Below are 144,179 nucleotides of genomic sequence, written 5' to 3'. Positions count from 1 at the left end.
CTTAGATCTTTCATGTTGAAATACACTTGTTGCTCTGAGATGTGTGTTGCTGACATTAACCACCCAATCTGCAGCTGTAAATGCCTCCCTATGCAGAATCCACAGTGAGCATTTAGCTGCTGCAACCCAGGAAGAACATCAAATACTTTTTCTACATCTCATTATCAAAGCAAAAGCTAAACAGTAACTGCCCAATTCAGCTTATATATTCAATTCAGTAAGCTACATTGCCATAATTCTTTTTTAAAAAGACACAAATACATACAAATAAGAGTGCAAATTATATGTGCACAGTGATTAGTCCTGTGGAACCAGCACCTAGAATAAGAAACAGAACATTACCCTAGAATGTTCTGTCCTGACTCCTAACACCATGGATTTGTTTTAACTCAAATTAGCATACCTTTAAAAGTCCCAGTCATTATGCTGGGAAAACAGGCCTACAGCAAAACACTGTGGCAAACCCAGATCTATGCTACCCTACTTATTAGTCACTTTCATCTGTTTCTCAAGGCACTTTACCTAACCCCCATTCTGATGCTTACCACATTCTGCATAGTTGTTAAATTTGCAACAATGCTAGTAGAGGTCAATGTCAAGTCTGAGTCTTCATGCTCTTCTCCCAGTACTGTAAGGTGACTGTCTTGGGTTCCCAGGGGCTAAATGAAGGATCCAATGATCCTATTGGCCAATATTTATGTTTGCAAATTTCACGTCCCTCATTTTCAGACTGGGCAGAGACTGTACCCCCTTGTCTCTATCCTGGCTTGATGATGAGATTCTCTGGAGGAAGCTTTTATCTGAGGAAAGTCTCCCAACAGCCAAGAGTCTGTGCGGCCCCTTCCCACAGTCAAACCATCACATGACCTGTAGCGTTCGGCTAGTCCTGCTAGTTCTCATGCATGTTTCCCCCACCCACCTGGTTCTGTGCAGGGAGGGAGGCACATGTGCATACACGTATGTTTTATTCTTCTTCATTTTGTTGCCACTGGTCTATGTTAAAACAAAAGTACACCCCCACCCCCGCCCCTCCATGCCTTGTATCCACAATTTGACCCGCAGGCAAATGAAGCCATTCAAATATTTGTTCATCATGTCATCTGTTCCCATCCGACCTTGCAATTCCTGTCATGCCCTGAATGTCAGTTTAAAGCATAACGTCATTAATACCTCCAGTGCACTAATGGATGCTTCACACATGAACGCATTAATGAAATGTATTATTGTTTTCCCTCACAGGACATTAACAATCTACCTCACGCTGTGTCTCCGAAGCCCCGCGGAGCTGCTGAAAACCACTAGCTATCAAATGAACCCTCAGTTCCGCCTCAGTAACTTTAAGTTCAAGTTTATCACTGAAGCGTCACTCATGTGAGAAGAAGATACAAGCCTCTGAGGGCTTTGGGGCCCAGCTTCAATTACCATAAAGAGTAACAGGAGGCGATAGCTGCAGGAAGGGGGAGAGGGAGAGCGCAGCATTGAAACAAAACCCTGTCAAGATGAAATAGGAACGATCTGGGTGTCACCAGGATGATTTGTTTCTTGTTTCTCCCGTTGTCTATGGGCTGATGGTTTGAATAATGAAGACGGTATTGGTTTTCTTCTCGAGTACACCAGCACAGGAGGTCTGCTTGTCTGATGGCACAGCTGACATATTAAGAGGGATTAAAGTTTCTGTACACAGGCAATGTTTAAATTAGCTTCCTTAAGCCCCAAAGAAATCTTTCCAGCTGATTTGCAAAATGAACCCCAGCACGGCCTTGCAGCCACCCTGCACAGGCTGCCTAAACAGAACCGTGGTTCTCTGTTTGGCCAGCTGTTTTGCAAAATCAGAAAAAAAGGGAAAGGTAATTCCCTTTCAACGTTGCCTCAGCCAGTATTTTGTCTGTAATTAAAATTGAAAGCTTTCCCCAACAGGTTCTCAAAGGCTCTCCTGGAGAAACAGATTTCTCTTTTCCTGTGTAATTAAACGCAAATTGTAAGGTGCTTGGCTTTACAGCAGAGGAGCAAGGAATGGTCAAAGGTGTTCATCCAAGGCTTGGGGAAGCTTTTGTGTTTGGTTAGCTGTTAGGAAATGCTAATTTTTTTTCTCTTGCCGTTAGGCACTAATCCCCACTGTGATGGAAATTTTTCACAGGTTGGGGCCAGAAAGGTGAAGGGAGATGTACGACAGAAATGCCACAAACAAAATCACCTGTACCAGTGAATTGTAACCTGGCCAGAAAGGTGGTTGTTTGCCCAGCATTTGTGCCAAGAACACACCGCACAATTCCTTTTATTCATGTCTCAGAGAGCAGGCTTAAGAGTAGCTACTAATGTGTCCCTGAATGTTTCAGGTCACTAAGCCTATACCGTAAACATAAGCTTCCAATCACAATTAAGCATCTAATCAAAAACTCCTGGCTTGGGAATGAAAGTCAGGGCTTAACCCTATCCGTGGCAGCTGATGGCAAGAAGACAGTTGCTGCCTGCCAGTAGGAGCCACGCATCCCGATCTGCTCCTCTAAAAAGGACAAAATCCACAGCTATTTCCCCAACCTCTGTGACACAGCCTTCCCGAACAGCACAGTGAGGCTGCTCCTTAAAGGGTGACATTACGCTACTCACAAACACAAGGAAAGCAAATGTGGCTGGAGAGACACTGCCCTTGAACACCTCTGCCTGGGCAAGTTTCATCCCAGAAATGTCCCTTAATTTGGAAAGAAGCAGTTGGCTGGAATTGTAACCACAGATCACAATTATTCTTCCATTTTCCTTTTGCCCTATGGCAAAGAAACCCTAGGGTGGCCCAGTGATTCTTGCCCCCGAACCCCGGTGTTCACAGTTTGTATAATCCTTCCCTCCCTTTCGGTGTAGTAGAACCTATGACTTTTTTCTAAACAATCAAGCATGGCAAAGGTGAAGGGGTTTTGCTGATATAGGTCCCAAAGCAGTTGATTTTCAGTAAATCAAAATGGAGATCATCCCGGATGGCCCTGGCTTAGCCAAGTGAGAGCCCTGAAAAGAAGGACTGAGCCCTGTATGGTCAGAGATGCGCCTTGCTGACTTGATGAGGAGCAGCAATGTGGAGGGGGCCACATGGCGAGCAATGCAGCAGGCCTGAGGAGCTGAGGTGGCCTCCGACTGACAGCCAGCAGAAAGCTGGGGCCCTTGGTCATGCAGAGGCAAAGAAATGAATCTGCCAACAACCTGAATGAACTTGGAAACAGATTCTTCCCCAGCTTAGTGTCCTGATGAAAACGCTGTCCACTGACACATTGCTTGGAGCCTGGTGAGACTCTGAGTAGGGGACCCAGTTAAGCTATTCCTGGATTCCTGAACTGGGGAACCTGTGTGATAACAACAGCCTGGGCTGATGTATGCCACTATGTGATAATTTGTTACACAACAGTAAGTTATACAATCCCTAAGCATTCAGATCCTCTATTTTGCAGTTAATGGTGATTCATTTATGTTGCAGCCATGATCCTCACCAATAATATCTTTGAATCATCAACCAATGAATCAGCCCCTCAGTGTATTGCCCCTGGGGTCCATGGTGCACATTTTTCTAGACAACCGGCTGAGATATTCTGTCAATCATTTTATGTTGCTTCTCAGCCTTGTCTTTTTTGTGACCATAGCAGCCTTTGTTGCAAAGAAAGATACTAAAGTGAGCAGAAAACTACACTAAACAGCTATGAGTCCTATGCTCAACACACACATTAGAGAGATATATTCTTTTTAAATCAGGCTAAGTGTTGCTTAAAAATGTATGTAGAGCTGGGCATGATGGCTCATGCCTGTAATCCCAGGACTTTGGGATGCCAAGGCAGGTGGACCAACAGGGGTCAGGTGTTCGAGACCAGCCTGGCCAACATGGTGAAACCCTGTATCTACTAAAAATACAAAGATTAGCCAGGCGTGGTGGTACACATATGTAGTCCCAGCTAGTCAGGAGGCTGAGGCAGGAGAATCACTTGAACCCAGGAGGCGGATGTTACGGTGAGCCGAGATTGTGCCATTGCACTCCAGCCTGGGTGACAAATGAGACTCTGTCTTAAAAAAAATGCATGCAGGAATAAAGAGAAAACTGTATTTTATTCCTGTTTGTCTTAAGCTTCAGTCTCATGCAGTCTTCAGATTATAAACTTCCAGAAAGCTTTCACAGTTCTCCAGAAATATGTCTTACATTTCAGCTCCTTTTAGAAAGCAACTGCCATATACCAGCAGGATTTTGGAGGTTTTGTTTTTCCTCCACTGAATTTGACAAACTGAATCTAAAATGCATACGGAAGAGCAGGCCAAGAAAGGCCAGGATACTTTTGAAGACTTCAAATGCCAAATATCAAGAATTGTTATAAAGTTACACTAGTTCAGACAGTGTGATATTAGCACAATGATTAAAAAAGATAAAAAACCAACAGAATAAAAGGGACACACAACACAGGCCCACTCCTGTACTGAAATATGCTGTATAGAAGACATGATACTACAAATCAGAGGGAATCATTAAACAGTGCCCCACAAGAGCTTCCCAGTATTTTTTCTTGGGAAGGGTCAGGTAATTAAATTCCCAAATGAAGCTTTCTTTAGTTTTCTTTTATTTAACTAAAAAGGAAAGAAGAGAAAAAGAGAGGTAAACAAAGATACAAGCCAGTATTTTTAAACTATAACAAAATACATAGTTATATAAATCGTGTGACTTGATTGTATTTTGCCACATTTCTTTATCATTTTTAAATATAGCCAAATAGGGCTGGCTGATTTTTTAAAAAAATATATTAAATACTACCAATGATTCAGCTCTTGAACATATTTCCTTAATTTGTGATTGAGAGAGGTGGTTCATTAAACAATTATTCTAACATACCTTTCACCTAACAAAAGCCAAATGTTAAAGGATATGGTGTTTGGGATGTATTTCAAAGTAATAAGAGTGAAGAGATTGAATGGAGGTATGAAGCAAACAAGACTGATAATGAATTGACAAATGTTGAATCAACATAATGGACATTTAGGGGGTTATTATACCATTCTCCCCCCTTTGGTATATGTTTGAAACTTACCATAATTAATCAGCTGAGCGCGGTTGTGGGCACCTGTAATCCCAGCTACTGGGGAGGCTGAGGCAAGAGAATTGCTTGAACCCAGGAGGCAGAGGTTGCAGTGAGCCAAGATCCCACCCATTCACCCCAAACTGGGGGACAAAAATGAAACTCCCTCTTAAAAAAAAAAAAAAAAGAAAGGCTTTTTTTTTTTAAAGGAAAATATAGCTAAGCTTTTGATCAACTACGATGTTTGGTTCAAATGTCTCTTCAAGCATCTCAGGGAAGAAGGTAGTTATACAAAACTTGTGTGCTATTACTTTCAAAAAACATACACACATGCATGCATATATATTTATGCATATATTATATAGGTATGCACTTTATATATGCATAGATATAAAACACATTTGGAGCAGACAAATCTGTACCCCCACACCTTCGTGTCATAGCTGCGGAGTCTGATTTCTCATTGGTGGTTATCCTGTTTGTCTCTCTGGGACCACTCTCCATCCCTCTGGTAACTTGCATGGGTGTGATCTACTATGGTCTGGACAACAGGGAGCACCAGAGAGGAGATTTGAAGGAGAAATGAAGACAGTGGAGTCACAGCATTTGTCTTCTGGTTCTCTCTCTGCAAGATAGCCTCAAAGTGGGCCTGCCATGTCTCTCCACTAGGAAGCCGCTGTGCCTCTCGAGAAGACCAATTTTACAAGACATTCTTCTTCCAGGATTCAGAAATTGATTGCTCTCTGTTTCCCTTTGGACAGAGAAGTTGTGCTAGCTCAGCTGCTACTATCCCCGGATTCCTGTGCAATCCCTTGTGTGGAGATTGTACTCACACCTTTGCAAATAGTTTTGAGTGCCATCTGCTCTCTATTAGAATTCTAGTTCACCACCCTCTCCATTAAACAATAAATGACACATAGTTATTAGAAATAGCTATGAGGAGATTATTATACTCTCTGTATTTATAAATACTTCTGACGCTGCAGTTACATCTGAGGTGAATTCTATAGTTAGCATAAACAGGCAAAAAAGACAAGAGAGGTGTGGAATTGGGGTTATCGGTTGGTTAGTGGTCCACAAACCAGCTCCCCTTTGCTAATAGACACAGAGGAAGCTGAGAGTACAGTACTTTCTCTGAAAGGCCCAGAATTTGAGAGTAGCTCAGTTCTGCACATCCAAAGCTAGACTCAGTCCTCTATTACTATTATATAGCATATCAAACATTGCATTACAATTACCTGAGTACATGTACTTGTCTCTTTCACCAGGCTGTGAACAATTCAAGGAAAAGACCTCTGTTTTATTCAACCTTATATCTCTACTAACGTATAGGTTGTCGCATACCAGACCCACAAGAAATGCAGTTGAATTAACAAATGCCTGCTTGAATAAACAAACACCAGTGTGTCCAGTATGTTCTACAGCAAAGGTCTCTAAACTGAGAGCGTCTCACCTTCTAGTCACCATCTGGCTTCCAAAAGCAGCACTGAATCCAAATATGACCTTGGTACCCTAGAAAAAGAGTTTTTCTAATCTAAATTGCTCCCATCTGCCTGGCTACAATCAACATAAGGTCTTGAAGCTGAGACACACCTTCATTTGTTAAAGGGGGAAGGGGGGAGCAGATGGTAAATTAAGGTACTAATGCTCATTAATTCCTAATGGAGGCTTCCTCATGGATGTAATTAGAACAACAAGAAGGAAGAGCCAAAGGAGGGGTGTTTGGGAAATAAAGTAGGCAGCTGGAAGAGGTTTATGAAAGGTATAAACCCTCAGGGAGCTTTCCATTAGAGAGAATAATAACATCCGCACTTCACAATTGCATCTTTCTTTACAATGAGCAAAACATTTCTACACACAGTATTCCAGTGGAGCCTCAAAATAATTGTGATACATGGAGAAGAGGTCTTTTTTTTTCTCATTTTTGCAATGATATGATCACTACATGACTGTAGTTGGAGAGGGTGACCTTGAGACCAGTTGTAAATATCAAGTGCCAGTCCACCAGGCTGAACTATCACACAACACGTTGTCCTTTCTGCTATTCCCATTACAAATCACTTACAGGCCATCCCATGGCCTTCTATTCCCGATTGGCAAGTGGGGCATAGAGGTGCTTGTGAGCCTAGGGTTCTTATTTCCTTATGCCCTCATGGAAAACTGTAAGCTGGAAAGCAGGGAACTCTTCCTGTAAGGTCTGGTTAATATCATTCTATTTCTTCCCACTGTTCCCAACAAAAAATAAATGTATTCACACATATAGTTCCATAGAAATTGAGAATTAAGTACTGTACTTTGATCTTCTAAGAAGTATGCAGCATAAATCTGAGATATTAGCATTAAATGTGGAGACTTCATTATTAAGGACTTGCTAGTAAGCCTGGGTATTCATATGCAATGTCGGTCTATCCAAAAAGAAGTAAATTACTTGAAAAGTGACAGCATTAAAGTAAACTTGCTCCTTGAAGCCTTCCTCCTCTCTCAAAGGCATATAGCCGACCTAATTCAGAAGTGAGTGGGAAAAGAGTAAGGAAGGTGTTCTGTTTAACCAGCATCAATTGCTTGTAGCTATCTACTTCTCAATATCTTTTTGCCCCCAAGGAAGCATTCAGCTAACATTTTTATTGGACTGATGCCCAGATATGCTCCATTAATTCATGCAACTATCTCTGTTGGAATGCTCCAGGCATTATCATCCACGAATCCATCGAGCATAAATATATTTCTAGAAATATGATCATTTGCATTCTATATGATCCTAAAGTACTTTCATAAATTGTACCTTCAAAGTGAACCAGAGAGTATTGGATGTTTCTTGCTATTTTAGTCATCTTAATTTCACCAGATGCATTGTCTTTTACTGGCAGAGGTAATGTAACAAAATTGATCTTAGTAAACTGAGTCTTTTGGTTTCATCAACATCATCATAGGGTATTTTTGATGATGTGTGATCTTTAAATCTGTATGGAGTGTCTTTCTAATCTGTGAGTTTCATTGTTTCAAACTTGTTTTCCAACTGTGCCTTCCTGAAATGTATTATGGCTGTGATGGAGGGTTTTGGACTGCAGTTTATTTCTGGTATTGTAACTGTTAAGAGCCCACCCGCCTCCAAAAAAAACCAACTAATTCTAAATGTAGCATGAAACCTGCTCATTTTTAGATGTTTGGTATAGAAATAGAGAGTACTTAATTATCAAATTAGTTACATTTTCCTTAAAAATTATTAATATTCCAGCAAGATAAGAAAGATATTTCTTAAAATACTATTTGATTTCAAACCAATTATAAAGTAACCACTGTTTTCTACCCAAAGTTTCCAAGAAATCTTTAGTAGAAATGCATGTTTCAGAGGAGGATTTGAATGAATGAAGAATTATTCATAGAAAGGAAAGAAATACTTTGATCTGCTACACTATTTTCGAAAGGAAAATAGAACCATAATGCATATATAATGATATCCTGGACTGAAAATGGTCTGGGACACAAAAAAATTACTATTATCTGTGAAATCGTGAGCAAGACTCCTTTCTCTGTTGCCTGCAGACAGAAAGCAAAAATGTTATTCAGCTATTAATATTTACTTGTGGCCCAGATACTGGAACTGATTCCTGCTTTCCATGAAGGAAAGGTGATCTATGAATAAATATCACTGTGGTCATTATCATCGGCATATGCAGATAACAGGTGGCTTGCAATGCAAAAGTGTAAGAAGCAATATGGATCTGCAGAAAGAAAATTTGTCTGAAGCATGATTGGGGGTAGAAGATTAACTGTGGATAAATATTCCTGTAGCCTTGAAAAACTTGACAATCCTAAGATGAGGAAAACTTGCAACCAAACATGACACTTTTCATGAGACTTCTAGAACCTTCGAGCCTCAGAATATATTTGGGCCATTCTCTTCTCTTCAAAGGTTAGATTGACACAACCTTGGAAATAGAAGGATGAAGCCTACTCTTAGAGATTTTCAGAGAAGAGGAATTTCAGTTTCCAGGGTTAATCATGCTGCTTCTATCTAATTTATTTTGCATAGCCACATTTATCGTGATGAAAATTCAGCTGAAGTCCACCTGTTTTTCTTTTAGCAACAGTGCATTTATTCATTCAATAATTATTTATTCAGTGCCTCTTCTATGCCTGCACTGGCTTGGGAGCTGGGATTTAACAAAGAACAAGAGGCAAAAATTCCTCCATTTGTGGTCTTTATTATTCTAGCAATACATTGTTAAATTCTCAATAACATTACTATTTCTTATTTTAAAAAGGGGTCTGCTTCTTTGATCAAAGTTAGTTTTGGTTTTGTTAGGTTTAATTCCTTTGAAAAAACAAAATCGGCTACATGAAGAATCAACATTAGGTTTATTCTCACAAATTGACAGCGTTATTGGCCAGTTCTTTTATACCATTTTTCATTCCCACGTTCCCTGGAAATGTACCTTAAATTGAGGAACAGTTTTTCTCGATCCTGAGAGGACATGCTGTTCAACCACATATGCATCCTTGGAGGGGCACCTAGAGTGTGAAGGAAGAAGGGGACTTAGCCAGCCACACTGCCCAATGCCCAATCAACCCTGGAAAACAACAGAATTGTCCTCACATCATGTTTTCTAGGAAGGAAAGAGAGACCAGTCCTGCTAATTTTTGTTGTTGTTGTTGTTGTTTTTTTGATACAGAGTCTCCCTCTGTCACCCAGACTAGAGTGCAGTGGCACAATCTTGGCTCACTGCAACCTCCACTTCCCAGGTTCAAGTGATTCTCCTGCCTCGGCCTCCCAAGTAGCTGGGATTACATGTGCCACCATGCCCAGCTAGCTTTGTATTTTTAGTAGAAATGGGGTTTCCCAATATTGTCAAGGCTGGTTTCAAACTCCTGACAGTTGATCCACCCACCTCGGCCTCTCAAAGTTCTGGGATTACAGGTGTCAGCCACCGTGCCTGACCAGACCTGCTCATTTTTAACCACTGCCACCACCACCACTGTGCTTTGGCTTCATAGTCATTAGACCGTTTAGTCTTCACAGCAGTCCCAGGAGGAACAGATGAGTAAGCTGGAGCTGAAAAAGAATAAGTGGCTTGTCTAAGAGCTCTAGCAAATGGTGATGCAGGAATTCATATTTGGGTCTGTCTGATTCCAGCTATCATCTTCTTATGAAAAGTATATAAACTTATTGATCTAATGAAATCATAGAAAGGAATTATTAAACATAAGCCATCATTATTTCATATACCACAGAATGGGAGATACAGAGCATAGAGATTTTGAGTATCACCCGGGCATTCTCAGTTCCTTATCTGAGACTTACCTTTGGAATAAAATCATTGTTTTCATCCTCAAACACTCCTGTAAAAGGAAGACCTTCCTATTCATGCCTGTATTAATTGAAAGTTAAAGGAAAGAAATATTCAGTACTATTTAGTACAGGTGTCTAGTTATATACTTCGGAGAAAGGAGCTTCAGGTGTTTCCACTTCTGAAAACAAAGAAATAACAGACAGAAGTTCACTTCAGTTTGTTCTAGGAGGAACAAAGACATCTCTTGAGAGTGAAGAAAGAATTAGATCTTTTCAGTATACTTAATTTTAATTAACTATGAAAATGTTTTTGCAACGCCAACTATGTACAATTAGCTAGGAGTCATTGAGCTAAAGATGGTCAAAACAGTGATTACAATCGAGATACAATTGTTATTGCACGTGGTTTTGATTTGTTGGAGTGACATTTTTCTTCATGTACTTTTCCGTATTAAACTTTTAGAATTTGACGTTCATCAGTGTAAGTTTGGTAAAAGAACAAGTTAATTTAACATTATATAAAGCATATTCTTTGTAAAAATGTAAATCCCTGCATCCTTAGTCTTTCAATTTCCCCTTTCCCATCCTAGTCCAAAGCTGCCTCTGTCTAGTACTGCGTCCCAGAAATACTGCCTTGCTCCAGGGAACAAAACAAAACACAAATCATCTAGTGGCAGCAATTTGAGTGAGAACCTTGACTAGGGGACAAAAAAGTGTCATTGAACCCCAAAATGATAGAACTTCATGCCCTAAACCACTCATTTGATACCATCAATCCCTGAGTAATATTACTTGTCTTTTCACATAAAGTTCCATAAAAGCTTCCTGAACATTTCCATGTGCAAAGCACTTGTGCTGGATATTTAAGTACAAGAGAGTGAATAGAAAACCAGACTGTCTTCTCTGTGATCTGTCACAAAAGAGAAAGATATATATGCAAATAATCCTGACATAAAGTAGTAAATTCTGGGATAGAGAGAAAGATAGTATGTTGTAAAGAGTAATCCTAACTTGATATTATTATATTTTATACTTTCTGCTTTTCATTGTAAACTCTTGGAAGCCAGAAATTTATCTATTATCCAGAATCTTTGCATGAAATGAGTGTTTTAGTCAATTGTCTTTTTTAGTACGGGGCAGAAATTCAACTTCCATTGGGCTAAAAAATATTGCATTGTATATTCTTAAGCCTACAAGTAGCCTGATAACAGCTTCAGGCAAGTTGAATCAGGTTTTCTAAGGGGGATATAAGAATTTCTCTCTCCATCACCTGTCCCTGGTTTTCTCTGTATTGGCTTCATTCTCCAAAGACTCTCTTATAGTAGGATTAAAGATGGCTCCAGAAATATTGCACTGTTAGTAACACCAGCAGAAAGGGAACTTGTCTTCTCCGTAATGTTAGCAAAACATCAAGAATTTATTCTTAATGGTCTATCTTAGGTTGTGTGATCAGCTGATTTACTATATCCAGCATATGAGTCAGTAGGGCCAGAGGAAGAATGGGATGCAATGACGGGCTGCTCTAAGTCATATGCCCACCAGTGGAGCAGATGGGGACCAACTTATTTTTGTTAAAATAAGTCAACAAAACGGAGCTGCTTTGGATTATTTGCATGGTTTGCGAAGAATTAGCTGAGTCAGTGATCAGCAAACCATCCTGGGAGCTTGCTCTGGTAAGGTCTGCATTCTTTTTTTTTTTTTTTTTTTTTGTCTGCATTCTTTAAAAATGGTGTCACAGGTATCAGGAAGTGAACATGGTTAACCGTCTGTAATCATCAAAAAACAAGAAAGGAAAATAAATAAAATAAAACAAATTGTGAAAATCAGCACTTGAATCACATATTAATCAGAAATTCTTGTATTATGATTTTTTAAATTTCCCTAAAAAGCCACAGGGAAATGCACCTCTTATTTGAACTATGGAATGATCTTTATTGCCAACAATATATGTATCCTTTGAATGAAAATAAATTAGTCCTATGAAAACAATGTCTATGAAAACATGCTTAAACTTCATGTATTATACATTAATATATTATATTTTCAAGGTATAGAAACCTATGAAAATGTACCAATATAATTTTTCTTAAGTGCCGTAATTTACATTATTTATTTAAGCAATTTTAATCAACTTGCTAAAAGCTTTGAGTGGTTCTTACTTCACCGAACCAGAGGACAAGCATAAGTTTCAAGAAGCCAGGGAGTGACAAGCCTCCAGGAAGGGCCACACCACAGCATCACAGGCAGCTGTCCTCATGTCTATCATGGCATCTCACAATTCACATCACTTGCCCAACTTCTGGCAAAAGTCTGTTTTTACATGGAAACAAATCTCTATTTGCCCCTAATTACATGGTTAAATAAGCTGGCCATTCCCAAATAATTCTGAGTATGTTCCCTCAAAAAGATTATGCTTTCCTACTTGTTACTCTTAGGAATCGTACCAAAAGCAAGGAAGATGGTGTTTTCTATTTTAAAAAGTTGCTGCAGACCAATCATTATCAACTGATTTACTATATCTGGTACCAAACTAGGGAAACTACTTTTTGCCATGACAACATTGACAGAACCTAAATATTTTTTCCCAGTATGAGGAGCAATAGCACTGAAATGAATGTCATCATGAAGAAAAACAAAAAGATTGAATGGGAACAGTTTGTATAAAAGCATATACTGGACATTTCCAGTATAGTCTTACAGTTTAAGAGGATGTCCATCAATGTAAATAATTCAAAGGTTGAGTCTGACTTTCTCCTCCCTCGTGGAATGATTTGCCAGTCTTGGCTGGCCTTTTGTTGGCCAGCCAACGACTATTACTTCACATTGTACTTGTAATTTGTCTTATGAAACGCTAAAACATATTTCTTTTCCAGTCATGTTTATTGAGTTACAGTTTATAGTCAGTAAAATTCACCCTTTCTATGTACAAGTCCTAGTTTTCACAATTAAATAGTCATGCAGCCACCACCAAAGTCAAGGCTAAGAATGGTTTCCAGCATCCTGAAAAATTTCCCAGTCTCCTTCAAAGTCAACCACTGGCCCCTGGCAACCCATGAATACTTTTTCTGTCCTGATAGTTTTACTTGTCCAGAAAGTTATATAAACATAACTAGAGAGTTTGTAACATTTTGAATTTGGATTCTTTCACTTTAAGATTAATCTATGTCGGTGGGGCATGGTGGCTCACACCTATAATCCCAGTACTTTGGGAGGCCAAGGTGGGTGGATTGCTTAAGGTCTGGAGTTCAGGACCAGCCTGGCCAACATGGTGAAACTCCATCTCTACTAAAAATACAAAATTAGCTGGGTGTGGTAGCAGGCACTTGTAATCCTAGCTACTTGGGAGGCTGAAGCAAAAGAATTGCTTGCACCTGGAAGGCGGAGGTTGCAGTAAGCCAAGATCATGCCACCGCATTCCAGCCTGGGTGACAACGCCAGGCTCCCCGCAACCCCAAGAAAAGATTCATCTATGTCCTTATGTGTATTAGTCATTCAAGAAGTGTGGATTAGGATATTTTCCTTTAGAGTCTCTCTTATTTTCTAAAGTCAAAGTCAATATGAAAAACCTGAATCTGGCCATTTATAGTGTTGTCCTTAGTTAAGAAGAAAAGGATGTAAATATGGCTAGTTTCTTCGGCATGCCAGAGTAAGTAAGGATAAACACTCTTAGCACATAATCATAATCTGTGGTTATCACAGGCGCTAAATCTTATGCTCATAAAATCTAAGCCTTTGTTAGCCAAATGATTAGGCACTAAAATTAATTAGGAGACGCCAGGCAGAGCTTTGGTATGGTTTCCGTTATTTTTTCTTTGCAATGATACTTCCATATCTATATCTATATCTATATCTATCTATATCTATATCTATATTTTTTTTGAGACAGAGTCTTGCTCTGTCACGAGGCTGGAGTGCAGTGGCACAATCTCGGCTCACTGCAACCTCTGCCTCCTGGGTTCAAGCGATTCTTCCACTTCAGCCTCCCGAGTAGCTGGGACCACAAGGCGTGTGCCACCACACCCGGCTAATTTTTTGTCTTTTTAGTAGAGACGGGGTTTCACTGTGTTGGCCAGGATGGTCTCGATATCTTGACCTTGTGATCTGCCCACCTTGGCCTCCCAAAGTGCTGGGATTACAGGCGTGAGCACCGCGCCCGGCCAGATACTTCCATATATATTGATGATTTCAGAGTACAACATGTTAGATTTCTTATCTGACCTGCCTTTCACAAAATGAATTACTGTTGAAACAAAGGAATCAGCAGACAGACCTCTTAACAGGAGTAGGGGACAGTGGATAGAGGCTCCTGTTTCTCAAACTTGAGTCATTCAAGTGCCACTTTCATGATTTGGGTTCTACCCACATATCAACTAGTATCATTATTTAGCATTTTATATTATACATTTCACGGTTTTACTATAATGTTTCTTTTTAAAAGGACTTTTTCTCCTACTATCGTTAATAGAAAACCACAACAATTTAAGAGCTCTACCTGTGTGGTCCATGTATCACCCCACATCAAGCTGAGTTCTTGAGTGTGAATAGGGGAGTGCATACACGCACACATACATGGTTTTGGAAACACTGCAACTACCGTAGATGTTTTTGGCTGAGCAAGGCAAAGGTCAGTGAGATTCAGCAACATTCTCCCTCCATTAGCTTACAGTTGTCAAGTGGTCTGTATCTCCTTATGTTAGACTAAAACATGAAATAAAACTTTGGCCCCAAAAGACTTAAAGATTGTATTCACAAAGGACATACTCATATCTCCGTGCTAGTATAATAAAATCTGAGGGTTATTGTAGGAATTGGGACAGGGAATCATTCTATTTTCTAAGAAAATGCATCTTTGGACTCTCTTCCGACCCATGGTCACTGTGCCCTTTGACAACTGACCTTCCCAATGTTAATAGTCTCATCTCTTTAAAAGGGACTAAAATGCTTGTTCCATTTACTGTTTAATAAAGCTATCAAAAGGATTAATGAGCGAAAACCTCTAGAATGCTTCAAACTCCAAAAAAGCAGCAGTAAAACAGCAGGTGCCTCTTGTGAACACACATTTGTCTTCTTCCCATAAACTCATCCTGAAGGACATCAGGCTTCCAGCTTCTATTTAATTGGCTGATTATGTTGTCACTCTTGAAGCTCCTTGCCAAGTTATAGGGAAGACTTTTCTTGGAAACGGCAGTTTCCAAACTTTCTCCAGCTATGCAGTTTAATTACATCAAGCAAAATGACAACAGAGCTCATAATTAGCCTGGAGATTAATTACTGCTGAATCAGTCCAAACATCACAGCTACCAAATTCAACACAGGTGCTTAGGCAAAGAGAAAAGAGTTTTCTCACTACCCAGCAGAAGGTGGACATGGAAGATGTGCTTATGACTCTCTTCCCATGAGCTTAAACATACAACCTGTGCAAAATGCTTTGTGCCTTTATTGCCAGGATGTCCCTAAGTATTTTTAAAAGAACCAGATCCAAAAACACTCCAAACAGTGATACCATCGATGCTGTAATGTAAAATGACTGAAACAAATCTTTTTTTTTACGCAGTTTCTGCAACCTAGAGCACTCTTTCTCCTTCTCATTTCTTACCTGATTATTGAAGAGTCTAAAAATCCTACATCATTCATCTGCTGCTTTCAGAATTACAAAGGAAAGAGCAACAGGAAGATGTGGTTCAATTGGTTTAAAGTTTCAGTTATCCAACATGAGTAAGTTCTAGAGACCAGCTGTACAACATAGTGCCTGTAATTAACAATACTTAACTGTGCATCTTACAGTTTAAGAGGGTAGATCTCATGTCAAATGTTCTTACCACTAAAAAAAGGGACACAATGAAGTTTTTGGAAGTGATGAACATATCTGTTACTTTGACGGTGGCAATGGTTTCATGGGTGTATGCATATGTCAAAATTCATCAAATTGTATACATTACATATGTGCAGTTTTTTAATATATCAATTATACCTCAATAAAGCTATTTAAAAAAATAAAAAGCAAGTGAAATACTTATACTTCATGTTCATCCTGTGACCCCTGAAAGTGCCTATAAGCCCTAGAGTGAGCCACCATGCTTCCACCCAGAGTGTTGAAGCAACGCCAGATCAAACACTCTCAAGCCAACAACCACACACCTGAAACCTTCTATTGCCTCTCTGAGAACTGAAAGAGGAAAAGGTTGTGTTACAAAGATAGAAGGAAAAGGAAGCTGGTTTTATTTACAAATGCTCTCCATTTCTTATTTCCTTTTGCCTATAAGTCATTTGAAATACCTTTAAATATATGCAAACCTAGGATCCAACAAAGACAAATTATACCCCAAGTGATTTTATGGTGCGCCTAGAGTTGATAACAACTGGTCTGGAGGAGGCTCGAAGAGATTGGTCACATTATGTAATTGTATTCTATTCGGGGGAATAGGCAGCCATGCAGTGGAGAAGTGGGAAGGAAGAACGAGGCCAGAATGTAGGAGACAGAGAGAATGAAGAGACACAAATCAGGGTCCCAGAAGCTTGTACACAAAAGAAATTAAAGGTGTGTAGTAATACACAAATACGTGATTCTTAGACCATGTAAGAAACAAGCAAACTTGTTTCTGAATCAGAAGCTGATGAGGATTGTGAAGAAGCATGTTAATGGGTTTATTGGATACATGGATTTGTTATTTTGCTTTTCTGTTTGCTTATTTATTTGTGCATTTGGAAGAGTGGGGATTTCTTTGTTATTTTTTAAAACCTAATATTGACTAAAAAGAATAAACTGTGTTCATACATCCCAAAGGGAAACCCATGGAAAGGAAAGAGGAAATGAAATTTGGAGGAGGCCTTGTGGAATGATCTAAATAAATGAAATGTCTGCACATGCATAGGTAGGCCTACTGCTTGTATCCTAGCCTACACCGAGATGTGAGGGAAGCTGCTGCAAAGCCATTTGCTTGCACAAGACCGGAGGAGAGAGTACATGGCTGCCAGGAGAGGAATGTTGTCAGAGCGACTTCGAACGAGCACAGCCAAGCTCTTCAGCACTGAAAGGCCGACCACTGTGCAACCAGCCGCACCGCCATCTGCCCAGGCTGCCTTCTCGGTACTGGGCCAAGCCAAGAGCGGCTCGCCCACCCCACTTAGGAGGAACCAGAGCAAGTAGTGCTCTAGAACAAAGTTCTGCTGCAGGAGTGCAGTGGTGGGAGTCCCCAGAGACAAAGACCTCCTGGGATAGCCTCGCTGTGTGCAGGCACACATCCCCACACCCAGGTGTGTCCTTGCTATGGTAGGGAGTGGTGCTCAGTGAGGATGTGTTCCTGTCCCCTTCATACTCAGACCTCTGGATCTCCAGGTGGGATGGCGCAGGTCTGCTTGGTGTAGCCGTGACGTGAAATCTGAAGCTAAGCATTCGAAACTCAGCTTTGCATCTTACTTACTGCCTGATCATTGGTAAATCATTTCATTTTTGTGAGACCCAGTTTCCTCACTCGTAACTAGGGCAATGTAGAGTAGTAAGAGTCCTCCCTGTCTACCATACCATTTTACAGTTAAAAAAATTGAGAACCAGAGAATACAAAGTGAATTCCCAACCTCATCCAGCTAACTGACTGCTACACAGAATCAACACCCAAATTTCGTGGCTTGAGTCACTTTCTTCCCCAGCTGTACTCCTCTGCTTGAATATCTCCTCTAACTCCGGTCTAATAAGAGCTTATGGTTTAAGATAGTGGACACACATCGTCTCCTTTGCCTCCCAAAAGCCTATTGGATTCATGGAAAAGATTTTTAAGAGGAGAAAGAGGATGAAAGAGGGAAAAAGTCACCAGCTATGAACCACAAAGTTTGAACAAAATGTGGAATGTAGAAAGAACATTGAGATTGGATTGATGGAGAGAAATTTTCAAAAGCAAAAAATAAAAAAATGCTTTAAGTTAAAAGGGGTATGCTCATTAATAAGAACTTTATTGAATATATATTGTGTATAGATCGTGCATTAAATAAGATATATAATATATTTTAATACTAAATTTATTAAATACATATAGTTTGTATATAATATGTAATATTACATATATTACAGTTTATAGATATGATAGACTACTGTGAAGCCTTTGTAATACATAGCGGTGAAAATCTTTATATACTGGCATGAAAGGATGTCAATATAATGTCAAAAGGAGGAACTCAACATTAAAACTATGTGAATTACACGAATATACTTGATGTGGGCATCTGTGCAGTAAAAATGCAAGTACTTACACAGTGCTCGCTATGCAAATGCCTACAACACTGCCATTGGCACCATTATAAACAGAAGGAAATTGAGACACAGAGAAGTTCAGCAATTTGCCCAGGGTCACAGAGCTACAATAAATAAGTGAAAGGTCTAGAACACAAATCAAGGCCATCTACCCCTGAGTCAGTGACTCACAGGTGACTCTCAGCTTGTCAGCGGAACACAGAGAGCTCTGAAAGAGTATGCACCCAAGTCTGACATTCCAGAGAGGTGATGGATGAAGCATTTCTATTTTCCTTTTATATTTCCCTATTGTTTAATAGCCTTCAATAAGAATGTATTTTTTTAATTTTGTTTTTAAAATTATTATACCATGAAATTAGCTGTTTCTGTATGCACAGCCCTATGAATTATTGCGCATGTATGGATTTATGTGACCACCAGGATAATCTGGATACAAGGCTGATTCATTTTGCCCAGAAAACTCCCTCTTGCTCTCCTCTGTAGTCACACACTCCCCTAATCACATGACTTCTTGAGAATTTCTTGCAGTATGTAGTATTTTGAGATTGGCTTCTTTTACTTAGCATAATGCCTTTTACTTGAAAATTTCTCCAAGTAGTTACAGGAACCCATCATTTGTCTCTTTTCATCACTGAGTAGTATTCCATCGTATGGATGTACCAATTTGTTTATCCATTCACCAACTGAAGGACATCTGGGCCGTTTCTAGTTTTGAGTGATTACGAATAGAGCTACTTTAAGCATTTGTGTACAGGTTATTGTAGGAACGCATATTTTCATTTCCCCTGGGTCAATGTCTAAGAATATGTTTGCAAGGTGTTATGATAAGTGAATATTTAACTTTATGTGAAACTGCCAAACTGTTTTCCAGAGTTGCTGTACAATTTTGCATGTTCATCAGCAATGGATGAGACTTCCAATTGTTCTACATCTTCATCAGCCCTTGGGATCTTCAGTTTTTTCATTATAACCATTCTTGTAGGTGTGTAGGAAGAATGTATTACTTTTTGAATTTAAAAAAATGTGAAAGAACTGTACCCCATTGGCAAATGTAAGGCAAATAGTTTATATCCTAAGCTGCTGGTAGATGGAAATATAAATAAGAATTATATTAAAATTTTCATTCATTTTTAAATATTTTAAGCATTAATATGTACCCATTGTGCTCCTCATATGCATTAATTTCAGAGCTTTAGGGATGTTCATGTGCTTTATAATTTTTCTTTTTATTTTGTCATCCCCATTTTTTATGTATTTACAATGTTCTCAGTTTGTGCAATGCAACACTAAAATGTAATTTTAAAAAAAGAGTAGCAAACAGAAAACGTAATATATTTAATTCTAAGTAATTATTATTTATATTAATAATTTGTTATTCAGGAAAACATTTTCCTCTACGAATATACAAGTCAAGATAAGAGGAAGCTCACATAGAGCGTACTCAGTTTTAGAATTTTGGCTATTTGCTCCACCTTGAACCCGTCTTTGTTTTGTCATATATCAAAAGTACTGTAACAGGCAGAAGTGTTAGTTTACTTCCTACAAATGTCTTGTGAGTGCTTGACAATGACAAATTAATTAGAGAAGATATAAAGTCCAATTGATTTTCTAGCTGCCAATTGTCCACTTTGCAGATTATTTATGGAGCCAGAAAGAAAATAGAAAAAAAGTAAAGTGTGCCTGGGCTACAAGGCAGCAAGGGGGCTGCCCAGGGATTCAATTACAGTCATCCCTGCTGGTTCAGGATTTCCACTGTGTCTTTGCCATGTCCTCCTTGCCAAACCTGAGCCACATGGGCCAAGCAACTACGACTGGAATGCATCGGGATCCCAAGGACCTCTTTCTCCTGATTTTGTGTAGATATCCAACAGCATCTTCAATGATATAGAGAGCAGATATAGGAAATCACCTTTGCAAATCAAACCCCATAGTACAAACAGGCTGACCAACATGGCCCCAGTCTGAAGAAAACCAGGAACTGCTCTCAGAAATTACATTCACCTAAGGAAAGTATTACATTCAAGGAAAGACTTACAGTTCTACCCTAGGGCAGAACGGTTAAGACAAAACAATGTCAGAGCAGAATCATGAGAAAAAAAGCTTTCACGTAACTAGTCCACAGCATGGATCAAATTTATTTATTTTGCATATTTAGTATGCCTCCTGAAGGAAAGTTATTAAAATGCATTGCTTTGGGAGATTACTGACTTCATCCAGGACAAATCGTTTTTGTTTTTTGGTTTTTTTGAAAGGCTGTCTCACTCTGTCGCCAGGCTGGAGTGCAGTGGCCCAGTCTCGGCTCACTGCAACCTCCGCCTCCCAGCTTCAAGCGATTCCTTTGCCTCCGCCTCCTGAGTAGCTGGGTCTATAGGTGCGCGCCACCACGTCCGGCTAATTTTTTTTTTTAACTTTAGTAGAGACGGGGTTTCACTGTGTTGGCCAGGATGGTCTCCATCTCCTGACCTCGTGATCCGCCCACCTCGGCCTCCCAAAGTGTTGGGAATACAGGCGTGAGCCACCATGCCCTGACCTCGTGATCCGCCAACCTCGGCCTCCCAAAGTGTTGGGATTACAGGCGTGAGCCACCATGCCCAGCTGACAAATTGTATTTTGTGATGACGTTTTCTTGCAGAAATACCACTCAAGAAAGAAAAGGTGGGAAGAGAAGGACAAGGAGGAGGTCAAGGAGGAGGGAGAAAAGGAGGAACAAGAGGAGGCAGAGGAGGAAACCTTCAAAATGCACATTAAAAACTACTGCAAAGCGATTGGGTCAAACCGCTTTTTGATTAAAGTTGTTTTTAAGAATAAGTGCACATTCTTAATGAATTCCAGCTGATCCTAAAATTTTCACAGTTTCACCATATCTTAATTGTATTCTAGTATTCTTGTCATATGAAACAAGATGCATTATGCAACTGCAAATTAATTTCAATTCCTCCATCAAATTTTAAAGGATGAAATTCAGCCACTCTTCTTTGGCTATTACTATTTATCCAGGAACAGCTGATGTGAACAAAGTGAGTGGGAATAAAAGAGGATCCAAGAAAATGGCTGAGACTTCTAGAAGCAAAGATAAGTAATGGATTTTCTATTTCCAAAGAGTTCATTGCTTGGCTGTATGAAAATACATTTAAGTTCATTTATAACTACTTAAATCCTATCTAATACCCATAATTAAGGCCTGGAGCACCTAAAAATTATACATCCTGATGTGATCTGTCCACTCTGGGTACTCGCAGAGTGACCTCAAATGCTGGTTAAATTGTCCTGGTTCAGCTACCTCTCCTTAAAATACCTAAATGGATGCCTTTAGTTTAGGATTTCATAAATAATAATTATAACTAGCAATTATTAAGCCTTAACTTTGTGTCAGGCATTCTTTTAAGTGAAGAATGTGTGCCAGTTCCTTTAATCCTTGAACCCTATAAGGTAAATACTACTGTTATCCCCCATTTACAGCTAAAGAAACTGAAGCAAAGGAGGCTGAGATACAGATGGTCAAAGACTCACAGCATATAAAGTGGAGCAGGCAAATGAGCCTGTGCTTGTGAAAAAACAAAACCCATTTATGGATGAATAATGTAGAGTTTACTAAAGAGTTAATTTAAGGGCATACATGAATAGATAAGGATTTTCAGTAAATTACAAAGTGTTAGCATGGCTAAGCATGGTCTGGCTTATTGTTCACTTCACTAGGCTTTTGTTAGAGCTATTAGCAAAAAGTGAATAGAAGACAGATTAGAAGACTCCTGTCTTCTCCTCTGGTGCAAATTCTATTTCTTCTGCTTGTAGTAGCTCAATATCTGATACTCATTCATGTCACCATTGTTTGGACAGCTCTTTCATAACAAGTATATCTATTCTGAAGCATTTTAACTCTTTTTTATTATTGCACACATTTCAGTCTTTAAAAGAGAGAGCTTTGCTGTCTTAAATCTAAAAATTTCATGTGAATTTCTATTGCATTTGCTGTTAGGTTGGTATAAAAGTTATGGTAGTTTTTGCCATTACTTTCAATTTGCACCAACCTAATATTCATTTCTGTCTTCACCAGCATTACCTGTATAATTCCTTTAACTGCTATGCCCTCTGCAAATGCCTGCTGAGAACCTGTGAATCTCTTCTGGGTTTTATGCATCTCCCTGGCTTTGGATACTCCCTGAGAATCACTTAGTTTAAAGGTCATACATATACCAGAGCCTCTTAAACTCTAGCGTTTCTGTATCTCACCTGTGGATTTCGTTGAACTGCAGATTCTAAGGCCTGGGTTTCTGAATTTCTAACAACCTCCTAGGAGAAGCTTATGCTACTTCAAAGACCATACTTTGAATAGAAATGACCTAAGAGATTTGTCACTCCTTCCTAACCAGTTTCTTGTATCATCCTCCCATCTCCTGCCCCAGCTGCAATACCTGGTTATGTTATTTTCACATGCAACCAAAGTTTTCTCACCAAGTTTTTGAAGTTTTTTTCCTCCATTTCTATGGTTACTAACATGTATGCTTCTATGGTCTCCTAAGGACCAGATACTCTAGAATTTTTCTCAAGGTAGTAATTCAGGGTAAGGTCTGAGAATAAGAATAATAACACCTCTGTTGCCCTTAGAAATATTTAATCCATAAATAGGCTGTGAAGTTGCTCTCACCTCATTTTGTATTTATCCTTCTCTAGCAGCTGAAAGTAGAACTCAGAGGAAATGGAAAATAGATGAGGGGAGGGCTTTGCCCAAGACAGCTTTCATCAGTAAAGTACCAAAGTAATTACTGCACCTGACAAATTTCTACTCCTTGTTTTAGCCCAGTTGTAATAAAAGAAAGATTCAACGATGGTTTATATTACCTGGCATTACCTTTATCAGGCTCCAATATGAAGACTCGCCGCTTTTACACTAAAACTGCTTTTTCTCCTGAAGTTCATTTGTGAAGGCAGCCACTGGGGCTTTAATCATCTTTACTTCAATCTTTCATTTCTAACACACTGTGATTGATAATGGCTCTCCCAGGCCCCCCTGTGAGCCAGGCAAATTCTCCATCATGTCAGACCCAGGTAGTCAGTGGTAGAGAAAGCATCCACTAATTAAGAACAGAAAGGCCATTTCAAATACTCTGGCTATAAAGAGTTAGCATTTCACATTCACGGTGGGCTGCATTCAAAGGTAAGTTCCTCTGACCCAGTGGACCTGGCTATATTTCACCAAGCTTGGGAACAGTAGGCAAACCCTTGGCATTTCAAAAGTTCTGTTGAAATCTAGGGTAATGAAATGCTGCTCGTGTTTGAGAGCTCAAAGCCCTTAGAATAACCTTGTCAGTATTAAGGAGATCACAGGAGTTCCAATCTCAATCACTAAGGTGCCATTGTCTCAAGGAGCACTTAGGAAAACCTTGAAAATGTTTTATGCCTCCAGGATAACTCTTTTAGCATTCATGCTACTTCAAACGTTCATTTCCTATTACTTTCTCTAAAACCTATAGCTTATCATTTTTGGATGATTTTAAAGGAGTCTAAAAACTCAGTCTAAATTTGTGGGCAAGATGTTTCAAAATTTATATTGCAGAAGTATGAATCGGTAATTGAAATGCATTTGAAATGTGACTTCCATGTTGTGTATGACATAAAAATACTCAAATGCACCTCATTACAAAATGCTAGGACATAGTAGAACTGTGCCTAATACGTTTTTATAGTGCTGCTTTAAGAATTGTGGCTGATTGCTGATATAAATCTCCTAAGCCAGGAAGCTGGCCAGACCCTAAGGCAATGTTTCAGACCCCTACTTTCAAAGTATTGGGTTCACAACTTTGCACATCAAGGATAGGAATGACCCCCACTAAATGATCACCTCCAACCAGGCAAAAAATAATCTCCCAATTCCTGAGGTCTGATACCAGGTGTTTTAGTGAAATACCAAAGAATGAGATAGGAACTAGATACATCATCTCCAAAAAATCAAGGAGAGCAGGAGCATGGGATGGCCACAAACTGGGAAATCACCAGAACAAAGAACTGTAAGGATGCTAAGAAAGAAGAGGCAACAGGAGTTGCTTTCACAGGACTGATGACCATACTTTAAACAAACACTCACTGGAGAACTACTTGGTTAGGCCAAGAAACTCAACAGTTGGTATCCAACATATATACCTAGCCAAATACATCGGTCAATTTACAGTGCTTTGAATTGCCTTTGGTTCCTGTTTGCGATCATAAATAAAAAATGTTGGTAAGCAAAAATTTGCGATTTATTATTGCCCTGTCTTTTTGGAGCACTTTATTCTCTCTATTTTTGCACATGTGAAATCTCCCCAGTACTTTCTGGGTGTCCTCGGAGATGTCTTGCCTGGGTTTCAAACACAGGTTTCATTTGTTCTTCCACTGTGGCAGCCCCTGGAATGTCAGATGTCACCAAAGCTGTCTGAGCATGGCTCTGCAACCTGGAAGCTGCTCCTGTGCCCTTCTTGAGGAGAGCCACCTTCACTAGCTCTTAGTCTTCCAGGAAACCAAGAGTGGTTCATGCCCTGACGATGACAGAACAGTCCCGCATGCCCCTTCCTCTCGTTTGAGCCATGTGCCATGCAGAAATGCAGAGATGCTCTCTCTTTCCTTAGGACACAGAGCTACTGTCAGGGGCTGAGCTGAGGAGCCAAACCTTTTTGCCACCTCCATCTCTGCATCCAGGTATTTGAAGCAAAATCATTCCAGAATCCAAGTGCATTTGTGAAATGCATACATGTAATTTTGAGCTTGAAATTAAGAAAGTGGATTAAAATTTTCTTCTTAGAGCTTAAATTTTGGGAGAGATCACCATAATGGAAACTCATATGAAGATCAATGGACTTGTTTTCAAGGTTACTGGACAGTTCTATTTTGAGAAGTTAAAAAACTAGTCTTCAGACAGTGTAAAATGAAATAAATCGAGCACTGTGTAGCAAGGAGCACAGTAAGGCTTAGCAGGGCCACATGCACAACCAGACAAGAACATATATGCTTTTTAATCCTATTTTCCTTCCTTTACAACATGTAGAAAAATTTGCAAAAGAATGTGAATTATGAAGTGTTCCTTGAGGCAAATGTACTGTACATTTTCATATTTGAATATAATGTTAAATGTATTCTATACTTAAATTCTTTCCTAGATAACTGAACACAAATCCATACCCATGCAAAATGACAGTTGAGAGTAGCTCTCCCAAGACAGACACTAACTCTGGAGAGTGCCAGCACCCAGCCTTCACCTGGGATTGCCATGTACTGACTGGCAACATGTTGAGGAGTGAGCAGGGAGTGAAGGATGGTGGGGGAGGAGGTGAGAGTTCTCCCTCCTGCTCATGACAGAGAGGGCTCACCAGCATGTGGGCTTTTCTACAACAAAAACACCTACCTATTTTCTAAAAGGTATTTAGTGACTGAGACAAAACCTAAACATTTCATGTGACCAAATTATACATATCATAAACAAATCCCTAAGAAAAAACAAGACCCTCTGTAGAGCAAATGCCCTCACCCTGCCAGCAGATTTTCTCATCTTCATTTGAAGTGAATGCAGCATTAACAGCGGTATTGTTGTATCGAGAATCTGAACATAAAAAGACTACAATAATTAACAACGCATAGTCTAACACTTCTCAAGAATAGCCACCATGAGACTTTTGGCATCTTGGCAGCTTGAGTCATTAATTGCAATTATTATATATAACGTAATTCTATGCATCCATGCCTTTTGCCATGTGACTTAGAATTCTTTCCCTGCTGCAGTTGTGTTGAGCTTGGCCATGCAATTTGCCGATGGGTTGTGGGTGACAGACAGTGAGGGAGTTCAGGGGTGAGGCCTCTGGTGGTGCCATTTGTTTCATTTGCCCTCTTGCACTCCTGCCATTTGTCGTATGCAGGGTAGTCTCTGGATAGTTGCTGATCCAAAGAGGATAAGAAACTCACAGAGCTGACCCAAACCCAACATGTGCCATAGCCCGGGGCCTAGAGCCTGGATCCCAGAGTCTAGCTTCACCCAGTCAGAGTGCACAAGAGCCATAGACCTGTGAGCAAATTTTAAGGGTGCTCAAAATGCAAAATTGCTGCAGGAATAGCAGAGTATACACTCCACGTGCCTGTTCCTGGTATGGACATATGTACATACACATGGTTCTTCACTACAAGTGGTTGAGTTCATAGAGTATAATTGGAATCTATTGATGATCAACCTAAAACAGTCTAGAAGCATCTTTCTAAATTTATGCAGCAGTGGGCAATACCTAGCTTCTCTATTCTATAGCACAAACTTGCAAAGTGGTACAGAAATTTCCCGTATAATCGTCTGTTTATTTCTACTCTGTGCCAGGATACAGATTTTCTTCATCTCTCTCTTACCAGCTGATCATGAGATTACATGATCACTTAGCACATCAATTCTTCAAAGAGGGCAATTTCAATTACATGGAAGCCTCCCAACATTGTCATTAAGAAGGAAACACAGTAGGCGGCAAAATCCCAGGCTAGACATGCATACGGGAGAACTAATGATTACCTCCAAAGTCCACATTTCCTTAATTATAGCATCATCTTCAGTAAAGTTAAGGCTTTGTCAGTCGTCTGCTAGAATCTATGCACTTGAAAGGTTTATGTATTTATGGGGGAAGGGAATCTGTATTATTTTAAATTGATATGTTGTACAAGGGGAGGCTACCATCAAAACAGAATGAAATAGATTACACAGCAGTCTTAACTTTTTCAAATAACACATTCTTTTGAAAGAGAGAAAATAAATAGAAGAACAAATCATCTCTGTCATTACACATTTCTAAATCCTGCACTCTTATGGTACCCAAATGGAATTCACTCTACAGAGTGTACATTCAAACATGAAGCAGCTTGATTGCTAATCCTGACAATTGCATAAATTAGTAACAACTCTCCACGAAAAAAAAATGATAAAATTCAATGATGTTTCAAAACAATGTTTAATTTTTTTTCAGGGCCCAGATAAGATAAAATAAATAAGTTCAGCTAGTGTTTCTTGAGCTAGATATGACAAGCTATGCCCTTAAATGAAAAGAAATACTCTTCTGTGATAATATTTTTTCTCTGAAGGATAAAATAAATCTAATCTAATCTTTTACAAACTATGTACTGTATTAAGCTGGGTTCTGTAGCTCAATAACGAAGAGGGTTGATGCATGGGACTGAGGGATGAGAGAAGAGAAGGAGGGAACAAAAAGGAGGAAATATATCCTACTGAGAATGATGGGCATGAAAAAATTATTCAGTCATTTTTGGCAATTCCAGGTGACCCTGTCATTCAAATGGTCTATATTTTCCTTCCATGTTTGTGAACAGAATAGGAAATGAGAGAAATATTTGCCAGGAAAAGGATTCTAGCTGAAGTAAAATTAGACAGTGTAGTTCATTAGAAAAGGATATCAGACTGGGGTGGAGAAATCTTGGTTCTTACCAAGTTTCACCCTTACTTTTCTCTGGAGCTTTGGAAGTGTCAGAGCTTTTAGAGTGACCGAGGTTATTTGAATGACAGACGTTCAAATCAGCTTCCGGGTCTCCATTTTATCACCTGTGAAACAAATAACACCTAAACTGCCTACTTCTATTGATTGTAGATAACCAGTGCTAAAAAGACATGTAGGTAATGCTATGCAAACAATATTATTATTTTCATGTCTCTATTTGTATTTATGATTTGATCATGTATTTTATTAATAATATGGTATGTAATACTGGCCAAGAGGTGAATGAGTTACTCTAAATGGTTCTAACTATTGCTTACCAAAAACTATTTTTCCAAAACAGATGCCAAACGAGTTTTACAATCTGCCTCTATTTAGCTTTCTGGAGTCATTCTTCCAAACCATTCACCACGTTTCTAGTTACCACAAGTGGTTGTTATACCTCAACTATTTACTTTCTATACTGGTTCATGCTAGTTTCCCTGCCCAACTCCCTTCCCTATCGTAGTCTCTGACAAAAGGCACTGACAAAAGGTCTTGAGAGGGTATCCTGTCCCATGATACGCTTAGTGAATTCTTCCTTATGTCTTACATTCCCCTTGCTCCCCAAATCCTCTCTCAGCTTCTCCTGTAGTATCCTCTTGAAGTCTTCCCTGTGAATGTCACCAGTCCTCTATCAGGACACATCAAACTAACTCCCACCCTGCCACCCACCCACAGAATGACAGAGGCCTAGATCAGCTCATTCCATGTCCCTCATACACAAGTGCCTTTGGCTTCATCTGGTACCAATGGAGGCTTCTGAAGACTCAGTCTGGGGAGAAAGAGTGGATTCTCCTTGAAAGGAAGTGTGTGATTTAACTCTGCTCACCTCCTTCCACCAGCTTTACTAGAAGGGGTGAAGAGGTGGGCATGGCGAGTAGTCGTTCTTCCTAAGAAACCCAGAGGCAAATACAGCGGATCTCCATCCTAAATCATCTTCTGGAGACAACTTGGCCTGGTGTATCTGAGGACTGCTCTCCCCACCCACACCCAACCCAGGGAACAACTCACAGGACTGATCTTGTAAACCCAACTTCAACCCAACACGCGATTATAACTCCTCCTAATCATATTATTCTGAAGGCTCACTTGCTGTCTTTCTGGGTCAGCTTTTATTTTACAGAAATCAGTGTAAACTCCTGGAGAAACTAAGATGATGACTGGTGCAAACCATCTCTCCAATTACCAAGTTTCTGCCCTAGTGGAGGGGGTGTGGGATTCATTTCAAGTAATAAGGCAACACTTTACCACAAATGTGTGTTTCATAGGAAGCACATGACCACAGTGAACTGCACATATAAACAAAATTTCCCAAAAGGAAAAAAAAAGAGGAAAAAAAAACTACTTGTGAATTCTCATAAGAGTACTTGATGAATTGAGAGTCCCAGTAGGTTCATCAAGGGTGTGAGTATCTCAGGAGAGTCTGGATAATGTGATTCACCTTATCTGACTCTCTCCCATCCAATTAATGGAGGATTTAATTTAGATTGTGAATTTATAATCAAAATATTCTTATGCACAGACTGATCCAATAAAAATAAATTCATTGCTACATCATACAGATCTGAGATAGACAACTCTAAACCTTTTTATGGACACTGTGCCCATTATCACAGGAAGACAGAAGGCAAAAGCAATATTTCTGTATCTTTCTCAGAGAATGGAAATAGATGGTTTATGCGCAGGCATTTCATAAGTACTACCTTCTTCACAGATACGCAAATGTAGGCTCAATGGCGAAGGGGTTAATTATCTCTTTACTATCCCTGTTATGTACTTACTTTGCCTTTCTAACTTTGTCATTTTGTCTCTCTTTTTTTTCCTACTACAAAAATTCAATCTTTGGAGTCCCAAAATAGGAGAATCTGTGAGGCACTGGCAAGTGTCCTGGACTTTCAGGACTTGTTTTTAATGCTTTAGGATAGAATTCATCTGAGATAAAACTCCCCAATCCAGACTTCATTGTTAACCACTTCCCACATGTGACCCTGGGTACATCATGTACCCTCTTGCTGCCGTGTTTCTTCACCTGGAAAATGAAGGCACCGTAATAAGGGCACCTTGCCTCATAGGGCTGCAAAGAAGGGTCATTATTAATTCATTTTCCACACGCAAAACCAGAATCATACGGCACAGTAATAAAATAGGAGCAATGAAGACTCTGGTATTTTAGGATTCTTAAACTAATGAGATTTATTTATTTTGTTTATTTATTTAGCTTTCAAATGCAATGGAAGACATATTTCAAAACTTGGGTATTACTAAACTTTAAACTGGAAGGCAGATACTCATGGAGAGAGCATACAGTCTGGCATTCTAGGAGTCCTGACCTCACTTTTGCCTTCTCATCACCAGCTGACTGCCTGAGCTTGAGAAAGATGTTAACCCTGCCAGTCTTTCACTTACCCCGTGTTCAGAATGATGAGTTGGATTTCCTGTCACTAAGTTCCCTGCCATGCCAGCAGCTCACAAATTTCTATTATGGTGAAAGGTCTTCTCCTTTCTTCCATAAACATCAGTAGACATTGCTTCATTTTACCTTATAGCTCATATTTCACTGGCCAGGTATGCAATGATAGGCCAGAATTGTTTCTATATATACCAAGTTGGGACTCGCTTTGAAATAAAATATTTTTTTCACATTATAAAATAAATTCTAAAATAAAATTATATGAAAATGTTTTTAGAAAGAGGGCAGTAACCCATTATTTTACTTATCTTTTTTGACAAAAATTTGGTAGTTTCCTTCATAGTTTTAGGAGAATATAAACTAATACATATTATTTTTACCATTAATATTTTAATAAACACAGGTTTGCAGTATATATACTGTATTAGTCTGTTCTCACAGCATCTCCTAAAAAAGAGAGCCTCGAGACTGGGTAATTTATAAAGAAAAGAGGTTTAATTGATTCACAGTTCCACATCACTGGGGAGGCCTCACAATCATGGTGAAAGGTGAAGGAGGAGCAAAGTCACATCTACATCTTACAGGTAAGGGGGCACGTGCAGGGAACTCCCCTTTATAAAACCATCAGACCTTGTGAGACCCATTCACCATCACAAGAATAGCACAGGTAAGGCTCTCCTCTATGATTCAATCACCTCTCACCAGCACCCCTCTCACAACATGTGGAAATCATGGGAGCTACAATTCAAGATGAGATTTGGGTGGGGACACAGCCAAACCATATCACATACCCATCATGAGACTGTCTTTGTTTATAGAAATCCTTCCTAGCCAGCAAGTATAAATTTATTTTATTTTTTTTAGCAGTTTTATTATATTCCATTATGAGTCTCTACTATAATATGGTCATCCTTTTGATACATTTTTGTGTCTAATTTTCCTCAATCAAAAATGTTCTGTTCAGGGCCAGGCACAGTGTCTCACACCTGCAATCCCAGCACTTTGGGAGGCCAAGGCGGGTGGATTACCTGAAGTCAGGGGTTCAAGACCAGCCTAACCAACATGGTGAAACCCCATTTCTACCAAAAATACAAAACTTAGCTGGGCATGTTGGTGCATGCCTGTAGTCACAGCTACTCAAGAGGCTGAGGCAGAAGAGTCACTGAACCAGGGTTACAGTGATCCACTGCACTCCAGCCTAGGTGACAGAGTGACATTCCATCCCCCCAAAAAAAGTTCCATTCAGATCATGGACATAGCGTGTATAAGGATGGTTACCAACGGCTGGGAAGGGTAGTCAGGAGCTGGAGAGGAGGTGGGGATGGCTAATGGATACAATAAAATAGAAAGAATGAATAAGACCTATTTGATCACATAACAGGATGACTACAGTCAATAATAACTTCATTACACATTTTAAAATAACTTAAAGAGTGTAATTGAATTGTTTGTAACCCAAAGGATACATGCTTGAAGGGATGAAGGCCCCATTCCCCATGATGTGCTCATTTCACATTGCATGCCTCATGCAATGTACCCCATAAATTATCTCATGGAGCTCGTAAATATATACTCCTACTATGTACCAACAAAAATGTTTTTAAGTTAAAAAATCATTTAAAAAAAATCTCTGTTTATAATATCCTTATACTTACATCTTTACAAATGTAAATGACTATTGCAGAATAATTAATTCAAGATAGTAGCTTGAAATCATGTTTTGGGATGTGTTTCGGTTTTTTAATAAGCCTACATGTCAGCATGCACGAGTTATTCAAATATGGCCCAACACCCCGTCCTAGAAGGCAAATGAGGAATGTATAGAATGTAAGTTATTATATATGATAAAAACTTAATTAGCCATTTGTCTCAAAATGATTATATCTTTTTAAAAATGTCTGCCTCCTTTGTTTGCTATAAATATTCATTTAAATACATAAAATATACTAAGCAGCATTTTGCCTGCATCCCATTAAGCAAATTCATTGAGGCGTAAGGGCTATATAAGCAGTGGAGCGGAAGACCATGCTATTACATGGATAAATGCTCCAGAGTTACTGAAGCAAGATAGAAACAATCGCAGGAACATGGGGTTCAAAATATACTGAGGCATCCATGTTTGTGGGCCGGGGTAAAGGAAAAGAATTGCTCATAAATAAGAAAGACAGGGATCCCATGATAGTCCATAAAATTAAGTTCAAGTGTTTAGTTTAATTCAGATAAATCATTCCTGTTATGCCATCTGCCTATCAGATATTTTATATTCATCAAGAAGCCATGGCTATTTAACAGATGTATATAATGGAACACTTTATAGGATGATTTTCTTTTAATCACCCAAAGGTCTAATACGGTGGTTGGCCTGCTTCCCTAATAAAATTTAAATAGCTTTTGCCTCAGGTCAGAGTGAAGTCATCTGTCCTAAGAGTTCATCTGTGACATGCATAATAGCTGCCCAGTCTCAAGAGGCGATGTGAGATTACAGCTTCTGTTGGAAAATAAATAATCTCTCTCTCTCTCTCACACACACATGCATACACACACACACACACACACACACACACACACACACACACACACACACACCCCAAAGGCATTGCAGGCAGCAGTTCACTAACCAAAACAAATTGCAGCCTGTAGTCCTGTCTTTGCCCTACTAAGGCTCGAAAGAGCAGCACAATCTCCTTATCTGTTCCCCCGGCCTGGCACACCTCCTGATTCTTTCCTCTCCCACTACAGAAGCAGAGTTGCCCTGTGAAAGAGACCCCAGTCAGGCTCCAGCAGCTCAGAGACTCTACAGGCTCCTTTCTTAGCCCTCAAGCCCTCAGGCTGTGGCGTTAAATCTCTAGTGTGGTTCTATGGCTTCCCTCCCATTTCCTACCACTCTGCAGCTTCATCCATGCTTCTGTTGTATTTTCTGTTTGGCTTTTAGCGGTGGCTTCAGCCTTAAATTCTGAGTCGGGAGTCACCCCTCAGCCCCATTCTCCAATGCTGAGCCCAGATTCCAGGTCCCAAGGCCCTTATCTGGAAGGAGATTGGGCCTCCCAGGTGATGAGCTAATCACTGGCTAATTACATAACGGAAGTGTGTATACTCACATACACACAAGTTAATACATGTTTCTAATTATTTATGCTTGAGCCTGCCCAGTTACTTTTACAAGTAAAGTTCAAAAGACTTCCCCAGGACTTGCCTCCTCTGCCTCCACATCTTGGATCTGTTTTCTCATTATGAATATCTTTCTACCTTTGTGGCAGTAAAGTTTGATGTCTAAGGCTGCTCTAGTACTTTTGAGTTCAAGTCCAACATGGAAAAGTCTCTCTGTGTCTGTTCCTGAATTCCAAGGAACGTATTTGATTGTATTTTACTGGCTTTACAGCTATCTCATGACATGATCGGAACCATAAAATTCCAAAAATTTTTAATTTTCAGAAACATTGGTATCTCTGAATTTCACCTGAAGCACATAGATTTTAAGGATTGAAGAGACTCTCCAGGGAAACTCTAGATGCGTTGCTGGAAGAAGAGAGGTTAACTGATGAATTGCCTTATATTTTTGTGCCAATTATTTAGATTAAGAAGTAGTTCAACCCAACAGTTCCTAAGCCCTCACAAAATCAGATAGTGAGAAGCCTTAGCAGTCATCTAGCTCCTGGCTATTCAAAATGTTCCTCAGGGACCAGCCACAATAGCATCACCAGGAAGCTTTTTAGAACTGCAGCATCTCAGAAACCCTGAGACCTATTGAATCAGAATCAGCATTTTACGAAGGTATCCAATATATACAGTAAAGTTGAAAGCTAATGATCCAGATTTAAATCTCAATATACAGCTCTGAAAACTGGAGTGAGGCTAACGTACAGTCTTGCTCAAAGTCATACAACTGCTAATTGGTAGAACTGGTACCAGAAATAGAATCCAGGTCTCTTGTCCTTTAGCGGCGGTTCCACTTCAAGTTGGAACATTACTTGGCACGGTGAACTTTTTTTTTCAATTATGATTTTTTAATAATGTTTTTGCTATCAAGACATGCAAATCAGGGTATAAATCATTATGCATTTAGCATAGTGGTTCAGAAATACAATCAAAGAGGCCTGAATTTGAATCTCAGCTCTAGCATTTGCTACCTCACAAATTTGGGAATGTTATTTGACCTTTGAAAATACAGTTCCCTCATCTACCTGCCTCAAAAATTACTCTAGGAATTGAAAGAGATGCGGCATCTATGTAAATTATATACGTTCGAAACTTGATTAGCATCAGAGCCTATAAAGCTAAAAAATATTATTGTTATTGTTTTCCATAGGATAATATTTTTCATTTCATTTTTCTTCATCCATATCTTTTTGGGGATCAGCAATACAAAATAGATAAAACAGATTACCTCCTATCAAGGAGAGTGTACTCTTTCAGAGGAGACAGAGGAGCTACAAATTGAGCTGTGACAAACCCGAAGCCAACAGCAGGAATATAGCACCTACAAAGCACAGACAGGAAGCAATTAATTTTGCCTAGAAAAGGAGACTAAGACTTCACAGAAAAAAATTACAAGAGCCTGCCCCTTGATGTGAGCTTGGGAGTTCTTCAAGGTATTCCATTAAATTTAGTTTTTGAGGAATTAACAAGTATTTCGTGTTAACGGTTGGGAGCAATAAAAAGTTATTAAGATTGTCCCCCTCATCAGAATCACAGAATCCTAAAATGCAGAGCTAAAAGTGATTTATGATGGAGGCTGAGATGTCTGCCTGATATTTCCCCACTCCCTTGCAGTGAAATGAAGACCTGTCACCAGTTGTCAACGATGAGCTGGGGACAGAAGTGATGTGTATGGGCTCCAGAACAGAATACAGAAGAGAAGAACTCTTATTCTAGATGGTGCACTTACAAGATGATAGCACTTCAGTGACAGTGTGCAGCAGAGTCACCCATGGCCCAAGTCAGACAGGCTATGCAAACGAGAATGCATTCTGGTGGTGTTCAGTCATCGGATTGGGGCTCACTTGTTGCCGTAGCATAATGCGGACCACCCTGACTTAACATCTGATGTTAATGTTCATAGAAAGTGACTCTTCATTTTATAGCAGAGGGAAGGATGGCCTAGAAGAAGAGGAGAGAAAGGGATGGGCCTCAGATGAGGTGGAGGACCCGGGTTGTTGCTGAACCAATCTAAATATTTTACTAAGCAGCAATTTATAATAATATTTTACCTACTCACACAACAATATTTTTTAGAATGTAATCCTGAAATCCTCATAAGGACGTGCACTCTGGTGTGGCCCATGACACTTCAGCATGTCATTGGGTCATAGTGCATTTCAGTATTACAAAAACAGTTATGAATTGCCTTAAGCAAAACAGACCCATCTGTGTGTCTTTGCATGCTACTTCAAAGCCACCCAACCATCTAAAACCAAACTTCTCAGGAATAAATAGGCAACAAGGTTGAGTCCCAGCGAGTGGCATTTTTTACCTCCAGCAAATTTTCACAGCTGAGTGGTAAACTCCTCCCAAACAACAAATCTAATGGGAGGCTGACAGACTTCTAACAAAAGCAGTTCCAATGTGCCACTATAATAACCTACTTCTTTTGATTGCATTTATTTTTAATGATTATTTTCCCTGTATGCCAATCCAACCCGTGCTGCCAACCCAGAGAGAGGGGGAGGGGAGGAAGCCGAGGACTCAGCACGTTGTCTTGGGCTGCACTGCCACCTAGAGGTACTAGGATAAGCAACGTACTGCTGTCAGAGTAGCGGCAGCTGTGGAGTTAATAGGGGACCTATCTTCCACTGCATGGGGCTGGGTAAAATAACTCAGTTTCACTTAAACAAAAGATTATGAAATCAAAAAGCATGACCATGGGTATGTTCGTGACAATTATTACTGGCCTTAAAGTGGGAGGTCCTTTAAGGAACCGTTCTGAGGGACAATTGGAAAAGGGTACAGAGGTTAGATTTGATTTGCAGCTTGAATTGAATTGGCAGAAAATCATTTGGAAATGGAATGTTACAAAAGTCTGAATAGGTCCATATGGTTGGAACTGCAATTAGATTGCAAAAATAGAATTTATTGGAAAGTTACTAGGGCTCAACTCATAGGACAAGAAGTATTGTGGGGACAGAAAAATTAAGGCCAATGACAACTTGTTTCATACTTAAGTTCTGCAAATGACAGAATTCGACAAATATATTCCTGATAACTGTCACTATCTTGAGGGAAAATTCAAAAGGCTTCTTATTGATAAGGTCTTTATTTGACTTTCTCCTCAGGCAATGTCAACTTGTGCACAAATACAAACCATTTTAAATAAACATGAGAAATTTGTATTTCATGAAGAAGTGACTTCAACAGTATTAATACAAACTCAAGTTCAGGGAAAAGATGATTTAGGCAGGCTTTTGGAAATATAATGATTTAGTCAACATTATTAATGATACTTACAATAAGAAATAGGTTAAAATTTGAAATGAATCATTCCTGACGTCAGGGATTTTCAGCTGCCACCTCTTCATGACATTTTAAGCCAATAATGTGGCTCCTCTTGAACTTAAGGAGCGCATGTACATCAGTAACACATTCCAGGGACTACAGACCATGTGGCTGCCTTTGTTTGTATAAATTCTGTGCAAGCAAAAAATAATGTGGAAAGGACAATAAAGCAAATCCTCTAAAAAGGAAAACGAGTATTTTGCAGTGCAAAAATTTCAAAGAACAAAATTCAGAGCTAGGCAAATTAACAATCCTACTCCTTGGAAGACATGGTCATTTTTAGAAGGGCAAAGCTTGCCACAGTTAACTGTTTGTATTTTTAAGCACTCACTAGGGTTCTGGTGCCAACTCAGTGCTTTTACTCATTTTGTTGTGAAACAATCACATGTGATGAATCCTAACGTATCCCCATCTTACAGATGAGGATTAGGAGGCACTGACAGGCTAAGCAAATTTGGAGGTAAAGCCTGGATCCAGACCTAGGTAGGTAGTGTGTCTCCGGAGTCTCTATTTGTTTGTTTGTTTCAGAGAAAGGTCTTGCTCTGCCAGCCAGGCTGGAGTGCAATGGCATGATTATAGCTCATTGTAGTCTCAAACTCTTGTTTGGCTCAAGCTATCCTCCCACCTCAGCCTCTTGAGTTGCTAGGACTACAGATGTATGACACCATGACTGGCTATTTTTTTTTTTTATGTTTTAATTTTTGTTGAGACAAGGTCTCACTATATTGCCCAGGCTGGTCTCCAACTCCTGGCCTCAAGATATCCTCCCACCTTGGCCTCTCAAAATGCTGATATTACAGGTGTGAGCCACCAAGTCCAATCTCAAGTCTGTACTCTGAAATACTAAATTTAACACTGTGTCATTAAAAAATATTTTCTATAGGACAAGTTAAGAGACTGCAATGCTTTTTTCTGTGCAGTTGTTCAAAATGGTGTTTCAGAAAGGTGATTTTATGATGGTCATTGCTCATATTTGCTGCCACTCTAGTTTCTTTACTTCTTGGATTCCAGTTCAGGTCAGGTTGTCTGGCTGGTAACAAGGGCCATAAACTTTTATCAGTGTTCTTAGGCCCAGTGATTTTTTTCTACTGGATCCTTATCTGCTTACAACTGAACTAACCCATTTTTTAGTCATCCGATGAGGACTTTCTTTTTTTCACCCAGAATTCCTGTACACTCCCCCCTCCCAGGCTTGGGCAAAGGTGACTTTTCTGAGGTCTAGTGTACCGGGTCTAGTGTATTGGGTCTGAGATAGGTGTTCGATAAATATTTGAATAGAATCAATGGAGGCATTTTAGAAGCTTAATCAAGCCAGAGGCATTTTTCAATATTGATGGGATCCCTGGCAGCACTTGTAACCTCATCCTGGGTCCAAGGTGGTTGAAGATAGAAAGTGGTCAATTGGCCAAAAGGCATTCATTGTTCTCCCCAAGGTACCCTTTGAAAGAATTGAAACCTTGAAAAGACTCAATAATAAGAATTTTACTGATTCAAAAAAAAAAAAAAATCAGCCAAGGGAAATAAGGATCATTTGCACATGTCATTAAACTGAATGCCTCTTTGTTGTACCTTGTAGCTCTTTCTAGCTACTGAGGGTTAAAAAAGAGGTCACTATGACTCCTCAAAGTTGCCACTGTTCATACAACATATTCAGTTGGCAAAAGGTTTAATTACTGCCTCATGCTATCAGGATATAATAAAATCTAAATTATCCATTGGGTTGGAGAAAAGGAACATAGAGGAATATGAAATCTGGAGGTATACTCCTAATACTAATCCCATTGGACTGTAGCTTTTGTTTCTCTCATTCAGAAGTATAGACTGAATGACTGAAAAAAGAACTAACCAATAGATAAACCAATGAGGAAACAAGTAAATTAAGAAACCAAGATGTCCTGGGTCAATCAAAGGTAAAATGTTGCTATAGGCAGCCCTGCTTGTACCTCTTTGCAACAGACAACCAAGTAGACCATTTTCTCTTTGTACATAGGCAGTGTCTGGAGCCAGGAGGTGCATGCTAACTAGTGATCTGGCTGGCCTGGCCAGGAGGGGGTGGCTCCAGCAAGCTGAACTCCACAGAGCCAGAGAGCATTCATAGCCTCATGTCCAGGAGAGAGTGCCAGAGAAGAAAGCCAGAGGCGCGTGTCTGCAATGAGTTGTTAGGACAAAGGAGGTTGGTGGTATTGGAAGTCAACAGAAAAAGCTAAGGTGAGGATCCAAGAGGTTAGAGAGCCACAGAAGGTCAGCCAAGCAGATTAGAGTTGGTGGGCAGTCTGTGCCGGCGCTGGAGACCACAGGTATTTTGCTTCACTGGGCTTTCTTTTGGCTTTGTGTTTATTTTTTAAATGGCTAATACATGTACATGAAGCCAATCTCAGAAGGTTCTAAAAGGGATGCCAAGCAGTAATCTCATTCTCACTCTTGTCTCCCAGTTCCCCAATTCTCCTCTCCTGCATTTCTTCTGTAACCTTCCATACATAGGCTATGCGTAACTAAGCATATGTGTATTCATATCCTTTATACCACAAACCACATCATAGTATATATATCATTCTGTATCTTTCTTTTTCACTTGACAATACATCTTAGACATAGTTCCAGAGCAGTATATGTAGAGCTGGTTCATTCTCCCTGATGCTGCATAATACTCCATTGTATAAATGTACCATAATTTATTTAACTCATTTTTCAATGAATATTTAGGTTGTGTTTCAATAATGCTGCAATGATAAGGCATTTTGGATGTGTAGACATATCTGTGAAAGTGAAACTGCTGAGTTCCAGAATATGTGCACCTTAAATTATGATAAATATTGCCAAATTATTCCCCAAATGGGTGATATCTATTAATACTCCAAACCATGCATATGCCTGTTTCCCCAAATACTTCCCAACACAATTTACTATCAAACCTTTTGCAATTGACAAGTTAATCATTAGGAAAAGTGATATATCATTATGGTTTTAATATGCATTTTCTTATAATGGATGATATTGAAAAACTTCTTATGATAAAAATTGACACAGATGAAAATTGATTAGGACCCATTTGAGAGGCCTCCAATCTAAGGAGCCAGTATTCTGAGAACCAAGAGACTTAGGTTTGAAGTTTGAGATACTGTTTCATTGATGAAGCACCTACAATGTGCAGTTATATTTGATCCTCAAGTAGAATTCTGCTCTTCCACAGTGCTATTATTTATAAGAACAAATCTGATTTACTGATTTTTCTAAAGCTACGTTTCTGATAAGGGGAAGAGTTAGATCCATGTCTCAGTCAATTGTACTCCACACCCTGTGCTTTTTCCGAGACCTGGTTTTACTAACTACTACCTTGGAACCAAAAGACCAGTGGATCTGAGATCAGAAAACCTGGGTATGTTCATCAGTCTGCTGCTCTTTGGTGGGGTCTCAGTTTTCTCAACTAATTTGTCAAAAAACTGTAGTTGTTACCTTAAAGTTCTTCCAGGTCTCAGACTTTTAAGACTTTGTAGTACGGCAAAAATTCTGATGTCTTATGGATAAAGGAAAATCAAGTGTCCTGGGTTATCCAAATGCATCATCACTCCATCTCCTAGAAATTGAGAGCTGATATATTTAAATACCTCATTTAGAAAATGACTACCACCTAATCTCCTTCCTAGATGCCATCAGCACTGGGGAGGGAGCATTTTTTGCTTTTGTTTATCTCTTTAGAACTGTTCCTCTATCACTCTCTTTTCTCTTTTTTTGCTTTTTTCCCAGTACTATGTACAGAGTCACCTTAGGCTAAGAAAACACAACTGAAAAGAAACTTTCTTCTAAACTATAGTTCATCTGAATGTTGTTTCTTTGTTTTTGACGTTTTGAGGCGGTCTGCAGCCTCCTCTCCAGAGTAAGGACAGGCTGGTGAGAGGAAGCAGAGACACAGCTTCCCAATGGCCCAAGGCTCCCAAGTGAGCATATCCCTTTAGACAATAAAGTTGTCATGCTCTTTATCGGTAAGATTTTTTAAGGAGAAAAAAAATCTCTGCAAGTTAGTTGCTCACATTTGTATCACTCCTTGACCTAACTAGCACATAACTCACTTCATCTGGTGTTCATCTGATGTTCTACGCAGAGAGGCGGGGAAACAGCCTGGCACATAATTAGAAAGAACATCCACTCTGATCATGGACCAGGTGTCAAGCAATGTGCAAAGCACTTAACTTTCTTTACTTTTTAATGAGCAAACTAAAACTCAAGATATGTTTTGTAAGTTGCCCAAGGTCACAGAATTAGGAAGTGGCAGAAGTGGAATTCAAGGCCAGGTCTATCAGATTCCTAAGCCCAACTGTACACAATTCTGGGTTCAATGACCTCTGTTCCAACTAGGCAATTCCTAGGTCTTGGAAGTCCTCTAGACATGCATTCTCAAGGCGGGTGATATTGTGCCCAAGGGGGAAACATTGTTTCTCTTAGGGGAAGATGAGAGGGACCTTACTTTTCAAATGTATAAAACACAGCTATGGCTGGGCACAGTGGCTAATGCCTATAATCCCAGCACTTTGGGAGGCCAAGGCAGGCAGATCTTGAGGTCAAGAGATGGAGACCATCTGGCCAAAATGGTGAAACCCCATCTCTACTAAAAATACAAAAATTAGCTGGGCATGGGGGCGCACGCCTGTTGGATTTGTATGTTTTTACCTTTTCTTGCTTCATCAGCCAGTGTTCACGACTCTAAAAGGGCTAACTAAACCAGAGTGGTTTCAGGGCAGTAACAAGGCAGGAGGTGGGCTGAGACATATTCCTGCAACCGCCATATTTTACTTGATCTTCAATACTCCTGGCAGGCAAGAATTGCTGGCCACCTGCATTCCTTTTCTTCTGTGACATTTATCTCCTGTAGTGTTAGCACCATATTCCCCTCGTTTGGAGCCTCGAGGGGAGTGTCTCAGTAAATAGAGATCAGCGTAGAGTAAGGTGGACAGAGCAGGAGGACCCAGCCCTCCTTCCCACGGTGAGCTTCTAGGCTGCAGCAGATCTGAGCCAGAGGAGTGAGAAGACTTGGCACCACCAAGTCGGGCTTGGCATTTTGATTGCTACATGGGAATCCTCATCTGAATATATATGTTTGCAACTTAAACATAGTATATGTTTTTGACCCAGAGCAGATAGGAATCCCTATTTCTATCATGTTTAGGAAAAAAAATTTACCTGTTTATTTTCACTAAACTCTAACTTAAGCTTAACCTTCATTTAATATGAAAGGCTAGCAACTAAACCTTGGTAGTATTATCAGTACCTGTGACTGTGTGACCAAGAGAAATCACAGATATTTACAGTTCACATTAGAGTCTTGTAGATGTCTTGAAATACTGTTCACCTTCATCCCTATGTGGTGGTTTTAAGACCTATCACCAGATCTTGTAGTTTCATGTGCCATTAAAGCAGCAGTAATTCTGCTAGTATCACCAATTTCAAAAAGTATTTTGGAAACAGTCTTTCAATATCATTGGTTTGCTTTATAATATTGTATTTTATTTTATTCATTCAAAAACATGATTCTGAGGTGTTCCTGGGCTTCAAACAGGTCTGTGGCATAGAAATCTTAGGTCCCTGATCTAGAGGAGTCAGAAAATCATGAGTCTGCTGAAGTGTGTACATGGAGGAGAAAGTTTACCCCCTACTCAAAAAATTATAAAGGAAGGCTGGAATCACTGGACATGGCAGGCACACAGTGAATTGATCATGACAACCCAGTCTAATAAAGTGCTATTATGGGCACTGGGGAAGATATGCATGGAAGGGAGGATCTGGCACAGACTTTGGAGATGGACATAGCTGCTGGACGTGATCTCTGAAATGAGGTGTGCAGGATGTACAGAAGTTGGGTAGGGAAACTTGAGTGGACAGTGATATTCCAAACAGAAAGCAAGGCCTAAGTAAAGGGCTAGAGGTGAGAGAGAGCATGGGGTGTCTAATAGTTTCCTATGCCCCAGTGTAGACTTTTGGTTGGAGAAACGTGGGAGGAGCCAGTATGTGGATCTTCCTTTTGTTTACAAGTTTGCTGTCAAACCCTACCAGAATGTAATTTCTTTGATGCTCTGTCTTATCCACCGTGTATCTCCACCGTCTAAAATAGTACTCAGGACTAGTATAGTTGGGCTCAGTATATATTGACTGACTTGGTGAGTGAACAGGCAGGAGCCAGATCATGAAGAGCCTTAGACATCATGTTAAGAAGATTTTAGATTTTATCTAAATGGTAAAACATCTGTTTCTAAAATGATTGAGCAAGAAGAAATTTGTGGCAAATTAAATAACATTAATTTTACCCCTAAAATCAAATGGGAACTACTCGTAAGACTCTCTTTGAAAAGGTAATTATCCAGCTCTCAAGTTCTACTCCATACTCAGCAATGGGAAAATGTGCAAGAAAACTTGGACTGAAAGATATTCAGAAAGCCAGCATCCTAAGGACAATGAGGAACTCTGTAAATCTTAAGTCAAATGCTATGAAACGTGGCTCATGAACTACCGGTCAGACAGATCACAAGTTAAAGGGCCTATGACTAAATTCTCACCTCTACAAAAAAATTAGTATAAACTCACAAATAAATCTTATATGTGGGTGCAAAAAAATTTCAGGAAAAATAAAGAAAATGCATATTCCTAGAATTTTGCATATGAAAATTTACCTTACCCTGTTATTTAAAGTTGAAGTATTTTTATCTTTTTCTACATTTACAGCTATGGAAACATATTTCAATGCTGATATCTGGAAAGAAAATTTTTTTTTTTAATTTTAAATCTTACAAAATAATATGCTTTCCTCGAGATTCATTCCCATCTTGTGGATTTTGGGATGTATCTACAGGCAATCTTTCTTTTTCAACAGACTATTTGTCATATTATAAACATAAAGGTCAGTTTCCATTTAGTTAAAGAATTCCATTATCCCACTACCATTTTCACTATCATTTAGATTCAAAATCCCAGTCAGGGCCCAGTATTTTCCTTATCCCTTCCACTACTTGATCCTAGCAGCCATTAATAAATGGAGATCCTACCCCAATCATGATTCCATTACACTTTTCCATTCTAATTTTCAGAACCTTATTTCTCTCTCCTTCTTTCTTCCTCTGTTAATCCACCCTACACAATAACCTATCCTATATGATACTCCAACTTTGTGTGCATTGAAACACCAAGAATGTACATGGAAGGTAGTCAATGAATTTATGTCAGAGAGAATCTTCTGAAATGTTCTATCCCCCATGTGACCTGGCATGCTCTTGGAGTTCTGTTATTCTTTGGTGGCAGTACCCAGGGTCTTGAACAAGACCAATGCAGCCAATGGTGCTGCAAAATGTCTGTTTAATAGAGGGCAATCAAAGGGTCAGGCATTATTCAAGCCCTTTACATAGATAACTCATTTAGTTTTCAGAACAACTCCAAAAAAAAAGTACTGACATCCTTCTTATTTTACAAATAAAGAAGCTTGGATACACAGAGGTTAAGTCCCTTGCTCATAGTTACCCTGCTAGGTCCGAGGCCAGGTTCAAACCCAGGCAGGGTGGCCTCAGAGCTCATACCCAAGGACATTAAAATATACTGCCTCTTACATTGTCCACCATCATCATGTATGCGTGTCTATGTGTGCATGTGAGGGGGGAGTGTTTGCGGAAACTCTTTGCAACGCCTTTCTTATTTAACCACTTAATTCTTTGATTATCCATTCAACAATTAGTACTATTAAAGTATCAAGCACTATACACAACAGAAGGGAGGTAGCAGCAGACAAGGTGGCTAAAGGCATGGGGCATCTGTCTATGTAACAAGTATAAGGGCAACAAGGATGATGACAAATTTTAAAAGGTGCTACAGGAGTGAGAGCAGGCAGCCTCAGCCTATTTGGGGTGCATGGGCATATGAAAGTAGAAAGAAAGGGGTGAGAATCAGAGAAAAGATCTAACTCTTCAGAAGAAAGGAGGATGGCCAGAGCACTGACATTCTTCCACAAAAGCCTCACTAGTCCTGGCTGTCCTGCCCCAAGCTGGTCTACTGCCGCCCTGTTGGCCAGGATGACTTGTCTGTGCCACAGCACTGAACACTGAACACCAGGCATGCATTCTTCTCTCCCAACACTCAGCTTGCCATGGCCAGAAAAGACAAGTGTTTTAGAGGTATGGTTTCAGGCAAACACATCCTAGAATTAAAATTACTTCAGGGATATCTGCAGTAAAGCTGAAGGAAACATCCCAAAGGCCAAAGGAAGCAAGCTTTATTGAATTTACAATGCAGAAAATATTTGTAGTCCTTAGACATTTGCATTGCTATAAAAATTATACTTTATGGTATAATTATTAATGGTTTGAAGAGAAATAAACAGTATAAATGAAATATGTCCCAGACAATGAAAATGTAAACCATATAAATCAAAATCATAAAACAATTATTCAATACTCAGAGGCCTACTTAACATATACATATGAAATTTCTTACAGACACATACAATAAAAGCCCACAAAAACCATCACTCTGAAGCTGATCACTGTACAAATATGAAAATAAATCTTTATCTTTAACCTCAATTTTATCTTCAGCAGGAGGGCTGTGCAACTTGGGTTTATGCAAATCACATCAAGTATTAAATAATCAAATGTCACATATGTCATATAAAGCAGCAAGTGAAACAAATAAATTATGAAAATTCATGGGCTAAAAGTTAACAGTGAAAAATATCTCCTTATCCAACATTATTTTCCATAATGAAATTAAAATATTTTCTAATGTATCAGGATGCATTTAAAAATGGAGTGTAATATAACATTGATTTTAAAAGCTCTTAAAGAAAAACAGAGACAGGGTGAATAACTTCCATAGTAATATGCAAATGTATCAAGTTAAGTCTAAGGTAAAAACATTAAATGTTTGTCCTTACTGAAAATGTGCTTTAAATTTGAAAACCCCTTCATAAAATCAAAATGTTGGTAATCACCATGATCTCCCAGCATTGCAGCATACAGAGCTTTAAGCAGCTTCTTTTTAAACATGATTGCTAACCAGAGCTCTAAGTCTCTAATTTGGATTACATTACCAAAATATTTATCATCAGGGCTCAAATAGTTAAAAACAATTAGCTTGTCTATCAAAGGCACCGGTGTAATCTCATCAACTTGGGTATATTGACACGACAATCCAGAGGTAAAGACCACAAAAATACTTCTGTATTACAGGCATACTCTTATTTACAGATTGTAAAACCAATATAAAGAGACACTTTGGAGAAAATAAATAAAGGCAACACAGTAACATATAAACTAACACAGTTTTGTGCAACTGCACCAAAACCTAAACATGTGTCCCATATATCAGACCCAATCTCACCCATCTCATCAAAAGATGCCACTAAGGCAAACAGCCATGGCAAAACTTCTGTTTCACCATGCCACATAATACTCCCCTTATTCTGAAATATTTCCCATAAACAAGGCATTCTTTATGATTAGAAATGTAATCTTTTCTTTTTCTAGAACCAAGAAACAGGAATTCATGGTAGAGTTACAGTGGATAGATCCAACTTTCCAGCAAAAATATCAGATGTCTTCAATAGGGAGAAGCCATGTTTATAAAAGTTAAATGATGATGTAGCTATTTAGAATCTTTGCATGTAATACATCGAGTAATGCCCATTTTTTTAAAAAACTGAAGCTTGGGGAATTTAAGGTTCTATCACAAACACCATGAACAGAAAAATGATTGCTACATGGAATTGTTTTAGTTCAACAAAAATAAATGTTTTTAGCTTATATAGTAGAATAAGTAAGTTCCTTCAGCAAGCTACTTGGGGTCTGGACCTATATGAAGCAAGATAAATTAGAATCTTTTGTTGCAGTCCCACCACCCTTGACTCCTTTGGCTCTTAGAGGCTTTTCAGTGGGGAAGTCTGGGAAGCAATGCAGGTTCTGGAAGAAGAGCAAGCCCAAGCAGGTCATTGGTGATGATGAGCCACCAGTCACTTACACAAAGGACCCTGGCTCACCTTTGCTGATGTCGATTCCTCTTTTAAAGACATTATTTCCAAATCACGCATAGTATTTCTTTCATTGATTATTACTGAAGGAAGTTAATGTTAGCAACTAGAGAGTTAGGGGACTTGCATTATATTACAGGTTATGCTTCCTAACCATGGGACGCTTAGAAATCAGCAGGGATAGATATTTTCATTTTGCAAAACGTTAAATCACTCTAAGTACTAGTATACTTTTTTAGTGAGGTAATTCACACCATAAAATTCGCCCTTTCAAAGAACACAATTCAGTGGTTCTTAGTATATTCGAACAGTTATGTAACTATTATCATGATTCCAGTTCCAGAACATTTTCATCATCCCCCAAAGAAACCACATACCCATTAGCAGTCACTCCTTTCCCTCCCTTTCTCAGCCTCTGGCAACCACTCCATCATGGATTTTTTTTTTTTCTTAGTGAAGAGTGACAACTTTCCTGGGCATTGTGCTTTCAGTAGTATGTGGCTTTACATGTTTTCATTAGAAAGTTTAACACCAAATTTAAACAATGGGCTTTATAAGTATTCTGAGATCATGAAATACCCTCTTTTATACACAACTATTTTTGTCTCAAACATGTTTCTTTATACATAAAAAAATAGATGTTTCTGTTTTCATGTTTTTCTCTATTAAATTCTGTCCTTAATTCAGAAGTGAGAAAAATCAATATTCCAATATTTAAAAAGCAGGAATAACCACAGTTCTTCCTTCCTACTGCTTCCCACAGAATCTGTGAGGTGCCAAGGGCTGCAAGTCCTTGGAGGGCAAGCTGCTCATTTCACAGGTGAAGAAACAGATGCAACATGGGCTGGTGACATGTCCAAGATCACAAGGCCAGTGAACAGAAAAGCTAGGATGAGAACCCCCTTTTACTAGAACTTTAGTATCAAATATTTAAATGCAGCCTTAGGTTACCCACAAAGTCAGGTACCATGTGAATCTAATGATGCCAGTTTCTTGTACAGCTTTTATCTGAGCATGTGATTTCCTTTTTTAAAACCATTTTAAACACGTTTACGTGTTATCTTTTAAGACCTGTAAGGACATGACTAGTCTATTTAAGCAGAGGGCCCAAATCAGTCATGGAAGCAAAACAAAGAAGAGCCAAAGTTTCAGAGCGGCCCGAGAGCAGGGTTCAGGTTTCCTGCACTGCAACTCTCCATGTGACAGTGTCAGTAGGATGCACCACTCTATTAAGAGCCAAACAAGTCACACAGATTCAGTATGCTGGAAATGAAGACTTCACAGGCCAAGGATGTTTGGGATTTAGCCGTTGCAACAATTCTTCATCTGTGGTGACTTTTTGGAATTGGTCCCCGTCAGATTGGTAATGGATTTGCTGTCATCCTTGTCAGTTCTCTTTTTCACTTCTCTGAGAGAGAGAGGAAGAGAGAGAAAGGATTACTGAGGTATAAAAACTAAGCCACAGATGGCTCTGTAGAAATGAAAAGAGCCATGCTGAGTGTCTGCATGGCCTTCTAGATGCTGTTCTAAATGCTTTATAAGTGTTGACTTAATCTTTCTAAGAATCATATAAATATTTTGTGCCGCATTTTGCATGTGAGAAAATGAGGGCAAAAAGAGGGTAAGACAGTTCCCTTAGGTCAGATGACTACAGAAGTGGGATTCAAACCACACAGGCTGGCCCCAGCACCTGTTTTCTGAGCTGTTTCTGAGGACACACACACACACACACACACACACACACACACACACACCCCTTCCCCTCTCTCTCTCCTGAGGTTTCAGGATGCTGTAGAACCTGTAATATATACAGCATGCTCCTTAACACTCTGGAACCTGGTTTCCAGCTTCATGTAATGCTTGCTGAGCTTAACAAAAGCAGTGGTGATTTTATAACCATTCTTTAATTAATCATGGTCATGGTTTAATTAACAATGGATTGTGTCATCTTAAGTTTCTTCCAGTATTAACTGCTAGAGGCAAGACTCACAAAAAATGTTTTACTCTCCAAGATCTTATGAAAATCCCCTAGGGAAGTATCCTTCTAGGTGTAGCCCCTGGGGATGCTTGTGAAATATGAAGACCCGGAAGTCTTAGACAAGATGAATGGCTATCTCTGTGGATGAAACGAGTGCCTCCCTACGATGGCTCCAAATAATTCTGCGCTTTTCAGTGCCGGATGCCTCTCCCATCAAGAGGTGAAAGTTTGCCCCACTACCCTCTTGGTCAGGGCTGGCTCTCTACCTGCTTTCATCGGTAGAATATGGAGGAAATGGTGTTCTGTGACTTCTAAACCCAAGTGTTTACAATGCCGGGCTGTATCAACCTCTACCCTCTTCAAAGTCCAGGGTTCAAGAAGTCCAGGGTTACTCAATGGAGAGAGGCCACCAGAATGGCCCTGGGGACTGAGATGCCATGTCCACGTGAAGCCACAAGGAGGAACATCCCGGTGGCTGACATCCAGCCCAAGCTACAGCTCTGGTGGCCATCTAACTGCAAACATAGGAGATACCCATGCAAGAGCAGTCCAGAAACTTTCCAGCTGAGATCCAGCCACCTCTGCCACTTGTGAGAAATAAAAATTGGTTGTTGTTTTGGGGAACCAAGTTTTGGGATGGTTTATGATGAAGCACTTAGCTGAAACTACCGGGAATCCGGGAATCCGTGTGCCTCCAGCAGAGCCACGCTGCTTAACAAAAATACAATGGAATCCATACATGTCAGTTTGAATTATTTAGTAGCCAGATTTTTAAAAGGCAAAAAGAAATAGGTAAAATTAATTTTATTAATATATTTTATTTAACCCAGTATAGCAGAAATATTGTCATTTTAGCATGTGGTCAATAAAAACACTATTAATGAGGTATTTTATAATGTGTAGAAGGCCTTCAAAATCCACTCTATATTGAATACACAGTACATCTGAATTTGCATTAGCCACATTGTGAGTGGCTAGTGGCTACCAAACTGGCCAGCACAGCTGCAGAAGGTGCTGATAAATCGTAACTTTTGAAAACCACTGCACTGTGAGTTGGAAACAAGACATCTCAACAGGGAAAAAAACGAACTAATTCTAGCTGTAGGCCAGCTGGCAAATGCAATATACATGTTTTTCAATATTTGATATACACCCCAAACACCCATACCTGACAGGAGATGGGTGAGTAGTATTATCCTCATCTCACAGATGAGGCATCAGAGACTCAGGAGAGGAAAGAAGAGACAGAATTCAGCCCTAACACCCGGGAAGACGCATTTCAGACTTCTGATCTCCAAACGTGTCAGATAATAAATCTGTATTATTTAAGCCTCTACATCTGTGGGAGTTTGTTACAAGGACAACGGAAGATTAACACAACTTCCAATTACAAAATCTCGGTCATTCTGTCATTGAACAAATGCCCAATTTATGCCAGGCTCTGGGACCTTCAGCTAGTGAGTTTGAGGGAGAGTCAAATGTCTAAATAAATAATCTTGTGGTCCTGAGAGAGCAGCTGCCACACATGCACAGTGTGTTGTGGGTTTCACGGAGATGGGGCTTCTTAGAGACTCTGACATTGGAGAGACCTTCTGAAAGAATAGAAAAGAGATTCCAGGTGCAGGGAACCGCATGCAGAAAGGCAGAGGCATAAAAGAGCTTGGCCGGGACTGGACGCAGTTTGCTGTCTACAGATTATCACTCATTTGGGAAAAAGACCTAGAAATTCAAGAAAGGTAGTTGAGGTCAGGCTGTATATTAGTTTATTTACAGGTTGCTGATAAAGACATACCTGAAACTGGGCACAAAAAGAGCTTTAATTGGACTTACAGTCCATGTGGACTTACAGTTCCACATGGCTGGGGACACCTCAGAATCATGGTGGGAGGCAAAAGGCACTTCTTACATGGCAGCAGAAAGAGAAAAATCAGAGCGAAGCAAAAGCAGAAACCCCTGATAAACCCATCAGATCTAGTGAAACTTATTCACTATCATGAGAATAACACAGGAAAGACCAGCCACCATGATTCAATTACCTCCCCCTGGGTACTTCCCACGACATATGGGAATTCTAAGAGATACAATTCAAATTGAGATTTGGGTGGGGACACAGCCAAACCATATCATGCTGTGAAAGGCTATCAGCCACATGCTAAGAAGCTGGGACTCTGTGTTGTCAGTAGGATACCAATGTAGGGCTGGATGCAAGAAAGTAAATATTAACTGAATCTTTATTTATAAAGATTACCTGATTACAGGGTAGAGGATGAACAGATATTAGAGAAACTCTGAGGCAGAAATTCTTGCACTAGCCCAGGTAGGGAATTTTGAGGCCTGAATCAAAGCAGACAAGGGAGAAAGTGAGAAAAATGCATGGATTCAAAAGAGACTGAAAGACTACCTTCAGAAGCCACTGGAGGCAAGGGATAAAGCAAGAGAGAAAAACAATCAAGACTGACTCCAGGTGACTATTGTTTAATTATAATTTTGGTAGATTCCTGAGAAAGGGAATACAGATTGGGGAACAAGTTTAAAGCCACATGAACACACTAGGATTTGGATATGCAGAGTCACCATGGCTACAGAGCTTCCAGTGAGGGGTTCACTCCATGCTTACAGGATTTTAAAAAGAGGTGTGGGTTAAAAATACAAAAACTGAAAGTCACCAGCTAGAGATGGTTCCAGAAGTCATGTGGATGGAAGGCATTAGGCAGACAGAGAACAAAAAGGAAGAGAGGATGGTAGAGACCCTGAGATTATCAACATTTAAGCAGCAAGCCAGTTATCCAAGTTGGTAGTGAAGAGTCCCCACTTTGCTACTTACTAGATGTGTCACTGAGCAAGCCAATTAAGTATTCTAATTTCTAATTTCCCTATCTGCAAAATGGGCACAATAAATATAGTATCCTCACAGAATAATCCACATCTCTCTCTTCTTGTAGATCCAATGGCCTCTATCAGCTACCCACCATATGGCTGTCTGGCCATCTAATGTCATTTTTTTTTTGTTTGTTTTTCTGTAATGTTAAATTGAAAGGTCAGTCTTTTATTCCCTTGATGTCTCTATTGAACATAGCATGGGGCCATGCACACGCTAAGTGCCCATAATGCAGACATTATTGAACCTGAAAAAAAATATTAAAGAGGAAGGTATATAACCACATTTTCATCTGGCCTTCAGCCTCTTTAATCCACCAAAAATGCAGGCATGCTCCACTTTAAGGAAATTATACATATACAATTCCAAACATCTAAAACAGATTTAAGGCTGGGAAAATTAAGTCCCCTCACCAAAAACTACCATATGCTTAACAACTGCAGTTTAAATGACTCAGTCTATGGACAAATATACACCCACTGGGCTCAGCTCTGATGCTGAACTGGTATGTTAGCCTAAGCTTTTTGAGTTTTTCTCCAATTTCAGGCAGTTGATAATTAAATGCCTCTTGAACTTGAATCTGTTGCAAAGTGTTTAAAGGCTGTGGTTCTGGAACGGCAAATTTACTTACTAATGGGACAATGGTTATGAAAGATGACCTATCAGCACTAGAGGGAAATTGCATTTCTAGGAGAAACTCTTCCTGGAGTTGAGAGATTTTCTAAGAAAATGCAGAGTAGTTCAGATTGTTAACCAAACATTTATGGCCTCCCTTTAAAAATAAATTGTTTCAGACAGTGCAAACCCATACTTTCTTCTAGTTTTATGACATTATATGATCTCACCCTATGAAATCTAAACTGAAAACATACATGTTTTGCATTATACATACTTTTCCCAAGGTTGTAAAACTTTAAAAAATGATAATTTTACCTGTGGAGACTATAACATTTCCATTTAAGGGTTGGGAACTTTGACAAGCAATTCCGAATGCTGGGTATAAAGCAATTAAATTCTTCATATGTTTGCTTTATTTTTAATTTTTATATTTAACATATCACTAACATCACTAGAAGCCCAAAGCCTGGCCATAATGCAATAACAATAAAATGAAAACCTTTATGATAAATGATTCACAAGAAGCTTATCTGATTTCTTGTCTAAAGCTCTTAAAAAAAAAAAAAAAACAACTATAACCCGTCCATTATGGAGCTGAAATAACCTAGTCATGAAAATGCCTTTGCACACCAGTTGTTTTAAGTAAACACACACAAGCTGGGGTCTAAGCTTCACTGAAGCAGGGCCAATGCCTGGCTGACCCAACATGCCACATAGGAGCAGATAGGAAGAAAGGCACAGGAAACTTATAGCCTCTCCCATCTTTATGACATAATAAACAGAATCGATTCTTCACTCTGGGTGTGACCTGGGCACTTTGGAGCCATTTAACTTTAATATGACCCCATAAGACAAATAGAGCATTAAACAGTGATTAAGATATTCAGTGGAGTACAGGCTGTCACATACAGAGTCACAGACTGTTAGAATTAGAAAGGACCTTTGGGATCATTTCCTTCAGCCCCTGTCCTCATTTTATAGATCAGAGTTGCCAAAAGAAAGACAGGGACTTGTTCAAGACCTCACAGCTATTTGGAAGTATATTTAAGAATGGACTTGAGCCTCCTGACACCACAATCCTCCAATATGCTGGGCAGCAGCCAGTATCCACATGCAAGGCTTGACCTGCTGCGTCTGTTACTGCTGCGTGGGAGCAGCAATAATGTGCTCTGCTGACCAAGGCTAAGGCATCCCAGTGATGCTCTGAAGACCTGCAGATCCTTCCCTGCCGCCATCTGCTCAGCCACTGTATCACTTCCATCCAGCAGGTCTCAGCAACATAATAATGAAACACCAGCACAACCATTTGAAACATAAAAACCTGACAATTCAACAGTTATTTGATCTTTAGTAAACTCAACTTCTGCATTTTACTGAACTCTCCCCTCTTTACTGAATGTAGCTTGCTTGGCCAAAATAGCTGGTGATTCCTGTGCACCCACAAGTGCATGGAATCTGTTAGTCAACCCGACAGATAAAAGTTTTACTCTGACTCTTTTTTCACGAATGTGATAATGTGATTATCAGCTCATGATTCTCCTACTATTCACAGGCAAAAAGAAACAAACAAAAAAACCCCACGTAATTTAGTTGAATGTACACATGTCCAAATATTGTTTTATTTTCTTTTAAAAGGTGAAATGGTTTGGAGGTTTGTCCCCTCCAAATCTCATGTGAAAATATGACCTTCAGTGTTAGAGGTGGGGCCTCATGGGAGGTACTGAATCAAGCAGGTGGATGTCTCAGAAATGGCTTAGTTCCATCCCCTTGGTGATGAGTGAGTTCTTGCTCTGAGTTCATAGGAGATCTGGTTATTTAAAAGATTGTAGTCCCTTCCCTTTCCTTGCTCCCCCTCTTATCGTGTGACATGCTGGCTCCCCTTCACCTTCCACCATGAATAAACGCTCCCTGAGGCTTCACCAAGAACCAAGCAGATGCCAGCACTAAGTTTCCTGTAAAGCCTGCAGAACCACGAGCCAATTAAACCTTTTTCTTTATAAATTGCACAGTCTCAGGTATTCCTTTATAGAGATGCACAAAACAGCCTAATGCAAAAGGAAAAAATGTTCTAGGTCACATTCAAGGTTAGCACTGTTTTTAATTAAATAAAAATGACTTCCAGTGATGTAACGGGAGACGGCTATCTCTGCTGGACTGATGTCAAAGAGGAAAATCTTCAAAGACTCTGAGTGTGAATACAGGACATCTGCCAAACCTGCCGCAAACTAATGCCAAGCAGGCCCCCCAAGTCCATTTCCTGATTCTCTTAAGTGAGGGCAATAGTCTATTCCATAGTCCTAGTCCAAGAATTCTATTAATAGAACTCTATTTTATTAAGTACTATAAATGCCAAGTTATTAATAAATGTGTGTGTGTGTGTGTGTGTGTGTGTGTGTGTGTGTGTGTGTATCTCTGTCTCTCTCTTTTTTTTTTTTTAGATAGAGACAAGATCTCACTATCTTGCCCAGGCTAGTTTCAAACTACTGAGCTCAAGTGATCCTCCTGCCTCGCCTCTCATAAAAATGAGTTTAAGGTAACCACTCAGGAATTAAATGTCCATCAAGAGTCTGTTTCCTCTTGGCCAGCAGCTAACACATCCTCCTTCCTGCTAACTTTCCCTTACTGGATCCAGCAGCCTCCATGTTGCTGAAAACAATGGGATCTGCTGGGATTACAGGTGTGAGCCACTGTACCCGGCCCTAGGTTATTAATTGAAAAACAGCATTAAAGATATTGCAAAGTATTTTAACTATCAGTGTTCACTAGCAGAAGAAGGCAATTATCATACTAAAATTAAGATTCTTATAAAATTTTACAAATAAGCAAAAAAAGAATGACATGCCTAAAGTTATATTTTAACTCTGTCTGCAATTAAAGATGATTGCTCTGAATTTTGTAATGCACATTTTGATTTTTTTTCCTTTTTTTGATATTTAATCCCTCTAGGCCAGTAAAGAATAATTTTTCATTTATAGCAGAAAACTAAGCAGAAGGGAAAACTCGAATGTATAATGCTATTTCCTAAGAATTACTTCAAGGATTAAAACACATATCTTTATATCCAAGTTCTTTAGTGATGCTATTTTCATTCTATTGTACATCCAAAATGTTATTCATTATTAACACTATTGCCTTAGCTTAATAATTATCTAGGTAATAATTCTGATGAAGTGTTTCCAACTGGCATGACATACAATTTGCTTTGTTTTTTTTTCCCCTTTTGCCCGGGAAAATATCATAATAGATAGTTGTATTCATAATAGTCTCTTGTGTTTAAAATCTGGTTCCTGGAAATGATTCATACACATCGACTATTAGCTTTGTGGTGACATTTTTTAGAAATGTCAACACCACCTCAGATGCACCTCTTTTCTTTGGCAGTAAAGATATTTTGCCAGTGTTCACAGCAGCACTGCCAGTTTTTATAATAGCCATATATTTATTTCTCTCACCATGACTGAAAGTTAAGAGAGTGTTTTCCCACATATATTCGATCTGTACATTATGGACAAGAAATGTGACATATGCAACGAGTGAAAATTCAGTCCTCCATCCATTTTCCCAAACTTTACCGAGCAAGGTGCAGAACGGCTTCCACTATGTTAGAACCATCTTTGGCACTTGTTTCACAGAATAATGCCCCATACGTCTGTAGAAAAGAAATATACACAATTAAAAGAAGTCCTTCATTGAGGTTCCTGGAAGTTTAGCTTTTAAAATGAGTAAAATAAAAATATGTTCCTACTGAGCATGCTAAGAGTAACTAATGGCTAAGAAAGTGAATTCAGAGTTCCAGTAATTACAAAGAAAGTGGTTTAAGTATAGTTACTCCAAGAACAGTTCCAAGTTGGAGGATTTTTACTTTACATTTAAAAAATAGATAAGTTCATGTTTTAAGGTTTTTATTTCCAACAGTCAAATGCATGCTACCAAATGTTCTTTATCAAATATTCTGAGACAGATAAAGATGAGTTTAAGGTAACCACTCAGGAGTTAAATGTCCATCAAGCATCTGTTTCCTCTTGGCCAGCAGCTAACACATCCTCCTTCCCGCTAACTTTTCCTTTCTGGATCTAGCAGCCTCCATGTTGCTAAAACCAATAGACATGTTCTAGTCCTCCATTATTCAACCTCCCAGCCATGGTGTATAAGGTACCATGTCACATTCTTGCTTCAAATTTTCAATGCCTCCCATTCCTCCTCAGCGAATGTGTAAATTCTTTTCATGGCCAGTGAGGCCCAGCTTCATGTGGCCCCGGCAAGCTCCGAGCTTCACCTCCCACTTCACTCATCACTCTTCACTCACAGAGCTACAGTTACCCCTGTCTTCCTCTAGTTCTTCAATGTCCACAAAGCCTTCCCATTTCAAGACCTTTGTACCTGCTCTTTCCATAACCTAGGTTCCCCCCACTCTCCACCAGTCTGACATCTGCCTACTTCAGGGATTTTTAAGTAATCCTTCCTTCAAGTTAAGATTCAGTAGTTCTTAACCCTGAAAAGTTTGTATTAGGACTTCCCATCGTAAACCTTCATAGCACTCTGTGTTCTCCCTGCATTGCAGTTACCACAATTATAATTGCTCAACTTATTTTTGTGTGCCTCTGTCTGACCAGCTGGACACTTTCTCTTAATAAGTAGAACTAAGTGTTGTGGGCCTGGGTGTGGGTTAAACAGTCCTGTGTAGGATAAGGGAAGGGGGGAGCACTTGCTCTAGAACAGGGAGAATGAGAAGAGCCAGGAAATGGGGAAAGATGGCACAATGGGACCTTTACCCATGAGCCCACAAATCCATAGAAAATCTGTAAACACCGCAAAGCAAATGCATTTCTGATAGAAACAGTCAGTGCTGGTGCTGACTTCTATATCCAGGATGTTATGGGGTGAAACAGAGACTGCGTCTGAGGATGCAGGAGCGTGGAGGTCACGAGACACATAAGGAAGCAAACTTTGGGAACTCTGCAAAATCAGGGAGAGGGAATCCAGCTGGCAAGCAGCCAAGAATAACTAGATCTCAAAGTGGCTGTGTGGAACCCTGTCTAGCATGTGGATTTCATGAGTTTAACATCTGTCTCCCCCAGATGGTAAACAACACAAGGGCAAGGAATACTCCCTCAGATAGTAAACAATACAAGGGCAATGAAACAATGTTTGCTTCATTCTCTGCTCTTGGTTCAGCACATAATAAAGTGTTTGTTGCGTGCTGGACACCAATAAATATGGGTTGAATGAATCTCTTCTGCATTTCATTGCCTAGTTTTGATATTTATCACATTTTGGTTTGCAGTTCTAAATTTTAAAACAAGAAAGATTATTCCAGCTTAAAATATTAAAACTGAAACTTCTTTTTGAAGTTCACATACTTATGCTTCAGAGTAGTCCCTTCCTGGTGCTGACGACAGACAACACTATCAACATCAAATCAGACGGCTGCAATATGAATTTATTTGACCCACGGTGCATCTGACTACTTGTATGGGTAAGACAGGTCAGAAGAGAACCAGGTAGTATTCTGACACAATGACAGATGACACTGACGGGAGAACAAACACTGCCCATGACAACAATCTGAATAGGAATGAGTTTATTCCTGTATGCAAATGCATATCCCAAAATGCATACGCATTTGTATACAGGAATGATTTTTTATATCAACTAAGCACAAATCTTAGAGAAGAAAAGAAGTCTTCCAATTCCCTTCCACACAGGTGAGACACTGTACCATCTTCTGCCCTTGGCATTGTAATCCTCTGAAACCAAAGCCGTCTTTTCAAACTAGGACACCATTTTCTTCCTTTACTTGGATTCCAGGACTAGAGGGGAGCCTAGGAAGTAGGTAAGAAGGAGGAGGAAGATTATGGGATTATTTAGGTTCCCTTTTATCAATGATACTCAATGGGAGAAAATGATTATAAGCTTGTTTTACTTTTGTGAGGGACTTAATCCTTGGCATAATTACTTACACTCATAAAAAAAGGTAGAAGTCATGGCAGTTCTGCCTGTGTTAAGAAGGACAGATGCTTCAAACAGGGGAGGTTTATCAAAGAACCTCTTAAGCAAAGGTAGACAAAAGTGAAAGGCCACTGACTTCAAAGCCACTAAACCCCTATGTTCTCTTCCAATTCCGTGGCATCCTCACTCTTACCATGGCCAGTTTCTCTCCAAAGTGCCCTGGGACACATTTTTGTCCCTCTCCAGCAGCAGTGTCACGGAGGTCAGCCTTATTTCCTACCAACATGATGGGAACAGTCTCATGGGCAGCATCCTACCAGGAGGGAAAAAAAAACACATCAAATACTGGACAAATTATGATGACCACATCAACAACGGCAACAGCAATTACCATTTTCCCTTTGCCCCTTTTGTGCCAAATCCTCTATAGAAGATACCTTTAAACCTCAAAGTATCTCTAAAAACAGCCATACATTTTCTCATTTACAGAGGAGAAACTGAAATTCATAGAGGTCAAATAAGAAGGTATAAGGGTCAGGGCCTGGGTCCAAACTAACTCCATAACCCTTGCCTCTATATAATGCTCCAACCTTAGGTTAATAAAAAGGCTAAAAGGCAATGGAATTAATCAGTTTTGTGGCAAAGGAAACACATATCTGTTAATTTCTTATCTGTAGCACACAGAGCACTACAAGCCAATATAAACTCAAAAGGCATGACCACAGAATTGTATTTGGCTGTAGTGCCCACAGAATTTTCTACAATTGTTACTTCAAACAATAGTGATCACAAGTCAAGTTCATTATTACAGTTATAAAACACACAGTAATTTTTCAGCTATAATGAAACAAAATGGGCGTTTAGAAGTTCCACACTCACTGCTCTCTGGTTTACAACAAAAGGAAAATATAAAAGTCCTGAGGTCAACCTTTTCTGAGAAAGAGTCAAGTACCAATCTTTCAAAGTAATAGATTCTAAGATAAGGCTCCCAAGTCAGCCTATGCAATTGTCACAATGTCCCACAGTCACAGTGATGCTCATGGAATATGAGATGTCAGTGGCAGAGCCAAGTCTGAGACCCACCCCTCCACCAGCTTGACCCACTGGCTGTGTGAGATCAGGCAGGTCTCTGCAGGTTTCTGCTCCAGTCTCCCTATCTGTAAAATGAAGGATTTAATGAGGGCATATCCTATCTCAGCAGGCTATGATGAGAATACAGGAAGATAACCTGGCTGGCGCAGAAACACAGGTTTCTGGTTCCTAAATAAGAGAAGTAGCCCTGATGAAAACACGGAAATTACTCTTTGCAGTGACTAAAGATACCTGTGTACTCATTGGGTTTGGGGCTATTCCTGATACAGGATCACAAAACGTGCCTCAACATGAAATTGTAAGTAATTTCCTTTCTCTTCAGACAATTTTCCTTAGACTGAAGGCTCCAGAGTATAATAAAATCAAAGGAAAGAAGGGAATGAATGATCCTCTCCAAAATCATGTTTCACTCATTAAGGTGCTCATCAATTAGGTTCTTTGTTGATCTCTGGACGCAAGGGGCATCATCTGAAAGTTATTAGTTAAACATTCATTTCAGTAAGCCCAAGAATCCAGGCATCTAAATGACTTCTCAAAGCCACAGAGGTAGAGGACACCCTCTTCAAGTCTCGGCTTAAATATCTCCCTCACTGTGAGGCTACCCTAATGAAAACTGCAGCCCACTTACTCACCATCAGGCCTTTTAACCTGCTTTCTTTTTGTTTCTATAACATCGTCACTTTCCAGCATATTATTTCATTTTGTCTCCCCCATTAGAACATAGGATCCATAGGGAAAGGGCTCTGTTTTCTTAACAGATATATCCCGAGAACCTAGATTACTACACAAGAATAGGGTAGGTACTCAAAGAATATTTTTGAATGTGTTAAAATTGGGAAGAGATCTTAATATCTCAAGTATCTCCATTCAGCCTTTTACCCAAAAATTCGATCAATAAAATATTCATGACAGGTACATAAATGGCTATAATTTTCCTTTATCCATAATTCTATTACAAGATTTTTAAACACAGCAGTTTTCCATCAAAGTGTACCAATTATTAATTCAGAGGGTCGGTTCACCGCTGACAGTCTACTGCTTCTCAATCCTCTGGCCTATTCCAGTGATCGCACCATTCATTTCCACCCATATTTACAGTGGCTATATAAACCGTCCCTGTAGAATTTTCTCAAATTACAAACAGTAAGCCATGGAGAACCTTCACTGTGCCCATTCTTTTCCCAAGATGAAAGTCAAATGCCATTAGTAGTATCTAATTTTTCATCCATAACAAATTTAAGAATTCGCCTCTTCTATGGTTTTCTTCCTTTTCAGATCCTATGAAAAGGTGATACCAATGGTGGAAATGGTGGAAAAGAAGACAGTGTGTGAAGGTGCTTTGCAAATTATGGCAGTGGGCCACTTTACATAAGGGTTATTTCACTGTGGCTGACCTTGCCTTTTGTGCCTCCTTCTCTTGAGCATAACCCAAAGATTTTAAATAAAGACTAAGTCCAAAATGTCAACAATAGCCAGTTTCGCTGTGGATTTTAAACACTAGTATGGATGAGTTAGTATTATCTGTTATTTTTTGGGCTTGTTGCTGTATCTTAGGGATCTCCATTTGTTCACTTCAGTAGCCACCACTCCTCTATGCACTAATTATACCTTGGGATTCTTTTTTTTTTTTTTTTTTTTTTTTGATATGGGGTCTCACTCTGTCACTCAGGCTAGAATGAAGTGGTACAACCATGGCTCACTGCAGCCTCGACCTCCTAGAACTCAGGTGATCCTCCCACCTCAATTTCCCAAGTAGCTGGAACTAGAGGTCCATACTAACAAGCCTGGGTAATATTTGTATTTTCTGTAGAGATAGGGGTCTCACTATGTTGCCCAGGCTGGTCTCAAACTCCTCGGCTCAAGCCATCCGCCTGCCTTGACTACCCAAAGTGCTGTAATTACAGGCCTTGGGATCCCTTCTTGACATCAGAGGCTTCTTCATGTAATCTGCCCACTCTGGTACTTTACCAAAACAGAAACCACTGTTGAATCAGGACGTTTGGCTTGAGCCCCTATTCTACTCCTAACCACTAAAGAACTCTAAGCCAGTGCTACCTATGCTTCCTATGGCTCAAGATTCTCATATAAAGTTAGGATAATATGTTTCTTATTTCATTTTTCAGATGCTAGAGAGATGACTATAACACAGGGAAATTTTGTGAAGTAAAAATGTTACATAAATGTAAATACACTTTCATTGTGTTTACAATCATTTTAAGTCATAAGTTAATAGAACAGAGTGTATATTTATTTATCACTGTCAAAGTCTTACTGTCAATTGGAATCAGTCATTTCTCACATTAATACTTTAGTTAGAAAGAGAACATTAATGCCAGAAGCTAACTTGAGATCAGACAGCAACCAGTCCTCTGTTTAGCCACTACTGCAATTTAATGCCTGCCTAAATTACAGATAATATGCTTACTCGAAAAGTTGTATTAGCCCCTACTTTATTTTTCAAGAGCACATGCTGAACCATAGCTTGAACTGTAGTGTTATGTTAATAACTGTTGACAGTACGCTAAATGTGGTCAAAATCATTTCCTATTTTTAAAAATTATTTACCATGAAATCAGAGGACAGGAAAGTTTCTCAGGTGAAAGACATCATCTTATTTAACCAAAGAAAGCACAGAAGCTATGCCCATGTTTAAAATACCAATTGGTATTTCAGTAGTACCCTGAGACATCTAAAGATCCCAAATCCCTACCAGAATGAAGTTGAGAAGACAGCTCCCATAGAATCTGAACCTTGACACACGCTCACATCCAGGTGGTGTTTCACCTGTACTTCCCATGCCCATGGATGCCCCTACAGGTCCCAACCACACTACACACCCAACCACATCATCTCCTTGTTTGTAAGAGCTGATACTCAGGCTACCTGGATTTTCACTTGCTTACAATGGGATTCTGATTTTATCTATAAGAAAACCTACAAATTTTATTCCCCAAAGCTCCCTTCATTAGTGTCCTTGGCTTTGGGGAAATGTGCCCAAATCCTGAGGAAGAGATGAATGCTGCCAGTTCTGCCCGTAGCATCCAATTCTTCCTGGTGGCTTGGATCAATGGTTTCTAATCAAGTTCACACTCTGACAAAGAAGAACAACATGTTCCACGATGGCCTAAAACGTCCTTGTGTAATTTTCGGTTTCTCCATTGTGATTTCTTACCTCAACCATATCTACCCATTCTCGTACATTAAGAAAGCTTTTCTCACATGTAACATCATACAGCAGCAAAACACCATCTGCCTTTCTGAAGTAAGACTTGGCAATACTTCTGAATCTGAGAAAGAGAAAACCACACAGTCAGTTTGTGTTGCCTTATTCTTTTTCTCTTTTATGCTCTTTTCTCATCTTCTAAAATCAACCCCAGTTGAGAAGACTCTAATTGCAATATATGACTGTGAAACAGCCATTTCAAAGGCCTCAAATGACCCAATGAGAGATAACGGGATAAGAATCTGGGTGACCAACTTAGAACATCCAATCCTTTTCTCTACCAAACAACCCAAGAATGTCTACAAACTCCAGAGCATAACCAGGGCAAGGTTGAGAGCACAGTTTCCAAAAATTTCAACCTCAGCAACAAGCTACCAGAGCCCCCATGTGGGACACAGGAGGCTGGAAGGAGGTACAAACTAGAGAATACTTATATTTGGTGGTGGTGTTTAGGGAGTGTTGTGGGTGGGTGGAAGAGCTACCAATGTGGAATGCTGTAACATACCAGGACTTCACATACATGGGGGTCAGGGGATTCACTTTGGGAAGAGCACACCTCAATGCACATGCCCTAACTCTAAACCCAGTGCAATATTTTATAAGTATTTTAAATATAGTCACGTCAACCATAAATATTTTTTAAATGTCGAAATTCCCAGTCTGCTAGAGAATGTGAGGGCCATTGGGGCAGGCATTTGTGCCTGTCTGTTCACCCCTGAATCTTAGCATGCTGAATAATGCCTGGTACAGAGCCAGGCACCCCATACTTATGGGTTGAACAATTGAATAGATTTTGTTCCCAAAGAGTTAGACAAGATTAAAACCTGTGCTTAATGCTCTGCTTATCGGTAATGAACACAAGGTAGGTGCCATCACCAGCTGCAAGTTTGCTATGTGGTTTGTGCCTCTGCCCTTAAATCCAGGGGAGCGGACTGGTTCTCTTCTCCATCTTTTATTATTCTACTGCCAGGGAGCGCCTGGGGCTGTCACTGCACTGAAAAGTGCTGCCTCTCTTGTTAGAAAAGGGCGCTCTCTGTCTCAACTGAACATAGGCTCAAAAGAAGCTTAAAGATCTTCTTCTCACAGCAGTCATAGGTAAATGAAGAAGAAGATGTGGGAAAAGATAAGCATTTTAAAGTTATAATGCTCTTTATAAATATGCATATAATTATGCATATAATTATAAAGTATGTTATCATTATACAATTTTGAGTATGAAGAACATCAACAGGCCTGCAAGGCTTGTTAATGCAAACCCAGGCAGAGACCGCAGCACTCTGGAAGGCACTTGCCTCTCCTGGCCAGCTGTATCCCAGAGCTGTAGAACTGTTCGTTCTCCATCCACAATGAGGGTTTTCATTTGGAAATCAACTCCTGAAAAGGAACATGAGAGTGGAGGGCATGATGTAAATAATCCCATTGGTTTTTTACTTTCAAGCATTCTTTAGATGAGGCAAAAGCCAATAAGCCACAGCTCAGCCAGGGAGGGAGGAATGAACATGACCTTTAAGGAGAGTGACCTTCAAATAGGAATGACAAGTCAGACCACACATGTGTGTGCGGAGGCCCCATCTGCAGTTGGCTGACTTGAGGAATGATTTAATTTATGAGCCAAGGGAAAAATCTATGTTCTATTTTCCCTGATGACTGGATAAACTCAGTCGTGTGTGTGTGTGTGTGTGTGTGTGTGTGAGAGAATGTGCACGTGTACATGTACATGTGTGTATGTGTGGGCATGTATGAATGTGCAGGTGTATATGTGTGTATGTATATGTGTAGGTGCATATCTGTTTTGTGTCTATGCATGTAAGTATGTGTATATATAGGTATATGTGTATAAATTTATGTATATCTAAACATGTATAAAACATGTATACATATGCAGGTATACATACACACAGTAGTGCATACACACATTTACGCACATATATATGCATTATGGTCTCTGGCAACTGAACCAAATACTGTATGTAGTCTTTTTATTAGTCAAATTGAAATTAACTTTCAGCTTTGTTATCTTGAAGAGTGTATCAAAACCATAAACTTGCAAACACACCCATTGTGAAAAGAACAATCAATCTGTTCTAATGTTTCAGGTTATCAAAATAAGAACTCTTTAGACAAAGAAGTAAAATAAATGATAATTTACATATCTTCAACTCCTTTTACTGATTATTATGCAAATTGGGGCAATCAGGATACTACATGTTCTATTGTTCTGCTGGGAAGGTGGGGAACAGAACGGAGCATATCTGGCAATGATTTTGACCATAATGACAAAGTGGCAATCCATATGGTTACTTTGTCAACATCAAATGATACCTTAGCAGAAGGGTTTTCCTGGCCACCCTGTGTAAAACTGTACCTCTCCCTAAACCTCTTTTTTGTGCCTTTTTCCTCCACTGGGATGTAAGTGCAGTATCCTTTGCACCTACAACAACATCTTGTTTTTAATGGGACTTGGGAAACATACTCTGAATAAATCAATCTGATACGTCAGGCTCCAAATTTAATTCATCTAACTGGCTAAACAGATTTTATTTTTATTTTTATTTTTTTTGTGGCAGGGTCTTACTCTGTCACCCAGGCTAAAGTGCAGTGCTGTGATCTCAGCTCACTGTAACCTCCATCTCCCAGGTTCAAGCGACTCTCCAGCCTCAGCCTCCAAGCAGCTGGGACAACAAGTGCCCACCATCATGGCCAACTAATTTTTGTACTTTTGGTAGAGATGGGGTTTTGTCATGTTGGCCAGGTTGGTCTTGAATTCCTGACCTCAAGTGATCCACCAGCCTCGACCTCCCAAAGTGCTGGGATTGCAGGCATGAGCCACCGCACCTGGCAAGATATCTCTGTCCTTTTAGCCTTCCTTTCCTAAAAGTAGGCCTTAGGCAAAACAAGAAGGACCTTTCCATGGACTAGGACACACGGACACATGGACACACGGACGGACACACACACACACACACACACACACACACACACACACCCCTATATATGTATATATATACAGAGAAAGAGAAAACTGTTTATCTGAGTATCTGTGTATGTAATCCCCAAAGAAGAGAAAATCAAGCTAAGGAAGGTCATTTTCCCATTATCAACCGAAATAGAAGCCATACCCAGGGTGGCGCTTGTATTTCCCCGAAATTCATTCTTGCAAAGTCTCATGAGGAAACTAGACTTCCCAACTGCAGCGTCCCCAGCAAGCACAATCTTGTAAGCCTTCTGTGAGCTAAAAGATTTAGTGTTGTCATCTACCAGGTCTGTCTGGGGGGGAAAGCCACAGTGAATGATAAAGGTATTGCCAGTTTTCATCCTAATAAGTAACACTGCACAGGAAAAAAGCAGTGCTAATGAATGGGAGTGTCTCAGAAACCACCTACCTGTGGGGAGAGTGCTGAGATGGGCTTTCTTGATGAACTAACAATGCTGCCTTCACTAACAGATCCTTGGGGCTTCCAGTCTAAGACGGAAGCCACACCTTCCGAACCATAGGTCTCTTCATCCCTTATGTCAGGAACCTATTTTTTTTTAAATGTCAGCAGTTAAATTAAAAAATGTAAGCAGTTAAAAAAACAAAGTCTAAAATGTATACATTATGGATTAAAGAGAAGAAAAATATGCAGCTGAATCAACAGTCAATGCTATTAATATTAGGGAATAGAGTGGCACTGAATGGCAGTCTATGAGAATTTCTCCCTAACTTTGTGGAGAAAAAAGCATTTTACTAACTATGCTTCATATTTAGGGCCTTGAAAACAGATTCCCATAACAGATAGAAGGCAAATATGACAGATTTCAATCACGTGGAAGACCTAGGAGAACAGTGGTTTCTGGGGCTTACATCTGTGTCTGAAGCATCACCTCCAAAGCTCTCCTGCACCCCGCGTGACCTTTGAAATCCCCTCTGGTGCTTGTATTCCACTTCCGAGTCATACTCATTGGGATCTCTCAAAGTAGACAAGCCACTGTCGAAGCAGCTTTCAGGTAGGCTGTCAACTTCACAGTTCGTCCTCTGCATAGGATCACAGAGGGCCAGGGAGTCACAGTCCTCATCCACATAGGAAAAGTGGGATGACCTGGTAACAAAGGGGAGGACCAATTTACCTGAGGGCTGGAAATGCTCAAGAACGTACAGGCCATAGACCACATGCTATTAGATGGAATCAAGTAGACCGACATTCTCACTTTTGCTAAGAGCCACAGTGTATTTCATGATTAGGCATTAGGGGAAATGAAATGCTCAAAAAGCATCAGTTCATTCTATGCAGTGATCAATTACGATAAAGACCCTCACATCAAACACTTAATAAACAAAGCCATTAAAAAATCACGTTCCTTATTTCCTGATACAAAAAGAATTAGAGTACCTAAGACGTAAACACAATCTCAAGTTGTATTCATAAAAATGTATTCAGAACATATGAACCTTTTTACTCTAATGTGATCAGACTGTATTCTGAACATTGTGTCCATTTCTGGATACCATCTCTACTTAAAAGGGCTGCTGAGAGCCCAAACGGAAAAGGCAACCACAATTTCAGACTCAAGACTCCCAGATCTGAAAAATAAGATTCAGTGTACTCAAGTCTTAATGTTTCTTTTTTCAAATACTTGAAGAGCTGATACATGAAGAAGACCATATCCTCTCAGGTTGCACAAGACAAAATAAGATAAGCTTTGCTGGGTGTCATATTTCTAATTAACATGGCAAAAAATCATAGGCAATTAGAAACAGCTGATAAAAAATGTAAGCAATTAGAAACATGACTGGAATGTATGGTTTGACACATGAATTTTCTGCCACTAAAATGTTGACACACCATCTGGAAACACCCCTTTGGGAGATGTTTCATAGGGAGGGAGGTGCCTCAGATAAAGGCTAGAACTTATGAGGTCTATAGATCTTACCATTAATGAAACTCTGAAGATTTTATAAATAAGGAATAAATTCACATCAAAAGAGAATCAAAAGAAACTGTATACATTCCTGTTTACTTTTGCTCTTCCATTTGATTTCCATAAGAATCTAAGTTTACCAATGATGGTTATGACTTATTTAGCACCCACTATACCCTGGGCACCTCCTACCCATTTGCTTACATGAATCACTGGAAAGGGAGAATGGGCACAATACATAGGTCTTCAGATATGAGAAGTAAGAGGTGGATATGCTTAGACGACAGAAGGTGAGCTTAATATAATTAAGTATGACCCATGTACTTCTGAGAAGTCAAAGTATTTTTATGCCATTAGCACATTTTAAATTTAACTACAAAGAAGATTTAACTAACTTTCTCTCTCTCAATATACTGATTAATTATAAAGTCTTACTCTGAGCCAATAATTTTATATCATATCTCAATCTATGTTGCTAGCTAGGTGTGCACTCGTGTGTGTGTGAATATATTTTTGTATTATTTATAAAACTCTCCTTCTGAAACCGATTTCAGGTCCAACTGTAAAGTACATAAGAAAACCATTCTAATTATAATATACTACAAACTACTTCAGCTCCATATTTTCAGTACTGGTTATGGTTTATTTTAAGCCTACTTGTATTTTGATAAGGAGCAAATAAAACACAAAGTCCTGAACTGAGAATTCACCTGAATAAACATCTACACTCTAAATTGAAAATATAGGCCCACTCAGCATTACATAATATACCCATGCTAACAAACCTGCACATATACCCCCTGAATCTAAAATGAAAGTTGAAATTATTTTTTAAGTAAAAATAATAAAAATACAGGTACAGATCAAACTTTCTCAAACTCAACTGAACTGCATATCCTTTTCAAAGTCAACCATCTTGCCAATCCTCAATATTTTCATTATAATTAACTATGTAAAAGTACAAAACAAATTAAATTTTTGTTAAGAGGTCTTGTAAAAAACAAGGCCAAAACAAATTTTTTAGTTAAAATCCAATAAAGCTATAAAAACAATAAAATTAGATGTACAACATGCTTTTATTACATTTTTATATTAGCATCAAAAGGAAAATAAAATGTCAATTTCTTATATCAAATTAATCACCACACACCTCTAGAAAGGTCATGATGTAGAACTATGGTGGTCTCTCATTACAGCTCAAGGAGGTAGGCACATGAGTACCACATTCCTGTCACTCAAACATGCTGGGGACATGATGACTTTGTTCCCTAGAATCTTTTGTTGAGGAGCTCTTAGTCCAGTTCTTCTGGGCCTTTCATCTAATCTTTTCAAAACGAATCATGGTGAAATTTCTAAAATATTTTTCAGTTGTATACTTTCCCCCCATTTGCTTAGAATCAATTTTAAATATTAGTCAAAAATGACATCACACATACACATTTTAAAAAATCTATTATTTCTCAATAACAGAATAGTCAGCTATTTATAAGTCAAGCCATTAAAATTTTTTTATTGACCAAATCGGTTAACAGAAGAAACAGCTTATACCTGAATAGAATTTTCTTAGACATGATCACCAATAAGCCTTAGTAACAGGTCTTCCTAAAGGGCAACCTGACCATTTTCTAACACCAGGATGCTAGGTACATTATTCTTTTTACCAAAGTACCCAAATGAAAAGGGGATGAACATGAATCTAAAAGTCACAAACAAATAGAGAATTGGGGCAGGCGCGGTGGCTCACGCCTGTAATCCTAGCACTTTGGAAGGCCAGACGGGCAGACCATGAGGTCAGGAGATTGAGACCATCCTGGCTAACATGGTGAAACCCCATCTCTACTAAAATTACAAAAAATTATCCAGGAGTGGTGGCACATGTCTGTAGTCCCAGCTACTCAGGAGCCTGAGGCAGCAGAATTGCTTGAACCTGGGAGGCGGAGGTTGTAGTGAGCCGAGATTGTGCCACTGCACTCCAGCCTGGGCAACACAGAGAGACTCCGTCTCAAAAAAAAAAAAAAAAAAAAAAAAAAAGAGAATTGGAAACATTTTGTTTATGCTTTCACTTCCAATTTCAATTTTTTGACATATTACAAAATTAACTTTTAACTAGCAACACTGGACGTATGTGTATAAACATACACATACATTCATGTAATCTCTAAGTGATTATTAGGTCTCACGTAATAAAAGGCCTCATATTTCAGTTCATTTGATTAAATGCAGGGCTAAATTCTGACTTTTGGCAAGCCTCTGTGACTCCTTCAAAACAGTAGCTTATGAGGCTCTACCAGCCATATTTATATTTGCTTTGAAAGTTTCCTTTTTCTGCAACATAGCTCACATAATATTATGCTGAGCTATTAAATATTTACGGATCATGCCAACAGTTTCAACATTATACACCAGAAATACTGCAGCATCAAATACCATAATTCTACTGGTTTCCCTGAAATATATCTTATTGAGTTACTTCTAAGAAATAAGACATGATTAGAGATGAGGTAATGGTGAGCATATATAAAACCAACCCATAACATCTTCAGGAAATAACTTGCCCTCTCTGATACACATTTAATTTTTACATGATTCATGTTTCAGAACTTTTAACATCATAGAAAATATAAATCAGTGACCAAAATATATTCTATTATTTTAATCCACCTCCAAGGAAATTTACTTTTCTTTTAACTGTGATCCTGAACTCAAACAAAAAGTGAGGATGTGTTAACATACCTGTCATAGCCTAGAGGTTGAGGGGAATGACCAATGGATTTGGGACTGCTTCTAGAAATTGTATTCCCTGGTGAGATATTATTTATACGCTGTAATATAGAAATAATTATTTGTAAGTCCATATAATTTTCATGTAAACATTTTATATACACATAGGCACACACAAACCTACTTTTTAAAACTATAGCACATGATTCAAACTTCTAATGTAACTAAAAGTTTGCTATACTACCTGAGCAAGCATGAGCATAAAAATCAAGGGAAACATTGCAACAAAGATGACTGCCATAGTATGTTCTCTTCCTCATTCAATCTTAAGTCCAAACCCTATTGCACATTCCATAAAGGAGTACTGTGGTTCCCCATATTGCCAGGACCCTGCAACACCAACTTCCTTGAATGTGTCTCTTTTTGAACCATAATTTGGCTTAGTGACTGACTCCTCCATATCCCAATATGACCCTGGAATCTTATACATGAAGCTAACTTCCAAAAGTGGGATAAAAGGCCTTATGACAAATGCAGTCTGGGAGAAGACCTTAAATTCCAAATAAGCTAAGCTAATTTCTGTAGGAGGGTTTGAAATCCAAGTCTCCCATTCTGAGCATCTTACTGGCATAAAGAATACTCACAAGTCTAAACTCACCCCTCAGACAGAAGCACCTTTTCCCCAATCTCAAATGGGCAATATTTTATTTTTACCTACATCGGATTCTCCTAACTATGTGTGTCCATCTTAACTTCTAAGTACATGAAAAACTCTTTCAGGCTGAAGATCTCATCTTCCACACCTATCTCTAGATTCCTAGAACATCTATAAAAAGAGTTGGTTAACATATAGACATTTTTTCCCAAATCAATAGGTTTTTTATTGCATCATTTAAATATCACACGTAGGTCTTAGGAGTCATCCGACATCTTGTTTCCGTAGCTGGACAATGCTTAGATCTTATTCATCAGCCAACAATCTAGACACTTATTTCTTCAGAGGGGTAGCATATTTTTTTAATTTGGAAAAATGCCTCATTTTATTTTATGGAAAGCTTTTCTCATTATTATATGGACTTACATGAAGTTCTCCTTTAAGAAATTAAATAATTTTCAACACCACCAAAATACTCCACCACTCTAAAGAATGAAATAAGTGATAAAACTATGTGGCATACCAAAGATCTGTTGAACTTGCTATAACTGTTTTCAAGGGCACTTCTAAGGCCATCATTACTGTCATGTAGCTTCCGGTTAGCTGTTCTGCAGAGTAAAGAAACAAGCAGAAAGAGAGACAAGGAAAGTACCAGTGAGGGGTCAGTGTCACCACTTTCTTTACTGGCTGTAACATTTAGAATGTGGAATAACTTATCATCTTCTTCAACTTTGCACCACTTCTCTTCAAACCTCATAAACTGAGAGAATTCATTACTCAAAGCGCAAGAATTTAATCGATTACTCATCTCTCTTTAAAGGTCTCAGGGCCGTGTAGGAGTGAATTGCTATGCTGTGGAACTCACTCTTCCTTCAGGTAGCCCCGCTGATTGAACAGATTCCATGCAGGTCTTCGAAAGCTCCCTAAATACCTGAACCTACGAAGCCAGTTCTTGCATCTCAGAGGTCAGGGACAAATGCCGTGTGTTTTATCAGGCTTCATGCTCCTGGCAGCTCCTACATTCTATGCATGGCCTGGCACCATTCCACCAGGCACCATCATGAAGCAGGTAGACATTTGGATAATGATCTCTGTCAGATCTGGGTTCAAATCCCAACTCTTATTTCCATATGACTTAACAGAGTCATTTAAGTTGTCAGAACTCCAGTGCCTTCTTGTACACACAGCTAGGATTCCACAGCTCCTACCCCACAGAGCGGCTAAGCTTCCCTAGCTTAAGGCTGATCCACCCTTTGCATCTTAGCTCAATCCTTACTTCCTCCAGAACACTTCCTTGACCTTCTTTGATAGACCAAAGCTCCCCTTAGGGGACATGTACCTGTCTTTTGATGCACCTCTCACATTTGGCCTTATATATTTATTTCTATAATTACTGATCCATTTCTGTCTTCTTCCCCTAGACTAGCCCCATATGGGGAAAGAGATTTTTCACCCACTCCCCACTCTATCCTTGGCTCCTGGCCTACCTGACCTGACAGAGGTGCTAACAAATCTGCTGAATGAATGAATAAAAGAACTTAAAGGATCAGTGAAATAAATGAACTCTACAACTGCCACAGGTAAGACTTAATAAGCATTCAAAAATGGTGGGGGGAAAAAAAAAAAAAGGTCAAACCTGACCTGACTTCATTTGGAGGAACTCAAACCAGAAGACAATATTGCATTGGTGGAAAAGAAAAAAAGGGGAAAGAGACGGGGTAGGTTTTGTGGGGAAGAGCCTCAGAGGATGGAACAGCTGCAACCTAGTTGTAAAGCTGACAGAATGTGTATAATTCTGCCTGGGGAGAAGAAGAAAACCTAAGAAAAATATACTTCTAAGTAAACACAACAAACTGAGAAAGAATGATTGTGGAGACAGAGCCCTGTGGCCCCACTAAGAGGAGAAGCCTGAAAAACTCACGGTATAGAGCCCAGAAAAAGCGAAGCGCTCAGGGCCGTTCCTCTTTATGGAGGCACAATAAAGATACACTGGACATAGCCTCTAACTTCCAAAGACATTTAGCGATTTATACTCTATTCCCCACATCTGGATTATTTAGGATTATGAGCATCAGAAAGCTAAGCAGCGATGCCGAGCGCACACCCTGAGAAGAAACACACTGACCTGCAAACCTCATTTTCAGAACATGGTAACTCATGTCATATGTGTTATGTCTTTTATTAACAAAAAATAAGTGAAATGTAAATGTAATGAGCATTTGATATGAGAACTTACTGGAGTATTTCAATTTGCCTCTCAAGACTATTTCGATCTTCTGTGTATTCTCGGATTATTTCCAGATCCCTGTAAAATTACATTTTATGTTTGAGTGAGAATTAGGTGTTAAGTCCTGCCTCACCTATACCTACCCTCCCAGTCTCTTTTCCACCTTTTTCAAAGGCAAGTGTCCTTGACTGTGGTTTTCGACATTTCCGGTGCTCCTCCTCTGGGCCTCTGTGGCCTCAGCAGCCTCCTCTCCTGCGACTCCACAAACACACTCACATTCTGTGCTTTCTCCTGTGAGGCTCTGCCCCGCCTCTGACATCACAAGCCTAGAGCTTCTCCTCCTCAGCCCATCACGGCATCCACCAGCTCTTCCATCCCCACCCTCACTGACCCAGCTTGTTCTCCATGGGGACTGAAACTCCCAAGTCCCCTCTCTCCTGGGGGCATCTCAGAAACTGTGCCTTTAATCCTCTGAAACTTCCCTGCTCATTCAAAGCTTTATTATAATTCTGACTCCATCCATTTTTTCCTTTTCTGTGATTCCTTCCCCTTTCCATGTCTCACCCTATTCCTGCTCTCCCTCCTCTCCTTACCCTAAACCACAGAGATCCCAAAAGAACCAGGCTTGCTACTAGGCACTCATCCTGTGGCAATCCCTCTGTTGCTTCATGATGGAAGCTCTGGCTTCTTCCCCAAACTGCACTCAGGGCACTGGCCCTTGCCTCCAGCCCCTATCCCTCTAAGCACACAAACCTCATCACTAGCTTCCCAAAACACCGAGGCTGTCAAGTTTTGTCCACAATAACCTGTCCATTTGCTCCCTAGATGATAAAAGTAAACATTTCCTAATTGTCTACAGGAACTGAAGCTCCTTAACCCAAAATTTGGGGCCCCTCTATTATAACCTTAAACTAGCTTTTAAATTTTAAATTTTTTTTAACTTTTGCTTTTCTATTTTAAATATTGGGTATATACCCAAAGGATTATAAAACATTCTACTATAAAGACACATGCACATGTATGTTTATTGCAGCACTGTTTACAATAGCAAAAACTTGGAACCAACCCCAACGCCCAAAGATAGACTGGATAAGGAAAATGTGGCACATATACAGCATGGAATACTATGCAGCCATAAAGAATGATGAATTCATGTCCTTTGCTGGGACATGGATGAAGCTAGAAACCATCATTCTCAGCAAACTGACATAAGAACAGAAAACCAAATACTGCATGTTCTCACTCATAAGTGGGTGTTGAACAATGAGAACACATGGACACAGGGAGGGGAACATCACACACTGGGGCCTGTTGGGGGTGGGGGGAATAGGGGAGAGATAGCAGAGGGTGGGGGGATTAGGGAGGGATAACATTAGGAGAAATACCTAACATAGATGATGGGGGTATGGATGCAGCAAATCACCAAGGCACATGTATACCTATGTAACAATCCTGCATGTTCTGCACATGTACCCTAGAACTTAAAGTATAATTTAAAAAAAAAGAAAGAAAAAAAATGTCTCTTTTTGCCTTGTGGTCTCACCTTTCCCTAAGCCCTATCCTCCCCTATGTTCTGGCCCCTGCTTTGGTTACTTCCTCACTTGGAACATCTCTGAGACTCTCTTTTACCATCTGTAAAATGGACATAATGAAAGTCCCTGTCTCATTGGGTGTTATGTGGACTGGATCAGTTAATGCTTGTGAAGGACCAGGACGGTGCCTGGCAGGCAGCAGTGACACCTGCTCTGAGTTGCTGATGTCACCATCCTGGCTGCCTCTTCCCCCTTTCCCAGCACAGAGCTATCTTTCCACCTAGGCTCCCCTCCAGCAGCACCTCTTTAATACAGTTCTTCACCTTTTCTGAACTAAAACAAAACCTCTTCTGTGATCACACAGCAATTAACTCAAACCATGACTATGTTCTTGGTACTACTTCTGATGGTTTTTAGCTCCTCTGTCATTAAACACTATAATCTTTTTGCTTTTTATCCCCAACTAAATTCACATAATATATATATATATAAAATATACATATTATTTAATATACATTATATAAAAATATGTAACATAAATATATATATTTTATATATTTATATATGATATATAAATTATTATATGTATTATTTGGGTTATAATATATATAATAATATGATATATATTATTTTATATTTATATTAAAATATATATAATAATATATATTAGAATATATATAATATATATATTTCTACTTGGGGAGAAGACAGAGTGGGTATATTTCTACTTGGGAGAAAAAAATCATATTATAATATATAACATATAATATGTAATAATATGTAATATATATTATTAATATAATATGTACTATAAATATAGTATATATTATATTATTATAATACATTATAGATATTTATTATATCATATTATATATTAATATATAAAATATACTATATAATATATAGCATAATATATAATATATATAATATATACATATATAAATACATATAATATATAATATCTATATACATATATACACACACACACACTCTCCACTCATAACTCTTTATCTACTTCAGAGATTATATGTAGTAAACAATAAGTATTTCACTGTTTTCTCTTATAAGACCTTAATTATAATTAAAGTTTACAAACAAACCCAAAAAAAGATATTTTTCCCAAGTGTGCATGTCCTGGGGGATATACACATATACACATATCTATGCATTTTATATTTACCAGCCATATAAAAAATATCCATGTCTATGTTCCTTATATATGAGTGTATGTGTGTGTATTAGGTCTTATGGTATTAGTCTGTGAGTGTATGTGTGTGTATTAGGTCTTATGGTATTAACACAATACTGCAAAACTAACACCCACAAAAATAGACTTGTCTACTTTTCCCTTTCTTATGTTTTATGGCCAGGATTCCTGATTTCAAAGCACTTCAATAAGTACTGACCCTTGGCACTGTAGGCATGTTCTTTTAGCTCCCAGTTAATTCAAACATTTATTAAGCCTTGCACTAGCCTAAGCAGACAATAATTAATTATTCTGTTTGCTCTAAAAAATTAAAAACATAAAAAACACTAAGAAATCTGATATTGAAAATAAAATCATTAGAAAGTAAGAAAGATATTAGGAAAGTTACTAACTCTTTATTATTCCATAGCTGAGTTTCTTTTGCCTGATCATCTCAATATTCTACTCAAACTAACAAATAAAAGGTCAAGTTCATACCTTTCAGTATTCAGACTCTGATCAGCATAATCACTTTTCAAAGCATCTAATTCACTCTGAAGAAAGGCTATGTTTGTCTGTGCTTCTAAAAGGTCTTTCTTAACTTTCTGATTTTCCTGGATAAAAGGAAAAATGGAGGTCATTAGATTCAGATTTTCCTCCGCCTGGCAGAAATGAAGTGAAGTGTCATGTCACCCCCCATACCATTCCCATCCTTCCACAACTCTTCAAATCTCAGTGTTCAAAGAACTATTTGTCAATTCAAGGTAATCTGAAATTATTATAACTTAATAAAGTATCAGAAATCTAAATCCTCAAAGTTGTTCTTCATTTTTTACGCTTGATATCTGATGCCAAACTATTAACAGTGGAGTTTATCATGATGTATTTCAACACAGTATTGGCAAATTAACTGACAACAAACATTTGAATTTCTGCTTTATTTAATGAGAGCTATAAAGTTATTGATAAATATTCTGTGGAATCAATAGTACCTATTACCAGATACACTGGCTACTTTTTACAAATAAATTCTATCGCTTAATATTTTAAGTTTTGCACTTAAAAATAAAACAGTGCAATTTGAAAATCTCTATATTTTCTTAAAATAATATTGGAAACATCCCTTCAAGATGATGGACGGAGTACATGAATTTGTCTTTTTTCCCTCTCAAAACCTCATTAAAATGAAATGCGAAAGGAAATGAACCAATTACAATTACAAGAATGGAAAAGGGACCCAGAGCATTCAAGTGACTTAAACACACTTCTGGAAAATGGAAACTAATCAAAATGTTCTCCCAAAAAGAAGAGTGTGGGGAAATGGAAGTCTAGAGGAAGTGTGTTCAAGGTTTTGACACAGAACCCAGAAGAAGACAAGTGGCCAGGCTGAACCCCAGAAAGACAGAACCAGATATGGGGTTGGAAAGAGAGATTAAAACTGTATAAGGTGGCACCCCTCCCACCAAGCCCATCCCATCTTTCCCTAGCAAACAATAGTAGAGAGCCAGAGTGGATTCCAAAGACAAAACAGAGGTTATCCTTTTAAACCGGGTGGCTCCTTTAAGGAAAGCTAAGGCTTCTCTCTGAATATCCCTGTCCCATTCATAATGGTCCCAACTGGCGTCCCCTGCCAGCTTCACACACAGAGCTCCTATGAAGACATTCTCTAGGGAGAGAGGCCTTGAGGTGAGCAAATCTGTTCACACAGTCCCACAGGACTCCTACGCCAGCTACAAGTGACCGAGCTAGTCCTTCACTTTAAAACATGAACAGATCACCAACAACTGCCAGGTATTTGAAAAAAAAAAAAAAATGGTACCTAGAAAGAATTAAATTAATAAGTCCCGGAAAATTCTATTTATTTACACAACTTAATAAATTGTGAGGGGGAATGCAGACATTCTCAAACATTCAAAAACAGAAAATTTCTCCCTCAAAGGATTTTTCTGAAAAAGTTTCTTAGGATGTGCTATGGCAAAGTGAGGATGAAACCCTCTTCCCAACAAAAAAAAACTGTAATATGCAAAATGCTGCAATTCAGTGAAAGGCCCAGTGAAAAATTGCAGAACATATGGGTAGCAAGTTTAAAAAACGATCAGTTTAATAAGAACTGAAATTTTATAGACTCCCAAATTAATATCTTCAAGGAGAAAAGCTAAATAAATTTCATGCATTGGAAAGAATAAAGGAGCCTTAAGGTATCAGTGATATCATGAAAATGTTAGAGTTTCTTTTTGCAACAAGAAACCAAAAACTGAACCAGAAAATCCAAGAAAAGCAAATAACTCTATAGGAATATCATTATCCAAATAAAAAGCCAACTAAGATGTGGACAATTTGGAACTACAAATTCATTTGACCATGAAGCTGGGAACCTTCTTTTAAGTGAAAGAGAGATAATGAAAGGAGAGAAAGAAATGCAAGCCTCACTCACTTCTTAGCTCTGCAGTGAAAACATAGAATCATACTAAAGAAAATGCTCTTTATTTGCTTTCAAATTTGGGAGTTAATCTAAAATCAAAATAAATAAAACTTAGCAAAGATAACAGAAAGAGATGTAAAGCTTATCAATTTTGTTAGTACTAAAATAAAGATGGTCTGGCATAATATGGAAAAGGGACAGAAAAGAAAAAACTTGGAGGAAGGGGCAAGGCATTAATATCCTCATCACAAAGCCAGGGATACAGACCAGAGCTGATGCTTGAAGAATACAGGGTTAACTATGTTATATAAAATTTAAGCACTATGCCTTTACTACTTTGTATGAAAAATAAGTAAAAAGCTTTCACAGTAAGTGGCATATTATCGAGGAGAAAAGCCAGCATAAATAGTATCTTTGATCAAAGGTATTTTAAGAAATTTTTCTAAATATAGTATTAATTTCTCTTTAAGCTGCTCTTCCACTAAAATAAGACCATGACTATGTAGTCTAACAGGAACTGCATTTCTGTTAGTAAAAAGGTAATTCTTACCATTGATAAATCATAAATTTGTTTTTTCAATGCAGCCACATCTTCCTTTTGACTTAGGTGTTTTGACTGTTCTTCGAGCTGAAAGAGCAAATAAAAGTTGTGTGCTTACAAACTCACTCTGAATTGCTTTGGTTAAGTTTAGGACTATCCTTGAATATACATATGAGAATTCTAGAAGCCATCAATTTTCAACATTTTGAGACTTTATAAATCATTAAACTACATAAACTCCATAAGGATTTGAAATTTTGTTCTAAATAATTTAAACATTTGAAAAAGGAGTTTTATTATGAAATGAACTTTCTTGGAAACAACTGAAAAGCCCTTTCTGGAAAGCATTCAACTATTAAGCAATCAAATTCTTGCTTTTTTTAGTTATGCTACATTGGAATCTGAATCTTTCTATTCTCCTTTGTATTATCTGCATTTAACACTTTCCATTCTGCATATAATTATTTAGAAATGTCTTAGCTCCCCGCCTTAAAGATTTTTTTAAGAGCAGAGTTAGTGTCAGCTGCATCTATGTTTTCTTCATGGTGAGTTCAATAAATGCTTATTAAATAACTAAAATCAATAAAATCTGAGTGGTGGGATCTCATTATGTTGCCCAGGCTGGTCTTGACCGCCTGAGCACAAGCAATCCTCCTGCCTCAGTCTTCCAAAGTACTGGGATTACAGGTATGTGCCACCATGCACAGCAAGGTTACTTCTTTTTTAGTTATCCATTTTCATTTTAGCTAGGACATTCTCATTAGTTATGGGAAAAAAAAAAAACACATGCAAGAAGTGTGTCTCGTACAGTGCTGGGGCCAGCCTGTACTGGCAGGTGAGAGTCTACTTTAAGCATCTCTTCTCAACCTTAAATTCAGTGATATCAACTTGGTAGCATGAAATCAGTAACGACAGCAGTATTTATACCACGGACATTGACAAATGATACACATCCTCCTCTCCCCTCCCTGCCTACAGAGCACCTGTTAAACAACTGTCAGAGCATTACTGAGTAAAACAGAACCTGCTCATTACAAACCAGAGAAAAAGCCAAAACCCAACCACATTAAAAAACAACAAAAAACAAACAACAACAAAAAAAAACGAATCACATCTTTGCTCACACTCAACAAGTTCTGGTCCTCTTCAAAAATTGGTGACTCATGGTGATCAGCATACCCTAGATCTGAAATTTTCTACTTCGAAGAGCAATATTCATTTCATTCAGTAAATATTCTCTGAATACTTACCATGCACTTTGCAATAAGCTAAGGGTAGGGACCTAGGGATACTTGACATGACCAAGAAAAACAGTCATGAAGCATGCAGTCCACTAGACACGAGGGACTTGAGAGTACTGAGCTGGTGAAGACCAAGGAAAGAAAACTAAAGTTTTATGGACAACGGGTGAAGGGACCAGAAATATTTATTAGGTCTGTGTAAAAGACAGGTGGCCCTTGGAAACAGAAGAGGAACTCGAGGGGCCTTAAAAGAAGGTCTTTCAGGCTGGGTGCAGTGGCTCATACCTGTAATCCCAGCACTTTGGGAAACTGAGGCATGCGGATCACCTGAGGTCAGGAGTTCGAGTCAACCCTGGCTAACATGGTGAAACCCTGTCTCTAATAAAAATCGAAAAATTAGCCAGTTGTGATGGCTGTAATCCTCAGCTACTCAGGAGGCTGAGACAGGAGAATTTTTTGAACCCAGGAGGTGGAGGTTGCAGCAAGCCAAGGTCGTGCCACTGCACTCTGGCCTGGGTGACAGAGTGAGACTCAGTCTCAAAAAGTATAAAAAAAAAAAAAGGTAATTCCAAGAAGTTCCTTGATTCTGAAATCTGATCCATCTGCCAAATGTTTTTGGTTGTTAATAGTTTAGATACACTTAGACGCTGAGGCTGTTCCTAAAGTCCAGGTGCCACATGCCTACCTTTCTCAGCTTTTTAATGGTCACTTGCAGATCTCCTACTTCAGTTTCATACTGACGTCTGAGGTCACTAAGGGCTTCCTCAGCTTTGCGTTTTTCCTAAAAGAAAAAAAAAAGATTTTGTTCATTTAAACAGGTTCACCCTCTTAAACAACATTTAAAATCCGACAGGTGAGAAATATTTTGTGTCAAATTAAGGCTGACCTCAGTTCTCCTACACAGAGAGGGTGAGAAGGGATATTGGAGGGAAACCAGTAACTTCAAATGTACAGCAGTTTTGGAATTGAAACCTACAAAACCAAAGTGCAGAATCCCACACCTACATACACACCTCGCCCAGGAGTGACACTTCTAAGACTATTACTCACATTGTGATAGAGGCTGTAGCACATCAACCAATTAATTCATTATTGCTATAAGTAGTTACAAGACAGGGCATGGTGAAGGGCTGCGGTGCTCGCCGGAATCCTATCATGTCATCAGGACTCACAGAGGCAACCCAGGTGCACCCTTTTCCCTAGAGCTGATGCCTTATCTAAATCCCAATCACATTACTGCAAATTTCTATGCAAAGTGCTTCCCTGTGGGCCGGTACTTCTCAAAGGTGTCCCTTCCAGTTCTTCTGGAGCAGAGAATGACAATAACGTACTCCAGGAGGTCAAGGGACTGCCATTCAGAAGCTCCCATGGTCTTAGACATCTTTAAATTTCCTTTTCTCTTAATAAATTATATAATTTTATATCCTACATTCAGTATTCAAATAGTTTCATGTTGATAGCCAGTAAAATTCAGTGTACAAATATTCACTGATCACCTACCAAAGGTTCTAGGCACTGGGGACATGGGGACAGAGGGGGACAATAAAACTGATGTTCTCATGCATTCTAGTGGAGGAGACAGAAAAGAAGGCAATTTCAGGAAATGATACCAAAAATAAAAGAAAAAACAGGGAGATGTGATGGGAAATCAGTCTGCTAGAGGGTAAGCTAGGGCATCCCTGCAGCATGCCCCCACATCTGAATACTTGCCAGAGGTAGCCTGTCTTACTGCCCACTCACTGGCTGTGGTGACTGAGCAAGTTGCTAAACTTATGCATACCTCCATTTTCTTTTTTACCTATTGTGAGGATTAAATTAAATAATCCAAGTTAAATAATCCATATAAATTAAGTAATCCATGTGAAATGCTTAGCAAAAGAGCAACATCTACCCTTATGGTCACTTTTTAAAAAGGGGCTATCCTGACTTCATCCAGCTTTATAGGTGAAGCAACAAGTATTGCATGCCCACAAGCGGATGAAGACACAGAGGCCTCACAATGAGATGCTAATAAGGCAGCCTTCCTGACATCAAAAATGGACTTGACTGCAAGTCTCTTTATTAGATCCACAGCCACAAACCCAAACATAAACATTTTAGGGTTTAAAAATACTTTATCCAGAGCTCCATAAAGGAAATGATCACTAGCCTATTTCATTCCCAACCTGTGACAGCTAGATGCTGAGAGATCAGATAAGAAATTGTTACAGTAATGCAGGTGAGAAATGGTGGTGGTTCAGATCAACTCTTCACAAACTTCCAGCAAAGTGGAATGGAGAGAATACATCCCAACTCATTCTATGAGACCAGAATTTCCCAGTCACCAAAATCAGACAAAGGTGTTAAAAGTACAAACCAATATCTCTTCTGCATATAAATGCAAAAATAAGTAAAATTCAGCAATCTATAAAAAGGGTAATACATCGTAACTAATTAGGGCCTATCTCACATGCAAGTTTGTTTTAATATTCAAAAATCAATCAATGTAATTCACCACATTAATATTCTAAAAGAGAAAAAATATAACCATAAGTAATGACAGAAAAAATATTTGACAAAATCCAACATCCATTCCCGATTAAAATAACAGCAACAACAATAATATTCAGCAAACTAGGAACAGAAGGAACCCTACTCCACTTAATAAAGGCATCTATGAACAATACACCACTAACATCACATTCAATGTTCTCATCTCTTTTATTCTCTAACCAGTGCAATAAGGCAAGAAAAATTAAAAGCACCATCCAAATCAGAAAGACAAATAAAACTGTTTTTAGTCATATGTTTCATAATTATCACCCTGGAAAATCTGACAAAATCTACTAACAAAAAGGCACTATGTATATGCAATGTAAGTAATGCAACAGAATTCAAGACCAACCAATACTCAAAACTCAAATGTATTCCTATACATTCACAATGAACAATCAGAAATTAAAATTTTTAGAAATACTATTTATAGTTTCATCAAAATATGACATACTAAGAGTAAATCTAAGATGTACAAGATCTGTACACTGAATAACAAAACAGTGCTGAAAGAAGACATAAATAAATGGAGAGATAAATCATATTTTCAATATTGTTAAGATGTCAATTCTCCCCAAATTGATCTATATATGTAGCAAAGTTCAGTCAAACTCCCTGCAGACTGATAGTTTTTGTTTGCTTTTTTTTTTTTTTTTTAAAGAAATTGACAGGCTGATTCTATGGAAATTAAAGCAATTAACATAGACAAAAAAACTTTTAAAAAGTACAGTTTAAGAACTAATACTATTTGATTGCAAGACTTATTATAAACCAATAGGTATCAAGATAATGTAATATTAGCATAATGATAGACAAATCAATCAATGGAATAGAACAGAGAGCCCAGAAATAAACCCACACAAATAGAGAAAACTGATTTTGGATAAAGTGCAGAGGCAATTCAGTGGAAAATGGTTAGTCTTCTGTTTAATAAAGGTGCAGGAACAATTGGATATCTACATGCAAAAAAATATGAACACTAATCCATATCTTGGCACCAAATACAAAATGGATCCTAAATGTAACCTAAAACAATAAAACACACAGAAGATAAAATGGGAGAAAATCTTTGTGAGATTGGGTTAAAGATTTTTAAATACCACATGAAAAGTATGGTCCATGAACAAAACTGATAAATTATAATTCATCAAAATTAATAAGTTAAAGATACAGTTAAGAGAATAAAAAGAGAGGTCACAGTGCAGGTGAAAGTATTTGTACATCACGTAGCTGATAAAAGACTTGTATTCAGAATATAAAAAGAACTCTCAAAACACAGTAATTTAAAGAAAACTGTATTTTTAATGAGTCAAAGATTTTAACAAGATACTTCAGCAAAAAAAAAAAAAAATTGTACACATGGCAAATGAACACATGAAAAGATCCTCCGCATAACTAGTCATTAGAGAGATGCAAGTTAAAACCACAGTGAGATTCCTCTACACATCGATTAGGAGGCTAAAAGAACAGGATTATCATACATTGCTCATTGAAACATACAACTGTACAACCACTCTGGAAATCATGTTGGCAACAACTTATAAAAATACAGATTCATCTACACAGATGATCAACCCATTCCACTCCAGGAATTTACTCAAGAGGAATAAAGTATATGTCTATATAAAAATGTGCCCATGCATATTCATAGGGCCTTAATTTGCAATAACCAAAAATCGGAAATAACTCAAATATCCTTCAACAGATGAATGGCTAAACACTGTGGTACCCCTATATAATGGAATACTACTCAGCAATGAAAAAGAAAAAAACACTATTGATTACATGAATAAGTCTCAAAATAATTATGCTGTGTGGAAGAAGCCAGACAAGAAATAGTAATATATACTGCATGATTCCATTTCTCTACAGTTCTGAAAACTTCAAACTAATCTACAATGACAGAAGATACAACAATGATTGTCTGGCAGAAAGAGTCAAAAAAAAAAAAAAAAGGAGGAAGGAAGGCTTGTTATACCTTCAAGGGGCATGAAGAAACTTCTAGAGTGGATAGTTATGCCCATGATCTTGCCTATGGGAATGGTTCCATGGTATACATATGTCCAAACTTCACATATTCTGTACTTTATGTGCAGTTTATTGCACGCCAATTATACCTCCATAAAGCTGTTACCGTTTTTTTTTTTTAAAAAAACCTGAAAAAATGCAATATATGCTGTATTATGCCATGGTAGTCAAGGTCAGGAAGAGGTAAATGTGGCTAGAGGAGCAGGGGAGGGCATGAAGAAGAAAGTGAGGATTCCTCTGAGCTTTGCAGAATTTAGGAAGGAGGAAAGGAGTGAGGAGCCCATATCAAGGCAAAGAAAACAGCTGGAGCCAAAGCAGAGTTATGCACAGCAAGACCACTGGGCCAGGGCTGGGGGTGAAGAACCCGGGGGAGCTGAGGGGAGCTGTGTGGAACGGAAGGAAATTAGGGAAAATCTTAGACTGGCCTGGGCATGTTAGTCCATAGAAGTTGTGTTTAGAAACGTGTGAGGTGGATACGGATGGGCAGGCAAACAAGGTTCCTCACAGGGCCAAAGCTGCTCAGCTGGCAGTGAGGTCCTGGACTGGCATGCAGAGGTTTGGAGACCATGTGTAGATGTAATGGCTGATGGGCCACATGTGTCACTGCTGTTGGATAGAGAAATGATGCCATGGATGCACAGGTTTGCCCCCTCTGGACTGAAGCCAAGGAAACTAAAGATGTTGTCATTAACAAAACATGAAGTTATAACAGGTGGGGGCCATGGTAATATCCCCATTACCAACAACAAATCTGGGAGGCAGTAACCTGGAAGAAGCAATGAGATACGATGACAGAATAACACATGTGCTTGATAAGTGTTTGATGAATGACTGAGTGCACAGATTAAACACAATAGATGGAGAGGAAAAAAGGCATAAAAATGATTTTACTCTTCCCTTTTTACAGAAAGGAAAGTACTAACAGAAGAAGGGGTTATCCATTGCTCTGAAGCTGGACCATTAACCTTGAGCCATTTATGTGTTTGAATATGACGTCCAGCTTCTATTTAAACTTTTTATGAAGAGATAGGACGATAAAGACACCCCAGAGCACATGTGTGGTAAAGTCATTTAAGGCAAAGAATCTAAAAGGAATCAACAATACAGAGCCACAGGAAAGAGCAGGACAGTAACAACCAGGGTGCAGCCACCACATCGCAGGCACTGTGCCAGGCACTTTATATAGATCATCATGTTTAACCCTGTGAAGGCACGTAGATCACATCATTCCATTTTAGAGATGGAATAACAAAGGCTTAGAGGTTGAGTTATTTTCCTAATGCCACCTAGATAAGATCAGGGCCTGGATGTAAACAAAGGTCTCCCAGATGCTGACATTTAGGCCACTTGCACATTATTTTGCTGCCACTCAGTGTTAACAGGGCAAATGAATAAACAAAAGTGGAATTTTTAACCTAACACTGTCTATTTTCTGTTTTTAATAAATAGTAATCACCCACAAATATTTTATAAGAAAAAATTCTTTCTTCAATGGAAATCACTGAAGGTAACATAAAACTTTCAACTTTAAAGGGTTCCTATAATGCTGAAAAAAGGTACAGTCAGCCCTTCATATCCACAGGTTCTGTATTTGCTAATTCGACCACTGAAGATTGAAAACATTTTAAAAAGCAGTAAAAGTGATGCAGATAAAGATACAGTATAAGACCTATTTACAAAGCATTTATATTATATTAAATATTAGGTATTATAAGTCATCCAGAGATGATTTAAAGTATACTGGAGGATATGTGCAGGTTGTATGTAAATATACATCATTTGTATAAAAACTCGAGCATGCAGATTTTGGTATGTGGGGTTGTGGGGGAGTCCCAGAACCAATCCCCTGCGGGTACCAGGTGATGACTATATTCCATTATAAAACACCAAAGTTTGAAGACAGAATTTTAATTTCACTCTAATCTAGATTTAAAGTGGGCAGTGGGTGTGGGCAGTGAAACAGGTATGGAATGTCAAGCCACCTTCTCTACAAAGGCTGGCTCTGCCTTCTCCCAAGGCCTTGTCTCTGATGTTACCCCTTCAGAGAGGCCTCTAGCTCCCAACCTAAGCAGCCTCCTCTCCCAGTCACTATTACGCAGGTTGTATCTTTATTGCAGTTTTCACTATCTGAACTTACATGCTTTGCTTGTTTATTTGATTATTATTTCTATTTCTTCTTACGCCATCCCCCAAAAACCACCACCAGTAAAAATTCCTTTGCTGGGAGCCTCTGTGAGAACCTGGACTTGCTGAACCTATGCGTGACACCCAGAAGAGTGCCTGGGCCCTCTCTATATAAAGCACTTCACAAAGATCTGCTGAATAATGGTCAATCCCAGAAACTCACATCTTTCCGTGTCTTATGTTCTGCAGCTTGAATCCTCTGATCCATTTCCTCTTCCAACTCACTCAACTGCATAGCTGCCTTGTCCTGGGCTCTGAAATTCAAAAGGATGCACGTCTTTTCACTATACTCTTGAACTTGAAACATGAAGAGAAACTTCAGAGTCATCTATTTTAAGCCCCACATATTACAAACGAAGAGAAACATACCATTCAAAATGGTATTCCCCATTCCTGCCACATAATAAAATGAGATTGGCAATTTTACCATTTTGGTGTAAAATGATTTTAAAACTAGATACAGTCATGCATTCCTTAACAACTAGTATACATTCTGAGAAATGTGTCTTTAGGAGACTTTTGTCATTTTGTAAGCATCATAGAGAGTATTTACGCCAACCTAGCTAGTAGAGCTCACTATATACCTAGGCTATGTGGTATAGCCTATTGCTCCTCGGCTGCAAACCTGTACAGCATGGGTCTGTACTCCATATTGGAAGTAACTGTAACACAATGGTCAGTATTTGTGTTACAGTTACTTCCAGTATAATTCCAGATCCAGTATTATCTTAGAGAATAGATACAGTAAAAATTTACAGTTATATTCTTATGGGACCACTGTCATTTACATAATCCCTATTGACCAAAACATCGCGATGCGGTACCTGATTATATTAAATAGATGAATAAATTGGATAAAGTGATATTAAACTAGACTGTGGCAAAGAATAAAGATATCCAGGGCTGAGAGTTTGCTCTCATGACTGAGTTACAACCCTGGATTTAAAAAAACTCCATGACAAAATTATGTTTAGATATAATTTTGAAATTTCCCTATATAAAACTCACAATGTTATATGTTAAAGTCAGAAGGGAAAAAAGATCTCAATCATTATTTCTTTTCTGTCCCCTAAAGTTCTAGAATGTAGGTAAGGTTACCTTTTAGAAGCATTCTGTTTCTGTTATGAATGCAATTATAAATCACATCTCAATGGAGGCAGAGCACATTGATTTGCATCTAAACCATAAGCTTTAGAGGTGATTCATTTGGACAAATGACATGCTCTTAATAAATGATAGGGCTTAAATATAAGATATTCTGTCTTCTAGTTTGATAGGTCTCTGCTATAGCAACCTACCTGCTTTCAACTTATTACTCCCTCACAACACAATTTATTCATGTGTTAGTCCAACTACCACATAAAATTCCAAGGAAATATTGTGGGGGCGGGGAAGACCCCAAAGTAAAATTTTCAGTAACATTATTATCTTCTGTTCCTATTTACTTCTTCCTCATCTTATAGCCTGTCCAAGGTTATGTCAACCAAGATTGGAAGATCAGTTCATTTCTGCTTATAAATACCTGCTATTTGAAGTCTAGAAATTATGTATCTCCATAGCAATGTTTGGTAGTTATTTTGGTCAACTCTGGGACTGTAAATGACTAAGCCACATATCCTTTCTCCCTTTGTTATCATCATTTCCCATCTACTCCTTCTAGATATCCAATCCCAAACATCTAGGACTACTCCTGAATGGACTCTCTGACTTTTTCACTTCTGAGCAACATTTTTCTTCTTTTACAAATCAGGGTGATGCATAATGACAGAGTGCTTGCCTCAGCAATTTCTAATTTGTAATGAAATGTCTGCCCACTGTGACCTAGTCTAGGACTCCCATCAGGACACTGGAAACCCGTTTTTCAGGTGCAATGCAGAGCAAAATGGCTGAAACCCTAACCCAATCAAAAACAGAGGTGAGGATGGATGGCTAAGAATGCAAGGAATGGTTTACAAGCAGCCATTTAAACACTTCCTGAGGTCTTTGGCAGCTAAGAAAGGAGCCTTTAGGAGATTAGCCTCAGCATAGAGTCTGGCTCTGGATCTCCCCAGTAGCACAGAAGGGAGTGGATGGGGACTCCAACACAGCTCAAATTAGTGTGATGTGCTCACTCCATCATGAGAAAGCAGCCTAGCTGGTAATGAGAACTTCAAGCACGCTAGTCTGTTTTTTCCCCTTGCAGGTTTACATGGTATTATCTTTAGATGGGGGGCATGTGTATGTATGTATGTATGTACCCACATATCTTTGTGTGGGTCTTACATGTGTACCTGTGTGTAGCTGTGAGTTTGTCTGTTTTAATATTTATTGGATGCTCAGAGGAATCAATGTGTGTATCTGCTTGTCACACCTTAAAGGAGGCCAGCTCTGGGATCCACACTCCAGCATGCTCTTCAGAATTTGGAGCTGTAGTGTTTGGAGCCCTTTATCCTATTGGAAGGCCCCTAGAAGGCTAACTTGAGACAAAAAAACATCAGCCAGGTACTGAAAATATTCATAAGAAATCCCTTGTGAATACATCAGCTTTTGCTTGACTAGTGTAAGAAAGGTCCTATTTAGTATCAAGAATTTAAAGCATTTCCTTTCCTACATTGTAATGTCCTTCAGTTACTCCAAATATTTAACTAGATAGTTTCAGTATCATGTGGATGGGAAGGATAAAGAGACAGCGGAGTTGAAAATAAAAAATCTGGCCTGTAGCCCTCACTCGCTCCTATGCAGACAGGGTAGCCCCCCTATGAAAGGGGCTACGTTTACAAGTGACAGGCAGAAACCAGCAGGGTACATAGCGTCTTGGGAGCTCCTGGTGGAACACATGGCAGCAAGGTGCATCTGTGGGACACAACACCCAAGAACTGTGACAAGCACAATGCCCTCTCTTTCCCAATATATAGTAAAGGAATGCAGTTCTTCCAGAGAGCAGAGAGGCTGATGTTTGAACTGCAATACATATAATTTCTTTTTTTGCATGACATAGCAGTTAACACCAATAGGATATCCTATGTAAGCTAGCTATGGTTTATATGAATTGTAATATAGTAAGAGTTCAATAGTTTTTTGGCTTTAGTTCAGAGGGGGGTGGGGCAGGTGAGGAGGGCTAGAGAGTAGAGAGAGCCAATGCAGCACTGCTGAGTACACACCACGTGGTAGGTAGTGTGAGGGACTCACCCATGACATCGTCCACTAAGTCTTAACACCAGGAGGACATGAAGATGTTCATCCTCATTTTGCAGATGCAGGAATTGAGACTCAGGGAGATTAAGTAACCTGCTCTCAAAGTCTCATACAAGTAGGTAACAAGGCCAGGCTTCAGTGTTCTATACTTTTCTAGATAAAGTTTCCTGTGTGTTTTAAGTAGCTGGATGTAAGATAAATCTCTTAATTGTTCCGTACCAATCATTGATCCTGAAGAGTTTATATAATAGGATCATGATGACCTATTGAGTGATTGGTAGCTGACCTACTTCTCCAGTGCTGGCTTAATTTTGAAAGCTCTAGGCTCCTGAGGCTCAGGAAGTCCACCTATATCATAGTGTGACAATGCAGTTCAGTCCATTTGCCACCCAGGTTAGAGAGCAAGTTATAGAACCCACAAGCCACTTATAAAGGAAGGACTTCAATACCTCTTCACCGCAATGGCCAAATTTTCCATTTCTGTGCTTTGAAGTCTGATCTCGCGGATGAAGTTCTTTATAACATGTTCATATGGCTGAATTAGTCTTGGCTCCACAATGTTGATGTTTTGGTACAAGGTGCTAACTTGCTCTTCCCTGCCAAATAAATAAACAAAAATTAAGCCAATTACAAATTTTAAAAGGCAACTCTGCAGGGGACTTTTAAGAAAGATAAACATAAATGAAGAAGTAAGGAAAGAAAAACTGGCAATCACTGAATGATATGTTTGGATTTTTTTCCACATTAAGAGAGGGGAGCCTGTGAGGACAGTGAAAATGCACAGCAAGGGAACAATAAGGGAGGATTTTGTTGTTGTTCCTGCTGTTTTTTAAAAAATTATTTTAATAAATAAATTAATTTACAGAAAAATTAGGTAACATTAAATCAGTTGTTTAACTCCATGTTTCACCCACCCCTAATAAGACATGTTTCAGCCTTTATAGTCATAACAATGGGTGTATTAGTCCATTTTCACACGTCTATAAAAAAAAATACCCGAGACTGGGTAATTTATACATAAAGGAGGCTTAACTGACTCACAGTTCCACATGACTGGGAGGCCTCAGGAAACTTACAATCATGGCAGAGGAGGAAACAAGGATCTTCTTCACATGGCAACAGGAGAGAGAAGAGTGAGGTGTGAAGGAGGAAGAGCCCCTCCTTAAACCATCAGATCTCCTGAGAACTCATTCTCTATCACGAGAACAGCATGGGGGAACCACCCACATGATTCAAGCACCTCCCAACAGCTCTCTTCCCAGACACATAGGGATTACAATTCAAGAAGAGATTTGAGTGGGGACACAGCCAAACCACATCAATGAATATACCTGCTATGTTATGGTCAGCTAAAAATTACTTCATATAAATTCACACTTTTATATATATTTGCATTGATAGTCACAATTCTTCTGACACCAAATGTGTGGATTTTTTCTTCATACCAACCAATTCTCCAACATTTCAGATACCAACCAAGTGTCCAACAATCCAATTCCATTCTGACACCACTCAGAGTTAGCACAGACCCCACAGGTTAAGGGATCAGTCCTACAAGACTGCTCCCCACATAGATGCCAGTCACAAGTTCCAGGCTGCCAACTACACTTCTGACCAATCATCTATAAATCAGGGGTTCCTGTGACTCCCTCTTCAGATTCCATACTTTGCTTAAATGGCTCACAGAACTCAGGAAAACACTTGACTTAGGTTTACCAGTTTATCATAAGGGATTTAACTCAGGATGGCCAAATGGAAGAGATGCTTTGGGCAAGGTATGGGAGCAGAAGGTGGGTGCACAGAACTTCCATGTCTCCTCTGGTAACAACCTCCTACTGACACCTCACTGTGTTCACCAACCCAGAAGCTCTCCAAACCCTATTGTTTTAGGGGTTTTATGGATATTCCACTGCATAGACCTGATAGATTACTTCACCGGCCACTGGTGATTACCTCAATCTTTAGCTTCTCTCTCTCCTCCCCAGAGGTCAGGGATGGGGCTCAAAGTTCCAACCTTCTAATCATGTCTGAGTCTTTCTGGGGACCAGCCCCCATCCTGAAGATCCAGGGGCCCCCAGCTACCAGTCTTCTCACTACCATACAAAAGACACTCATCACTCTGGAGATTCCAAGTGTTTTAGGAGTTGTACTCCAGGAAGCTATGACAAAGACCAATTACATATTTCTTAGTGCATCACAGTATTTACATGTGAGAGTCCTGATAGTTATTATTTAAAACCTTTACTAAAAGATACATATTTTAGAGGCATTTCAAAAGAAAAATTAACCAGATTCTGTAGCTGAACTGATAGAGGATGAAGGAGCTAGTTGGTGAGGCTGGTGGTGTCTCTGACTCATAGTTTAAGAGCTAATTCACTTAGTGGGATCTATGAATAATATGCCTTTTATGTCTAGTTAATGAAGCCTGTGTAACTCATCTGTTATGGATGCAATAGCCATGTGTAGACTTAATAAGCACACTATTCCCCGGCATATCCAAGCATCTCTGGATTGATGGGCTGCATACTGGCCTCCTTGGACAGCTTCTATCAGAGACCCTGCAATCTGGCCTTCTTCTTCTGATCCTGGTGGATCCCTGCTTGCTAGTATTTAACACAGGCTATGACTTGGTTGTGACAGTAGCAGTAGTTTTTTAAAGCAAAGAAAATTTATACCAGGTGAAACAAGAAATGCCAAAAATTTAGAGAATAGTCAATTCTTTGGGAATGAGATGATAACTTATCATAATACCAACATCAAATAATTCTATCAATACTCGTTAAGTCTAGAAATGTTAGGGATAGCTAATAATTGCAAGAACGCCAATCACTTTGCCATACTGCCTGATTCAAAAATCACCTCCAATGTCTGGATAATTCTTATATTTGGTGATCTGGTTCTGTGATTTTATAGTTACTCCACTGACAATGCACAAAGACTTCTGTCTCCTGCCCCTGACATGGAGAGATTACTCTTCTCCAGGTGCTTGTCTAGCTTTTGGAAACTGGAAAGGCCACTCCAGGAACCAGGAAGTCTGAGAGCATTTCACAACCATCTATGGTGTGACACCATAGTGATACCAAAGGGACAGCCACAGAAGACCATTCAGAAATCCTGAGCACAAAATTCAAACCCATCCACTTGATCAATGCTCCTTGAGCTTTTGCCCTATTACTCTGTTGAAGGCACTATTTTAAGATGCTGTGAGGGCATAAGAAGGAGGACAATAATCCCAGGTCTCAGTAATTGAAAAGCCATGCAGAGAGACATCTCACGACTGGAAAAGAAGACACAGTCAGAATTCAATTTATAATTGCAATAATACTTAACATGTAGCAAGTACTCACCACATTCCAGGTAATGTGTTCGGAAATGTATATGCATCCTATCTTCAAATGCTCACAACATAATGAAGTACCTTTATTATCTCAGTATTTCAGAATTTGATTATATTTGGAAATGAGTCTTTAAAGAGGTAATTAAGTTGAAGTACAGTGATTAGAGTAGGTCCTAATCCAATCTTACTGGTCACTTTATAAAAAGAGATTTGAACCCAGACACACACAGAGGGAAGATCTAAAGACATGGGAAAAGACAGCCATCTGCAAGTCAAGGAGACAGGCCCCGGAAGAAACCAACCCCGCTGAGAACCTTCATTTTAGACTTCTTGCCTCCAGAATTGTGAGAGAATAAACTTCTGTTGTTTAAGCCACGCAGTTTGTGATGCTTGTTACCACAAACACCTAAGCAGCCCCAGCAAACAAATACTGTATAGGCCCCATGGTAACATAGTGGCTAAGTGGCAGAATAAGGATTCAAACTCAGTCTCACGCTGCAGGCCACCTAATCAACCATAAAATCATATTGCTTCCCTATGTGTTAAATAGCTAAACTCTGGCAGCAGTGGGATTCAAAATCAATCCACAGACCTAGGAAACACTGCAAAACATAAGGTACATATTAACTCTGAAGCTTAGTTAAGCGTGGCCCCAAGGTGTGGCCACGTAGCAGTAAACCATGTCCCAGGTTTCTTTGTTTTTTTTGGTTAACCTCCACCTCCCAAGTTCAACCGATTCTCCTACCTCAGCCTCCTGAGTGGCTGGGATTACAGGTGCCCACCACCATGCCCGGCTAATTTTTTTTTTTTTTGATTTTTAGTAGAGACTGGGTTTCATCATGTTGGCCAGGCTGGTCTCAAAACTCTTGACCTCAACTGATCCATCCACTTTGCCCTCCCAAAGTGCTGGGATTACAAGCATGAGCCATCGAGCCCAGCCCCAGATTTGCTTTTATAAACAAACTGCTTGATCTATACAGAGGCCAATCATGATTCAAAATAATTGCTCAAGAAAAACATTATTAATAAACCTGCAGAAGTAAGTCTCTTTATTTGGTGGTAAAAGACACAGAAAACTGCCATTATCTTTCCCATCAGAGCTGAGTACAAATCCTGGTTGCAATAGTGAGCCACATTCATTAAGGGGCAGTAAAAGAAAATCTCTACCTTAGATTGTCCCATGTAATTTCAGTGGATCATTAACTCTTTGCCTTTGTCATTTACTGACAACTAGGAAGGTGCAAAGCATAAAAACCTGCTCTTTAATAGAATTCTGCCTGTCAGGTGGTCATTAAGACACCATCACCTAGACTGGGTGTGGTGGCTCACACCTGTAATCCCAGCACTTCGGGGAGCCCAGGTGGGTGGATCAACTGAGGCCAGGAGATCAAGACCATCCTGGCTAACATGGTGAAAACTGTCTCTGCTAAAAATACAAAACTTAGCCAGGTGTTGTGGCAAGAGCCTGTAATCCCAGCTTCTTGGGAGGCTGAGATAGGAGAATGGCTTGAACCTCCGGGAGGCGAAGGTTGCAGTGAGCCAAGATCATGCCATTGCACTCCAGCCGGGGTGACAAAGAGAGACGCCATCTCAAAAACAAAAATAAGACACCGTCACCTAGAATCCTTGTTTGCTGGCTATCTGCACAACATCAAAATGTTCAGAAGTAGATATCTCAGTAGATTCCCTCACTTTCTGCAAATTTCTAAAATGAGAAAGAAACACAATGATTTATAAATTCTCTTGGGTCATTTGTTGGTTCTGGAATTCATTACAGAGAGTTTCAAAAATAGTTTACATTGAAGTATACAAATAGAATTATAGAAAATGTCTGCCACTAACAGAAAATATGACACATGGTTAACTGTTGTGCCAGGACTGCCCAGAAACTCAACTATCTTGCTTTGTATTACAGGGCACATAGGGAGATCTGATTCCCCAGAACTCCTGGTTGATAGGTTGGAGCCATGTGACTAATTCTAGAAAATGGAGTGGGTACAGAAATGGTATGTGTTTACCACCTCCATGCTTGACCTCTAAAATCGCTTACAAAAATCTTCAGCACATTTTCTTTCATTCTTTTTTTCTTTCTTTCTCAATTTCTTTCTCTCTCTCTTCCCCCCCCTTCCCAGCTTCTCCTTCTTTCTCCCTTTCCCACCTTTCTCCCTCTCACTTTCTCCCTCATCTTCATCACTGAAGTGAAAAACTCCTATATGGTTAGGCCCATGGTAGAATGTGCTTGGATCCTTGAATCACCACATGGTAGAAAACTGCTCAGGAGAGCTACCTAACCACCTTGATCTGTCAGATACATAAGAAAGAAATGTCTGCACTGCATGAAGCCACTAAGACTTGGGAGTTCTTTGTTACAGTCAGCATAAGCTTAGAAAGTTGGCATTATGGTTTCCTATTGGGGTATTTTATCATCTTCCTCCATGTTAAATACTTCCTTACCTCCTTACTTGACAGCTTCATACATTAAGTATTAGAACTTTTATGACCGGGTAAGTCTTAACAATCACTACCCACTCCTTTTTAGAGGGGAACAAAAGGCTGTTTTGAAGCATTCATATACTGAAGCAGACATTTATTCAGCACTTTATATATGTAGTCCAGGTGCTGATTTAAGCATTTACATATATTATTCGTTTAATTCTCTCGACAACTCTATGAAGATGTTATCACTTTTATCCTATTTAGTGAGGAGGAGACTTAGGAAAATAAGTCTTTTTAGCAGAGCTAGGATTCCCACTCAATCCACCTGGCTCCAGAGTTGGGTTCTCTAGGGAAGAACTACCTCTTCACCCTAAAAACAAGTGCTGAACCATTTTCAGGGGTCTTTATTACATACCTCCATGTAAGAAAATGTAATATACAAGATTTTTTAAAAATCCTTTAGAAGAGGACATCTTTCATTGCTACAAGGATTACCCCCATTACAAGAAGACTCCTTAAAACAATGAAAGCATGAATATGATAAAAATGAGATAACCTTATACAATTTAGTTTACTTAAAGCTATTTGGGGGAAGGACGGTTACATGCAGTGGGCACAGTCCCATCTTCCACCCCTGCCCCCATCTGCCTGTGTGCTTCGCTTACTATGGAAATGAAGCACCATCTGTGTTATGATGTGAGAGACTGTATGTAACATAACGTGCTTTTGGCAATTCTCACACCTGATAGAAAAAGCAAAAAACAAACAAACAAACAAAAACTTCATCATAGTAAGAGATAATACCTGGTCTCTCTATATAAGATTTAAATGCTGTGTCTCTCCTGGGCAGCTAAATACCCATGGATTCCCAACTCAATAAACTTGGCATCATTACTTGGTGCCAAGATAATCTTTTGCTCCCTTCCAAGAGTGTAGTAGTTACTGGCCTCTTCTCGTGTGCTAGCTTCTGACGTCAAAGGTTAAACAAGCAGAAATGACACAACGGCCACACACACAACTCTGCTTTCTTCTGGGCCTGACCCAGTTGGCACAAGTGAATGCTGAGAGGGGTGCCTTGTAAGGACAAGGCTTGAAAGCGTTTTGAATTCATGAAGGACCCAGGGACTCATCTAAAGCAATTACACTTGCACTCACAAATACCATGCAGATCTGTTTACAGGTGTACTTGCAAACACTAGGTAAAACAAGATTAAGGATCAAGTCGTAAGCATTAGTCAAGACAAAAGCAGTTTCTTCTTCTGTGCTGACAGAGCAACCAACACTAAAATTTCTAATTTGTATCTGAAGATATCAAGTGAAATGCAATGAGAGAAAAATGTACTTGGAATTATCAAAATTTTAGATGTTATTTATCTTCTTTTTTCTTTCTTTTTTTTTTTTTTTGAGTCAGTCTCGCTCTGTCACCAGACTGGAGTGCAGTGGCGCGATCTCGGCTCACTGCAACCTCCACCTCCTGGGTTCAAGCAATTCTTCCACCTCAGCCTCCCGAGTAGCTGGGAACACAGGCATGTGCCACCACACCCAGCTAATTTTTTTGTATTTTTAGTAGAGATGGGGTTTCACCGTGTTGGCCAGGATGGTCTTGATCTCTTGACCTCGTGATCCACCCGCCTTGGCCTCCCAAAGTGCTGGGATTACAGGCGTGAGCCACTGCACCAGGCCATTTATCTTCTTATTCAATAAATTACATAAGATTTGTATGAATGACAGTAGCAATCACTAATTGCTGATGAAAACCTCACAACTTAAAATTTTTAAATGATCCCTGGGAAATAAGAATCATAAGTGGCAAATATTCCCATTGAAGCAGAGAGGGAAATTATATATACTTAAAGAGAAAACAGGTATACTTAAGATATATAAACATTTTTAAAGGTCAAGCATTTTCATAAGATTAACATTTGACTCAGAAGATCACGCATATATTTATGTTCATATGCCTGGAAGGCAGCAGGGCTGGTACGTAGAGTGCTCGGACACTGTTGATCTCAGAGCATCTCTGGGAACCAGTTAAGGACCGACAACTTCACTCCACACTAACAAACACAGTGATCCAATAGGGTGCTTAGGAAAACTGGCCCTTAGATCCAAGTCTTGCTGATTTAAGCATTAAAATAGGGAGCTAAATTATTCAAACTATATTTTCATACATCTAAAACCCAGTTTTTGGAAATAAAGGTACACAGTATTAAATGCCAGTATCTTCATCATTCTGCACTAAGGAATGCCACAAGAAAACTGATGCTAAAATCCTACCATCTGAACAGGAGACACTAAAACATGCATGCAATCCAAGGGGCACCATGTGAGATCCTGAAGATAAAATGCTAGGAAGCCAACCCAGTTCCTTTCTGCATAAAGCTCACACGACTGAAAAGTTCTGTGAGTATTAAGTAGAAGATGCGCCGACAACATAGAACAGGGGAACCTGACCAGTACTTGGAGTATTCCCTGAAGCATGCATAGGTGTCCACTAGGCAGAAAGGGGGTGCAGTAGGAGGTGATCTTTTCCAGGTATCAGTAGCCAGAGGCTGTGCAAAGCCTCAGGCAGCAGAGCTGGGGCTGAAGAAGTTAACAGGAGGCAGTGAGCACATCCACAAGGACTGAAAGCACATTGAAGAGGGTTGGCTGGGATGTCCCAAAAGGATGGGAAGCTATGGAAAGATTTAATGCAAGAGATGACATGATCAAATTTGCATTTTCACAGTTTTGGCTGAAGCAAAGAATTAAACAAAGGACTTTGAAATAAATGTGTAGAGATAAAGATAAATCTAAGGCCATTATCATTCAATCCAGAAATGTAGAACTTCAGGAGTTGTCACTAGTTTTTACTCTAGAATAGGTAAAATTATAGGCAACTAATATCTGGTAGTATAATTATTTCTCTTTTTGGGTAAGAACAAGGAGTATATTCTTAGTATGTAATACCAGTTAACTTTATTGGTTTGATGACCTGAATGAAATCACAGCTGTTTAGGCAGTAAGCGCAAAGGTGTATCCTTTTTCTCCCATACAAGTTAAATAAAAGGTACTCTTTTAAAAATGTACTTTTATTACATAGTATGCATGCTTCCAGAATAAATCCCAATTAACTAGAAAATAAATTCTAAGGGCCAAATACAGCTATGCTACTAGAATAGAGCAATATTAATTCCCCTTCTGAAGTTTAAGACTTGCTTTCTAAACAGGATGACCTTTTCTCACTAACAGAGTTGCCTATGACTGGCTGTGGTCTCAATCTGTGTACAGAATGGCTATCTAGCTCTCCAATCTAGATAAAACAAACAATGGTCTCTTCAAGTTGGTCCAGCAGCCAGCAGACTTGGAAAGACAACCTGGTCCAGGGACTGAGGCTTCTCTGGCTTCGGTTTGGCTGCTGTGTGATCAGAGGAGTTTCTAATCCATGTATTAAACCACCAATGCCTTACCAGGGCCCTTACCCAAATACATCTCCTGCAGGTAAAATTCTTTCTGGGTTTGTATCATCTTGAAAAATATTACTTAACTAAGTACCTACTTGGGTAACATCCCCAAAAGGTATTAAAATGGAAATTTCCTGGAAGATGAGAGAGTTAACTAGATCCATTCAATATCCAGAAACAATCTAGATTGTGAATTACTTCCCATTTTCAATCACTGATATTTAGTTAGTGGGAGTTCACCAATGGAGGCAGGAAGGTAGAAACAGCAGGAAGCACTGTGCTGAAGGTTTACTGCAGGCACAGCCTCAAAGCAACTAGGGCTTCTGAAGTCATAAATGAATACAGCACAGAACAAGTGGAATGCCAGGGCAGATTTAAATGCTTCGTCCACCACATCTAAGCTTTATGACCCAGAGCCAAACACTTTACTTTTCAAGCTTCAGTTTTCTCAACCATAAAGTGGATATAACAATAGAACCTATCACCTGGAGGTAGTTGTGAGGTACAGTGCATGATACAATGTTGGTAATCAGTAAGTGCCAGCCATTGTTTCTATCCATTATTACTCTTGACTCCACTCTCCAACCGAGTTAAAAAAAAATAGATGGCTGTCTCCTGTCCATGTCTGTGTGGTGTTTCAAAAGGGGCACAAAGGAAGAAAACCTTGTAGTATTGGAGCCCCGGACAGATATGTCTTATGGGTGGCAGTGCTCTGGGAAGTGAAAAGGGATAATTAAATTAGGTAATGTTCAGGGTCAGTCTGCAAAAATTATAGTCCCTGTATAAGTAAGATCTTTTCTGTGAAGTACCAAGTAGAAAATACTTTAGGCTTTCCAGGACATACTAACTCTGTTGCAACTATTTAGCCCTATCACTGAAGTGTGAAAGCAGTCTAGACAATGCATAAATGAATAAGCTTGGCTGTGTTTCAATAAAACTTTACACAAATAGGCAGAGAGACAGATGAGCCTTGCTGTGCTGGCCCCCATTACTGTCTATTAGCATAAGGACCTGAGCTTAGCATTGTGCATGGGGCAATGCAGATCTCACCCTTCCACACTCAGATAAACAGACTCTTACTACATTCTGCTTCAGGTTCAGATCAAAATTTTTTCATATAAGGAAGTTTATTCTGTTGATATTAAAGTATTTTTGTGCTATATGTGTGTACATGTATATTTAAGAATATGCTCTTATATTTAAGAGCACTTGTCTTGCAATGCGCATTTGCTCTCCCAGTATTTCTCTTCTGTCAACTTAACCTGAGTCAAAAAAAAAAAAAAAAAAAAAACCACAAACTTAACCTGACGCAAGTTAAATGTAGGCATAATCTAGTAGTGTTAGCGCAAATAGGTATATTACAGTTATTTTTCATGGAAAAAATATTTCTACTTTGGCCAAAAAAAAAGACAGGAGCTGAGGAGAAAATGAGTACAATATCAATTTTTATGTAAAATTTCTCTTTAGATAACATCTGTCGCCTTCCAAGATTTAGGACAGTCCCAGTTGATGCTCGTTGTCCTGTATCCTGTCCATGTTAAGCATCTAACTAGAATTTCCCTTTCATTTTAATCAAAAAGTCACAACATTTATTACCTGTTATTAAACTGTGCACCAACTGTGCACTTAAAGTTATTAACAGTTGCATTAACATAATCCAGGGTGAGTTTGTTGTATCTCCATTTTCACCTATTAGTGTGTGAGACATCCATGCAGTGAAAAGATAGAATAATAAGTGGCTAAATCAGAAGATAATCAGGAATAAACCCATCTCTCTGATCCTTTCCAGATACAATGTAACTAAAACTTTCCTTTCAAGGGCAGGAAGCAGAACACTCACTGATAAATTAAGCTTGGACAAGAGAAGCTGGGGGCAGAGAACTCCTTCAGGACTCAGATGGTGGTGGAGAAAGATTGGAAGCAGCTGCCTCTGCCAACCACCTGGAAAGTCAGCCAGCTGTGCTCCTACCTGTGAGATGTGAAAATGCTGCCAGGAAGCCGTGTGGTCAAGTCAGTGGGAAACTGGAAAATTACAAGCATAGTGCACATTAAATACCTACAGAAAACAGAAATTGGACAGGACTGCCTCAGAGCGATGGAGAGTATCTGGAATGCTCTTGCTACAGTGAGTTGACCTTTTTTATACGGTTTAAGTGTATTCTAGTTATTTTATTGGATGGCAATCCTTTCATATTTTGCAGTAAACCCTCTGGGAGCAATAACCTCAAAAAAACAAACAAAAAGTGGTGTGTGCTTAATAAAAAGTTGACAATTCAATTTCCTTTCCTCAAGAAAGTAGATAAATGCATACCTGCTCCAAATGGTTAACTGTCATAGCCAAGAGGAGCATAAGGAGACGTGACAACAAAATGGAAGGAACGTGGTATCCAAAATGGATGCCGGAACAGCAGCAAGAAAAGGACTTTAGGGGAAAATTGAGGAAATCCAAATGTGGACTTTAGTTAATAACAGTGAATCACTAATCAGTTCATTAATTGTGACAGTTGTACTGCAGCAAAGCAAGATATTAATAATAAGGAAAAGTAAGTACAGGTTACACAGGAACACTATACTATCTTTTAAAAAAAAAAAAAGTTTGTCAATATGTCAATATTATCCTCCACCATGGTGCCCTACAGTGATATCATGATGCCCCATAGTGACATCATTAGCCACATGAAAATCAGAAAAAAGATATCTCCTGAAGAAGCAACAGGATCTATGACTTTCAAGAAAACCAAGTTATTCACGGTCCACAGTTTTACTCATGCAGCTGTAGAAGACTGACTTACACACCACCTGTGAAACATGACTTTTTTCTTAGATCAATACACTGTTGTTCCAAATTAATTCTGCACAAATTTTTATAACAGATTATCTTGTATAAATGCAGAGTGAAATGATAGCAGTGTATAGGTCTGCATCAGCAGAAAAAGAACTTCACAAAGGTAAATGAGGCTAGTTTCACATCAGTACAATGAGATGCTTTAAAAAAAACAGTTGCACCAATTCTAGTAATGGTTTGTTTTTTTCCCATCCACTGAATGGAATCAAAGTTCAGGAAGTTCATTCTATCAAAGATAAAACGTCCAATCTTATTATTACAATTGTTATTATAAATTCAGTGAAAAATAAAAAAATAAAGCATGCAGTAAAAATTATATTTTTACCAAATTAAGAAATCTGTGAAGTAGAAATGCACCTGGAATTGGTGGCACATATATTATGGAAAAAATTAAGCATAAAATGACAACATTGAAAGAAGGTGTATTCTTCAGAAAAGTACCACCAATTTGGCATTAGAGAGAGACAGATAGGTAATTAACATTAAAATACTTTAATATGTTCCAGTACTATTTTGCTCATGCAATTTTTAATGTTCACATAAGTGATAAAAATTTTTTGCCTTATGTACATACACCTTTTATATATTTTACAAGTAACTTTTAAAATTTTTTAACTAGACTATTATATAGAAACATTTACATAATAAAAGCAATTTGTCAGATAATAAATTAGTATTTTGATAAAATTACATAATTTAAAGTATATTAGCTCTCCTCATTTTGTTCTCATACAAGTCATGGTTTGGGGAATCAATTCTATGGCCACTCTAGCTTCCTATCTCACTGCCTTCACTCTTTTTCCATCCTTAGGTACTCAGTGTCAAGTATTTTGTAGAGGGCTCAACACAAAATACTTAACTTTTCAACAAAGGAGACAAGGTTCAGATGAAGCATGTTTTCTTGACTGATTTCATATCATCCCATATCTTAACTGTTTGGTGTTTGTTTTGTTGTTGTTGTTTTTCAATTTTTGAGACTGGAGGGTTGAGAAACAAATTCTTCCCTCCCTGGTCAAAGTACATTTTAATCCCAGTCTTTGATCAAAATCTAAGCCCTTCATACATGCTATTTAGAAGTCAAATCCTATACATCCAGCCAAGGCTTTCCTAAAAGTCAACTCTGAAAGTCAGCCCTGAATACTTCAGCCACAGGAAATCCCTCCTGTCCTATCCCCTGCTACACCTTCATCTGACTTCCGTGTATTTTTTCCATAGATGTTTTACCTTCCCTGTTACCCTATCAGTCTCACACCCCTTGCAACACCCAGCACCTATAGGTTTGACTTGCATCACCGCGTTAATGAATGAATGAAGCAGGCAGGAGGTCTGGAGAAGAAGGGCTCAACGTGAGCTGACATGGAGAAGGTGGAGTTTTGTACTGGATCTGCCACAGGTTCAGAATTCTGACTCAGAGAGAACAGAGAGGGCAATGGCGAGAAGGAGTGAGCAGGTGAGCTTTGCCTGCACAGGGTTAGGGAGAGGATGAACTATGGGAAGTATGATTACCAAGCTAAAAAGGATCTCCCCTGCTGAACACAGTGAGAAAGTAGGAGATTCTAGAAAGCACACTAGGTTCCATCTGAACTTTTCATGCATGAGCATGCACTGGCCTTCAGTGGGCTGCTGTCTTCTCCATTAACTTTTGCCTTTTCTTCTTTCACATTGTTCTCAATGGGGATGCATTATATCCTGTATAATGCACTATATCCTGTATAACAGATGCTAAGAAAGCTGAAAATAAGTCCAACTCAGGAAACTGTCTGTCTTGCTGATATCTGGAACTACTTCTGGTATGCAGAGGCCCCTTTATTTTGTTCCATGATATGGTTTGGCAGCATCCCTAGCCAAATCTCATCTTACCTGTAGCTCCCATAATCCCCATGTGTCGTGGGAGGTACTGGTGGAAGGTTACTGAATCATGTGGGCAGGGTTTTTCCTTGCTGTTCTAGTGATAGTGAATACGTCTCACAAGACCTGATGGTTTTATAAAGGGCAGTTCCCCTATACACACTCTCTTGCCTCTCATGTAAGATGTACCTTTGCTCCTCCCTCACCTCCCAGCCATGTGGAACTGTGAGTCTGTTAAACCTCTTTTTCTTTATAAATTACCCAGTCTCAGGTATCTTTTCAAAGCATTATGAAAATGGACTAATACACTCCACCTTGGACTTGCGTTTTTGTGGTTTGAGGTTGTTGAAATCTCAACATCAGCTGAATGGCTAAACAAAGGTACCAACTCCTGAATATATTTTGAATATACTTCAATAATAAATGTGGGCACATTTTTAACAAAATAATATTTATATTTGTTAAAAAATATATGAGTTCCAAAAATATTAAATTACATGATTCTATGGAGATCAACAGACATTATATTGCATACATAGATATTTCACCACTAGCTTCTACAAAAGATAAGAATTTTCTTGTCATTCTAAAATTTCCAAATGATTTCTTAATATGCTACAGGATCATGAATACCAGTAAAGCACACATTTTTTTCTTCTGAAATCAGTACATTCTGAAATATGTAAGTGCATTCTACTTGTTCATTCAATAGCAAATATATTTCCTGAATTAGCATTTATTATATCTTGAACACCTACATCTGATTATTAAATGGTTGGCATTTAACCCAGAATTTGCTAAGTTTGCTATGACAGTTAATGTAATTAAGCATGAAATTATTTTCTATAACATCTTTGAATTATGTTAAAACTATTTATATATATATGATATTTGTTTAGTTACTGTCCCAAAAGACATGTCACAGAATTTTATATTTACTTTTAAGAATCACTGATTTCTACCTATCTACTTTGCTACCTATCAAACACAAAGATAAATCAATAACAGTGTTCCAGTCTTTCTGTTTTATGAAAAGACACAAAAACATATCAAAAATATCAAACTAAGTAAAATCAGTTGTCGAGATTTTCTTGCCAATTTTCTTAAACACATTTCCCCTTTGAAATAAAATGTTGCTGACATCTCTAATTTGACATTTCAACAGTTAAGACCCTTTGAGAGGCTCCTGGTCTCACTCAGTGGTGCTTAGGGTACATTTTCCACAAGGCAGAAGCCTCCTGAGACAGACCCCACTGCCCATCATCTGTCCACTCCACTGCTTTCCCAGCAACCTGCTGGAAAGCTTCATTACTTTTTCATTTTATTTTCTGCAGAATGAAGGATGATTTTCTGAAATGTGCTTTAGAAAAAAAAAAGGTAGCCAAAACTCTCATTATCATCTGACTTCTGCACATTATTCAAGGATCAGTTGTCCTGCCACTGGTCTACTTTTGTGCTCCCAGAGCCACAGTTCACTAAAAGAGCAAACAATCTCCAGATCAGCAAACACCATTTGCCAACAGAGTCTGACCTCAACCCTCAAGAAGAGTCAAGAAAAGAAAAATCAGTCTTCCCTTAATTGAGTCATCATCTTAACTCACTGGTTCATCAGATAAGTGAAAAGCAATTTCAGTAAGCTGTATATTTACATTTATCTCAGTTTATATTTTTTTATCCCAAACCTTTAACATTCCATTGGTTTTCAGTTGTTTCCCCGTGGTCTGAACTGCATTCTTCTCTCACCTGCTTGGATAATAACATACCGCTCTGGGCAGCAAAACAAATGCAAAAGCTACTAAAGGAAATGGAAATAAATGCCTAATTGTTGCTTTAAGTCCAAGTACTATAACGAAAGTTGTCACACAGTTATTACAACAATTTGCTTGGGTAGACAAGGAGCATCCACAAAGCAGTATTATTTGTTTATCCTGGTGTGTAGTTTTTTAAGCATTCCCCTAAGACTCAAAAGAGAAAGGATTAAAAATAATTTCAGTGACCAACTATGAGGCTGGAGTCCAAGATATGAGGTGACTGAGAGGCTCCAGTGGGTTCATTCAGCGTGACCCATGCCCACTCCTGGCTGCGCACCTACTTATTTGTATGCAAAATAATATAACTCCATGTTTTGTGCTTATCTAAGTGGCTGAATTTCTAAAAAGATAATTTAGAACTACAGCATCTACTTCAGGAACCTCCAATATAAACAAAATTGAAAAAGGAGTTAATATATGAATAAAAATGGAACAGGAGTAAAACTACAAATAATAATATTACAATTTCAAAATGATGGCAGCACTCCAGCTATCTGAAACTCAGGTATCTGACACCAAGAAGAATCAAAAAGGAGGTTGGAAAGTCAGAAAAAAAAAAGTAAAACAGCCTCTGAGACAACGCTTCGTGGTACAGGAATAATCTACATTCAAACAGGGCTTTTAAAACACAATTCTAATGTACCTGATAATTTGTTTTCCAGAACTTCAACAGACAAAAGACCTAGGAAGGAAGGAAGTACTGAGAATAATAGAACGTCATTTGCAGCCTGACAGCAAGGACAAACACTCCACAAGGGAACTTAAAAAGGCAATTTTTGTATTTTTAGTAGAGACAGAGTTTCACAATGTTGACCAGGCTAGTCTTGAACTCCTGACTTCATGATCCACCCACCTTGGCCTCCCAAAGTGCTGGGATTACATGCGTGAGCCACCATGCCAGGCTAAGCTTATTCTTTTATTTTTATTTTTTTTTTTGAGACAAAATCTCACTCTGTCACCCAGGCTGGAGTACAATGGTGCGATCTTGGCTCACTTTGATCTCCTTGACTCAGTCTTGACCCACTCTTGACCCCTGGGTTCAAGCGATCCTCTTGCCTCAGCCTCCCAGGCAGCTGGGATTACAGGCGCCCACCACCACGCCCAGCCAAACTTCTTTTAAAGTAAGTTTCCTGACATGAAATTGTTGGCGTTTTTTGTTGTTTGGGTAGGCTGGGTTTTGTTCTATCCCCAGGTCAACTAGTCTGCAACACACGGAAGCCACTTAGTGCAGTGTGTCACTTGTGGTCGGTGTCCTTTCATGCCTCTGCCTTGTCAGAGGTCCCTGTTTGAAGTTTGTTAGAGTATTAAACAATACAAGGAAGCACGTCATGTACAAAATACTTATGTATTTATGAATTAATGACCAAATTAAATATGAAATCTTATATATTTAAAAAAACAAAGTCAAACTGAATGACCATCTCCACAAATCCCTGGGGATATCATTCTACTACCTCCCAGGATAAAACTAGACTTCATAATGATGGCCCTGAGTTAGCAAGGAAAGCTTCAGTGATTTTGCAAATAATTTTTCTGACCAAAGCACTGCCCATGTCCATATGGTTACCAAAAGACTTGTGACAGATGATCACTGCAGTACTATGCATGATAGCTATGAAGTTGAAATTATGCAAACGGCCATTAATAGTAAACTGGATAAATAAACTGTGGTATTTTCATACTGTGGAACACTCTACAGCAATGAAAATAAATGTTTGAAACTACAAGCTCAGAAACATCATGGTGACTGAAAGAAGCCAAATGCATTGTATGGACTTATATATGTAGCATTAAAACAGAGGTAAAGGACAATGACTCCTCTGAAAAAGAGGGGTCTGCAGTGATTGAGGGGGGACCCTGGGCTTTTGCAATATAGGAAAATGTTCTGTTTCTTCACCTGCATTCTGATTTATCCAGTGTTTCGTCTGAAAATTCAGCAAGCTATATACTTATGCTGCTTTATTGCATCTGTTTTTGTCTTTGAAGAATACATTCACAAAATACATGAAATATTTGATAGAGTATAAATAACTGTATCCTCAAGGTAAATTCAGTCATGAACATCTCAAAATTCAGGTATCAAATAAGCAGAAGCACCCCAAGGCAAAATTTTGAGATCAGCAAAGTTTGTCTTTTCTACCTCAGTTCAGCATGTTTTTTCTGGGTCTTTTCTGCCTTTTTGAAAGCACCTGCCAAGCAGATGTGGCCACATACCACACTCTCACTTCTTGTTTTCTCAGCAGAGTATAATATACACACATACCATTCGGGAATTCTGTTAAAATGCAGATGCTTCCAGGAGTCTGCAGTGGGACCTAGGAGTTTGCATTTCTAGAAACGCCCTTGACTAGCAAAGAGAAGATGTGATTTAACACCAGTGCCTGCTGAGCTGCTGGGAACTGAATAATGAATCAAGCAGCTCTCTTGTGGCTGCTTTAGGACCTATGCCTGGTGGAACACTTCTGGCTTCCCTGTGCTCTCATATTATATCCCTGTTAGTAACTTCCAACTCACGGACAATAACTAGGAGTTGGGCATAGCAGATAAGAACCCATTCCTATGAAAAAACTTCTTACTGTTCCTCATTAAAATGTCAGCCTTTGGACTTCTTGGCACCATGCCTTCCTTTCATAGAGCACTTGCAGAAAGGAGGGAAGGAAGGTGTGAGAAGAAAGGAAAAGAAGAAGGGAAGCCAGCAAGCAGTGAATTTGCCCAGAAAGTCCAGCAAAGCAAAATGTTTGTGTGGCTTGCTGGATGGCTAAGGCTGCTCAAATCCAAGATGCATCTTCTCTGAGGTGCTCAGTTTGAAGTTATGAATATTCTGGTGAGAGTGGCATTGTAGGGTGAGGATGGAGGGGCAGGAACAAGGCTGAATAATAAGACCTCTTCTCCCAGAGGGGCATCTCAGAGCCATAAGCAGACGTAGGGCAAGCCTTTTCTTGGAAAAAAAAATTAATAACTTTAAAGTTGCCTTAGAAATTTGGTACTTTTGGGTTGTGGAGTGTTTAGGTATTTGGAAAGTGAAGGGATGTAATATATACATAGGAATTTTTCCAGATTCAAATAGTTTAAAATTTTACTGTTATTTACATTATAAACTACAAGCATTCAAAAATGCTCTCTGATCTTCACAAAACTGAGAATATTTGAAAAACTCCCTTAGTGGCTATCATGGTGAATTTTATTTACGTCAAATTGGCTAGGCCACAGTTGTCAAATACTTGCTCAAACTTGTGCGTATTTTGCTATGAAGGTATTCTATACATGAGATTAACATTTAAATCAGTAGACTTTGAGTAAAGCAGTTCACCCTCCATAATGTGGGTATGTGAGCCTCATTCACTCAGCAAAGACCTTAATAGAACAAAGACTGACCTCCCAGGAGGAAGAGGGGATTCTGCTAGCAGATGACTTTTTCACCTGGACTGCGACCTCAACCCCTCCCTAGGTCTCCAGCCTGCCATACTGCCCTGCAGTGTTTGGACTTACCAGCCTCCACAGTCACATGAGTCAATTCCCTAAAATCAATCTCTTTCTCTCTCTTTCTAAATAACATGTAAAAAGATATGTGTATATATATATGGTATATACATAACACATATTTTATATGTGTGTGTATATATACATGTATGCACACACACACATCTTATTGGTTCTGATTCTCTGGAGAACTCTAACAAAAACAAATGTCTTAAATCATTGCACTTTCATTGGAGCTAATTAGTATAAACCAATGTATCCGCTTCACAGTGAATGTATGCTAGGACTGATGAAAAGAGCTGAATAAAAATTTTGTTACTGATAAGAACCTTAATTTTAAACATCATTCAACAGAGTAGGTCATTCATCAAGGCTCCAAGTGCTCAGCTATCCCATCATATTTTAATTTTAGCCACGGTCATTAGGACTCTAACAACCTAATAGATTTCTGAATTATGTGGACTAATGGACTTTTATTGTCCTGAAGATAGCTCATTCGCTATAATCTCTTAGGAGAGAGATGATGCATCATCCTATTAGACCAATACAAAACCCTGAATCTGTATACACAGAATCAATCTGACATTCATTTCTTCTTTGTGCCTTGCTGGAGCTTCCCATGAGTTCTGTACTCAAGATTTTTTTTTGGACTTCCCTGCTACAATGCAGGTACATGCAGAGCAGACTGTAATTCTGTTTTATAGAAATAAGAATTATGAGGTGACTGTGTCATGCCAGGGGATGAATTGGTAAAGTCCACCATGCCTAAGCAGATGGGCATGCTATCCATCAGGAAATGCCACCTAAACCTCCCATAAGCCCTCACCCTTGTACCAGGTAGCTACAGGCAGCTAACAATAGGTGATACTTTTACCACTGCAATCGGATTTCACAATAAGTAACTCCTTTTGTACTTTTTTGCTTTCTATCTAGTTAATTAAAAGGTATACTTGATCAAAGATACTATTATGACAAAATGGCCATCTGAGCATGTGCCTTTTTTTTTTTTTTTTTTTGAGACAGAGTTTCAATCTTGTTGCCCAGGCTGTAGTGCAATGGTAAGATCTCGGCTCACCACAACTTCTGCATCCCGGGTTCAAGTGATTCTCCTGCCTCAGCCTCCTGAGTAGCTGGGATTACAGGTATGTGCCACCATGCCCAACTAATTTTGCATTTTTAGTAGAGATGAGGTTTATCCACGTTGGTCAGGTTGGGCTCAAACTCATGACCTCAGGTGATCTGCCTGCCCTGGCCTCTCAAAGTTCTGGGATTACAGGTGTGAACAACTGTGTCCAGCTGTGCTATACTTTTATAGTTAACTGTAAATGATCACACAGGTTACCAAAGCTGAATATTCCCATAAGACATCCCAAAACTAAATTTAAAAAACTGAAATTGTGTAATCCCAGCACTTTGGGAGGCTGCAGCAGCTGGATCACGAGGTCAGGAGTTTGAGAGCCTGGCCAAGATGGTGAAACGCCATCTCTACAAAAAATACAAAAATTAGCTGGCGCATGGTGGCAGGTACCTATAATCCCAGCTACTCGGGAGGCTGAAGAAGAAGAATCGTTTGAACCCAGGAGGCGGAGGTCACAGTAAGCTGAGATCATGCCACTGCACTCTAACCTGGGCAACAAAGCAAGACTCCGTCTCAAAAAAATAAATTGAAATTGAAGATAGTGGCTGTTCTTGGTGTGCATGTGGTGGGAAGGAGCTCTCAGAATATACCATTATCTCGAATGTTTTTGCCTGGTCAATTAAAAATGGATGACAAGGCCAGATACATATGAGAACATTTAAGGAAAAAAGCTTGACTGAATCTGTATGAGACTACTCCAAAACAAAACAAAAAAAGAAAAAATGAAAAAACCAAAAGAGGAAAAGAAACACAGACACACGGCTTTTGTGGCTATTCAAATTTCTTAGCCCTAAAGTATAATTTTTGCTTAGTGGACAAAGAATTCCAACAATGAAAGAAAACAATGCTACAATACCAGAAAATATTACCTCTCATAACTAAATTCCCTTATTTTTTATCACAAATCATTCTATTCCAATTGACTTTTTGCACATCTTAAAATCTGTGACAGCTAAGTACTTCCAGCTTCAGATGAAGAGAAAGAAAAATATCAGAGTAATAGGTGTTCTGGACATCCCAATGCATTCATAGCTCAGCCCTCCTCCCCTAGGACATACCCATTAGGGCAGCATAACCTGGAAGTAGAAAAATATTATACAACAACATCTGTTGAGCGTGAGCAAGATAACTCTGCAAAGTACAATAACATCTAAGAGCATGAAAGTAAACATAAAAGGGTTAAAAGGGTATCCCACAAAGTTGGACGGGAAATGAGTAGCACCATTAAAGTTCTAAGTTAGGATGTCATGGAATAACATGCTGGAATCAACAGGGATCTTCGAAATGAGATCAGACCTAACAACCTAACACTTGAATTAACCAGGGCACATTCACAGGTAGGAAACAGGTTGCACACTGGAAATTCTGTCTCTTCTACCCATGTGCTCTGAACTTCAGAGTGATGCAAAATTGGAAATTTGCACTTAAAATTCAGCATAGCTGTCAACAATGGACCTGCATTCTGCATGACAGCTGCTGTCCAGAGCTGAGAAGTGGCTTGTCCCCCAAGTGATATGAAGCAGAGGCTCTTACTGGCCATAAACTCCCTATCAATAGGTTAACCTAACTGGCTGTGGAGGCCTCCACGTTTATGTACCCTTCTCCATTACAACAATCACAGCTCATAGTGTAGTAAGAGCAGAAGGAGCTTGGAGGTCATTTGACAGGGACCTGTAGTCCTATTGATGCAGGACTATGAAAGAAAGTTTTGGCACACTTTGGCCTTGCAAGGGAAGGCATGAAAGCGTCACTTTTCTGTGGTAGAGAGGAGGAAACTCCCCAAGTGTAGCTGGTCTGTTTGATTTCTGACCATCAGTGAAAGCTGGACATGGGCCATCTACCTCGTGATTCTTGCCACTTTATATCCTCATTGATGTCGTCATCTTCTGAATAGAGAGAAACCAGCCAAGCAACTTTGGCTTTTGGCAGGAGGCTATTTCTAAGTACTCAGGGCCTCGTGCAGTCCTGGGCACACAGAGGATACAAAAAAACATGTTTGTTAAAGAATGAATGAGTAAATAAATGAATGAATGGATGAAAAAAATAGGAAAAAGGGTGAGAAGAGTTTCCTCTGTGGGAAGACAACACAGATGTTCCTTGTTTAGGATTGGGAAATTTGAGGTTTACTTTTTCTATAGTGTTATGCCCTCAATTTAAATGACAGAGGAGATAAACACACATTGAGAAATGAAACACTCATGTTTTCAATCCTATATAGTTCTTGAGGATTTCAAGTATCATTAGAATAATATTTCTCATACTTGATTAACACATAGACCTTATTAAAGACTCTTGTGAGGTTGGGTGTGGTGGCTCACTCCTGTAATGCCAGCACTTTGGGAAGCCGAGGCGGGCAGATCACCTGAGCCCAGGAGTTCAAGACCAGGCTAGCCAACGTGGTGAAACCCCATCTCTACTAAAAATACAAAAATTAGCTAAGCGTGGTGGTGCACGCCTATGATCACAGCTACTCCTGAGGCTGAGGCAGGAGAATCGCTTGTATCCGGGAGGCAAAGGTTGCAGTGAGCTGAAATTGTGCCACTGCACTCCAGCATGGGCAACAGGGCAAAACTCTGTCTCCAGAAAAAAAGACTCCTGTGAATTCCAGAATTGACTTAAACATTGCTTACAACACATTACACTTAACTATGAACAAACATAAATCAGATATAAACTCATACCAACAGCATAAGTACATTTCTAGAACCTATACACGTTTACAAAATCAATGACATCAAAATTAGCAATAGTCAGTTGATCTGACAGAAGATGCAGTTTTCCAAGCTAAATCTCCACAGTCAATGTCAGTGTGGGACTGGCAGCTCATATGTGGCTATCTTAAGCACACTTCTATGATCAAAATCCTATTCTCCCAACACTTTTCTATTGAGACCACAGAAAACCCCACACCCTGTCGTCAGTCACCTTTGGTTTATGTGAACAAATGGCTCACACACAGAGCCCACCTTTCTGCCTTCCTTGTCAGCCCATGACAATGCACACAGTGCTGTGGGACACCTCACAAACACAAAGGCAAGTTTTGAAATTGTGTAGCCAAATCTGTAATGCAAGAATCATCCAAATCTGTAATGCGGGTGATCTGGAATGAGCTCACATCAATTTATTTCACATTACTGCCAAAATGTAAATAAGAATGTTTGGTCTTCTAAAACTCTCAAAGATACACGTAAAGAGCCCAAAGGGTCTATGGCTCCCAATTTGAGAAACATTCTATGTGAAACATCCAGTCTAGAACGTGTGGCATTTTGGTGCATTTTGGTGCACGAGGAAGAATTTTCTCATTCATTATTCCGCATTCCAGGTCCTTCAGGTGTCAGAAACTCCTAAGTATTTAAGAAGGTGAGAAACAAGGTCAGGGTCAGGTGTGTATAGTGCCTAGTGAGATGTCAAGGCAATGTCAATATTGGGTGAACTAGAGAAAGGACCAAAGAAACATTTGCACTCCTGGAGCTGTGTATCTTGTTTTTATAAGACAGACAGACTAAAGCCTTAAGGGTTAAAATTCACTCTTCTTTTCTTATAATTACTCTGACAAAAGCAATTATCTTTTGGAAGACCCTCAATATTTACAAGTTGAAACAATGAACTTGTTTGACAAAATAATTCTAAAGAAATCCTATGTGTCACAGATAAATTCCACCATTAGAACCTTCCTCTGGGAGACAGTGTTTACTTTCCATTTTACAACCTCATATGAGACTAATACCATCAGGTGAGGCAGCACTGAACACGCAGAATAAATAATCTCTTCTCATTTCTCCCTTCTGAGTACACACTGCATTCAAGTGCTACCTAAATTGTAATACATTATACATGAAGCAAGAAAGTAAGCTGTATATACCCTCTTAGGAGAGAAAAAGGATTCAAAACACACTTGGAATCACTGTGGCACACTAATCTTTCCCCCATATGATACAGCTACTTTCTTTTTACAAGTGAAAAAAGATTGGATAACTTGGGCAGAAAATAAGAAACAGATAAAGATTTTTAAGTGCTTCAAGAGAGGGGCAGTACAACTGGATTTAACAGTAATTTTGGAAAAGAGTAAATCACAAGTTCAGGTTCAAGGAAAAGCTAGAGAAGGGTCTGTAGTTCTGGGAGCATAGTCTGCCTGATAACACTAAGTTTTAAGGACTATAAGGACAGAATAAATCATCTTTCCTCAAATTCTGAGAACAAAGCTCTGAGCAAGCAGTGAATTCTGAGAGTCGCAGCAGGCCACTGCCCAGATGGCTAAAACGGAGAGCCTTCTAAGAACCAGAAGGTCAGAATACCTTTCCAAAACCTGAAAGCCAAAAAGAAATTACTACGTTGAGATTAAATTCAAATATCAGAACCAGAAGTGGCCACCCCCCTCCAGCAAATAGAGCCCATAAAACCTAAGGTATGCACAGATTTACACAGGCCCAGGGGGAAGGATCGAAGGTTCATTTCCTTTAAGATCTGGAGCAAGGCAAGGATGCCCGCTCTTACCAGTCCTACTCAATATAGTACTGAAAGTCCTAGCCAGAGCAATCAGGAAAAAGAATGAAATAAATGCATCCAAACTGGAAAAGAGGAAGTCAAATTACCTCTGTTGGCTAAGAATATAATCTAATAACTAGAAAACCCTAAAGACTCCTATAAAAGACTCCTAAGCTTTGACAAACTATTTCAGTTAATTCTCAGGATACAAAAATCAATGTACAAAAATCATCAGCATTTCTATACACTAATAATGAGCTGTAGTTATTAAGAGACAGGTTTCTCCCACTCAGCAGAGTAATGATACACATTAACTGCAAAGGAGGACACATTAAAGAGAAAAAGCAAAAAGCTACAGAATAGCAACAGTTAGAAAACAAGGAGATAGAGATACAGACCCAGACAGAGACACAAATGTTAGGATCCCGGTTCAGAATCCAGAAAAGGTAAATAAACCTCCAGAAAACCTACGGCGAGGACACTGATCGATCCCACAGTAGGTACTCAAGGTAAATACCCCATACAATCAAAAGAGCCCTTGGACCTCATCTAGGACTTAGGTGCAGCCCATCACCATGTTGTAAGGCTAGAAGACATCTTCTCTTCTTGGATGAGAACCACACAGGACTGGCCATGAATATGAAAAATATATATATATATATATTCGTCTTTAAATACCACACACACATTCCAAAGCACCAAGATGCTCACATGTGGAAGATACTCAAGAGCTGAGATCAAAGAGAGAAGAGCTGATTTGCCACTCTCATCTCAAGTGGCTCCGGGCCCTAGGCTCACTGAGTGGAAAGAGGGGAAACTGAGGCAAGATGGACTCCACCAGTCTCTCTCCCGTTCCCCTCCATCTGATCACTGTGTTTTACTCCCTCTCGTGGTGTCCTGCTCTGCCACTCTTCTCTCTGGCCTTCTCTCTTGCTCTCTGGCTCACTCCTGATGTGTTTATGTCTTTGTCTGCCTGTCTCTCCTCTCCCTTTTCTAACTTGTCAATCACTGAATCATGTAAATTAAGGGAGCTGTGAAGCAACTACACTATTACAAAACAAGGCAATCATTGAAGGAAAACTAGAACCCAAGAAGGGGGAAGGGAAAAGCAGCCTTCACCAGTACTGAAACTACGCCTTTCCCTACTGGCAGATACTTGTTTTTTAAAATTTCCCAGTTAAACAGGACTGCTGTCCAATGGGTTAGCCTTTCCTCTTGAGTTTAATAAGGTAAGCCAATTTGCCAATCTGTATACAACTCACATGTAGAAAGTTTTGGTTCCTCTCAGTTAAATTTGTTTTTATACTACCAAATAAAAGAATTCCCTTCAACACTGCACATGTAGAAACATCACAAACCATGTGAAGCAACTAATGGCACTGATTTTGACATCTCAATAAATCCAGGCCTAGCCCTGCCTGGCAGGTCACCCATCACGGATACCTGTCACACAGCAGGCACCTGACCTGCGGCTGTCCCGGTTTTGGCCACTTTGGGGATACCTGTGTCCACTCACAGACCCACGATGGTTCCAGTGCCAGCTGTACCCTCACGTTCCTGTTTGTGAGAATGTGGGGTTATAAGTTAATTTATCGGCATCAATCAATTCACAGATAACACTCAAAACTGCTACACATGGAGCTGAGAAAACACTGAAAAGCTTCAGCTCTGACTAGAGGTCAGAGAAGAGCCCCTCATCCCTCCTCTCAGCCCTCTATCAAATGCTCAGTGTACACACACACACACACACACACACACACACACACACACACCCGTATTTCCTTCTCTTGGCAGTCTCTGAACACCAAGATGGCCTCACAACAGTAACCAGAAAAAAAGAAAACAGTGACAGAATCTGCAAAAGAAGTGGAGAAAATGCTCACAGCACAAACCAACTACAGTACACTCTCTCTCAAAATGCAGATATGTGAAACAAGAATCAAAGAATACTGATTGATTCCATTCATTTGGCAAACATTTACTGAGTGTCTCCTGGGTATGAAACTCCCTTTCACCAAGACAATAACCCTGGCATCAGAAACTAAGGAGGCTCCATTATAAGTTTGCTCTCTGTCTGCCCCTCCACCCTCAACACCCACACGTTTTCTTCCTACTTCTATGAGTTTTCTGGCGCTGGTAGCACCTGCCCTCCCAAATTCTCTTATGTAACCACATCACATTGTCCTGCTGCTTCCACCTGTTGGCTGATCTTATTGAACTGACCAGGAAGTGGTCAAGCCCCATCTTGACCATGCAGACCCTTCACACCTGCCAGATTCAGCTTCCCAGGTCACAAAACTCCTTGGACACTCCTTTCCCAGCCTTTAAAAGAAAAAGGCCCTCAATTTTCTAACAGAAAATAAACTCAAGAATGACACACATCCCAAAGGCCACTTTCATCCATCATGAAGATGCAATATTATCTTCCCTCTAACATCAAAATTACTGATGACTGGGGAGTGTGAGCCAAAATTGCTTAATATTTTGATTGAAAGATCCTTGAAATGAAAGTCCTGTCAACAGTACCATGCTTTGCCTTTATAGGAACCAAACGTTTTCCTATTTAATATCCATTCTTCTCAAACTAGATGTGAACATTCCCCAGGATGGGCCCAGGGCAGGCTGTCAACAGGGATAAGATGGAGTGTCAGGTGGGAAACAATGCCACAAGTTGGAATAGCACACAATCCTAGAAAGACAATTCTCCCTTCAGAAGAAACTCTATTTTATATTAAAACAAGTTCCCAAATATTGTGTACTAAGATGAACAACCTAATGATTTTTTTAAAGAAACGCTCAAGGCTTCAAAGAAAATTCTTGCTTGCAGCCATCTGTTGGGTTATGTCCACAATACAGAGAGTTTCCTACAAATAACCCTCTTGACTTTAAATGTTCTTCGATGAAATCATTGGAAAACTCTTTTACCCACACCATGAACATCTTGAGGGCATAAACTACATATCATCCTTCTCTTTGTCCTCAGCAACCTAGTATCTGGCATATAACAGGCAACTGGTAATGTTAGCGGAATAAGTTTGGCTGGAATAATGCCAACAGTATTATCAATAACAAAAGATGTTTTTAAATCACATTTGGATGGAAGGAAGGAAAGGTGAACAGCTGTATGAGGAAGTGAAGTAGAATTAATCCGATTTACCAAAACAGCTGATGGCTGCCATGGCAACAATCTGATGCAGCAACTCAGTTTAGATCTCTTCCACTTGAACATGAGAGAAGACAAATATTGTACTTGTTAGTATCACATCAAGAGGTGAGGCTTAGGACACAAGTCTACCACGTGACATCGGTGCCCATTAGAGGTAATAATCTCTGAAGAGTTTGGAAAGGCAACGTGGTAATAACAATGCCTCAATAACACCAAGTCCTGGTTTGTACACTGATCCAGGTCATTTCAATCATTTAAGGTTGTGTGTGAAACATATGTTGCTGAGATTAGAGAACTGCAAAGAACAGATCCACGTGTATGCATACATAACATCCAATATGATGTGGACTCACCCTGCCTCATTCCTAAAATTCTTACTTTAACCAGCTGTACCCAGACTAAGTTACAGATGAAAGGCGACTAAAAGCAAGAGTATACGCTGTAGGACTGTTTAAATTTTGCTGCTTCCCTAGTGGGAAGGTAACTCATTTGTAAATAATAGAAAAGGTCGTTACACACCCACTTTGTCTACACAGTGAGTCACTCCCCATGCCCAGTATTCCCCTTACTTTCCATGCTGGCGGGAGAATTTGGGAGGAGGAGGAAGTGAGGACTTCCAGCCCTGCCAGTCTAAGCTGAGAAGCAATGAACAAGCACACTGACTACCTTCCAGGGATACGTCCTTTTCGGACTTCCCTCTCAGATGTACAAACTGCTAACCAAAATGATGCCTTTCAGAGCGTCTTAATAACGACAGCTAGCACTCAATAAAATTTCAGCTAAAACCCAAACATAAAGCAGAAAAACACGTACAGCACTGAAATGTGTGTATCGCCGGGGAATTAAGTGAAAAATAGAAGCTGGAGATGCGCAGACACCAAGGGATGGACAAATGCAAATGAAGCTCAAAAAAGAAAATCTGAGCCTCTCTCTCTCCAGGCCCTGAAATCCCACCTGTAGGCATCCCCTTACCTCCTGGTAAATAAGTCAGTGACTTGATATATTTCTGTCAGAGCATTAAGAGCAGAGAGTATATTGTGTCATTTTATCATTTTATTCCGTCCCATAAAAAGCGAGTTTTTCAGTTCGCAAGATGTGGGGTCAACGTTCACATTTTGAACTGGGCAAGTCCCTTAACGTCTAATTTCTAGGTCTAAGTTCAGAAATAAGCAAGCCTACCTTCTAGGGATGCTCTGAAAATTAAAGGTGTGAACTCTGTAAAACGCCTAGCAGGTGCATCAGTGAATATCTGTGTCCAACAATATAAATGCCCAACAAAGCTTCCTCTTCTATAGTCTTAAAAAAACAACAAATCAGAAAAGTATTACAGAGGACGCCAAACTGGCAAACAGCCCAGGCCCCAACCCTGGGACCCGAGCCGAAGGCCTGGGTAGAAGGTGACATAACCAGGACGCAGTGAAATGCGGGCCGCCAGCGGCTACAGATTTCGGGAAGGCTCCTGTAATTAACTGGAGCCTGGTTAATTACAGGCTCAGGATTCAGCACTTAAAACTTTCGCCCCAAACACTGACTCTCTGATTACCTTTTCTTAACTTTAGGAGATCTTGGAAAAGTCAAAGCGAGCACCTCACAGAGTAGACTGCATTGGGTCTACACACAGAGGCAAGTAAGTGCGAGAAAGAAAGCAGGAAGCGCCAGGAGCACCTCCCGCCCCTAGCCCACACTCCCACCTGGGGATGAACTTGGCTTCCTCCCCGAGTCGCGCCTGGAAATCCTGCCAAGCCCGGCCGGGACTCTCCGGGCCCCACGAGGTGGCCAGCGCCGCCGCCGCGCCCTCGTCGCCCTCGTCCTCCTCGCTGTCCGGTGTCTCCGGCCCCGCCTCGGCCACGTCAGGCGCGGGATCCCGCGGACCCCAGCCCCGGCGCCGCCCCCCGCGGAGGGCCCCGCGGAAGCCGCGCGCGAACTCCTGGAAGGTGATGGCGCCGTCGCGGTCGGCGTCCAGCCGCTGGAATACGGCCTCGGCGTCGGCCGGCCGCACCCGCAGCTCCGCGCACAGCGCCCCGAACTCCTCGCGCTCCAGGCGTCCCGAGCGGTTCGCGTCGCAGGCGGCGAAGACGGAGCGCAGCCGGGCCAGCTCCTCTCGGTCCCCGTCCGCCTCCATCCCGCCTGGCGGGGGCGGCCGAGAGGGCTCCGGAGCGCCACGGGGCGCACGGCCTTCGCGGGAAGTGCGGGGCCACCTGCTGCCGCCTGGAGGCCCGGCGAGTTTGGCTCGTCCGGCTGGTTTGGCCACTTGAGGGAACGTCCGGGCGGGGCCGGAACGTCGGGGTGGCCGGACGGCTCCTTCGGTGCCGGTTCGTGCAGGACCCGGGATCCGTGAGGTGCGCTCGGGTTCCGGGCACCTCAAAGCAGCGCCTCCCGCGACTGAGCGCCCGCGCGCCGCGGTAGCCCTCACTACTCTCCCGGCGGGTGCGGCTCCGCCCAGCCAGGGAGGAGGAGCGCGCGACTCCGATTCTCTGGTCCCCACGCCCCGGAGCCCGCCGCTGCTTTCCACGCAAGAAGGGGAGACCGGGCCGCAACGGGGCGCGGCAGGAGCGTCGCCCTTCGGCGTAAGCGCCGCTCGGGTGGAGCCCAGCGCTCCGCTTCCTCACACCGGGTGCCGGCGTGCGCCTGAGAAGGTAACCGGACGGAGGGAGGTAAAGTAGGTAGGGTTAGGATTCCGAATGGGTTAAGTGCATTTTATTCTCTTATTCCCGAAAACTAGTAAACTTCTTTATATACAAGTTTCTTACAAACCAAAGTACAAGATTTACCGGAAGACCCCATTCTCAATTTTACTAGCTTTTGTTAACGCATTTTTGTGCGTCTAACGTTAAGGTCCCACTGCTTAATTAAACACAGATCTTCCAGATCTCCAAATCCACGTTTTTTTCTCAATCCTCGTCTCCTAAACCTGAGAAAAAGTAAACTAAATCGCTTGGCAGGCAGCATTGTGTAGACAAAGACTGAGGTGGTTTTGGAGGTTTTTTTCTTTAAACAAACTTTAGTCAAATTATGTACCCAAAGGTATGTTACCTTTTGGTTTTAAACACTTTTTTTTTGACATTGTTTCTTTAACACTGACTGCTTAATTGATAGGAAATTTTTAAAATCTATCCATATTGATCCCTTTAAACACTTTTGTCCATCCATTTCCAGGAGACCCTCAGTCTGTCATATGGCTTATGTAACCGTGCCTTTAGGTGATTCTCATGGCCTGTAAAGATACATTTGGGTCATTTTTACTTTATTCACATCATCCATTTCCTCCACATTTTAGACTTTCTGACTCTATATTTTCCTTTCATCTCATTCTGGATTCTGTTTATCGTTTATTACTTTGATTTCTTAAAAATATGATCATTAACTAAGGGATGTTACTGACACATTCTCCCCAGGCTACTGGTCTTAAACATAAAGCTAAGTGCTAAACATCTGAGGAACTGTCTCCTCTTGAATTGTACAATAAACATGAACAACGCTAACAGCTTCTATTAAACTGTAACTACTACTGATAACCCCCATCTGCAAATTTAACTGGTAAATTATGAGAGGCATTCCTTTGGAAGTCCTGGTCTTGGCAACCTAATTGGTAAGTGAATATAGTTTTATACAGTTGGACAGCTAATACATTGAAATGAATCTTATTAGTGCAATATAAGTTGTTATTGATTTTGAGCTTATGTGCTTTCCTATGTTAAAGATTGGTTTTTCCATATGAATTAAAAGGTGGTCAGCTTGATAATGCCTTTAAAACTTTACAAATATTAAACTAAATATTTGAACTATTATTATCTTTTTACCGTTTGCAATTAATGAATATGACTTCCAAAACAGTTGAGTTCTAATGTTTTTAACTGCTTAGGCAGAAGTGCTTTTTTGAAGAATGCTTGCACTTTATGCCTGAATTTTCACTCTGACCTTTATGTTCATTATTTCTGAATTTTTATGTTCTATAAACTGCTTTGTCCTTTCACCAAGCCCCTTCATTGAAGAGTCATCAAAAAACACAAATTGGCTGGGCAGAGCAGCTCAGACCTGTAATCCCAAGCACTTTGGTAGGCCGGGGTGGGTGGATCACTTGAGGTCAGGAGTTCGAGACCAGCTTGGCCAACATGGTAAATCCCCATCTCTACTAAAAATACAAAAAATTAGCCAGGCATGGCGGGCACCTGTAATCCCAGCTACTCGGGACACTGAGGCAGGAGAATCGCTTGAACCCAGGAAACAGAGGTTGCAGTGAGCCGAGATCACGCCACTGCACTCCAGCCTGGGTGACAGAGCCAGACTACATCTCAAAAAACAAACAAACAAACAAAAAACAGGAATTATTCCAAATGTCTTATGCATGCATTTTCTTATTTCTACCAATATTAATATACTTAGACCTACAGTATCAGTTTTTTATCACTGCATAACAACAATAGTGATTGTAAAGAGTTGTCATTTTATTTGTTCATAATACCATTATCGTCAATTTGGGCAGGGCTCAGCTAGGTGGTTTGTCTGCTAGGCTGCCTGGGATCTCTTAGGTGATTTTCTTGTTGACTCAATTGGAGCTGGATGGTTATAGAGCCTCACTCATTTTTTTGGAAGTTGGTGCTGGCTGTTGGCTGGGCCATGTGTCTTCAGGAAGCTAGCATGGGTTTTATCACGTGGTGGCAGTGTTCCAAGCGAGTTTAAGCACCAGCGCACAAGTATTCTTCAGGCTTCAGTTTGTGTCATATTTGCTGATATTCCATTGACAAGTCTCATTGGCAAGTCACATGGCCAAGCCCCAAGTCATTGTGTTACGGGACTACAAAAGAAACAGGGATACAGAGAAATAGAGGACCTTACTGTAACAATAGACCAACCTAGGGTAAAGGGGCAGCCTCTGATATATTCTGCCAGCCTCTTTTCCTACCATTCTCCTGTTTATTCTACACGACCACAACTGGACAGTCCTTCTTAAACACCAGTTATTCTGTCATTCTCCAGCTCTTTAATTCTCAATTGGGTAACAATTTTGTTTCCCAGGGGACATTTGGCAGTCTGATGACATTTTTGGCTGTCTTAATTTGAGAAGGGGGAGATGCTCCTAACATCTAGTAGATAGCTACAGGGATGCTGCTGACTATCCTACAATGCACAGGCCAGAACCTCCCCTCCTTCCCATTACAAAGAATTATCTGGCCAAAAATGTCAATTGTGCTGAGGTTGAGGAAGCCTGTACCCTAACTCATAAACCCCCAGTGGTGCTCCAATAAAAAGAGAACTAAAGATAAACTCTTCATCTGAGCATCCAAAACTCTCTGTAATTTGGTCCCACCACATAGATCAAATATTTCATCCTTTAGTCTCCATCAGGGCTTCTGCTGTCCCTCAAATAAGCCACACTTCATCACATGATTAAGTTAATAACTCCTCATTATCAGGACAAAATGTAAATATCAAGCATATCTTTTAGCTTTTCTCTCTTCTGTCTAACCAGACCATTTCCCAGCTTCAGTAAAAGAATTGGATCTTGCTTTTCTACAAAAGTTTACACAACTGCATTGTGACGTGCCACTCACAAATACATCACTTAGCATGTATGTCAGTTCAGGTATCAGGCAGCAGGAATGTTTTTTAATAACCCCAGCAACATACTCAGGGGATACCCACGGTCATATAATCTGTCTCTAATTATTTTCAAGAAACAGAAGAGACAGAAAAAAGAAATAGGAGGTACTTCTTTTTTATTTTAGCATTCAGAAGCAGCTAGCCAGGAACTGGAGATAACAGAGCAGCCTTTGAGAGCCAATGAATTAATAGGTAAGGAGAGCTTGCCCATGGTTGTCAGCATGACTTAGAAAGATCAGCTTTCTCTCTGGCTGCTCAGAATTTTAAGAATCAAAGGTAATCTTGTTAGAGCCTGTTTCTCAAAGCAGTGAAAAGATATCTTTGGAAAGAAATAGTTTTGTGATCAGCTACATTTGTAAAGCACAAATAAATTTGAGAAAGAATCCTATATTATTTTGAAATAAAGCTGTTCGATCAAATATTTCCTAAATGTATTTGACTATGGTAACTTTGAGTTTTGGGTTTTGGTTTGGTTTGGTTTCAGTTTCCATGAGCTTTCCACAGACTTAGTGCTCTTTAAAACATACTTTAGGAGACCTCATGTTAGACAATGACAAGGCTGGTGAGTCATGAGAAGTGGTCCCTTGCCACTACACCATAAATTGGCCCAACTTCCCATAATGGGAATGAGCAGCACCACTTTAACCTGCTTTTCATCTGGTAAGTGGGAAAAGCTTTTAGTGGAAGCCTGTTGTAATCCACCCTGTAAGATTTCCTTCAGGTACAAGAGCATTCCTCAGAGCATGACTTAACACTGCAGTTACTTTGCCCCAGAAAGATCCAAAATGCCATTTAAAATGGAACTAGATACCTTAGTAATGGCATACCACTGAGGCACCAGCTAGGAGGTTCAGAAACACTCTGAAACATACATAGCCCTGTAAGAGCTTGAGTCTTAGTTTTCTCATGAATATATATACTCAGGACTTACCATTCCTAAGGAAGTTACAGGAAAATTGTTGGAGATTTTGCAAAAAGGAATGTGTCAGCAAACTTATATCATAGTGATCTACTTTCCATTTATGTAAAGCATGAAAAAAGAGAAAGTAATAACTTATATATTCCTATCCACAATTAGCAAGTGTGAACATCCTGTCCTGTTTGCCTCAGTTCTATTTTTTCTTAAAGCATCATAGACCCAGTTAAACTTCCCCTTTGACTGCATATGGTTTCTATAATTAATATTTAGCATTGTTGTCTATGTGTTGTGTTGGCAGTTATCAGACTTTGGTAAATCTTTCATTTTAAAAAATTATGTATCTCTGTAATGCCCCAAACAATATCAAATACCATTTCATGTCTTGAACCAGAGCAGAGTTGGCATTCATTATTAGAACTGAGCAAGAAGTGTTGCATTTCAAACTTCTGATCCCATTTTGTGATGACTAAGCAAAACTTGTGTCATTTTCCCACATGAGCAAACTGTATGTCTCGTCCATCATGCTTCTCTCAGTTAAGACAAAAGTCTGTGTTTTTAATATTATTTATGTATTTATTTTTTGTGACAGGGTCTCACTCTCATGCAGGCTGGAATGCAGTGGTGTGATTATGGCTCATTGCAGCCTCGACCTCCCTGGGCTCAGGTGATCCTCCCATCTTGGCCACTGGAGTCAGTGGGATTACAGGCACACACCACTATGCCCAGCTAAATTTTCTTGTACTTTTGTAGAGCCGGGGTTTCTCCATGTTGCCCAGGCTAGTCTCAAACTCCTGGGCTGGAGATCTGCCTGCCTCAGCCTTCTGAAGTGCTAAGATTACAGGCGTGAGCCACCATACCCAGCTGCTGTTTATATTATATATGCAAGTAGAGAAATCAAATCTAATAAAAATACATGAACCTCAGTTCACTTTTGGACAGCAGAAAAAGCAAAGCGTGGTAAGCAGAATTCTACAATGGCACCCCAGTTCCTACCCCTTGGTGTACATGCTCTGCATAGTCCCCTTTGAAGTAAACAGGACCTGTGAACATGATGGGATAATCACTTCTATGATTACATTATGTTATATGATTCCATTTCCCTCCTGGCTTTGAAGAAGTGAGCTGCCATGTCATGAGAACACCAGGTGGCTAGGACCTAAAGATAGACCCTAAGGAGCTGAGGATGTCACCCTGCTGACAGCCAGCAAGAAATGGGTACCTCAGTCGTGCAACTGCAAGGAACTGAAACCTGCCAACAACCTCTGTGAGCTTGGAAGAGGACCTGAGCTTGTGATGAGAACACATCCCCGGCTTGAAGTCAGATCTACATACTGATTTTAGCATTGTGAGCTACTGAGCTGAGAACCCACTTCAGCTGTTTCTGGATTTCTGAACTACAGAACTGAGATGACAAAAGGGTAGTGTTTTAAGTTGCTAAGTTTGTGGTCATTTGTTTACAGCAATTGTAAACTAATGCAGAAGTATAAGTTTGTTTTCTTAAAGAAGAAAACAAAGGGAGAAGGAGGTAAGTGTTGAAGGATCAAAACTCTGACAAAAGGCTGGTTGCAGAACATGACAGGTTGTTGTGCAGGAAACTATCATTCAAGTTTATGTTAAAATAGAGTAGCTTTTGAAGACTTTCATTTTTGGTATTGTAAACATAAGTCATTTAATATTATCCAACTGTAATGGATAATACCTTTTGCAAAAAGAAACTGTAAAACTTTTATTTTGCTCAGAAGTGATGGTGCAGCCACAGAGATGGAGAATCCTCAATCTAACAAAAAAAAGAAAGATGAAAATAAAGGAACACAGATTATCCGGAGTGGATACAGCTGAGCATGGATTCTAAGCATGATAAACGCATGAAAAGTCTTTCAAATAACCTGGACTATGACTAGCACTTACTGTTTCTCAAAGGAGAAATATAGTATCAAACATGAAAATTACAAGTCTGTTTTTAGAATTTGTCACCTCTCTGTGTTTAGTGAGGGGATGTTGAGAATATCTAAAGTTTAAAACCAGCTATATTCCAAAGGAATATAGCTGAAACCATTCACTGAAATGGTTTTTATGTTTAAAAAAAAATCAAAAGAAACATATTTTAGAATATGTGAAAATTATATGAAATTCAAATTTCAGTGTCCATAAAGCTTTATTGTAACACAGTCACACTCATTAGTTTTCGTGTTGCAAGAAAATGGCTGAGAAGCTGTGACACATATGGCCTGCAAAGCCTAAAATATTTCCCCTCTGGCCCTTTACAGAAAGTTTGTCAACCCTGCAATGTAGGAAGAAGAGAAGGACGAACACATTTCATGTATTCTTATAGCACAATTTAACTTTATGCGTTGGCAAGGAATCTTCTTATCTTCAAACCAGTCTTTTACCTTCAACACCTCTAAAATGTGTTTAAACCAGTTAGAAACATAGTAACCAAATTGTAGGGAAAGAAGTGAAGTAGTCACAAGGAAATGGTGGTAGAATGCAGGAAGACTGGAAATTTTGTTAATAACTTACTTAAAATTTTAAAAATAAGTAAATACCAACTGATCATCATCTGTATAACCTTATGCAATTTTGTCTGATTAAGCTTTTCAGTTTCTTAATATTATAGAAGGATCCTATGATCAATTCTCCTTAAGGAGTATTAATTTTGCCTTTGTGAAGTATTGGCAGGCCTCTTTTTAGATGGCAGAAAGGACCATGATGTTTATTTTGTTCCCCATGTTGCCTTACCTTCCAGCAAATTCCAACTTACAGTCTGAATGGAGTCTGTATAGACGTCTAGTGTTAAACAGCATTTCTCAGCTTAACCCTAATTCTATTTATATTCTTTCTCTAACTGGTTTCCAGTCAACTTTTTCTTAATATAATTTTGAATTGCTCTGTTGTATGTGGGTGCATGTATATGTTTTTACCTATAAAAAGTCTCAAAGTCTTTTTGAAAGTAGACAGAGCTTATACATTATAAACAACTCTTAGGCAGTTATGCTCGTTCTAATGTTAGAACTATCAGAATGATAGGCATGTCAGCGTTCCCTTGTTCTTACTTTACTCTTTTATGGCTGCTTAGGACACACTCACTTTTTCTCAAGCTTATATTCTGACTAAAGACAAATTATGTTCTGAGACCACAATAGATTTCTTCTTAGGGAAGTCTATGAATTTGATCTCAAAACACTCAAACATTTATTTTAGCTCTAGGGAATATAATATGTACATCGTTAGATCAGAGATACATTCATAGTAATTCAAAATAATGGAGAAATATACATTTTCTATGTGACATGAAAGTAGTTACCCATGCTATAACATGCAGAGATGTTAAAATATTCATCTATTTTTTAGACAAAAAAAGATTAAAACTCCTGTTCCTAGAAGTACAAAATGATACAAACTAGATAAGTCAGAAAGAGATCTAAAAAATTCTAAAGCCATTCCTAGTCCTCTGGAAAGCATTATGTAATTCAGCATTTAAAAGGTGAGATATTCAAATAAGTCTCTTTTTACCAATACCTTTGAGTCTTAGATTAACAATGAACCAGGACACTGATTTTTCACTAATGTAATTAGAAATACAGAATCAAGGTTTCTAATGATATTACATGAATTCCTTGATTTTGCAAGTCTTTAATATCATAGAAGATAGGTGGGGAGGGCTAGTTAAAAAAATAAAAAAGAGGAAGAGGTCACATTTGCCACAAAATGAAATAGTAGAAAAAGGCATTCTTTCCCTCCCAACATATTTTGTTGAGAATGCCACTGATTTTTAAAGACAAGTAGATTTTATTATGTCCTTTCAGTTCTCAGTTGATGTTTTCCAGCAGTAAACAAATTATTGGTTAATTTTTTCCAGACATTTATAATTGACAAACCAAATTTTCTCAAATTGTTCTATTATTTTGTTTGTTTTGAAATCTAATAAGGCCCAGAGTGCCCTACAGAAGTGTTTGCTCAATGGATGCCCCAATTTTATGAAAGATTCATTACAAAAACCTCAAGCAGAGTAAGACTACTCACATAATTTTTGAAATATAGTATACATGAAATGCTAACATCAACTCTGACAGGTCCTGAATTTTTTCCCCATTACCTTATTATATAATTCTGATAAATGGTATTCCAAAATCAAAAGTCACCCATGACTGACAGATTTTTAGTTTTAATTTTTTCCAAATATTTTTTACTTTAGAATTTTTATGTGAATTCCAAAGTACAAAGAAACTAATGTATTTTATGCTACTGGAAAGGTCATGAAAACTTGGTTTATCCTTAAATGAAATTACCAGAAGCTATATTCTGGGAAATATTTAATGATTGCTACAACTCTGTGTTAGTAAAATGGAAACAACCATGAGGGCTTATGAAGAAACACAAACCAGTACACAGCGAATGTCAGGGATCCTCTACACTTTATGATGACATGTAAGACTCAAAGAGACACAAGTGGGCACAATCAACATTCTCTTACTGTCTACAATTTTTGCAAAGTTTTTCAGCTGCATCCAGGGTGACATTCTTACAGAAACTGAGTTTTACACATTCCAAACAAATATGACAATAATTAGCCATTGAACAACCGCTAAATAGGAAAAAGGATGAAAAAGTTATTAGAATCAGTCATTAAATATACTTTTTACAAATAGTTTCTTGAATTTTACCCTCAAACTTACCTTAGCCCTGACATATCACAAACCCTCTCCTCCCCTACCAGAGCGAAAATACAAATTGAACTTACTAAATACACGTTTTGAGGACATTTGATAAAATGTCCTGACTGCAAAAATCAGGCATAAAAGGAAAACACTGGGGAAAAGTCAAGCAGAAAAAGATAGAGGCAAAGATCCAAAGATATCTGAGTTTCATTTTGAGATTAGAGAAATATTCCAGAGAATTATTATAGTGTCATAATTGTGATGTGTATTTAATAACGAGGTGAAAATAATCATTATCTTAACCTCTGGCACCAGAATTACTCATGGGAGGGAACCATCTGTTTTGGATAATACTGTGACATGTTAATTGTGCTCACAAATGAACTAGAAGAGCCTGAATTAACATTAACCAGGCAGGAGGAAACAGCAGCCCAGGAAACAAGGGAGGATGGTGGGGAGAGGGAGACAGGAGAACTAAGTCCACTCCAGAATTTGTTAAAATCACGGACATGGAATTTTGATCCTCTTAAGCAAATGTTTACCTTTATTTCGAGTCAAAAAGGCCTCTTCTGGGATAAGGGATCTCTGTATAACCTAAATCACTAGTTCTCAAAGGATATTTCCTGGGCCAGCAGCATCATCACCACCTGGGAAATTGTTAGAAACTTTGAAGTCTCACCCTCAACCCACTGAATCAGAAACTTGGGTGGGGCTCACTAATCTATGTTTTAACAAGTCCATCAGGTGATTCTGATGCAGATAAAACTTGAGAATCACTGACCTCAAACAATGGTTTGCAGCTGTCAAAGTAAGTTAAAATGGAGGCCAGGCCTGAAGAATCCCTGAGCAGACAAAGCCAGTTAGGCCTCATAAGTGATCTCAACCTTCCTTGATTTGTAAATATAAGCAAAACCTAACTTGAGCTGTTTCTTGTAAACACCTGTAATAAACAGAAATGAGGCCAGGCACAGTGGCTCACACCTGTCATCCCAGCACTTTGGGAGGCCAAGGCGGGTGGATCACCTGAGCTCAGGAATTTGAGACCAGCCTGGCCAACATAGTGAAACCTATCTCTATAAAAAATCAGCCGGGCGTGGTGGCATGTATATGTAGTCTCAGCCACCTGGGAGGCTGAGGTGGGAGAATAGTTTGAACCAAGGTTGCAGTAAGCGGAGATTGCACTGCTGCACTCCAGCCTGTGCAACGGAGCTAGACCCTGTTGAGGCGGGGGGTGGTGGGTGGGGAGGAGGAAGGAGGGAGAGAAATGACACTTCAGGCTAACCAATAAGAAGCTGCCAACTAACTTTTAGCTATAGTACTAGAAATTTCCCAGCAGGTTAGATTTGCATTTCTCTAACGATCAGTGATATTCAGCTTTTTTTCATATGCTTGTTGGCCACATATGTGTCTTCTTTTGAGAAGTGTCTGTTCATGTCCTTTGCCCACTTTTTAATGTGGTTCTTTTTCTCTTATAAATTTGGTAAGTTCCTTATAGATGTGAGATATTAGACTTTTGTCAGATGTATAGTTTGCAAATATTTTCTCTCATTCTGTAGGTTGTTTACTCTGCTGTTAGTTTCTTTTGCTGTGCAGAAGCTCTTAAGTTTAATTAGATCTGATTTGTCAATTTTTGCTTTTGTTGTGGTTGCTCTTGGTGTCTTTGTCATGAAATCTTTGCCCAATCCTAGGTCTAGGATAGTTTTCCTAGGTTGTCTTTCAGGGTTTCTATAGTTTTGGGTTTTACATTTAGGTCTTTAATCCATCTTGAGTTGATTTTTGTATAGCGTGTAAGGAAGAGGTCCAGCTTCAGTCTTCTGCATATGGCTAGCCAGTTAGCCCAGCAACATTTATTGAATAGGGAGTCTTTTCCCCATTGCTTGTTTTTGTCAGTTTTGTCAAAGATATTAGATGTGTGGCCTTATTTCTGGGATCCCTATTGTGTTCCATTGATCTATGTGCCTGTCTTTGTACCAGTACCATGATGTTTTGGTCACTGTAGCCTTGTAGTATAGTTTGAAGTCGGGTAACACCACACACTAAAACAACCAGATCTCTGAGAACTCACTCAGTATCAAGAAGAAAGCACTAAACTATTGAGGTATCTGCCTCCATGACCCAAACGCCACCCACCAGGTCCCACCTCCATCATTGGGGATTACAATTCAACATGAGATTTGGGCATAGACAAATATCTAAACTATGTCAACAGTCTTGTGATAATGATGATTTAAAAAATACTCATGTCAGAGAATCATCCTCAAAGATCCCACCAACCTTAACAAATTATATGTCTAAGCAACAAATTGTTTAAAATAAGTGTATAGGTAGAAAGGTTAAAAATCTCATTAAGCAACATTTTTAATTTGCCACTGGTTGGATTTCCTAAAAATAATAATTCTGAATAAACAAAATGCATATTCAGTACCATATTTGTGCCCTCCAAAAGCATGAGCATCTAAAACTCTTCTGTTAAGCTAGTTACCAAAAATTATGGAACTGTAGGAAGACAGGTGAGAATGGAGAACAGGAAGAAGGAGAAGATAGAAATGAGGGGAGAGAAGTAGGTTTATATCGAACATATTTCCACTTCCCAGACCTGTTACATAAAGGAGACAGTCATGCATCACAAGTGGTAATAATGGAAATATAAAAGAGTCCCATAACAGATATGGCTGTGCCAATATCAAAGGCAAAGGAACTTTCATGGTTAAATCCTATGTATGATGACCTTTGCCTACCCACGCAAGATGATAGAGCCAGAGAGCCTATGTGGCCCGTACACACTATCAAAGATAGCCTGGGTTAGATTTTGAAAATTTCACATAGCATACTATGGAGGGTACTTCATAAAGCTAACAAGAGCATGGAAAACTTCCAAGGACTTTCCCTAAGAGAATTACTCAGGTGTCAGTAATAGAGAGAACACATGTATCTAATAAGTCTATGCCTCTCAATGTTAAAAAGAAATTATACATACATAAAACACTTCTTTCCCATCGTTAAAATGGATATTTTCTTTCATTTCTGTTAATAACAGAAAAATTTCATGGTACTATCTATAAGTACTGAAATTCTAGTATCTCATTGGGTTCCAGTGAGTCATTAGACTGGTACAATCTAAGAAATAAATCTTCCCTGCAATAATTATGAAAATACAAAATACTTGGTAGCAGAAAGTGAAACCCTAGTGGTCCAGACCAAGATCATGGTTGGGACTAGCTGGCCACAGATGAAGCCTCAGACCAGAAACACGGTGGCGCAAATGAATCCAGATACATTCTTCTACAACTTTTATAATAGACTCATCCATTCTCATTGGAATACCATCTGGCTGTGCTATGAAGTGAAAATGAAAACAAAGGACACCTTAAGGCCCCTTTTGGTTGCAAGGACCTTTCAAGGCGAGATCTATTCCAAGCCTCAACACCACCCAGAGATGAGATTCCTTCATTGGTTCCTCAACTGGAAGCTGCATAGCGACCGGGAGTACAAAGTCACCTGGTTTGTATCCTGGAGCCCCTGCACAGTGTGTGCAAGGAATGTGGCCGAGTTCTTGGCTGAGGTCACCCTGACCATCTTCGTGGCCTGCCTCTACTGCTTCTGGGACCCTCATTACTGTGAGGAGCTTCGCAGGCTGTGTCAGAAAAGAGACAGTCCGCATGCCACCATGAAGAGCATGAATTATGGCGAATTTCAACACTGTTGGGACAAGTTCATGTACAACCAAAGATTGTAGAAGCCTTGGAATAAGCTGCCTAAACATTATACATTACTGCACATCATGCTGGGGGAGGTTCTCAGACACTTGATGGATCCAGGCTTATTCACTTACAACTTTACCAGTGACCCTTAGGTCCTTGGACAGCACTAGACCCACCTGCGTTACGAGGTGGAGCACCTGCACAATGGCACCTGGGTCCTGCTGGACCTGTACAGGGGCATCATACTCAACAAGGCTTCAAATAATCCTGGTTTCCTTGAAGGCCGCCATGCAGAGCTGTGCCTCCTGGACCCGATTTCCTTTTGGAAGCTGCACCCAGCCCAGTGCTACAGGGTCACCTGCTTTATCTTCTGGAGCCCCTGCTTCAGCTGTGCCCAGGAGGTTGCTAAATTCCATCAAGAAAACCCACACATAAGCCTTTGCATCTTCTCTGCCCACATCTATGATTATCAATGAGGATATAATAAGGGCCTGCACAGGCTGGACAAAGCTGGGGCCCCAATTTCCATGGTGAAATACAATGAGTTTAGGCACTGCTGGGACACCTTTGTGGATTACCAGGGACATCCCTTCCAACCCTGGGAGGGACTAGAAGAGCCCAGTTAAACCCTGAGTGGAAGGCTTCAGGCCATTCTTCAGAATTAGGGAAACAGATTGTTTTGTTTCATAATTGTTCCTGTTCATTTCTGGCCTGAACAATAGTATAAAAAGCTTGTGATGGCACCACAGGATGGAGACTCTGATTTCTATTGAGCATTTTTATGAACACAAGAATGATGTCCCAGGTTTTCTTCCAAGGAAACCAATTCCATCATGTGAGGAAGGCCATTAGGAAAGGCTATATATATCTGTAATACATTTCTCTCAAATTATTCAACCACCACTGGAAGTTCCCATCACTTTTAGAATAGAACATTCTTTTCTTCATAATAGAGTAAATCCTGCTAAACTAGGCCAGCCAGGCTCAGGAGGTACCATTGCTCTGCAAGTTTTAGTAAAACAAGGAGATACCAGCATCTCCAAGTACCTGTCATGTATTTACCGACATGACCACCTCTCTATAAATTAAATTCCTGAAGTACAGGCTTGGGTACAATAAACAGTGCAATGTAACTGGTTTTGAATTCACATTCCAGTCAATTAAATGTTTTATTTAAGACATGGTAGTAAAATATAAATGGAAAATACTGAGGAGGCATAAATCATGTAATCCTATAAGAGAGTGCCAGGAGAGCCAACAAAAAATGGGGATGTTGCCATAGTTACCAGGAAATATAGCCTAGACACCCAGGGTCAGTAAGAGATTGAAAAATGTGGTAAAATAAGCTCTGAAGGCTGGGGTCATTCTCTTCTATGTACTTAATTAGCATGATCTTGGTCCTTGGACCCAAGCCAGGATGGAAAAAAACAATTCTCGTTCTGCTGGTTGGAAATAATCCATACTTAGGAAGTTTTCTCTTTGCAGCCTCTGCTGCACTTCAGTGTAGAGACACAGCCTCCTTCTAAAATGAAGATAATTTCCTAATTAGAGAATGAACCTGACCTATCTGTCACTGATGGAAGCCCACTGCCATTGGTATCCCAGGGAGAACTATGGTTCTAGCTTAATAACAATACTTGATTAGCCCTACATCACCCAAGGGAGCTACTGTTACCCTAGCAGATGAAATCGGTAGTACAAATCTAACAGTAGTTTTATCATTTGCACCAGTACATCCTATATCACTTTTTTCTTCATTGTATTTCAGTCATATTTAAAAGTGAAATTCAAATATTTGTAGTAGACTGATTAAAGGGATTACAACCACAACTTTTATCCAGATACTTCCAGATGCAAGACAAAAAGAAACAAAGGCAGAAAGAGAGAGAAACAGGCAAACTTCGAACTGTAACAGGGTTTGAACACCGATAAGAAGTTAGGCCTAAATTAAAACAGGACTTCAAGGCTACAATGAAGTAAAAAGATTATATCTCCCTTTCTATTTGTTTTGACAGTTTTTCTCATATAAAAGTTTACTGGACTCTGTCAAGTTTACTGTGTCTGCCAACTGCTACATAAATTATGAAGGAGGTAATGAGTAGAACTCTAATTAGAAAGAGGGATGATATTGGTGAGTAGAAAACAAAGGCAGAAATTTGTCAATTTAATAAATCTAATATAAGATCATGGGCCCAGTGATCTGTAAGTACAGAGGCATATATCTGTAGCAAACATACCTGTAGTAAATAAGCAGAAATTACATGGGTAGTTCGAATTCATACCTATTCATTATGGCCCTACTTCTTCCATTCAGATCCATTTCTGCACCCTCTGTCTAATATGTATGTAGTACCCCAGCAAGAAACCAGAACAATTGTTATATTTTTTTTCTAGAACATCAGTGGGTTACACATTACAATTCTGCCCTAGAGAAGATGAATTCTACAAAGGGGTTTGTCTGTGACTCTCCCAAATTGGTAAATGGTCTATGGCCATACTACCATGAACACACCTGATTTCATCCAAATTGGTAAATGATTGTCTTATATATTATTTAAGAAGAGATTTTTCAGGTTTAAGAATGTATGTTATCACTATAACACATTTTGAAATGCATATATTTTGTACACATTCAGTTCTATCTTAAAATGTACTCACTATATCAAGAAAACACAGGAGAATCAAGTGAAAAACTTTCCATAAAATGATATACTTGAACAGATATCTACAAAATATTTCAAAGACCAAGCATCAGTATCATCATATCTATAGACTGTTTGCAAATCTATGAAACAAGATGTATTTCATTAACAAAAGGAGCAAAAAACTTACATATATACACACACATGAATTACAGAAGAAATTAAAAATGCAAAATGCCATTAAGAATACTAAAATATTTTGATGTCAATTATCATCAGCAAAACCATAAAATAAGACACCCCCTATATAATGGTGGCTAATATTTAAGGGAACGCTGGATTTTCCTCTGGTGTAACAAGACAGTCACTTTTATACGCTACTATTAGAAGAACGAACTAGTTCAGCCTTTCTGAGAAGAATTTAGCAATATTTATTGCAACCGTTAGGAATGGTAATTTCATAACTTTTGAACTAGTAATTCTATTTCTAGGGCTTTGCACCAGTGAAACAATGCAAGATACAAATACCTATATGCAAGGACAGTTATTACCTGCTATTTTTACTAATTAGAATTGGAAGAATCTATATGTTCAACAACAGGCTAATATATAAATCAGTTATTTTATACTCATATAATGGAATATTATGCAAGCATCAATATATTTTTGAAAAGATGGATAACAAGAAGAACATGGCATAACTTTAGATGTAAAAGACACAGAGATGAAATTGTACTTACAGAATGATCCATACTTAACTATTGTATTGTAATGGTGACATATCTTTTTATCTGGTTTCATTACAATAAAATATTTATTTTTTACAATAAGTTTAAAATGTTTTATTTGAAACATTATGAAGATCCTAAATTAGTAGTCAGCACACCTTTTCTTACAGGTAGCAAATATTTTAGTCTTTGCAGGGTTTAATTTATATTTAATCATAGGTCAAGGGGCACAATCAAAAATATTATATAGGTTCTTATGTAATTATTTAAAATATAACCATTTTAAATTGTAAAAAGCAGGCAGCTTGCTACCATTTGCCAACCCATGTCTTACATGAATTAACTCGGAAAGGTCTGAGGTAGTTTTCTGACTCAAAATGTCCTATTTGGTAGGTAGGAATAATCATACCTGTTCTAAGCACTTCAAAGGACTGTGGAGATAACTTGCTACATAGGGAAGCTGCTGGCAACTGTAAACTGTTAAAAAAAAAAAATACCACAGCGTGGGACAATTTGCTCTCATCTGGAGTTCCTTTTCCTTTTTCTTACCCATCTATATCGTTCTGGTCCTTCAAGACTATCTGAAGTTAAATTGTTTTCCAGGAATGATACCCTGTCTGAAAAAAAAATTACGTGGCTGGGTGCATTGGCTTATGCCTGTAATCCCAGCATTTTGGGAGGCTGACGCAGGTGGATCACCTGAGGTCAGAAGTTTGAGACCAGCCTGACCAATATGGTGAAACTTCATCTCTACTAAAAATACAAAAATTAGCCAGGTGTGGTGGCATGCACCTGTAGTCCCAGCTACAGCCAGGAGGCTGAGATAGGAGAATATCTTGAACCCTGGAGGCAGAGGTTGCAGTGAGCCAAGATGGCACCATTGCACTCCAGCCAGGTCGACAGAGCAAGACTCTGTCTCAAAAAAGAGAAAAAAAGGTTACAAAGCTTCAATCAGTAACCAGTGATGTGTATGTGACCCTTCACACTGCACACATTCAAAACTGAGACCTTTTCTCTGTTCTTTATTTCATTATTTCTGTCTTTAAAAAAACCATTCAGGTGGCTTTGGCAAAGAAGATGCCTTAAGCAATCAACTACCTAGTGATGTGCAAAATGTGCTAGGTGTTATGGGTATGTGAAGAGGTAGAATTAATACCTTCAAATCAGACTATGTATATAGCAGCTTCAACTATTTGGAAAGGATCCAAGAATAAGATAACAAGAAAAATAAAGATTGTAGATTCATTTTTTTTTTTTTACAAGGAAGCCACTCAGAGCTCAAGAACATATTTGTTAAAATAAATATCCATAGGCCGGGCGCGGTGGCTCAAGCCTGTAATCCCAGCACTTTGGGAGGCCGAGGCGGGTGGATCACGAGGTCAAGAGATCAAGACCATCCTGGTCAACATGGTGAAACCCCATCTCTACTAAAACTACAAAAAATTAGCTGGGCATGGTGGCGCGTGCCTGTAGTCCCAGCTACTCAGGAGGCTGAGGCAGGAGAATTGCCTGAACCCAGGAGGCGGAGGTTGTGGTGAGCCGAGATCGTGCCATTGCACTCCAGCCTGGGTAACAAGAGTGAAACTCCGTCTCAAAAAATAAATAAATAAATAAATAAATAAATAAAAATAAATATCCATAAAGAGGCCATATTTGATAAATGGGCTCAAGCAACAACTGTCTGAAGTTCATCAATATTCTGCTCAGCAAGCCAGAATAATATTTATACTGAACACTTCTCAGGGTATATTAGTAGTTATCTGATGCATGACAAGTTACCCCCAAAACTTATAGCTTAAAACCATAACTATGTTTTATATAAATTTATATAAAATTTATATAAATTAAAGATATAATATATGTATAATTATATATATATAGATATTTATATATAGATATGTTTTTATAGATATCAATATATATAATTTTATATATGTCTACATAGATATATACTATATATATATATAGAGAGAGAGAGAGATCTAACTACATATATATATATATAGAGAGAGAGAATATCTGTAGTTACATATATCTGTCTATCTCTCTAGAGTTGGGGGGGGGATATGTGAACTGTCTTGGTTAATAGTGTTGTTCACATCTTCTGTTACCTTGCCGATCTTCTCTTTAGCTGTTATATCCATTATTGATAGTGAGGTATTGCAGTCTCCAATTAATATTGTTGAATTGTCTATTTCTCCCATAAATTCTGTCAAATAAGCTTCATATAATTTGGACCTCTGTTGTTAGATGCAAATATACTTTTAAGTGCTGAATATTCTTGATAGATTGACTCATATTATAAAACATCTTTGTCTCTAGTAAAAAATTTTGTCTTAAAGTCTATTTTGTTTATGTTACTAGCTACCAATCTACTAATTACTAATTACAGTTATTCCTACTCTCTTTTGGTTGGTGTTTGCATGGTACATCATTTTTCATCCTTTTAGTTTCAATTCATTTTTTTGCCTTTGAATCACAGGTGAGTCTTTTCTTAAAAGGAAACTTAATATTAAAGAAATCTAATGAGTTCTCTCTTTTATACTATATACGCATGACTTTTAAAAGATAAGGAAACAAATCTGTAAATTCCCTGAGTTGATAAATGAAATACAGGTTTTGAACTGCTTTCAGATAATGACAAGAAATTCCCAGGAAGGGTCTAGAAATGTATTTCCAATAGAAGTATAAATAAATCCCCATGCATGCTTTAAAATTTTCTGGTAGCTATATTAAAAAATAAAATGAAACATGAAAATAATTTTAATATATTTTATTTTAATCCAATATATTTGAAATATTATTTTAACATGTAGTCAACATAAACAGTATTCCTTTTGTTTTGTTTATTATTCTTTTGCTTTTTATCTTTTTTTTTATACATGCCCCAAGAAGTGCAGCAAGTCAGGGTTCTGAAAAAAGTTGATTCTGGTTATTTTTTCTAGTTTTTTAATTGCTATGATGGACAGGGATATTTTTGAAGGTCCTTACTCTGTCATTTTCACTGACCCATCTTGCAAAGCTTCAGTTATCCTGAAAATTGTCAAATGTGGACCAATTATGTCCCTTCCAGATAAAAATATTTTCCAGATAAAAGTATGTTCTAGTCTGAGATAGCATTTAAAATGTATATTATACAGAATGATAGCTTCATAAATGTTAGTTGAAAGTCCCATAATTAAGGAAGTTATAAGACATTGGGTTGAACAACGTTTAACAGACTTCTTTATTGCAAGACTTCTTGGTGATTTTGATGTATGGGTCATCTATTATAAATCTCTATTCAGAAGAAAATGTGCAACATTTCTCAAATTTACTTAACCATGAAAATATTTTTTCCTCAGGATGCTTTGTGGAACTGGTTTTCCAATGATTAAAATGGAAACATACTATCATGAGATGTCATTCCTGTTCCACAAGATCCTATAGTTTATACTTGAACTGTCTCAATATCATAGCCATTAGCCATATGTGGCTCTTGATTGCCTGAAATATGGCCTGCCTGAATTTAGATGTGCTATAAGTATACAATACTCACTACATTGTGAACACTTAGTACAAAAAATATAAAAGATCTAATTAATATTGTTTATGTTGACGATATGTTAAAATGATAATATTTCAAATATATTGGATTAAAATCAAACATTATTAAAATTATTTTCATGTTTCATTTTATTTTTTAATATAGCTACTAGAAAATTTGAAAGTATGCATGTGGATTTATTTATATTTCTATTGGAAATACATTTCTAGACCCTTCCTGGGAATTTCTTGTCATTATCTGAAAGCAGTTCAAAACCTGTATTTCATTTATCAACTTGGGGAATTTACAGATTTGTTTCCTTATCTTTTAAAAATCAGGTGTACCCTTTCCTTAACAATATTGCATATTAAAGATTAAAACAGTTTGCCCCTTGAGGAAAGAAAAATAGGATAGGATGGACAGCCAGATGACTTGATGTTGAGGCCTACACTGCCATTTACTAATTAGCCAAATTTGGTCAAGTTACTTAATTCTTTTGAGCTCCAGTTTCCCCTGGGAAAAAAATGAGAATAAGTGCTTAACAGTTGGAGTTTTTGATGATATGTATCTAAACTGCTAACCAAATAGAAGGCAAAATTCTTTGAAAATGCCTTATCTAAATTCCCAAACCACAGAATCATTGAGCCTAATTGAAGGGTTATCTTATGACACTAAATTCCTGAATGATTTGTTGGGCAGCCACAGAAACAGGCTTATTATGCTACATCATATAAAATATGAAGTTCTTTTTTCAGTGTCCTTTGCAGCTCTATAATTTTGGAATTATAAGAAAGTGAGGGAAATGGCTTTAAGATGGGAATAAATTAAGCAATTCATATTGTGGCTTAGACACTTTAAAAGAACACCTTTAATGCTACACCTTTGGTGCATACACATGAGTAAGTGGGCTTCTGTTGTAGTGGGCATTTCCTCTACAACCACTCTGCCATCATTTACCTTTTCACATCATCCCAGTTCTTGTCCTTATGTGATGGTGAAAGGAAGAAGTGGTTAAATCATTTATTGATATCGCAAGACACGCCCATTAGGAATATAGAATGGTTGCAGTGCCTTTGTTGAAGTTACATTATAAATCTTCCTTCAAAAACCTTCCTTTGGTCAAACAAAATGTCACATATCCCAAAACTCATCATCATCATCATCGTCATCATATTTATAGTTCCCAGTTAAGAAGTGCCTATCAGATTCCCAGGTAGGCCTTTTGTAGGCACTAGTTCTAGTGTTTATAATAATCCTATAAAATAGATGTTAATATCCCCACTGTACACATAAGAAAATTGTGGGTCTGGGAGTAAAATATCTCATTGAGGTTATCCCTAAGTAAACAACAAAGCCATCAGTCAAATCTAGGGCTGATGGCTCCAGAGTCCATACTAAATGAATTTTCACTTGAGAGCTAAACTAGTAAGACTCGGTCATCTTATGCAAGCACCCAGGTTCTCTATTAATACAATCAGCAAGTAAGAGAGATCTTGATAAACTTATGATATAAAATGGAGCTAGCTATAAGATTCTAAGATTAATAACAAGTTTAGGCCTAATAGGTTTCATTTGCAGTTATTATTAGAATAAAATGAGTTATAAAACACTAAGAAACTCAAGTGTTATTAAAAGATCAAAATATACCAAACTGGAAAATTTTAAACATGGGAAAAATTAAATCTATGATTAATCCCAAGATTTTATGTGACTTTTCTGCTTGGTTTAACTACTGTTTACTGTGTTTTTATTTTAAACCCTCAAGTTTATGACTACTTTCTATTCTTTTGACAGGAAGATTTTATTTATCGCCCTAATGTCATTATAATCATAAAATTATTAAGTGCCTAACTGCAGCTAAGATGGTGTATTAGTCCATTCTCATGCTGCTAATAAAGACATACCCAAGATTAACTAATTTATAAAAGAAAGAGGTTTAATTGACTCACATTTCCACATGGCTGGGGAGGCTTCACAATCATGGTGGAAGGCAAGGAGAAGCAAAGTCACGTCTTACATGGTGGCAGGCAAAGAGGGAGCTTGTGCAGGGAATTCTCATTTATAAAATCATCAAATCTCCTGAGACTTATTCACTACCATGAGAACAGAAGAGAACCCACCGTGATTCAATTATCTCCACCTGGCTGCATCCTTGACACATGGGAATTATTACAATTCCAGGTGTGATTCAGGTGGGGACACAGAGCCAAATCATATCAGATGGTTCTAGGAACTGAACACAGACCCAGATTTTTTCTTATCATAATTTATAATAGAGGAGGATCTGAGAATACTGGCTTATTTTAGATGTATACACCCACAGAGAAAGGATAATCAAATCCTCTATATCCTTAATCCACCCTTACATCTTTATCTCTGTCTTTCCATTTGTCTATATTTATATATATTCTATCTATCCATATATGTATGATGTCTAATTATATTCAGTAATATTACCTGTACCTGTTATAGTCTGATTTAAGTGCACATGTATATACTTATACTCTCTACTACATAAGTGACTACAAAAACCCACTTTTAGAACCTTAAACTCCAAAGGCTGAAATCTCAAGGGCAAAGTTTATCTTCCATGACAACTCTTTTAAGAAATTATTGAAAAGCTCAACATTCAGAAAACATCACAGAAAGGGTCTGATTTTCCAGGGCATAAAAAGATGAAAATTACAGGTGAGATCCTATTCACCATACTGTGTTATGCTAAGTTATTTTCTCATATATTCAGGTGATCTACCCTTTAAGGAAATTTTATGTAAGAGAAAATCAAACAGGAAGTAGCTCTTCATTTTACAAATAATTTGAAGCATAGTTTCTAAATATAACGAGCCCTCGCTCAGTAGTTAAAATGAGACTTGATTCACAAAATTTCAATTTATGCATAACTTGCTATGAGATGGCTTTGATGACCTGGTCTCAGCCTAGTCTTTGGCACAAATTTATGAAGCACTGACCATATACCAGGAACTATGCGTTGCTTGATGAGTAGCTCCGAGAGCACCCCCAAAGATATTTGGGGACCAGCTTCTAAATTTGTGAGCTTGCATATATTGGTGCCAGAATCTGCAGAATCCCCATTGGAAGATAAAATCAGAGAGTCATGGAAGTGCTTATCCTATATTGTGCTTAGAATAACTAAGTAACCTCAAATATTATGGTGATACAGCATTTATGAAACTAGATGCAAATAATTTAAGCAATAAGCAATAGTGCAGCATCCACCGTCTTATTTAAAATGTCAGTCAATCCAACATATGTACATATCGTTAAGAGTTTTTCATGCATTAAAAGTGAATGTCTAGAAATTGAGTAAGATTAAGCTATTGTCGCTGTGTGATTTGCAGTTTTGAGTGAAAACAGACTAAGAATGTGAGCTTATTTCCCAGAATTTTGAAATTTGAAAGACTTCCCCAAACATATCTAAATACATCATCTAGCAAACTGAGAACAGACTTTCAACTTTTAATGAATAATTTCTTTCAAGTACATGACATTTCTATTAAAAAGAAAAAGAAATGTAGTATTGTTCTCTCATTGCTTATTCAGAGAGTATTCAAGGCAAGAACAGTTCAGAGCCCAAGATGAAGCTGGTAAAAGATAAAACTGAGCTCATAAAATTTTTCATTCAGCTGCTTACATCAGAGCATCTTTTCACTGGCTTTCAACCAACCAGTATCACACAAAGCTTACAAAAGTCATATGGTGATAATTTGTTCTCAGCCAGAAATAGTCTCCACTCTAAATTCAAAGGCTATTCTGTGAATCAATACTCAATTTATGAAAATCAGCCCATCCCATTGTCAAATCATTTTTAACTAATCACATTTAGAAGAAATATATCCCGTTTCCTTCCATATAGAAGGAAGCCAATGGGATTTCATGATAAGAAATCAGAAAGCCTGCTTCCATGCTTACTACTTTTGCGACCTATACCATACCTTTTGCAACTCCTAGAACCTGAGTCATTCTAGCTGCAAATTGGACATAATGCTACTTCTGACACAGAGAAGAGAGGAAGTTAATGAAATAATTATGTATAACAAGTACCTTGTACAGTTCTTGGAGCATAGAATGGGTTCAGTAAATGATAGCTATTATCATTGTTATTATCTCTTATGTTAATAATTTTATTGATTCCTGTAAAAGTTAGTTCAGTTACAAAAATGGCAAAAGATCCAGTTGATTAGTTAACTGTTAGGTATATTACCTACTAAACAGCAATGTTTCCTTAGGAGAATTATATTTGCTCCTCCAGTTTCAGTTTTTTTCTTCTGAGTAGTCATATTCCATTGTGCAAGCCCTTCCTATCACACATATACTAGGAGATTCTGTCCCTTTTTAAATGTGCATTTCAGTTCGTTATTT

General features: G+C 39.0%; 1 protein-coding gene and 1 pseudogene across 1 annotated transcript; one reads left to right on the top strand and one right to left on the bottom strand.

The window, feature by feature from the left end:
- Positions 1–45,185: 45,185 nt before the first annotated feature.
- RASEF (RAS and EF-hand domain containing) lies at positions 45,186–120,435 on the bottom strand. The gene is made up of 17 exons (XM_032290847.1): positions 119,716–120,435; positions 90,485–90,631; positions 87,025–87,115; positions 80,803–80,898; positions 78,886–78,963; positions 76,412–76,527; positions 73,205–73,273; positions 71,492–71,576; positions 70,326–70,414; positions 66,538–66,772; positions 66,077–66,214; positions 65,813–65,960; positions 63,986–64,067; positions 62,643–62,757; positions 58,572–58,691; positions 56,002–56,078; positions 45,186–48,363 (listed from the first exon to the last, which is right to left on the bottom strand). The coding sequence occupies exons 1-17, from the start codon at positions 120,144–120,146 to the stop codon at positions 48,258–48,260; spliced, it is 2,223 nt and encodes a 740-aa protein (XP_032146738.1). The 5' UTR covers positions 120,147–120,435; the 3' UTR covers positions 45,186–48,257.
- A 10,770-nt stretch (positions 120,436–131,205) lies between these two features.
- Positions 131,206–133,574, top strand: LOC116559760 (annotated as a pseudogene).
- The last annotated feature ends 10,605 nt before the right edge of the window (positions 133,575–144,179 follow it).

Source organism: Sapajus apella, unplaced genomic scaffold, assembly GCF_009761245.1.
Source record: "Sapajus apella isolate SASKATOON/1434 unplaced genomic scaffold, GSC_monkey_1.0 scaffold24, whole genome shotgun sequence".
Lineage (NCBI taxonomy): Eukaryota > Metazoa > Chordata > Mammalia > Primates > Cebidae > Sapajus > Sapajus apella.
The sequence above is the reverse complement of the archived record's forward strand: the minus strand, read 5'-3'. Positions and strand labels throughout refer to the sequence as shown.

What these genes read in the sequence shown, in the direction of transcription:
- RASEF (XM_032290847.1), bottom strand. Translation starts at nt 120,146, where the DNA reads ATGGAGGCGGACGGGGACCGAGAGGAGCTGGCCCGGCTGCGCTCCGTC. An exon ending in AACATAAGACACGGAAAGAT is followed by an intron (nt 80,899 to 87,024) that starts GTGAGTTTCTGG and finishes TTTTTCTTTTAG; the next exon opens with GAAAAACGCAAAGCTGAGGA. An exon ending in CAACCTCTAGGCTATGACAG is followed by an intron (nt 66,773 to 70,325) that starts GTATGTTAACAC and finishes CTTTGTTACCAG; the next exon opens with GTCATCCCACTTTTCCTATG.